Source organism: Callionymus lyra, chromosome 2, assembly GCF_982586985.1.
Source record: "Callionymus lyra chromosome 2, fCalLyr1.hap1.1, whole genome shotgun sequence".
In the NCBI taxonomy this organism is placed as follows: Eukaryota; Metazoa; Chordata; class Actinopteri; order Syngnathiformes; family Callionymidae; genus Callionymus; species Callionymus lyra.
The window spans coordinates 36,079,453-36,223,631 of NC_141819.1; the positions used below are offsets into that span (position 1 = coordinate 36,079,453).

At 36.9% G+C, this 144,179-nt stretch overlaps 6 protein-coding genes across 8 annotated transcripts; 4 read left to right on the forward strand and 2 right to left on the reverse strand.

Annotated features, from left to right (window-relative positions):
• Positions 1-574: 574 nt before the first annotated feature.
• Positions 575-8,991, reverse strand: mob3a (MOB kinase activator 3A). The gene is made up of 4 exons (XM_087784902.1): positions 8,780-8,991; positions 6,648-7,146; positions 2,356-2,558; positions 575-946 (listed from the first exon to the last, which is right to left on the reverse strand). Exons 2-4 carry the CDS (start codon positions 7,063-7,065, stop codon positions 917-919), a joined length of 651 nt encoding a protein of 216 aa, XP_087641028.1. The 5' UTR covers positions 7,066-7,146; positions 8,780-8,991; the 3' UTR covers positions 575-916.
• A 1,300-nt stretch (positions 8,992-10,291) lies between these two features.
• On the reverse strand, positions 10,292-24,056 carry zap70 (zeta chain of T cell receptor associated protein kinase 70). Its single transcript, XM_087784901.1, has 14 exons — positions 23,934-24,056; positions 23,055-23,169; positions 17,936-18,375; positions 16,578-16,738; positions 16,363-16,501; positions 16,220-16,298; positions 15,149-15,171; positions 15,044-15,083; positions 14,110-14,284; positions 13,841-14,047; positions 12,218-12,410; positions 11,459-11,599; positions 10,656-10,768; positions 10,292-10,586 (listed from the first exon to the last, which is right to left on the reverse strand). The coding sequence occupies exons 3-14, from the start codon at positions 18,338-18,340 to the stop codon at positions 10,505-10,507; spliced, it is 1,758 nt and encodes a 585-aa protein (XP_087641027.1). The 5' UTR covers positions 18,341-18,375; positions 23,055-23,169; positions 23,934-24,056; the 3' UTR covers positions 10,292-10,504.
• adamts10 (ADAM metallopeptidase with thrombospondin type 1 motif, 10) lies at positions 23,995-77,791 on the forward strand. The gene is made up of 26 exons (XM_087784897.1): positions 23,995-24,093; positions 30,961-31,340; positions 36,911-37,050; positions 37,124-37,333; positions 40,711-40,879; positions 40,953-41,155; positions 43,538-43,621; positions 46,387-46,532; positions 47,758-47,801; positions 48,127-48,232; positions 48,344-48,490; positions 50,098-50,239; positions 51,656-51,763; positions 52,488-52,633; positions 56,117-56,180; positions 56,297-56,399; positions 59,569-59,702; positions 63,582-63,705; positions 66,702-66,782; positions 67,528-67,691; positions 67,763-67,889; positions 68,214-68,343; positions 69,529-69,733; positions 71,853-72,029; positions 74,518-74,683; positions 75,727-77,791. Exons 2-26 carry the CDS (start codon positions 31,238-31,240, stop codon positions 75,834-75,836), a joined length of 3,333 nt encoding a protein of 1,110 aa, XP_087641023.1. The 5' UTR covers positions 23,995-24,093; positions 30,961-31,237; the 3' UTR covers positions 75,837-77,791.
• A 4,729-nt stretch (positions 77,792-82,520) lies between these two features.
• On the forward strand, positions 82,521-100,921 carry myo1f (myosin IF). Of its 2 annotated transcripts, XM_087784896.1 has the most exons (29): positions 82,521-82,596; positions 82,688-82,786; positions 86,142-86,270; positions 86,378-86,467; positions 87,021-87,115; positions 87,184-87,271; positions 87,346-87,435; positions 88,245-88,376; positions 88,447-88,581; positions 89,433-89,565; positions 91,474-91,670; positions 91,742-91,822; positions 91,883-91,969; positions 92,434-92,520; positions 92,772-92,939; positions 93,532-93,617; positions 93,687-93,768; positions 94,590-94,696; positions 94,767-94,865; positions 94,934-95,078; positions 95,791-95,905; positions 95,977-96,146; positions 97,334-97,479; positions 98,542-98,688; positions 98,756-98,904; positions 98,972-99,028; positions 99,091-99,289; positions 100,217-100,380; positions 100,437-100,921. In XM_087784896.1, the coding sequence occupies exons 2-29, from the start codon at positions 82,784-82,786 to the stop codon at positions 100,511-100,513; spliced, it is 3,258 nt and encodes a 1,085-aa protein (XP_087641022.1). In that variant the 5' UTR covers positions 82,521-82,596; positions 82,688-82,783; the 3' UTR covers positions 100,514-100,921. The 2 variants fall into 2 exon arrangements, with proteins under 2 accessions (XP_087641022.1, XP_087641021.1); XM_087784895.1 differs by lacking the exon at positions 82,521-82,596 and having other exon boundaries at positions 82,619-82,786.
• Positions 100,922-104,668: 3,747 nt separating this feature from the next.
• On the forward strand, positions 104,669-109,608 carry acer1 (alkaline ceramidase 1). Its single transcript, XM_087783044.1, has 6 exons — positions 104,669-104,778; positions 104,866-104,980; positions 106,251-106,389; positions 106,716-106,853; positions 108,621-108,758; positions 108,824-109,608. The coding sequence occupies exons 1-6, from the start codon at positions 104,686-104,688 to the stop codon at positions 108,999-109,001; spliced, it is 801 nt and encodes a 266-aa protein (XP_087639170.1). The 5' UTR covers positions 104,669-104,685; the 3' UTR covers positions 109,002-109,608.
• A 6,185-nt stretch (positions 109,609-115,793) lies between these two features.
• Positions 115,794-143,028, forward strand: mllt1a (MLLT1 super elongation complex subunit a). 2 transcript variants are annotated; one of them, XM_087784900.1, is made up of 12 exons: positions 115,794-115,957; positions 125,069-125,249; positions 127,649-127,731; positions 129,043-129,186; positions 129,255-129,380; positions 131,470-132,126; positions 133,438-133,528; positions 133,685-133,796; positions 135,232-135,331; positions 136,149-136,214; positions 136,428-136,499; positions 138,872-143,028. In XM_087784900.1, the coding sequence occupies exons 1-12, from the start codon at positions 115,946-115,948 to the stop codon at positions 138,998-139,000; spliced, it is 1,773 nt and encodes a 590-aa protein (XP_087641026.1). In that variant the 5' UTR covers positions 115,794-115,945; the 3' UTR covers positions 139,001-143,028. The 2 variants fall into 2 exon arrangements, with proteins under 2 accessions (XP_087641026.1, XP_087641025.1); XM_087784899.1 differs by having other exon boundaries at positions 115,795-115,957; positions 136,149-136,223.
• Positions 143,029-144,179: the final 1,151 nt, after the last annotated feature.

Genomic DNA, 144,179 nt, shown 5'->3' on the forward strand with positions numbered 1-144,179 from the left:
AAATGTATTTTGTATTATTTTGGCGGTGTTTATTTGGGTTTCTTTGTTTTAATGATAATAATCATACTGTGACAGCGTATGGAGGACTCTGTTAAAAAAAACAACTAAAAGTAATAAAGATATTTGAAATGAAAAAAAAAGTCACATAAAAAAGTCCAACGAATTAAAATATATCAATTTTAATTATTTTTAGTGACATATACTGACTTCTAATGTAAGGCCATTTAGACAATAAACACACACTACATATCCATCCAATTTATATATGTATATATATGAAACGACAATTTTTTAATCATGCACTCAGAGTTACTTACTTTTATTCAAATACTTAAAAGTTTAAAAAATAATCTAGGATACGAGTTATTTTTAATAATTTCAGACAGTTTAGAGTGAAATAACCGGAACCAAGTTTAAATTAAACATATTGACTGTACAATAAATTCACAATAAGATTATATTAATGTTTGAATTCCAGGAAATTTGTGGACATGAAAGAGGAGCATCAGGGGTCAAAGTTCACCCCGCACACAGCTAGATTTCAGTGAGCAAACAAGATAAAAGAAAACACGTGTTGGAGTAACTTGAGAATTTAATGGGACGACATATGGACGTCAAAGATAAACACCAACAATTCGTACAGACTTAGATGATTTTATACAGAGCCGACGAAACTCTGGAATGATTTGATATTTGAATAAAATAGAAAACAAGAAACATCACAAGCAAAAATCATCTCTTAATACTGAGCTGAGGACGTATTCATTTGTTTGTGTTTAAAATCTACAGCAAGCGGCTAAAATAGATTACAGTACTTAAATATAAAAATAGACTCTTTTGTGAATTTATTTGTTCTTTAACGACTGCAGTCTTCTACGTGGACGGATGCGTTGGTGTGCCGTGCTTCTGGGGGTCTTCAGTGGCACATCCGGGATGTCATCTCCTTCTGCAGACACACAGAGCTCGGTTACAACAGTGGGGGCGCTGGTGAGCGCTGATCCGCTCACACGGCACAACAGATGCGTCTTAGCGGATTAATCCAGAGAGCAGATGAGAGCGACGGGCCATGATATATACGTTTAATACACTGAATTAAAAATAGAAGAGGAAAACATCAGATCATCCGCCGGGATCCCAAAAACAAATCTTAAATCAACAGCTGCTGCCGAGAGAGAAACAATGGAATGTTGGAACGATGGGTGTTCATTTGTCTTTCGTTCTCCTTTGATATTTAGTGTGTAAAAATACACATGTGTTTGTGTGAAGCTAAATATATATTTAATCTATTACACATGTGTTTATTTAAATGTAATGTATATTTTCTGTAACACATGACACTGGCATTTAAATCTTCTACTGTAAAGGTTTCATCACAGCACAACCTGCTGTCCTGGAGGAATAACTGTTCAACCTTGTTGAAGAAAAACAATCTTTAAGAACTGAAATGTATGGAGCCCATGACATAACATGGTGAATTAAAATTATTTAAATTCTTTAATGCATGTCTTCACATATCGGTTCTTTCATTGCTAACTTGAGTTACGATATAATAAAACAATTTTATGATGCATAATGCAGGATAAAGGTCATTACATTGTAGTCTCAGGCAGAACTTGTATAACTAGAATAACTTTCTTTAATAAAAAAATAAATAAACTAAATTAAAGAAACACGAAGATTGTGCAATTCTGCTACTTTGGCTGCAATGTAAACAGATCTCCAAAATAACTACTAAAATCACAGTGGTGTGCTCTACCGATTGAACTATCCGGGCTAGTGACTAAACAGAAGTAAATCGTAAGAGAAACCCAGCTGTAATTTATTCCAGTCCTGGTTGTAAACTTCTTCACATCTATCAGATAATCAATCAACTTAAGATGGAGTATCTAGAAGAAAAATCATACAGTAACAATCTTAATTTGAACAAACCGACTACGAGTATGTTCTGTATTTGACCTCTCCTTGTACAAGTAAAATTGCAGAGGCTTTAGAACAATAATGATATCTGACATTACCATCAGACTGTACAAATCTGCTGTCGTATTGTTAGAAAAATTCTGATTCCCAAATAATATGCATATTATTCTGTGGTTTATGGGGTTGTCATGGTAACAAGGCTTCAGTTTCACTGATTAAGAGGAAGCTTTGTTTTTTTCACTCCAAGGGAAAAAAAGATTTCAGACTCTTGCTAAACATTTTGGCCATGAACCACTTGTTAAATGTAAAATAGTAAATTTAGTCAAATATAAAAGGATAACGTTGTGGATTCATACGTGAACTGTGGCTGGGAAAACCCCCATCTTGACAGAAACAGCAGCTCAGAAGGAGATCTACTTTGTTCCTCCAGTGACTCACCAGTGGCTCCAGCTCTTTGTGGTCGGTCAGGCTGAACTCTCTGACAAAATAGTAGAAATGCTTGTAGCAGGTGTTGACGTGAGCCTCGGCCCCCATCTGGCTCACTCGGTCAAAGTGGTGGATGTAGACGTGGACGAACACGCGGAAGAGACGAGACAGAATCTTCTTGGCCACCTGCATGAAGCTCTTCGGGAAGGGAGTACCTGTGGTCACAGGGACACAGAGTCAGAGGAAAGCCTAGCACAGGCCTCACACTTGCAGGACCCCCACCAGTATCACGCACACATGACTGGAAAACAACAAGGATCAGGAGATAAGCTGAAGCTCAGAGCGAGTGATTAACGTTGTGTGTTGTTCTGCTTCGACTAATTCACCAACATTTCAGGAATCTGCTCCAAAGGACACAGACGTTGGAGGCCCAGCTCTATTCATAGCAGGAAGTACATTATGTGACCCAATTATGAGTCCAGTGCCTGAAATGTCTCTGAGCTTATTCAGCTGCTGAGCCGCAGATATGCACACATGCACGGTCAACACAGAACGTCATGGCAACACAGCGAGAGTCAACACACACAGTATTGTGACAAATTCTTGTCGTTTCATCTTTATCATTTGGTTGTTTTTTTCCCTCTCAAGGTCCCAAAGGTCACGAGGACTATCTTAGACTTGGACCCATGTTTGTCAACTAAGGGTCACAAGATATTTTTTCAACCTTACAAACGCACACCATGTGTGAGGAGCCTCTTCATTCTACATGCTTTTATGTATTATTATTATTATTGCTGTGAATGTTATTATAAGTTTCATGGTAACCAACATGTCAAACTTTTAATCGTTCATATCCATGAGACATTTGTTTCTCAGCGTCACAGAAAGAGAAAAAACAAATACATTTCTGATCTATTGTTTATCACTGTCTGAAAGGCGGTTTGTTTTGAAAAAAAGGTGACAGTTTCTCTGAGTAACATTTCGTCATACACAGGCTGCTCGAGCACATTCTGTACCTTCATCGGGAATGTTCTCATATATCTTTTAAATCTCTTATCTCTAACATCAAGAAATAATGCTTTTGTATGTGTTTTGGATTTCAACTGACACACTATACAAAAAGTCCATAATCTGAATAATTGCTCAAGGCTAAAGCTTATATTAGCAATTCAGAATCAGAGTTGCTACTAATATCAATGATATTACTCATCCGTCAGTATGGTCCAAATCTGTATAGAAGATGAAATTGAATGATTTATTCCATATACATTGCAGCCATCCATTGCTAATGTTGGACACTTTTACCTCGAGGTTACTCCCTTAACTACCAGGGCAACAGTATCCTTTAATGTTGTCGCAACCATCTCAAACACTTTCTTCATTCCAAACTGCCAGCTCTGCCGTGTAAGTCCAGATATAGATGCACTCCAACATACATCGCATCACTCACACACTAGACGGTTTGGTTTCATGTACCTCGAGTTCAAGACTAGGAAACTCTAGAGAGGGGGTCACCAACTTGTCTGCAACTGCAAGCAACTCCAATAATATTTTAAATGATTATGGATGAAAAAAAATTACATTCCTCATAACATTATTGATCTTCAATAATTTGTGACTAGAATGGAAACACAAAATCAAACAAAATAAATATTGTTATTGTATGAAAAATATTTCTTTGAACACTCGGTCTTAATACGAATGCCCAGGTCTGATCTACACAAAACAATGTTCTTTTCAAATAGTTATAGTAATTTTTCTCACTATAAGTTTTGGTGCATATTTATCCAAAAAGGAAAAACTATTGATTACACTTCCAATAAACGTTTATGATGGAACAACAACATTTTTGTAGTGATGACCGCCTGGAGCCACAAATCAATTGAAAATTTTAATCTTTCCGTGGTGCGGAACAAGTCGTTCTTGCTGTCACATGCAGAGCGTGTTGTGCGAGCGAGTCCCAGGAAGCCATTACTGCCAGCCCATATTCATCAGTTCAAATACTTCAAATGTATTTTATTATACGTGTAAAATTAAGATATGGCCACAATATTGGGTTAAATTAACACAATATGTGTGATGAAACTGAAAATTATTGTTGTGGATAAACAATGAGAAGAGGAACTGTTGGTCATGAATGATGAAAGGCTGCATACGGATGTCAACATATCTTAATGCTAAACCATCGATTTGAACCTTGACTGACTTTATTTCTGCAAACAAATAACTTTATCTGGAAAACATGTTTCTTTTTAAGTGTGACTTGAACTTGTTATTCAAAACTGGGACACTTTGTTGCATGAGGTACACGAAAACAAGCTGTTTTTTGGCGACTCATATTTTAGAACAAGTGTTGAACCGGGTCAGTTACATTGATACTTTAAAACTCTAAAAGGACAATGTAAATGTGATTAGAAAAAATTCCCATCAAGTGTTGTTAATAATTATACATCATAAAACTTTTAAACCGAGTAGTGTTAAACAAACAGTACATGAGGAACACAGCCCAATTTAAACAAAGAGGTATTAAAAGAGATAACGTTGTGTTTGCACTCAAGCACATCTGGGACACTGTGGTTTATGGGGTTGTTATGGTAACAAGTTTGACTGATAATAGAGGAAGCTTTGCAAGTGAACAATTGTGTCTCATCTTCACCTTAACTTTCACACTTCATACATTTAGAAAAAGCAATATACGGCCAGAAACTATACACTTTAATATTTATTTTATAAATATACTTCTCGAAGATCTATTTGACATTGATTAAATATTGATCTTTAAAAATGTTAATACATTTATTGAATTTGGGATTATAAATGATGTATTCAAAAGTGAGGCACGATCGTCCATCTATACGGAGCTACCATGCTAACTAGGGAACCACCGCCTAAATGGAAGTATATTAATGCGGTTGGGGAAAAAAAGGTTTTAATGTTAAAACTTTTTTTTGAACGTAAACGTTTTTTAAGCATTGAATATATTTTTTTGAAATAATCGATTTCAATAATTTGTATTTAAAAAGTTTAACATTAAAATTGCCTATTCATAGCCTTTTAATTTCAATATAGAACTGTTACTAGTAAATATTTCATATTTAACTTAAAAGGTATGGATAAAAAAAATATTGAATTTTGAAAATGTATTTTTGAATTAGAATAATAAAGCAGGTCTATGCAAATTTTAGTCGAGCAACGTCAGTGGACTTAAGTGGTAGTAGTTTAGCCCAACGAGAGACCACATTTCCCATGAGCACTCGCTAAACGTCACAAAATTTGCCATGTCCCGGTTTGTAAGGTAAGGTAAGGTAAAACTTTATTGATCCCTCAGGAGGTCTCCTTTGGGAAATTGTTTTTTCCAATAGCCAGCAATTTTTCATAAACAATAAAAAATAATAAATAAAAAATAAAATAAGAAGAAGAACATAAAGAGAAAGAACAAGAAGACACAATCTAAGTCTAAAGATAAAGACAAAGAACATAGGTAAAAAAAAAAAAAAAAAGACAAAGGATACAAAGACTAACATAGAACAGAACATCAAGATACTTTCACTCCACTCCTGCCCCCGAACTCAGAATTCTACAATTTGATAGCCCGAGGAATGAATGAGTCCCTGAGTCTATTTGTTTTGCACCAGTTTTTGTAGCAGTTGGGACGAATTTTCTTGACTTCCAATGACATAATAAAGGATGGATACTGATGAGGTAATGAATCAGATTGTGGATAATAAAATATGATATGACGGCTTTGTAAATAACATAACTTTAACTTTGTTTTTGTACCGTAATCCGCCCCTCCCCCCACCACAACCAGCGATATGTAGCAGGTTCACACCATCCCCAAGAACTTTTACAGAGAAAATAAAAATCACACAAAACACCTAAAGTCACAGTATACGAGTCATTCAACTAGTTTGAAGTTCATGTGTCATCACAAGTTATTTTAGTACAAATTAAAAGGTACCCAAAACTACCCAGAGCTGCTTTAAAGTCTATGTATAAAAAAAGAAAAATTCAATCTTTCAATTTAGAAATGATTGAATTAAATAATTCAAAGGAATAACACAATATTGTGATCACACCTCATATATATATATATATATATTTATATATTTATATATATATATACATTAAATACTTTAAAGAAAAGTATTTTCACTTTAAAGAAAAGTAATAAAAACAAAGTGCCATATTATCTGACTTAACTGCCTCTGTGATCGAGCGTCCCAATTAAGGAACCATCACTCAGTGGGTGTGGACTACCTTTGTTCATGTAACTTTGGCGGACGTGGTTTGTTGACACTCACCTACGTTGGTGGGGAAGATGTTCTCGTTGTTGATCTGTACCTCGATCCAGTCCATGAGGAGACTCATGTATTTGGGGGCGGGCAGTGCGGTCGGTCTCTTGTACTTGTGCTCGTCTTGCCAGCGGTATTCATACTTGGGCCCGCCCGACATGACGGGGCAGGTCTGGTCGGTGCAGGAGTCGCTGATGGTGCCGTAGATGAGGTTGATGCGGTTGAAGAAGTCCACCACGTGGACCGCCACCCAGTCGTTGAGGTCCTCGCCGTGAGGGAGCTGCACCGCCAGCTTCAGGTCCAGCCCGGCGTTCAGGGACGCCTGCGCCTTCTTGTGCAGGTCGAAGCGCTGAGTCCCGGGCTCAAACTTGCGCTTGGGTCGGAATGTCCTGTCTTTGTTGAAGACCTGTTTCAGCGCCATGGACATGGTTGCATGTGGCGACGACAGGAAACTGAAGCTTGTTTAGGATTCTCAACTGGGAATCAGGATTTTGAATGCTTGTTGTTCCTACGAGGAGAAGGAAAGACTCATTACAGGGTGAATAATAATGTAAAGGATGTAAAGAGTTGATTTTAATGAGGTTTTAGGTTAGTTTTTAAAGGACAGTAACACAGCATCAAAGCGGTGTTACAGACTCAGAATACAGACTCAGCCTGGGCTCTCATAGAGTTTTTTAGATTCTGATGGTATATTTAAAGTTAAATAATCCTACATTTTAGTGTATAATACTTTTTGTATTAGTTGTATTTGAATGTGTTTACTTACTTTTAATTAGACATTTTGATTCAATTAATATTACATTTAACAGCTAATATTACATCATATTTGGCCTCTATGTGCACTAAACTGTGCTTGTATATCATTTTTCTTTATTTATTCTCTGCTTAAGTTAAATAGCACTGACATGATTGTTTTAATAAGACATTTAAGCGTTTTGTTTCCACAAACATCAATTGATTTCCATGTTTTCTTTTTCATGATAATAATTTAGTAGAAAATAATATAAATAATAATTTGTCAACTACATTAATTTAATTTGTATGTATTTCAATATTGCAAGATTATTTAAAGAAGTATAATTTTTTGATTGATTGAATCAGCCATTGCAGGAGAGCCATGACATCCATGTACATGACATCAGACCATTGCAGGAGAGCCATGACATCCATGTACATGACATCAGACCATTGCAGGAGAGCCATGACATCCATGTACATGACATCAGACCTTAATGTTATTCTCCTATAAACCTCAGTGTCATCCTGACCTTTAAAGTAAATACTTCATTGAATATTGTTTTGATTGTTTAAGCGCTTTGTGACCCTGGTCTGGAAAAGCCCTATATAAATACAAATTACTTACTTAATGGGTATAAAATATAATGCTCATACTATGATATTATACATATTTATTCTTCCCTCATTTGGGAAAAGTTTTCACTGCAGTTACCAAAAAATATTAAACGTAAAAAAGAATAACAAAAAATAAATTTAAATGAAAACAAGTTTGATTCAAATTGATGGTGTTTACTTCTACCAACAACAAACAAGAGCTCAGTCAGATGAAGCTTATCACGACGATCATCTCCGAGACCCTGGTGACCTTAAGCCGTTTAAAAGAAAACACGTTCCTGATGTTATCACCACGTATTATAACTATTTCATAACATGTGAGTCGCTTCTGTCCTGTGGCTCGCAGTGATGCTAACAGACTCTGATCGTCCCACATAGTAAATGACTCATTTCCTATTTCAAGCTCTAATGCCACCGTCAGGCTGAAGAATCTCAGGAATGACAATAAAACCTGCTCTGACTGTCTGCTAACAAACATTGGGTTGGTCATAAAACAAACAGAACATCCCGACATTGTTCAATTTTCACAATTTAAAAAAAAGAAAAGAAAAAAGGAGTTTTGAGATCAGGCTCAGAACACATGACGCTGGAACAAGTTTACATGTCGTGCTAGCTAACACTCGACTTGTTGCGTTTACAGGAGCAACAAACACACGCTGTGTCACACAAATACACACTCCTAACACGACATTTCATACACAACACGCATTTATATGGTTTTAGATATGAAGAAGGAGATCAAAGGATGACGAAACGGCTCCGTTGAAAAGCCACTTTCACGAACTTACTTGTTCCGCCTTCCTGTTCCGTCTGTTTCCCTCGATATTCTACTGCAAACTATCCGGATAATGATCAGCAGACTGACGTCGACGACAAGCAGACATTACGTTATGAATCCATGGTAACGTTTATGTTGTAAATCGACGCTTAGATGAATAAATAAGTCACTTCAGTAATAAAAACTAACGACGTGACTCCTCCCGGCCAGACGGAAAGTACACCGACATCAAGGGAAGGTTATATTTCCTGATAGTTCCTGTTCGTGTTTTCAAAATAAAACGTTTATCTTGTTTTACAATCTCAACATTTGAGCTATAAAATTTGTTTTTTTGTTTCTAAAAAATAACAATTCAAACAAATTGATGTTTTAAGAATAAAAAATAAAAAATAAAAAACAGAGAATGGCGAATAACAACCTATATTGAGTTTAGGAAAACTTAATTTGAAATAAAGGGCCTCTGCTTCCGTGACCTGAGGTAGAAGTTATTTAGTCACACTAACTTTAATGAAGGCTCAACTATTCCAAAGGATATAATATTTTTTTTCATCAAACTCCCCTGATCAGTTTATTTTTTTTATTTTTTTATTATTGAATTCAATAGTTCATTTATTTAAAGGTTGAGTCTCTTTTTTTTTTAATAATTTAATAAAACATTCGGAAAGTGTAGAAAATATTTTAAAATTTGACATTCAATAATCCCGAACACATATTGAAATGATGAAATATCAATATTTAGTCAATGTCAAATCGATATTTGCTTAACATATTTACTAAAAATATTAAATGTATATTTACTTGCTGTATATTATCATTAATTATTAATAAATATATGAAGTGTGAATTAAAATACCTAATTGTTTAAGAGCACTTCCAACTATTAATAAAATACACAAAGCTCCCTCTTTTGTCAGTTAAACTCGCCTTGTTACCATGACAACCACTTTTAGGATTGTTTTTACACATAGAGTTTGATATTTCTGAATTAAATATTTTTTAAAATATTTAAATTTAAGACACTGTTATGCCAACATTTTTACATTACATTAAAAAAGGCAATGAATTAAAAAAAAAACAAATTAGATATAGAAATGTTAAATTATTATAATTTGAATTTATCGATGCATTTGTGTGAATTGATGAATACTGGAGATGTTCGCTGGATGAATGAATGAAAAAATTATGTCAAAATGGATGGATGGGTAGAGATAATGATGAAGGATAAATGGGGAACGATTGACGGATAAGGTGATGTACAGTAAGTTTGATTAGAAAGATTATATAACAGCAAGTATCATACCTTGCGTGTGAGTTGTGTTTCTGCTGCTTGCCTGCAACTAAGCACATGATTCAGAGGAGTTTTTAGAGCAGGAACAGAGTGAATGCTCAGTCAAGTAGAAACCTAAAACGAGGCTGAGTTGCCTCCAGATTTTCCCAAGCCATTTTTAGATCACATTCTGCAACGTGTCGGCAACTAAATTAGAGAAATACTTATCAGAAAAAAGAAAAATCAACAAAAAAATCTTTACAAAAAGCATTTGCCCTTTAATTCAGTGATTACATGCAGGGTTATTGTAGGCTGTTTAACAGTACAAAACCAGAGCCTAAGCTGTCTCCGGCTCATAGAAAGCTCTTTGTGTTTGGTGTTTAATGGCCAGTTGAACAGATTCTTTGTGTGGCAGCAGCACAGAATAGTCCTTGTTTCTGTCTACTTGATAAGCGCAGCAGCAGCCTCTCATTTGGCCTTGTTGGATATGGAGGAATAGTAGGTTCTCATGGACTCCTCCACCGTCTTGAAGTCAGGCCGCCTCTCGTGTCTGGTGGACAAGCAAAGCATCATGGGTCTCATTGCTCTGACGCTAAGATGATGAATCAAACTCTCTTACTCGTAAGTCCAACAGTCCAGCATCAGCGTATACATTTGTTCTGGACACGCTTCCGGACGTTCCATGCGCTTTCCACTCTTAATAAAGGGGATTATATCCATCCCCTTGATTTTCTACGCACATCAGAATAAAAAAAGAATACATGGAATAGAAAGAGGGAGAATATTGATGGAATTATATCAGCGCTGTCACAATGTTGAATTGTTGAGTCTAACATTTAAAATGTTGAAAATTAAAAAAAATTAAAATTGAAATGCTGAGTTTTTTAGGCATATATTTTTTAAAGAAGTCATTTAATTCAATACTTTCAATACTGAAACGTTAATTATTTAATAAAATAATTTAAATGTTGGTACTATTATACCAAATTTGTAAATTTGAAGGCTACAAATAAAAAATAATTTGTTGTTAAAAAAGAATCACTGCTTAAAAACACAAAACTAAACTTACGAAATACAAGAATAAATAAACACAAACGCACACAAAAATACATGCACATAAAGACATGCACACACACACACAAACCCACACAGAAACAGACGCCCATGCAAATTCACATACAGAAACAGACACACAGAAAGAGTCACACACAAACAACAACACACCTAAACAAACAAGCGAACACACACGCAAAACACACACCCACACACACAAGGAGATAAGCTCATAAAAACACAGGTACATACAAACAGAAATATAAACACACACACAGAAACAAAGACAAATTGAAATTCGATACTTTAAAGGCACTGATATACTTCCATAGATATTGTTCAAAGCTTAAATAGATCTTGAGGCGTCACCTTGTATGGTTTCCCTCCGTAGGAAAAGGCTTCCCACATGGTAACTCCAAAACTCCACACGTCACTTTTACTGGAAAACTTGCGGTAGCACAAACACTCTGGAGCGTACCACTTTAGAGGCCATTTCCCTGCACTCTTGGACTGTTCAAACACAAAACACATGCCATTATGGAATATATTCTTATTTACTGCATTTAACAAAATCTACCAAGTAGTGACCATTTAGCTTTTTACTTGTTCAAATTAACAATATTTATACATTTGTGATTGCAACCTTGCATATGAGGTGCCATCCCCCTTAAACACCCTTTCAGTAACGGTGACCTGAACAGCTTCTAAAATGCTTTGCCGCCCAGCCAACCAATCACAGCTGTAGGCCACTATCATCAGGGCAACATAGACGTAGAATTGAATTGTACAGTATTGTTGTGACCAACCAGCCGTTACTAATTAAAGCAGCTTGCAGAAAATGATCATGGGAAATTCACAGTTTTGTTAGCACCGTAGGCAATGTGGGTGCCATAATTTTCTGCCTCACAGGAAGTTCTTTGGTTGTGTTAAAAATCGATCTGCTGATCAAATAAATCACCTGTTTATTACAGTGTTAACATAGACAATGAGCTCGGTCGTCCATGACTGCAGCTGCAGAGGCCACTGTAATTCTAAGATATTATATATAGTATCGTTTTATATAGTATGATAGTATATATTGTTTATTAAAACATCACGTGATGAGCAACAAAAGTAGAGTGACATCACCTTGTAGTAGCTGTCGTCTGCTCCGAGGGCCTTGGAGAGTCCGAAGTCGCTGATTTTGGCAAAATCTTGTTTGACCAGTAGGACGTTGCGAGCTGCCAAGTCTCTGTGCACAAAGTGTTTCTCCTCCAGATATTTCATTCCCATGGAGACTTGATGCATGAGAGTCACAACGTTCTCCACACTCACTGTGTCTCTGCAGCGACAAGACATTTGAATTCAATGAATCTTTGATAGAAAGTGGAGCGAGGACAGGTGGATGTAGCTGTATATATTCAAAGGATATTTAGTAAATGTTACATTAACTGATATTGTTTGATTGTTTATTAAAAAAAAAGATGGACACTATAAATAGAGAGATTTGTGAAAAAAATTCTAACCTAAAGAAAAAAAACCCATATGAGTTATTTTGTGAAATATATTTTCAATCTTTTTTAAATAAAGTGAAACAAGTAGTTTTTATTTAAAAAAACAAAAGGTTTTGCAGTCATTTTTAAAGTGGCACATTTTATGCAACCTTTTATTTGTATTTTGCATTTTATTCGATTTAAAAAAAAATGATGTTGTTCCTATTGAAACCAGTTTTTTAATCAAACTTTTATTTGTGAATTAAACTACTTTTGTATTGAAAAAATATATTTTTTATCCAATTAAGCAATTTTTTTAATTAAAATGTTTTTGAATAAAACAGCTTTTTGGTTGAACTTCTTTTTTTTATTATTTTATTGAAGAAACTAATGAGGAACAACACTAATTATTTCAATTCAAGCATGAATGTTCAAACCAGAAGAAGGAAAAATCTACTGAATACTTTCGTACATGCATCACCACAAATATGCTGCAGGAAGTAAGAGCAAGTTTCGTGTAAGTCAATGCGCTTTCTGCCGTCACTTCACTGTATGGCTTGATGCAGCCACAATAGAAACTAGTTCTTACCCCAAACTGAACAACACTTTAAATATTTGTATTTTGTCTGATTAAAAAGCTTTTTGTTATGAACAGATGGAGCCATACCTCCGTCACCACTGCTACAAAACACACAGAAGCGAATGACTAAAGTTGAGGGCTCTAAATTGTGTAGTTGTCTGTCCTAAAGTGTGCCTGCTGAATGTTGGACCTGTTGAAGGGTGTAAGAAAATATCAATACATTGCAATTTATTTTTCACAATGATGTATCATTATTCATCATCACTATACCAATTAATTTTTTACATCTATATTTTTTTTAATTCTTTCTAATCTTGTATTTATAGCATAAAATAGTTATTCTTCTGTTTATATTTTAATAAACTGTCTTCAAAAAATTAGATCGTTTGATTTATAATAAACATGCAAATTCAGAAATGAATAAAGAATTCAATAAATGTGAGAATTACAATATAAATAATTTATCTTATTTGTTACCACAATTTTGTTTCTGAATTTTAACACCCATATCATGTAGCTTCCACGTGAACAATATTTATTTCCAACAGGGGAATGCTTTAGTTGTAAGGAAAGTTTTGTTATTTGTTATTTTTGTAATTGTCATGTTACAATAGAATAACAGCTTTGATTGTATTCAGTAAAGATGATTTCAGCCTCTAAGTGGAGTCAGAAGTGACACATAATTGGAGTCATACATACTTGTGGGCGGACAGGAACTTGTGCAGAGGTCCAGCAGCAACCATCTCCATCACAAGCATCATGCACTCATCCTGACACAGACCGATCATTCGCACAACGTTTTTGTGACTGAGCTGGTACATGATCTCAGCCTCTCTCATCATCTCATCCTTCACGAGGCTCTCATTTTCATTCTTCAGGACTTTGATGGCCACGTCAATCTGGCCCCTGAAGAAAACAGAATGTGGACATCGTACTGGAAGATATTTTACAAATGTTTTTCTCCTCACATATCCGACAGGTAGACTCCCTTCTTGACACTGCCGAAGTTGCCCGAGCCCAGCTCCAGCTCGTCCAGAATCAGCCGGTCTCTCTGGATGTAGAACTTCTTCAGATCGTTTGGGTTATGATACAGATTCATATCATCAGAGTCCATTGGGGCAAGACCACGATCAGCCGGAGCAACTACAAACCACATACATCCAAAATACAGAATTATATACTGTTTTGACCTTTTTATTAACTTACTTTATATTAACTAACTTAAATAGCAAATTCAAGTATTATGTAACTAAGGACCGATGTAAGTATAATGTTTTAGAATCAGAATATTGAATTGTTGAATTTAACATTTTTACACTTTTTAACATTTATTTTAATTAAAACATTTTAATACAATAATTGTTATATTGAATGGTTCAATTGTTTTTTTATTGAATAATTGAATTTCTATATTAAAGGGGTTTTAATTGGAAAAGTTTTTAAAAACTATGTGTAAAATGAAATAATTAGACTTATTTACTATTCTTAGAAATAGTTTTTTTTTGTTGCAAATAGACTTCCGACCGCTAGATGGCAGTCATTACTAGCGCTGCAACTGAATGAACGCGAAGATCCTAGTGATGACTGAGGATAAGAAGATACAGTTGACTCCAGTAGCTTTTAAAGCTGATGTTGATCTTTATTTCGAGTTCGAAAAGAATAACATTTTATTTGAAACTTCAAAAATAATTGAATTAAAAATATATATGTTCAAAAGGAAATATTTTTTACAGAAAGTTATAATTAAAATAATTCCAGAAAAAAGGAGGTTGATATAATATTACCAACATCAATCATTTATTTATTTTACACAAATTGATAGTAACATTCCAATAATTAATAAATAAATGTTTTTAAATTACGTATAACGTTTAATTTCTACTAGCAATGTCAATGACTGACCATGCGGTGGCGGTGTGTATCGATTTGTGCGAGAGGTCCTCTGAAAGATTGAGGAAAAACGTTAAAAAGAAGAAAAACACTGAGGATATTATATTCGTAACTTACTGTTGCCGGGACGCTGGGGGTGTCTGTGAAGATCATAAATCAAACTCAGTTATGTCAAGAAAGTAGAGAAACTTTAAAATTGTACTTAAGTGGCATTTTTCCTCTGCTTACTTTACAAGTAACATAAACACTACTTACTGTTGCTACTATAATAACTCCTTAAAAGGACGTACATATAAATACTGACTTCTCACCTTTACACCGTCTACAGCCATGATTTCTTTTATAAATAGAACTTTCTGACCACCTATGTAATAATGTGTCAATCACCCTAAGGCTCTTTTTTTTTGCGATTATGACGTTATAAGTATATTAGTACCATCAGAATTTTGAAAGGTTGAATTTAACAATTTAGATGTTGAAATGTTTTTCATTTAAACGTTTTCGTAAGCATTGAATTATTGTTTTGAATAATTGTAAGAAATGATTTCTATATTGAAATAGTTGGTAAATAATTAGTTTTATTGATTATTTTCAAAATAAAGAATTGTTGTTTTACACAAAGAGTTATTCAAATTCCAGTATTTATAAATGCAAAGCCTTTGAAATACAATTTTGTCTTGTGGCACTTTTCTATACATGTTTCTACAGTATATTGGTTCAAAATGGACAAAAAAATACAATGAAAAAATATTAAATTTAGAAAAAAAATTATTAGAATAGGACTCTATGTATGAAAACAATCATTATTTTCGAAAATATTAAAATAATTTAAATTCAACTATCAAAAGTACCAAGAAACTGTTAAAAATAAAATTGAGGTATAATTTAATTTAATTATTAGAAAATAATTTGATGCTTAAAAAAAGTTTTTTTTTTATCTACATTTCATTTGAAATTAAAATACATTCAATTCAACCATTTAATATTCTGATAGTACTGGATTAGTATCAGTAAACTATAAATTAAAAATACATATGAGACTACAAATATTCCTGTAGTAAACTAATTCCTGTAATTTTTCCTAAACATGGAACAGAGACCAAATCTTATGGGAAACTCATTTGATTATTGACTAAATTGTTCCACTCTCATGTCAGCATGTGATTTATGAAGTGTAAAGTTCCTTACATGGGGTTGCTCTGTTGACACAAGGCTCCCTGAGAACAGTCATCAGGCCGTCAGGTTTCATCTTCAGGAACTCCACCAGCTGGTTGAGAGCAATGAATATGTTTGATTTAGAGAATTAAAAGTAGGAATTACGTGCAGCTCACCTGCCAGATTGTGTCAAAAGTTGATCCCTCTGGCATGGAGTACTTCCCTGATTTGCCCTGGAAGATCTGATAATGGTAAACTGTCTTTCCATACATCATGGAGAGAGCAAAACTGCCGGACTCATCTCTCTCTCTCACCCTGAGAAGAACCCAAAGCAGGAGTTGATCCTTTTGTTGACAGATCCAGGGTAAACCTCACACTGTGCGTCACTCACAGAAACTTGCCGTCGGGTTGAGCTCCGGAGTACAGCTGCCTCTCCGCCTCCTGTCGAGGTATTTTACCGTGGTACCAATTCATCTTCTCGTGGGCTGTGGTGGCGATCAGCTTCTCCATCTGAGGGGCTTGGCTGATGATGGCCTGCTCCATGGCTTCCCCCTGATGGACAGACAAGAACAGATATTTCAAGAGAAAAAAAATCTGACCTCTGACAAGTCGATCACATCCTCCCACATTGTTTAAGAAATATATTTCGATCCCAAAACTATTGCGTTCAACAGCGGGTGTCAGTAGCAATTGGCGCTCAACACACAGTAGGCGAAGAAGAGTTGCTGCAGCTCCACCACGTAGAGTAAATAACTAAAGAAAGGATTAAGTCCATTGTAAGGATTATGTTGCTTATAAACATTGAGTTTTTTAAAATATTAAACTTTAATATGTGTTCCCTAATGTGATAATATAGATAATAATACATCAACGTTCGATTAAGTATTTGTTTGGAAAAATAAAGTCCTAACCAAAATGTTGTTTTCTCTCCTTTTGTTTCTTCTGTAATAACCAAAATGACTTAAGTTCTTATATCAATATATACACAATGCACACAAGAGTTACTTATTTAATGAATAATCTGAGTGATTTCAAGTAATAATATAATATAATATAACCAGAGCAGAAAAAGATAGTGATGTTATTTGTCACAAAGATAGCAAATTGATCCATTTGTTGTAGTAGCAGGTCAGTAGTTGTGTTGAAGTCTTTATGATCACCATGAGATAGAGCAGGGGCTTCAACATTTTGCACTTGGGACAATTATTTCAATGGACTACCCTTCAGATAAAAGACAAACCAAATGTTATCTGTAAAAATACATCTCACCATAAGGTTGAATCCGCCCTGGGCTGGTTTCTCTGCATCAAATAGATATAGATCCCATATAGAGTTTGTGCTATGATCTTTTTCATCACTTATAGAGTCAAGAGTCACATCCTAATATGATTAAGGAGAAAATCCAGTCTATTTTCTTAAAAAATAAAATAAAATCTTTCAGACAATTATAATAAATACAGCATTTCTTTCTGTATGTCCCAGTATCATAATAATTTATACATTTTGTTTTTTCCTTTAAATAGAGCGGAGGATATCCCAGCTACCCAGGGTGAAAGGAACAATTCAGCAATCAATTTCAAGCAACATAGAGACATTTAAAGTTTATTCTTATTGTGTGTAGCTGTTGTGTGAGAGAAAACCGATGCAAGAAATAGAGAATACACACAAACATTAAGGACAGATATTTGCTTTAAGTTGTATTCAATGTGATATACAGTATGTACAGTATACAGTGCATACATAACTCACCTCCAGCTTCCATGTCTGCCTCAAGTTCTCTCTCAGCATGTTATCTCTCAGGCTGTCAAACACATCTTGTCGTATGGGGGTCTCAGCAGGGCGCAGGCATGGTTTCTTCAGAAGACATTCCAGCCCGTCCTTCTCTTTGCTGTGGTACTCACAGAGCTCTCCAGGCCCACAGTGAGGTCTCCCTCCTGTTATGCTGTAGGTCCCATTCATCTGCTTCTCCACGCAGTAGTGATGGAACCCGTGGTTGAAGACCACCGAGAGAACGTAGCCACCAAGACTACGGAGACATTGACGCAGAAGGAACAGGCCGTCCGACATCCCGTCCATCTTGAGGTGCTTCTCTGCTTCAGAGCGACTGATGCTCCCGTAGAAGAACGGCAGCTCCGTGGCAGGGTCAGTAGACATGGTGGCCAACAGTTCTGTTCTGCCTTAGCTGAGGCCTGAGAGAAGCAACGTAGTCCAGTAAAAAAATTGAAGAAAACCCCAAACTTATATTTACTTTATCTTTACTTATAATTCAGAGTGAAAGTTAATCTTTTCACCGATCATCACCACACCATCTTTGCATGAACTCCCACAGTCTGTCACACATTTACAGTCATCGGTACCTTGCTCCAGAGATTTTATTAAAACTCTATTTCTATTTGTGTCTGTTGTTTTTAACAAGCAGAAGAATGAAAATGTTAAATCCTAGGATTCACTTCATTTAAAAAAAGGCTAAGGCTTTTTCATGAATATGTTTGTTTATTTAGTTATTAACCCTAATTAATCCATTGGTATAATCATTTCCCCTTTTCACGTAATGTTGAAAAAAAACAACTTACCATATGTTTTTATAATTGTTTGTTTATTAACTACTCTGTTTTAGAAATGCAGATAACCGATGGGATAAAGGGATGAGGTTATGGGAAAAATGTATTTACCTAAATTTAATATAAATCTTTCTGTTATTAATTAATTATAAATGATCATTTATATTTTTTGAAACAGTCTCTTTGTGTAGGTTAAATATTTTCCTATAATTACTTGTGTAGTACCAGGACTATTTAAATTTCTATCACTCCGGATGTGCGAGGCTTGCTAAGAGACAGGAGACGAAAACCCACAACAGGAAGTCACAGTCCGCCCTCGTATTCTTCATCTGTTTTGTCATTTTCTGTTGAACAGGTGCTGCTAGAGGATCCTGTGGAATTCTTTAGTCAGATTTGAGCAGTTTCAATTTACTACTTTGAAACACGCAATGGAAAAGCTGTCTATGGTAAGCTATGTGAAGAAGAGGCGACACATGTACCATGAAAATGGTTAAGACTAAAGTAACTGTAAATAGAATTGAAAACACTGTCATATCTAATAATGCATTGATGCATTATTTCTCCTGCTTTTGCCCTTTGATCGACTATCATACCTATCCTTCATTTTGTCTGAGCTTCTTGATCTGTTGAATCATATTTTTGAATGATGACAAAAGTTTCCCTTTGAAGAACATGCATCAACAAAACACATTTTCAATAAAGCATCACAAACCATGAGTTCCATTGTTGTCACCCATAAATACAAGACAGCAACATCACTAATCCAGAGGAAGAAAGTATTGTAAACCAAACCGCTGCCACATGAAAAGAGGTTTCACCACAACAAAACGTCCAAGTCAAATGGTCGCAGACTTGATGACAGGCAAGTACAAAGGAAACACTCTCATGCAAGCACTGTGTCAGTATTGTAACCTCATAAGGTTAGACTAAAGCAATACAATGTTCTTGTAGAAATTATTGTAAATGCTAGCTGAAAATTTGACTTTGCACTTGTGTGCGCTTTTCCTAGTCTTTAATATAAATAAAATTGATTTTATTTTAAAAAATAATAGTACACTAGTTCTCTTGAAATGAACATAAAAAAAATGATCTTAAAATATTCTTTTGGCTTGATTGCTTCCAAGAAGAGTACAAAAGAGTGTAGAGATACATGTAAAAGAGTAAATGATACATGATAATCTGCCTCTTGTTCTTGACATCTGCTTGTATATATTAACCAAAGATTTTAATCAGAAATGATAATGTCCGTCACCTTAATCACACAATATCAGGAACACATTCATACATGGACTTTTCCCTTTAGTAATAGGATTCTGGAAATGTACTCACATAGACCAGTGTTAAGCTTGAATTTATCTCTAGCCAATTTTTGGTGCAAACAAAGGGATTGAAACCTCTTTCCCCATATTTGATTCATCAGCAGTATTTGGTAAAACAGGGTGAAGGAGAAAAAACCCCCCAAAAGAATCTCCATGATGGCATGAAGAGACAACAGTGCTTTGCTTGACTTTATACTCTCACTCTTTTCTTTATGTTATGTAAACTGTTTTAATGCCAGCGTCTCAACAAAAGTTTGTTTGAATCATGCTGTATGATGACAATAACAACCTCTGTGATCAGAATGAGTGCGTGGCCTTAATCAAATCCATTGCAAATTGTCCATTAATACTACCTACATCCCATGTTGATGTAAAATGTCCATAAGAAAAGACAAGCCAAGCCAAATAATGATACAAATGACGTACATCGAGAAGTCTTACACCCCTTAAATATATGTCATCGATTAACTTTCTTTACAAAACTCGTTAATGACGGAATATACGAAGTATATTTCAGATATGATATTTAGAATATACAGTAGATGCTATATATACTATAAAATAGCAACCAGGCTTTATATCTTAACATTGACTAAAAACGGTTTACAACATCTTAACAAGCAGATGACAGCTGTGTGTTCCTCTACAATCACTTGGAAGTGAAGGAATTTGTTGTTCTGGGTATTATTCTGGAACGATATAAATAAAAAGTGAAAAAAGGTATTTAAGTAAAAAAAAAACAAGCGCACAAGGGTATTTACAAAACTATACAAAATGTTTTTGTCTTCCTTTCCTGGTCTAATTTTCAAAGCAAATTAGATATAAAAGTTGTCACATTAAAAGACAGCTATATTGTAATGATTATTATTTATCAAAAATATACATTTGATAGTTCAGTAAAAAGATAAGAAATGAAGGTGATCTTTATAATAATATTCTCAGTTGATATAAAAGAATACAGTACACATCAAAGAAAGTAATTCTGTTAAAACTAGTGGAAACAACACATGAGAAGCAGAAATCTTTTGAATGACCTCAAACATGATTTATATGCATTTCTATTTTAGCTCAACTAATAAGGCACAACAAGCACATGCAACGAATGGCATGGTACCACATGACACGCTATCTGAGGCAACTCTAAACCCGAAGGCAAGGCGCAGTATTCTTCCAAACGACCCCGGCTTTGAACCCTGCTATGTGTGTACAGATCTAAGTTTTGAAAATGAAGTGTTGAAGAGAAGATAGTGATTCAATGAGCAGTGGAAAAAGAGCCACAGTATGAGTCACGCTGTTTTCAACAAGCACTTCATACGTGACACACGCCAACATCTACATCCTGAGAGGGTTGTTTTCCAAAATGAAGAAAGGGTACATTTCTTCTCGATGATGATTTAAGTCATCTCTAGTCCCTCAGGTGCAAATTAAATCTTACAAATGCGTGTTATCCGACCAAAGATTTCCATTCAAAAGGGGAAAGTCTTTAAGGCGGAGATATTGTTGACCTGATAAAAAACAAGAGGAACCATAATTCCTCCCACGTTTCAGAACTATGAACCTTAATCTTTAGGTTTTATAGAATTTTTAACTGCATTTTTGATGATCTCAAATAGAATGTTAAGAAAGTTTAGTATCTGTTTGCAGCAACTCACACATATTACGATTTCAATAATAAACTTAATGATCTGCTGTCTAGAAGCTCCTAAACTTATTTTTTATTTTAAGGCGAAGAACCAAAAATCTACCACTTGACAGACAGCTATTGGTCATTAACAATCCTAAATGGTGTCTATATATCTCAATTGTTACCATGAAATTTGACATTCATTTTGGAATGGAAATTGATTTTCAGAATAGAAAGCCTTGACTTCTGGCTCAGCCATTGTGGATTAAAAAAACGGAGCGAGAAGTCAGACTTTCTGTTTTCAACTCTGCCTTTCCTCAAGAAGATTAAAGCTGATGTTATCAACTTGGTAACATTTAATTGTAGAACAAATTCTGAAGATGAGGTAAGGTTTTCGTTAGTCCTATTTTTTGAAAAATTGAACCAGTTAAAACTAGTTTGTAATCAACGTATATAGAGGAGAGAGAGGCCAATGTTTCCATTGCAATATACGGAAACATTGTGCCATTGAAATGGTTTGAGAATAAGTTGTTACTAGACGTTATTAAATATAATTACACTTATTTCTTGTAGTAATACAACAGTAGAGATATGGTGAAAGTGAAAGTAGGAAACAAATTGTATCTGTATAAAAGCACTTCTATGCTTGGAATCATTTTTATTTGATTCTATATTTTTAAAATTAATTTAAGCTATTTCAATGACAAAAGTTTTAGAATTGATTATAAGCAGGTCGGTATAACACTGTCTGAATTCTATTTGACTAGATTTTCTACATGATTAATAGATGAAAAGATGCTCTGGGTGTAAACGATGCCATTTAAAAAGTACTGTTTGTTTCTACTTAAAATATTCCTTTTCAAACTCAAACTATATTGCTATACACAGAAATCTAGTTTAACATTTTCTTCCGCTGTAAAATGCTAACTTGGCATCAGTGTTCAAATCTAGCAATTTTCGGGCTAAATTAAAGACTCACAAACATTACATTGAGTGAAAGGAAAACATTTGTTTAGTGTAATGTCTGAAAAAGAGAATGAGAAACTGATTTATACTCCCTTATGTTACGTCTAACTATGTTGAGCGATAGCTTTTTTTTATTGTCGGTCATGACTTTTTGGAAACCAAATACTAAAGACATTTAATACAATTTCTTTACTATTTTATCCATGAGGTCAACAAGAAAATGAAATACTATAAATAGATACATTCTTTAAAAAATCATTTGAAAGTTTCTACTATGACTGACTAAAAATGTTTTTTCCCTATAGCATATTGTGAGCAGGAGATCACATCTTTTACTTCAGCAGTATATATAAGATATACAGGAGTTTTCTACTTAAAATGTAATTATTAGATCTTACTTTAAACAAAGTCCTCACACGATGTTGATCCTTCAGAGACAAAGATACATCTGGCAGAGAAACGTCAGTTGGCTCACGTTGTGTCACCACACTACCACTTCATCACATCTGTGCTCTGTAAACACAATCATAGCGTTAATTCTAAAACCCGTTTTAAAGCTCCAGTCTGTCACATTCAGTAAAGAGGGAAATGTTATATTTAGGTAGATGGATTGCAGTTTTCTTTAAAAATTATTTAATTATTAATTATTAACGTCCATTATTATTTTAGTAGAATAATTAAGAAAAATGAATAAAAAATACTTTACTAACTTAGCACATAATAGCGTGACACCCTGACTTTGAAGAATTGTACATTTCTAGACACTGCATTCAGAAAACTCCCATCTTTCCCTCCCCATAGTTTATTACCCATAATGCAGTTATGCTAGCTCTGAGTCATTAGCTTTCGTAAGGGACTTAGCTTGTAACAAAAAGGTAGGTTTTACGTAAAAATTGAAATGTTATGTTAAATGTATTACATTGGTTTTTTAATTGCTAATTTTCTTTAAATGTCTATCATGGCAGTAAGAAAGACTGATTTTATACAGTCTGAATCTTTCACTACATGGTGAAACATGCTATTGTTGCTAATGCTAATTTGTGTATACAGTATACAAGATATATATATAAATCTGAAACAACTACAAAAATACTTGAATATGAATGCACATTTGCAACATGAGAAGAACATGGTTTATTTTGCAAAAAATATGTGTTTAATACATATACTGTGTGATTGTTGCGTTTTGGGTGTCATCAAGTTTGAGATTTTTTAAAATCTTTATATACTTGTTTTAGAAGTTTCTTTTATTTCTGTTTTATTTTGAAGGCTCTTACCGGAGGTCATGCAGTGTGGTCTCGTACAGCTTGACGTCAGTCTGCAACTCTTTTGGTTCTGGAAGTGGAAGGAGTCGAATCTCCTCAGTCACCCGCCGGCGCCTCCTTCACAGCCGAGGACAGACGACAGAGCCCAGACTCGACTTCTTCAACTGGGAAGGTAAGAGGAAAACACCCCGTTCTCTCGTGCAAGTCAAGAGTGAAACTCCTGCAGACATGATGCTGTCTGTGACTTCTCTGTTTCCTCACTGATCCCTGCAGTGTAGCTCAGAGACTATACAGAAGTCACATTTATTAGTTTGCCTGGCTAACTTTTTAACCTTCTCTAACTACATGCATTCATTTGTGGCATTGAATTCGAATTGAAATTCATTACATTTTGGGTTTTATGAGCAGATGACAGAGCACTGGTGTGTCTGTGTGTGTGTTCGAGTGTGTGTAGGCCGGTGATGTGGCCGACAGCTGACATCAGGTTCACATGTGAAGGGTGACACTGTGCTCCTGTCCACCAGTTGGGGGAGCAGCTAGCAGCTTCTTCCACCGGTGCAGAGGAATCTGCTTCTGTAGCTGCACGAGTGATCAATTACCTTATTTTAGCTTAACAATTACTTCATAAATTAATTCAGTCCACCCAGTAGTTTTATTGTCATTCCATTCACCAGGGATGTAGAAAAAGTCGTAAAAAGGGAGTTTTACCAAGTAGATTAACCCATTTATATGTATTATTTACTTGACTACCTTATACTTTAAGTTTTATTTGAATCTCTTTAAGCCTGTCTGGCAAGAAATGACCATGCAATCCCTTTTCTTTGTGTGCAGTTTCAACAACTCCTACATTTTTCTCTTTAATTTTATAAATTAAATTAATTTAATTTAACATAGTTTACGTTTACTGTCAGCTTTCTGCTTATACACATCTACACTGTTCAGTAGGACGAGTGTGTATTGGCAAGAAACTGGTGATACGATAAGTATCATGATATAAGGGCAATAACATATTGCGATACTGTAGGAACAATGATATATTTGTAGTATTGTTCGAGTACTTGACTCTGGTCTAAATTTACAGAATGCATAACTCTTGAAGAAGTAGTAACTGCAAACATGAGCTCTTAAAGCCGCTGGAGTTGACTGTATCCTCTCGTACTCAGTCGTCGTTGGACTCTCGCAGGATTTTATTGTTCCTGAAGCTGGAGTGGTCGTAACAAACCACTGCCATCTAGCGGCTGGAAGTTCAATTGCAAAACAAAAATAAACGAATGCCAAGATTGCCGTGTTTGCATGTTAATGCTAATATATATATATATATATATATATTCTACACACTTAAATATGTCCAAAAATAAATAAATACTTTAAAAAAAGAAAAGGTGCTGGTATTTGTTGTGATGTAAGCAGTATTTGCGTATTGTATTCTGTTGTCCATGTCCCATAATGTATATATCAACAGTGAGTAAATGTTGGTTGACTTCGGATTTTATTTTGAAAACCTTCTACAGGTTTGCATGCCTGAGAAAATAGTAAACTTGTCATTGCTTCTTTAATTTAACAATATATTTCCTTGAGCATATAATGAGATCATTGGTGTTACACACAATTAAATTTGATTACGACATTATGCACAACTGTGCATTCAAAGGTACTGACAGGCTGAATTCAAGCTGAGTCAGCACTTCTTCTCTCTCACTGGCTATTGTTTCAGACTCAAGGGGCACATTTTCAGTGATGGGGGAACACACTGGAGGTTATACCGCCTGTTTATGTTCCCACTTTTCATCTGCTCACTGTTTATTTGGGGAAATTGAGAAAGGAATGCCCGCCTCTCTTTTCTCTGTCTGCACCAAACTGAGGATGAGGGTTAAATCTGACACATATGCCAGTGAATGCTTTGTAATGTTTTTCTCACCTGTATGGGGCTTCACTGTGAACCCACATTTCCAAAAAGGCACTTATGAAGGAATAATGGTTGAAGTAGCCTGCATCAGTCTTATGACATTCTTAGAGGCTATTTGATACTTGGAGTCTTGTTATTAGAAAGAGAAGGCCACAGCGCTATTTTAAGGGAATAATAAACTCAACTTAAATGTTATTCTTTGATCCAGCTGAATGCATGTGTGTGCCTGTGTGTTATATAGGAATTGGGGGGGGGGGACTTCTAAGTTATACTGGGGGACGCTTAGCATCTGCTTACTTCACACAGACTTTATTTGAGCCAGTCATATGGCATTGATTAGTGTGCTAGTTTTTAGATCACTCCAATCGTCCTGTCAAGAGTTACAGACAAGGACAGCATAGTTAGCTCCTTTTCCCTTCCAAGAAAACCTATACATCTTTTCAACCATTAGAACAGCTCTGAAAAAAAATGTGTCAAAGAATCCTCTGCGAGGTTGATTACATTGCAAAATTGGCTTCATCTTAAATCTTCATCCAATTATCATGAGCTGCCCAACTTTTGTAACAATAACCTCTTTCATTCTCTCCCTCTACTTCTTAGTCAGACCGGTAGTTGTGTAGCATGTCAACAGATTGGTCTGAAATAGAGACAATGTTGCATGTGTAGTCGAGCCTGCTAACCGTTGTGTAATCGGTTACACGCAGGTGCGCGATACAACCACAAGAGGGTTCTGTCTCCATTTAAACGCCTCCTAATCCCACTCAAGCAAGTCCCTCCCAGTAGTTATCAAAAAAATATGTATTTTTGTAGTCTCACAGTCTCCCGGAGTCCTCACATCACATGACCAAAACACACACGCGTCATTGGAGGACAGCAGCTCCACGTCACTTGCAGACATGTATATATTGGTAAGAAACGAACATGGCGAAGGAGAGAAAAATAGGTGCAAGCGGTTATTGATTTTTCTACAGTAAACAGTTATGATTTGATATCTGTGTAACTGTTTACTTGTGTAAACATTGACACGCCTAGTCTGAATGTAGTCTTGAATCCTCAAGACTGCTCACCTGTCTATACTTTTAAGTTGTTTTTTTTAACCCCCAACCAAAACAGTATTTGCTTGGCCTAGAGACAAACGTGTATTTTAATTTTGACAGAAATTACAGTTAAGATGAGAAGATCTAAAAGGTAAAATATGTACAACTCCATCACCTCTGCAAGACTTCTTATCTTTAATCTAGCTGTGATTCTGTGTGGTTTGTACTGGAGCAGTAATTTCACAGTAGAGCCATGTTGCAGGGATCTTTTGAAGGCTGCCTCACAAATCTTCTTAAGTAGCCTCACTTTGGAATCACTGAGAGTCTGCATGAGGGGAGTGGGGGTGGATTTTCCCTTTCTTTGTCTTGTTTAAAATAAACAAGATGTAATGAAAAGCACTTGATATCGAGCTGCAAGTTTAATAACCCCACAATAAATTGAGAGCGGGAGCGGGAGTAATGAAAATGGAGGGAAGTTTGGCTTTCGCAGGAAATGACTGGGAGAAAGCCTAAGGGAGGGGTAGAGAGAAAGACATTCAGTTGTTCCACGTATGAGTGAAGCAGCAACAGTACAAAGACCCCTCAGTGTTTTTGAAGCTTGTTAATGTACCTACCCAATGCTTTTGAAGCCAAATTCACATCCAGCCATACTGCCACATACAGTGCAAGGCATTAGCTCTCAAGAATAGCTCTCACAGCTGGATTGTACGGCTTGCACTCGGCTGCCTCTATCTTTCATTCCTCATGGGCATGGGCTGTTTTGCCCACCTCCTTTCACAAGGCAACTTGTTCGCCCCTTGCTCTCGTCACCAAAAGGTTTCCCATCTGCTTCCGATTACCTTTGGCTGCAGTTGGTTTGCCGCCAGCCATCTGGGCCAGTATGGCGTCTCAGTTGCTCGTCTTACCCCAGACTGCTCCGACGGGAGGGATGGAGCAGAGGGGAAGCAGCGACCAGGGAAATTGGGTGGGCAGACTTTCCTGGGAGTGAAGCAAGGTTCAGGTTTTAGCTGACACTGCAATCTAGAGCCAGGAAACAGAGAGTCAAAGCAAGTAGGGCAACCATGAAAATGTGATCTTGGCTCTGCTCTGTTTTGGTAATGGGAAGTCTGGATCAGAGTTTTCCATTGTTGTAATAAGGCAGGCTGTGTTCTTGTTTCTTAAGTGGATCAAACTGGTGGCAGTCATATTTATTTATTCACTATCCAATGCTTATCCAAAACCTTACCAGATTGCATGACAAGCTGAAGTTTGTTAACTGGTTAACAGTTTGTTTGTTATAGAGTGGTTGGAAGATCTCTTCCAAATTTAGCTAGCTAATCATAATATATGAATCATCAATGCAAGAGAAACTGTTTGCCCACTGACAAAAAAAAAATCTTCTCTAAGTTTAATGGAAAGTTAATTTTAACAGTAAGGGACAGAATATTAAAAATCCAGAAAATCACATTAAATAAAGATAAAAAATAATTAAGATTTTATTTAATGAAATTCCCTTCCAACCTTAAATAGTTGTGGCTCCCACAGAATTCTCCACACAGAATTCTCCACACTCCACACAGTGACTCACACACATTTGTCCTTTTACTTTAAGAAAGTATTTCTAATCTCAATGTGTTCCCTGTATAAAAGTAAAACAGTACACAGTATCAATCAATCAACCAGACACCAATTTACACATCATGGGCCGAGACCAAAGAGCTGTCTAAGGATATTAGGGATGAAGTTGTTGACGTGCACAAGATCTGCTACAAGACCATTGACAAGAAGCTGGGTGAAAAGGAGACTGGAAACAGGAAAATGTTGGCGAGTTTATTCCAAAATGGAAGAACCTTCAATCTCCCTAGGTCTGGAGCTCCACACAAGATCTCACATCGTTGGTTATCAATGATCATTATAAAGGTCAGGGATCAGCCTAGTACAACACGGGGGAAGATTGTTCATGATCTCAAACAGCTGGGACCACAGTCACCAAAAAAAACCATTGGTAACACACTACGCCCTAATGGATTAAAATCCTTCAGTCCCCCTGTTTAAGAAGGCACCTGGATTATTCAGAGAAGGTGATGAGCTCAGATGAGACCAAAGTCGAGCTCTTTGGTATCAATTTGACTCGCTGTGTTTGGAGGAAGTCCGACTGTGACCCCAAAAACACCATCCTCACCGTCAAGCCTGGAGCTGGAAGCATCATGATTTGGGATCTTTCTCTGCTAAGGATACAGGTCAAGTTCACAGTATCGAGGCGAAGATTGATGGGGCCTTGTATCGTTAAATTCTGGGTGACAGTCTCCTTCTCTAAGCCAGGACACTAGGTATGGGTCATGGTTGGGTCCTCCAGCATGACAATGATCCAAAACATACGGCCAATGCAACAAAGTAGTGACTCATAAAGAAGCACCTTAAGGTCATGGATCGGCCTAGCCAGTCTCCGGACCTAATCCTATAGAAAATCTGTGGAGGGAGCTGAAGCTCCGAGTGGCAAAGTGACTAATGCTAAGAGGAGTGATCAAAAATTCCTCCTGAGATGCATGCAAACCTGGTAACCAATTACAAGAAACATCTGACCTCTGAACTTGCCAGCAAGGGTTTGCCCACCAAGTACTAACTAATGTGTTGGTAGGGGATCAAATACTTATTTCCTCCACTCTAGGATCAAAATATGTGTTACACAATGTACCTACTCACATTTAATCGGAAAAAAAAAATGCTACTAATTAACATTTGGTATGAATAATTTGTTGCACTGACCACCTTGCTCTTCCTTTGCAAGTGTTAAAATGTTCTAATAAATCTGTGCGTCATCTTAATTATTAATTATTTACGTGTTTCAAGGCTGCTGTTTTCTATTGGCAAAGTATGTTGCCATTTCTAAGTTGTTTACAACTGTTGGACATGTCCCAATGAGACTAAAATGATTTTCTTATTTTTTCATTAAAATATTATTTTTGTTTTTGTTACTCAACTTTGTGGTCAGGTCTTTTATCCTGAAAGAAAAACAATCGGCAAAACTATAAACTGACTTCAAAGGTAACTAAGGAGGTGTATTCTTGGGCCGAATTTGACTATATTGCTTAACATGCATATGGGGCATGGAAATCCTTACACTACCAAGATTGGAACTTATTAATTAAAACATATGATAATGAGGAATATACATTAAAACATCAATCAAGTTCATTGTTGCTCAGTGTGGCTTGTTGGGTATTTTCTCAACTCTGAATGAATGAGAGAATTTGATGAATCAATGGTGTGCAGCTCTGGAGCCTTCGAGGAGTCTTTTGGGACCAGACATCTGAATTTAAGCCCTTTCTAAACATATTTAATCGACTCATCAGGCAAGTTTTTTATTTGAAAAGTTTATATATACGTATTATAAAAACACCATTATTCTGCTTTCTCTTTACACTCAGATTTAATGATTTAGTTGGTGAATAAATCTTGGACTTATAATGCCAATATCTATTTTCATCTTTTGCTCAGATGTATACTTGCTTCATATAGTTGTCTGTAAGGATGTGAGCCAATTAGTAACCTGTACTGTCAGGCAGCCTGCCAGCTAGTCATTCAGCCATACAACCAACCACAACAGTCGGCCAGCATAGCGGTGATGGCAACCTGCTGTTCCTCTCAAATTGGCTCATTTTACCCCTGGAGCCTCTGACATAATACCCACTTCAAGCCCTGTTTGGGCATTAAGCACTACTTTTTACAAGATCAATGCCTTCCTTTGTGTTTGAACTCTTTCCGGTGGGCAGGCAGCTTAAAGAGAGGCCTCAGGGGCCCCCAGGTTGGGACCTGCAGTTGTCTTTGGTCATCAGAGTGAAAGACGGGGTATTTGCCCTTCGCTAAAGCCAAGATTGATTAGCTGAAACAACAATGCAGAGCAGGTCAGTCCTTCACTGGATGCTGAAAATGGATTGAGTGGACTGCTAACTTCAAGGGTCAATGGGATCTCATGCTCTTTCTCTCCCTCTGTCTCACTACACCTCCCTTGTCACTCCCTCCTTTTTGAGATTATGCCTAAATTTGTCTTTTCCCTCCCTTCCCCTCCCTTCAGTGCCTTACCTCATGTAGTTACTGAGCCATTTCTCTTCTGCAGACCGATCCAACCACAACTGCTGAGCCCCTCTGCACATCCTCGCAGCTGTATTCTTCATGTATGAGGACTTCAACTTGTCCGCTCGCCGTCGGAGACACAGTGGAGGCTGCAATGTCTATCTGAATCTTTCACAGTCTCTGGTACCATGGCCATCCACAGAGCTAGGCTGTCCCACTGCTAGGCGAGGGGGCATCTCAGAGGGCAGGAGACATGTTGGGACAGACGCCTAGGGACCACTGCACTGAATTCTGTTACTATAGCTGCTACTGTAGTAACCATGGAATCACTTTGGAGGACCAGTTTGGTCTGCACAGTCACAGCCCTCATGGTAGTCACAGTGAACGCAGGAGGTCACAGGGATGAGCTTGCTGAGTCACAAGGTAAGAGCAACAACACAAATAAGATGCATGATTAACATCAATAGGAATTTGGGCTTTTAAAAAAAACAACACTTTATTTTGTTCACAATCAATTAACGTTCTCTAATTTTTGTGCTAACTTGACAAATAACAATAATGAATAGAAATGTGTCCCGTCTCTTCTGGATTGTCAACATTAGTTAAAAAAGTTACATCGTTTAAAACTGAACTAGACATGTATATGTACATTTCCTGTTCCACATTCCAGTCATTAGCGACCCTTAACACTGTTAGTGTGAACAGGTCAGGACTGCTTCACTTCCCCTTCCATTGATAATTAGGGCTGTAACATACACTTGTCTCACAATACAATTTGATCCCATACATTCAGGTCATGATGCAATTCGATATAAAATATTTTGATACTCTTTCATAATCATAATGACATCTTGTGATTGTTCCATTCTCTTTTGGTTTAATAAATAGAGTTGAAAGCCTAAATCTACCCAAGCTCACTTTAAAAGCGGCTGATGCCAACTAAACCCCTTCATCCTCGGTCATCACCGGTATTTGTACGATCTCACTGTATTTTTTTTTGGTGCTGAGGACTAAATAACTGCTGCTAACTAGCGGCTGGAGTTTAATCGCAACAAAAAAATCAACAAAGGCTGTGGATATCTGCATGTTAATTGTAAATTAAAACTTGTACCGTGCTGTTGAATATCGCTACGATATCGATACATTTTCCTAAACCTCTAACTATAATGTATCTTTGGCATATCCAGTTGTTGTTCTCTTACATACTCAAACAAGAACACACTGATGTTTACATTTCTAAAGTTCCCTTAAGTCAGAGGCATAAATTCCCCAATAGTCCATTACCCACATAAAGGCCATGATTACACATTTCCTCAACTTAACCTTTAGCCTGGAATAAATATCTGTCTCAACACATTGGCATACTCTCTCATTGAGGAATTGTACTCCTCTTAATGCCGCCTTTACAGTCCTATTTCTACAACCATCAGCAAATTTATATTCTGCGAATCCATATTAAGATGATCATTTAACTTTTGTGGACTGCTCTGGGACTTTTTATTGATTATTAAACACTAGTTAAGTTTTTACAGACAGCTGCTTTCAGTAAGACATTATCTTGTAAAAATAATGGGTATAAAAAATAATTAAGCATCTTTATACTTTATACCACTCTGCAGTTCAAATGATTAACAAAGCATGAAATGGAAAGATGTGTTTCATGTGTTTGACAGATGATTGCAATTTAATTTGAATGTGATCAAATGGTTAACGTGCAGTCCAATGCATTACAACATTTAACAACATTTGAATCATTTTTCATTGTGGCTGTATTGCAGGCACAAAGGTGTTGAAATCGTCTGTAGAACAGAGAACATATCACAGATGACCCTAAATTATTCACATCAAACTGGAGGCAAATAAACGCAAAAAGAGTCAAAATCAAATATCACCTGCTGACGAGAAACTTGCTTGCATTATGGAGGAAACCTCTTTGTCAGGAAATGTACCGACCATTGTTTAAATTTCCTTTATTTAAACCTGTTATTAGTAATTATTGTTCTTGTTTTAAAATTAATTTTACATAAACATTAATCATATGGAAAGAATGTGTAATCTATTGAGTTGATTTAAGTAAATAAATAGTAATCATGAACATAATCTGGATTTAAACCTGCTAATTGTAAACTAATTTAACTACATGTGAAATATCTTGTTTTTTTGTATTCAAATCACTTTTTATAAAATAAATTTTAAAATTAAAATGTTAATTTCCATCTGATATTGACAAACATTATTTTAGTGCATTCTTAAATTCACACAAACTCTACACCTGCTCAGGACCTTATTTATCTGTTTTCTTGACAGATTAACCAAATGGAAGTGTGTAAAATGTTATATTTCGTGCATTCATAATGTTTGTGAATGTAAATTTTACTGCTGCCATTGTTAAAATAAACTGCCAGGAGACCCCATACCAAAACAATAGAAATAAGTTTCTAATGTGAAATAATGTTATATTTCCTGAACATTTATTTGCTTGGGTGCTGAGAACTATAACGAAACAAGATTCTTCCCAATAGATGGCATCATTCGGCCAGAGCAGGTTTTAATCAAGCACAGATGTTAAAATATAATGTATGTATTTGTTGGTTTAAGTCAGAGATTCTTCCAAGTCATGTCCTTCAGAGAATTGACAGGAAAAAGCTAATGGAACAGTCTCGCAAGCATGGAGTTGAGTTGGCTTCCAATTCACTACTTTTCTTCAAAAAGGCAATGTAGAAGTGGTATTCCTATTCTCTATCACATCTTTGACAAATACATTTATTTTATGAGGCCAATAAGAGAGTATATATCAAATCAACAAAGATGGTATTGACTGACAAAGAGTGCTGTATGTTGAGTGAGTGGACAGCTGGTTGCCAAGACCTTGCTTGAAATTTCCAGAGATCATATTCTTTCCCTTAAGTCTAAAATTGTAAAAGTTGATTATAATTCATCCTGACAGGCAATTCTTTCTTCATGTTTTATGTCATTTTTATATAATTATTTTGTAGTTTTGCATTGGATTTGAATTGTCAAACATTGAAATGTCTATTTGCAACATTTTCTTGTGGAGTACAGTGCCAACGGTTTCCCAGAGGATACTCTCGTAGCTCTCGGTGTCTGCGTCAGCCACTTTGGCATCGGGAGATCTTCCCATGCCAGTGGGAAATGTCTGTACTTGCTATATAGTCACTAGGTTTATGTGCCTGGGAAAACTCCCAAGGGGCAGCATCTTTATGAGACATATCAGCCACACTGAAGGATGGTCAAAAGCTAAAAACTATAGTAACTCCAGAACCAAATCAAATCAAATCCCCTCTGCATTTTAAAAGTTGCCTCACATGTCTTCCTGAATCCGTCCCTGAACATCACCCCCAAAATGTGAGCCTAACTTCCACTTCTCACTTAGATGCAAATTAATTAAGTGGAAGCTGATATTTGCAGAGCCAACAGAACTGAATTACTCGCAGAAAGCACCAGTGATTCTCTTGCAAACAATTGGCAAAAAATAGTGGCCTGGAAATGACTCAAGTTTTTTTTTGACAAACTTTGATAAAATCAAATAAACAGTTTATTTCACCACGGTGCCTGTTCAAAAACCTTATTACAACCTTGCAATTTTTTGTCTCAAGACAATCTTTTTAGTGAGTAAATCAAAGGTTTTGGAACGATGCTGTAAGCACTTAAATTTCAACAATTGAAAGTGATTTTTTTCTTCTCATTTATGAAATGTTATAAACTTTTAGACATTGCCTCTTTTCTTCCTTAAGATCACCTTTTTGACAAACCAGATTTCTTGGTCGGAGTGAACTGTACAACCAAGACTTGGCGAAATAATGTTATATCTCATATACACTTGAAGTTGGTGGGGAAATAGAAAGAAGCTCCCCAAGAGAACTAGTAAACAAATTGGAGAATAGGAAATATATTTTGGCACAATCATGCATTGGATACATGCATACTCTTCCTTTCACATCATGTTGGACAAGTATATTGTAACGGTGTGTAAAATATTAGAGGTTTTTGGACCACATTGGTGACTGTTATTTTTTTAGACAAGGTCAATTAAATGGGTTGTCTTTTACAGTGTATTCATCTTAAATGTTCCTTAAAAGCACAACACCATTTGCTCCGAGTTGGTTTTGACATTAGGCTGGCATGAAGGGAGGAACTCTTTTCCAGACAGTTTTTCCTTCCACTCCTGATAAGTGAAGCCAGGGTGATGCCCTCACTACAGGGATGTTAGTGTTGGGAGGTTACATGTTATTTATAGGGAGGTATTTCAGTGAGCCTTATTGAAGATTTAGAAATCTATTGTAAATCTATTAGTTAGAATGGGTGGTGAATGCAATTCTTGAATTTTGATGATGACCCATTTTTTGTAATATTGCATGAAAGGTTTCAGGGATGATTATGTTTATTATGAAGCGCAAACATTTTCAGACCTGCGTTTCTCCTGTGTGAGGTCTCATTTACATCCTACAGGGAGGTCAGTTATATCTGCTTTATAAAAACACTCCCTTCATGCTCAGCAGGGGGCTTTCCTGTGTTTTGATGGAGATACCACCATCCTAGTTTGTGTTGTGGTCTGTGGAAACAGGATTCATGTGTTGTGGGAAACGTTGCTGGGGATTTATAGATGCTAAAAGTGCAGATTTTGTGGAAGCATGTAGTTGTAGTTTGGTTTTAGTGTACTCACGAGTTGGGAAATGCCAGATAAAACATGCACGCATCATTTCATTTTTTGGGGATGATTTACCAGAAACAAAAATTTGTTTCGAGTGATTTACAGCAAATGTATGTTCTAATTCTAAACCAACATTACAGAAGATTCAAGTTTCCAACTTTTCCTAACGCAAGTTATCAACTTAAAATAATAACAGTTCAAAAGTGGATCATAATTTCCTTTTGTATTTAATTGCTGTCTCTATTATAAACACCTCCACCAGTCCAGAGAAAGAAGAAGCTAAATTGGACAGTTATCTATGGCAAGATTCCCCGAGATAGATTTGCCATTTAGAAAGACATCATTAACTATAAATTATAATTTGCCCAAGATTGAGAGCTAGATAAAAAAGTGAAAAATGAATTGAATTATTTTCTTGCCAACTTTCTACTGTGTGAGCGAAAAACTACTGCCTTCACTTCCCTGAGATTAGTTGTGGAATTTATGTATTTTCTGTTATCTAAATGCATTATACAATGTCAAGTATATGAAACTAAATACACATTTAGACCAGAATTTAAGTTGGAAATTATCATGACATGACAGCTTTCATATTTTATCTTCTGACTCATGCCAGGTCAAGAAAGATCACAGATTCCCTGATCAAATAGTTATCTGTTGGGTTAAGTTCTCTCATCTGTAAACCCTCCATCATGTGGAAACGTGCTTTCTTAACTCACAACCTCATTCGACGGCAGCATTAGTAATTATCCTCCTTCAAGCCAGACAGTCATGTCCCCAGCCCTCCCACTATGTTTTCTATCTCTACTAAGTCTGTACCAGGGAACTCTGATCTCTGTGTGTTTTCCTTTTGTGTAAAGAAGGTGCTTGTTACCCACTGAGGCCAAAGGTTTGATGAAAACTCCCCGACCTTTCCCCTGAGCAGTGGCTGGTGATTTCTATTTAGAGCTGTCCGTGTATTTGGATAATAAATCCCTACCAGGCCCTGGTACAGACTGGGACAGACAGGAAGTATACAGTTTCAACGTGACCATAGCAACATCCCTTTGGCCTCGTGGGTTTGGGGGAGCCAAATGATCTCTTTTTCAAGGACTAGTTACTTAAAATACATATTTTCACAATAAATTCTAAGATGTTCCAGGATGGAACTTAAAGCTGGTGGTTAAAACAGTTTTGGTTATTATAAATAATCTGCTTACATTTACCTGAAACAACTTTGAGGATTAACCTAAAACCTATGAAATCATGCATGAAAAAAAATGGTAATGACATGTATTTTTGATTACCTTTTTGACTATGTCCCTCCTTCTCCTTCTCCTAGCCGCCTTCTTGTCCAATCTTGGCCAGTATGAAATTGCAATTCCGGTGCGTCTTGGACCTGATGGGGAAAAGGTAGAGGCAGAAACACCACACCGGCATAGAAGAAGAAGACGAAGTACAGAAGAAAAGCAACCAGATTCTGTATACATCTAGTTTAAATATTTATTATCAATTTTATTCTCTCCAAACCTAAACAGTTTTTATGATCTTTTAGGTCTTTTACCAACTATCTACACCCGCTAACAACTTTCTACTGAACCTAACCCGGCAAGGAAGTCTGCTGTCTCGCCAGTTCCGGGTGGAGTACTGGAAGAAGGGAAGATTGTCCTGGAGTCGTCCTTACTCACCCCACTGCCACTATGTGGGACATCTCCAAGATCAGCCACACTCCAGCAAAGTGGCACTCAGCAACTGCAAGGGATTGGTAAGATTATTACATTTAATCCAGCATTAATGCACAGGGTGAGGTCAGCAGCAGAAACGGCAGCACCGGCTGGCTCAGCAGCCGAGGGATCAGGACCGCTTGATTCGAACATCAAAGCATGAAAGTTTAACAAAGCTTGAGCAGCGAAGCCAGCCTTCATCTTTGGCCAAATCCACCAGTGTGGTCCTTAGACACTGAAAATGAAGTGAAATGTTAATAATCGCTGGCAACTTCTGCCTCAGATGACCAGAACTCCCAGCAGCGGCTGTTCATAGGAACAACTGAATAAAAAAGGATGCCGTTTAATTAATTTACGTTTCAAAGGCTTCAATGTTGATCATATACCTAAACCCATAAAACACCATCCGTACCTGTGGTTTAGACAGTTAAGAAGTAGGAAAGATCTAACATATGTCAGCAACTACAAAGCAAATATAAACCAAACCATTTCCATTTACACACTGGAACGGCTCTGTTGAAAATACATTTAAAATTGAAGGAATGCACATTTGCTATGTATGTTATGTGCACTTACAAATTCAGAATTCTTAGATTTCACTACTTTGTATAAATCTCTATTTAATTCCATTTACAGAGCGCTTAAGGCGTTCTTGAATATCTTGAACGTCTGCAATTTTGTTATGACATCAGAAACCTCCATGTTTATTGATTACTGTATTTCTGTTCTTCTCTATTGCTCATGATTGTATGGTCGCCCATTTGTGTTTTTGTTTTTTTTATTCTTTATTCATTTAGCTTGGATACAAATGTATACAAACATACATGTCTTATCTCTTTTGTCCACCAATCTATAGCTGAACCGGTTTTGTCTTTGGAACAGTTTTGTAAGCAGGATGTTAACATTAGCTTGTCTTCTGTGATAGCATAAAAGCTCTTAAATGTCAGCATTTAACCTGTTAACAACAAAAATATTTGATAAAAGCTAAGATTAAAAGTGGATACATGTTTGTACCTTAACGCTCGTGTCGTCTCTGGGTCAGGTTGACCCAGTGACCCAATAACAACTGGGTTTGTGGTATCACTTGTGTTGTCTCTGCGTCAAGGTGAACGACCACTGATCTCATTCAATGGTCAACAGTGAGGGAATGACATACCTAGTGCAATCTAATGTCTGTAAGAATACCGGTTGAATAATAAAGCAAAGAGTTTGGAAGTGGATTAAAGTAATTTTTAAACATATGTCTAATTTGTAATTGACCACTTAATAGTAATTGGCAAATGTTATTATGCACCATATTTTTTTAATGGTGCCATTATCTCTAGACAAAACAACTATGACTTCATCATGCAGCTTTCCGAAGTGATTGACAAGAACGGACATTTTGGCAAAGAGAGCGATCGCTTTGCAAAACACCACTTCTATTCTTATTCTCATGAGTCATCTCTGAACACCAAAGGACTGACATCCTCTTGTTGGTGCTCCAAGCTGTCAGATCAGAGTTGGTCCCCATAGAACCACTTGACTGGATATTCTGAATCGTGGTGCATTATTGTTGTATTGCTTACAGCATTGTGCACAGTGTATCAGTGTATCCTCTCACAGCAAACAGCAGGCCTCACAATAACAGTTGTATACACAGCTGAGGATTAGATGTGTTCACAAAGCGTTATTAAGCTGCGCACGTAATTACTGTTGGTCAGACCAGCAAGAACACATTCAACAGCGAGCGGGTGGTTGAATCCAGGGAAGCATCACTAACTTTATTATGGGATTAGGTGCTCTTTGAACGCTGCCGAACTGAGTCAAGGGGAGACACTCTCTCTGACTGGCCAACACATCCAAGCACAATCAAAACTTTTTCTCTCGCTTTCTCTCATGACCTATTGTGTGTATCAACTCTTTCATGTTCCGGACCCCCAGGTTGGTTCCTAATAAGCCTCCACTGTTTGATTTTCTTTGATAGTGACCTTTTAATTCAGAGGAAATGATCTTTATTTTACTGAGAATGTTAGAAACAGAGGTACCTGGTAGAAGAGAAACCAATGACATTACACTCAAGGTGTTTTAGTTTTGTTGGAAAATGGTTTAGTTTCGTTTTCTTTTATTCAAGACACGATGAGGCATGAAGAGGTCAGATATTACTAGAATGGGATACACAAGAAGGGTTAACTGGGAGGCTTAGCTAATGGGAAATATTTAGAGACAATTTTTTGTTTCCTTTTAAAATGTATTTATCCCATGCTTGCATCTACACAAAATGGTACAATGGGCAAAGTTGGTACATTTAACTAACTAATGCCATTAGTACTTTATGTTAAGTTACACACTTATATTACCTATGTTTTCTTTATTCTGAATAGAAAAAATCCACTTATTTCCAATTAGTTTGACAAGATCTTTAAAGACATTTTCAGTCAATGCTGATAATCGGACAAGGTATGGATGAGTCCTCGTTGGTAGTGTTCTGTAGTTGCATCTGTAGCCTCTATATGGTCGTTTTTTTTAATGACTTTCTGCACAGAAATAGAAAAAAATGGAAAAAGCTTCATAAAACATACAATACATACAATTTAATCTCTAAAGTAAATTGGCTTTCATGTGGTGATGAAATCTTTTCTTTGAAATGGTTTCAGGATTTGTAGTAGGTTAACATTGCAGTTAAACGTCATTGGTGGGTTACTCGTAAGAGTTCACTTTACCCCTGCGGCCTCAAGGTTTTCTCATTTGTCTTTTATTGACAATTACTGTACAATTCTTCAATCAATAGTTGTTTAGTTGTCTTGATCATTTGATTGAGTATTCTAATTCTAAATAAAGAATTCTAACCAGCTCAAGTAGAAGAACTCACATTTCTCCGATCCTTAAAACTCTTCACTGGCTTCCAGTTTCTTTCAGGATCAACTTTAAAATTCTGGTTCTTACTTTCAGTTAAATTCATGGTCAGGCTCCTCCTTACATCACTGATCTGATCCAGCCTTACACCCCAGCTCGGGCTCTGAGGTCTGTGGATCAAAATCTGCTTATGGTTCCACGCACACAGTTCAGGACCAGAGGATAGAAATCCTTCCAGGCTGTTGCTCCTAAGCTTTGGAACGATCTTCCTCTCTCTTTGCGCTTGATGGAGTCTACTGACTCCTTTAAGAAACATCTTAAGACGTTTCTATTTGTTCAGGCTTTTCCTTGATTTTCTGGAACTCCTGTTGTGTTATCAGTTTTATCTTGATCTTTAATATATATACTTTATTGAATATTGTTTTGATTGTTTAAGCGCTTTGTGACCCAGGTCTGGAAAAGCGCTGTACAAATAAAAATTACTTACTTACTTACTTACATATTAATGATACCTAGAAGTGTTACAATCTTTTAAACACACGTTTACTCAGTTGCTTGTCTTGGTGTCTTTGTGTCTCTGCAGCAGGGGGTGATTGTTGCAGGAGGCGAAGAATACCTGGTCGAGCCCCTTGTGGTACCTGACAACCAGACCAAGACGGAAAGGTGGGAAAGAGCAGAGGGACGCCCCCATGTGGTTTACAAGAGATCCTCTCTTCGCCATCAGTACAAGGGACAGTCTTGCGGCGTCATTGGTAAGACATTGCACGAGCAAAGACGGTTAAAATCCAGGATTGATTGTTGAACTTTGCTATCGTTCCTACCCAGATGAGAAACCCATGAAGGGCTGGTCATGGTGGCAACGAACTTTAAAGACACCTCCTCATCATGTTGGCCGTGGCCAGCTTCCCCTGAAGCGATCTGTAAGTTGGGAGCGCTATGTGGAGACCCTGGTGGTGGCTGACAAAATGATGGTGGGCTACCATGGTCGGAGGGACATAGAAGAGTACATCCTCTCCGTCATGAATATTGTAAGTTTCAGAACACAAAATCATATATATTGGCTTATAATTGACTGTCTTTAATCATCTTGGAAACATTATTTCTTGTTCTTTCTCCATACCAGTCATTTAAAGTTGGTTCTTGTTCACATGCACATTTTCCATTTACCTCATATACCCGTTATTATTGACTGACAAAATTGCCTTGGTGATACAAACTTTTCATAGCATGTAGCAACTATCTGTTGTATGTCATCACCTGAATGATTCCTGTCAACAGGAAGACTGCTGACAGTCATTCACAAACACACATGTTTGGTATGTTGCTAATGAGGGGGTTGGTCTGTGACTATTGTTGGGGAAGAAGGTTGTTTCCAGGTTGCTTAAGAAACCAGCAGTGTGAAGAAGAAGGAATAATGACAAGCACCTGAATTAGAAGTGTGCAGGACTTGTGGTATTTTTATGACTGTTGGTTTAACGCCTCAGTAATTACCTGCATAAGGAGAAGGTGGACTTCTTGGCTCTGACGATGCATGTAAAATCTACCAGCAAATTTTTGTAAATATTGTATAAGAAAAAGAAAATAATGGTCTTAAAACAAAAAAAAATCCCGTTTTAATTCTCGCGATACTGTTTTTGGTATTCGATTGCACTCTATTGATTTTGTTTTCTTTATATATTATATATTATATTTATGTTTTGTTTATGTATTTATTTTGGTTTTCAAATTGTATGTAATTTTATCATAGTTTCTATTGTTTATATTTAGATACAGCATGTGTAAAACTTTAACAATTAACATGCGGTCTGTAAATCCTGCCAGAGTCCTGCTAATACACAACAACAATACAAAACAAAGAGTTGACAAACAAGTAGTTACTGTATCAAGCCAACAACCAGTTAAGTTGTCACCCTCGGCAAATCACTATATCAGACTCTCTTGACATCTGTCTGGCCATATGTGTTTCATACTTGCCTCTGTGTCGGTCTGTATTATCCACATGCTATCAATATGTACAGTATTTTAAAAAGCCGCCACACAGATGGTTAAAAAGATTTCTACTGCTTTCTACTGCACAGACTCACCCCCCCCAACATAACAACAAACAGTCAAAATGAAATTATATATTTCATATACAAGAAAAAAGAAACAAATGACATTTATGAATAAAAAAAAGCTAATAATAAATGCATCCTTCAAGTCGTCCTCTGACTTGAACTTGAACTGAGTGAACCTCGTGAAGACTGAACAAAGCACATTAATCACTCGAATCTGTATTTAAAAGAGACAGGTGGCAACTTTCTGGTCCTCTTCCAATGTTTTTCTTGTTAAATGTGGTGCCTTTTCTTCTTCCTCCTCATTCTGTATTCTTTTTTTCTTTTCCTCCACGCTTTTTAAAGATTTTTCATGTTTGTCTTCAACCTTGTTGTGGCCCCTGTGAAATTGCACCGCACCCCCCCAAAGGGCACCATTTAGCCACTTTGGCAACCACTGAATGAACCTAACCAAAATGTCTCATTTTGAGGGCTGATGTTCCTCTGTTATTCCAATAAAGTTGGAAGAGGTTTAAAGCAAGTGTTGAGTGGTAGCTCGCTTTATCGCAGTTCTCATTGTTTTGCAAATTGCAAACATTACTGCATGTTGAAGTATATTTTAAGCAGGCTGTAGTGAGGACATGCAAAGCTCCCTTTCATTGTTCACACGGTTAATAACAGGATTTTCATCTGAAATAAAACACAACCACGGAACTAACTGGGAAGCACTAATAAACTGCGACTATCTTTATTATGGTGCCAACAAAACAGTAAAACTCCATGATGCCTTCCCACACACTGCTCCGTTTAGTGACAGCTGATTGGTCGCGGCAATACTGCATTTAAATTCTACATCTGTTGCTATGACAAACGTGATGGACAGCTGGGATTGGTTGGCTGGGCGGCAAAGTATAATGGGAGCTGTTCAGGTTAATGTTACTGAGAAGGTTGATGAGGAAGATGGAACCTAATATTCAATGTTTGGTTGCAAATAAATGTTAAATAAATTATAATTTAAACAAGTTAAAAATTAAATAGTCACTTCTTTTCAGATTTTATTTTATGCAGGGGGGTTTCAGAACTTAACCCCAGCAATCAACAAGTGACCACTACTTTTGGTTTACTCACTCAGACAAGGTAACATTGGCAGCACTGCTTACATTGCAGCCATGTGGGGACATTTGTCTAAAGTTGTTTTTAAAGCATGCAATTGTTATTAAGACTCCATATGAGAGCCTGACAAAAACATCCCAAGGCTGAGGGTCTGCTACACACATTGAAATGATCAGATTTCCTCTCCATATGTTAAAAGAAGCTCAAATGTAACCGAATCAGCTGTTTTTAAGACTGGTCTTTTCTTGTTTCCCTGGAGGTCAGGTTGCCAAACTGTTCCAGGATTCTAGCCTCGGGAATGCAGTCAACATCGTGGTGACCCGGCTCATACTCCTCATGGAGGACCAGGTAGGAGTTTTTTTTTCTCATGTAACAGACATCTGGGCCTTCAGTATACATCAAGGTTAAATGAAGAAACATCTGTTCGCACCATTACAGTAGTAAACCTCCCCACCTCGGAATTGAATGTTGAGCAAAATACTACACAACATATTTTCCCTGATTCAGACTTGTTCTCTGTTGTCCATAGTATGGTTTGGGTATGGTCTTGTGAACTCGGTCTTTACTGAAGAATCTCCATTAGGTAATGAGTCAGCTGCTTCCTGAGCTGTGTGAATGTCTAGAGCAGCGTTTCCAAACACAGAGGACAACAAGTGAATGAAGAGTCTCTTTTCCGAGCCAAAGAGGATGAACATTTATTGGATTTTCTTTTAATCTAACTTATCTGGGGGATTTAAGAAATGTTTTCTCCTAGATGTACAAGATTTTATATCTTTACCTGCTACATTTAAAAATAATATGTGTCAAACTCAAGGATGGTTGACTTAAATGAAGGTACGTTAAGTTCATGTTGATAAGGTGACCTATAAATATGTGCCTGTGTTAAAGATAAGATTAGGAACAGAGGTCATTAATTATACTTTCATTATATTAAAACTGCTGTTGAAGAAAAGGGATACAAAGATAATTAAGATTAATCCTCCAAAACTTACAATTTCGCAATCAGACTCTTCTGTTACAGATAGTTTGGTAAATTTACAGATTATACGGCCTGCGTCTTAAGTGATTTTGACACCTCTGATTTTGTATTGTCGTTCATCTTGGACAAGCCCAAATTTCCAAGACTCGACTTTCAGTAGTTGTAAAAGTGATTTCTCTCAGGTCAATCACTCCTTATAGTGTATTTTTTTTGTCATTGATCTAAAAGGCTGGAGTCAGAAAAAGCCCCTGGCTTTAGCAGCACAACTCAAGGAAAGGTTGAACCGTCTGCATGGCCAGTAACTGACCTTATTAGTCAGCTTTTAGCAGCACGAGGCAGGACTCTTGGTATTTCTGACCTTCGATCTAACAGATGAATCATGCTGAATTAAACCCTCATTACGCTGCGGCTTTGAGGTTTCCTCTTAAGGGAGCTGCTATGATTCATGTTGGTTGTACGAGTTTAAAAAAAAAAACGATAATTTCTTTGGAAGATGTGTTTGTCATCTGACAGAGTGAAGAAATAAATGTTAGCGTCATTAAAGACAGCCAATATTAGTGGTCTTATTCTAGTTGGGGGTTGAGGTCAGGAAAGGATTGGAAGTATTTTGCTGCGAGTTGTTCTGTTTCTGGTTTCCACGTCTGAAACAGGCACGCTGCCTCTAGAAACTAAAAGCAGGCCAGCAGTGGGCCCAGAAATGAGCGGCTGTGGGATGAGACAATTACCAGTTATGTCACCGCACACATTCCTGGGTTACGAGTCGCATCCAGCGGTGGCCAGAGGAGCTGCCCTTCCCCTCCTTCTCCTCCTCCTCCTCCTCCTTCTCCTCCTCCCACTGCTCCTCCTCGCTGCTCTCAGCTCGCACTGGTTCACACTGAACCTGCTTCCACGTCAGTGTCAATGGATCTCATTATTTTTAATCCTGAAAGATTTAGTTTCAGAATGTCTTTTATTAAGACAAATTAAAAACTTGCATCCAGGAAATCTGTGATTGGACCTCAGAGCTGAGTTGCAGTTTGCTTTATTTATTCACCGAACAGTTTAGTTTGGTAAATTTAAGAATTTTTGCCATTTTATTTTCTTAAATTTCATCACATTGGACCAGTCTACAACAATATTCTTTCTTCATTGCCTTTTTGTTGTTTCACTTCTTGAAATATCTCAATATTAGAGCGACTTTCACACTGATATGACCACAAATTAAATGTTGTTTTGGCCTAAATTCTTTCATTCATATATTTATTGGTGAGAGACTTTGCATGTGGGAACAGTTTGTTGTGACACGGCTGTGTAATCAACTAGACTTTCACTAGTTACAAATAAAACGAAAAATACATGCTTGTGTCCGTGAGCTTTCAGAAATGTAACCCAATGTTTTTTAACTTGATACAAGTTTCAATGTCATCATAAATTTAAAATCCTACACTTTTGATCAAATGAATGTTTAAGTATATTTTCTTCTTAAAAATTCATGCTGCTCCTCAGTGTTACATTTCACCCCTGTAAAACGTTTATTTTCTGGCTATTGTTTATTGAAGTGGCATCACATGGAACCTTGCAGGAGCCAAGGTTTCAAACAAGCAAGCTGTAACTTATAATAGAAACTAAATTTACAGAAACACTGTAATTTAACCTGAAGGACACGTTAAACCAGGGGTCTCAAACCTGGGTCTGCAAGCCATTATTGGTCTCTGATATGTTATTCTTCAGCCCTCCATCTGTTGTCTAATCTGTAATAAGTCTGGGACCCCGTACCCAAAAGAATTGACCTCTGGTGCCCCCCTGGCTAGTTTAGTTTAAGACCCCTGCTTTAAACTAAATGATATACTTGCTAGCTTTGCCGTTTTGGAGTTGTGCAAGCTCTTCTCATTTTGTAAATCTCAAATTAAATAACAAAACTATAATGTCTAATATTAACAGGAAATCGCATAATGTTTTTAAAATGGAGTGCATTTTCTCTCTTGGGTAGTGATGAATTGAACTAGGTCCGAATGTCTTAAAAAATAACCTGTCTTAGATTTTTTTTTTTTAAGTTCTCAGTATAGATAGTGTACGTTATGATGAACTTCATTAACATTTAAATTCTGAGCAGGTTGTGGATTCAATTGTTTACACTAATCTTGTCTTGTTTCAGCCAACGTTAGAGATCAACCACCACGCAGGGAAGTCTTTAGACAGTTTCTGCAAGTGGCAGAAGACCATCCAGCACCGCAGCAGCTACGGGAACGCTATTCCTGACAACGGCATTGCCCACCATGATACCGCTGTGCTCATCACAAGGTCAGAGCCAAACATTCCTAACTGGAAAGATATGATTGGAAATCAACACATTGTTAAGTTCTGTAACTCCCTCAGGGATGAGACCTACAAATGATAAAGAGAGCTGCTGGTTCTTCTTTATGTGGGAATGATGATTTCTTTCCCACGAGCTGTGAAAGAAGGGAGGAAGTTTGAAAGAGTAATAAAAAACTGCTTCTAAGACTCATCAACAACGTATTGTTTCGGATAAAATTAAATCCAAAATAATAGTGTACAGTTGCTATTCTGTTGTGGAAACAATTTTGTTTCTCAACTGGCTCTATCAGTCAGAGGATGGAAGCTGACCAGACACCACTGTGTTTTTCCTGTGATTGTCTGTCTGCTGTCATCCAAGTGCACTGACCGTCTGTTGTGCTTTTTCCACTGTAAGAATGTGTAATATTACCTCTGCCAAGGAGGTTATGTGATTGTTGGCGTTTATCTTTAACTGTTGAAACCGTTGAAACCCATTGTGTGATATCTGTTATGTTTTTATATCTTTTAAATCACAGTTGTTGGTTTCATTTGAATACTTTTTACTGGCAAATTTAATTGTACTTAAATACATTTGCATTGGAGTAATTGTAGTTTTTAATTGGTTAAAATACTGAAAATTCATTTTCACAGATGTTTTTATTGTGACAAGAAGGAAATGATGATATTGTAGAGAATTCATCTTTCACTTGCAATAATTGTAAAATGTTGGAAATGTTGCTGCTCTGTCAACTTTGTAAGTAAGTAAGTAAGTCAGCAAGTAAAGGTTATTTGTAAAGATCTTTCTAGACCAGGGTCACAAAGCACTTTAAGAATTAAAAAAAATACACCGTTAAAATATATACTATAAAAGGCCAAGACACATAAGACGCACAAAGGAGTCCCAGAAAATCAGGGAAAAGCCATTACTGAATTAAATGATCTTCAATAGGATTGCTTGGTGTAACGGTCTGTTTGACATTATTTTAGGGTTGCTAAGTAAGCTTTTGTAGTGTCAAAATTGAAAATTCATAAATGTATAATATTTAAATCATGAAAGTTGTGTATTATTTTTGATTGTATACCATTTATAAAGATGTAGAGCTCCTTGGCAGTGGTAAGTGGTCTTTGATCTCTATGAAGGCTTTTCTACTTTCTACTGTGCTAGTGTGGTATTTCATTTTACTTGGTCAAATTATTCATGAAGTCATTACATCATCTCTTTGCTTTACAGGTACGACATCTGCATCCAAAAGAACAAGCCCTGTGAAACCCTAGGTAACACACATGCATGCACTTCACTTTAAAGTGCTAGTTGTTGTTAGTTATTAAAAGTAGTTAGTGAAGTGAAATATTGGAAAAATAATACGCCAAATCACAAAAACACAACACAACATTCTAATTAAGGTAGTCTGGATCCTGCAATAGAACCTTTGCTTTTTATATTCAAGGTGATTTAATTTCCTTATTTATTATTAGCTGATGTGTGTTAAATTACATGTTGACAAAGAAATTCTTTACAACAGGGTTTGATGTTGTGAAGATTAATAAATTGGACTTGGTGCTTAATAAACATACGTACTCACCTGTGCATGTGTCAAAGGTCTGGCTCCTGTTGGTGGGATGTGTGAACCAGAAAGGAGCTGCAGCATCAACGAAGACATCGGCCTCGGGACAGCTTTCACCATCGCTCACGAGATCGGACACACGTGAGTTGCCGGGACAAGCACAGCACCACACAAGATTCACATGAATCATAAGTTTGATGAACTTGAGATATGCGTTTAAAAATATGCTAAAAGTTTCCGAATCTGGTCCAGGTTTGGGATGAACCACGACGGCATGGGTAATGCATGCGGGCCGCGCACACAGGAGACCGCCAAGCTGATGGCTGACCACATCACCATGAAGACAAATCCATTCATCTGGTCTGCTTGCAGCCGGGATTACATCACCAGCTTTTTAGAGTAAGTTGGCCTTGGCAGATTACTGCTGAACCACAAATAATCTGATAATTAGAGGTTGGCTAAGAAAGAAAAACACTCAAATGTTTGGATAATAGTTTTTTTGGTCAAGAAACCATGACATTTGTAGGTTGAGACGGAATCCACTTACGCAGTCCATTAAGTGCTGAAATGTTAGTACTGAAACATTGTTGAAAAATATAATTTTAGGTTTCTAATTCATTTCAGAATGTTAAATAGTTGAGGAGTGTCAGGGTTAACTACCCTAAACTTTAATGCAGCAAAGCAATAAAATGTATTATGTAGAAAATTATCCTGCAGTTTTATTTTATATTTTATTCATAATTTTTGTACGTTAAAGGACAATTAATGTTAAAACCAACTCTCCTGACTTACTCTCACCTTTCAAATGTTGAAGCCTTCCTCTCCAAAATGCAGTAAGTCTCTCATCATGACAACCTTTTAAAGTTATTACTTTATAAAGTTCTCCTCTGTCAGAAATCAGGACGAACAAGAGGTTACAAAAGCTGAGTCCATTATGACGTAGTAATGGGCTTCACTCCTCCTCCAGCCAGCTGTAATCACGCCCGCTTTGTTTATACAACAAGTCCCTTGGAGGTGGAGACTTCCGGGATTGATGATGGCAGTGACGCACATTGATGCTTGACCAATCAAAATACAGTGGGCGAGGTTACGTTAAACAGGACTTCATCTCCAGAATAACAAATTGTTTTCATTGGACAGCGCTTAAACTAATCTTCTAATATTTTAATGAATGATTTTTTTTCAAACCGACAGATGAGTACAATAGAGGTCCAAGATCTACTTAAGACACACTCAGGAGCTGTCTCGTCTGCAGTTGATTCAGAACTCTGCAGTGAGAATTCTGACCTGCTCAAGTAGGAGAACTCACATTTCTCCGATCCTTAAAACTCTTCACTGGCTTCCAGTTTCTTTCAGGATCAACTTTAAAATTCCGGTTCTTACTTTCAGAGCTATTCATGGTCAGGCTCCTCCTTACATCACTGATCTGATCCAGCCTTACACCCCAGCTCGGGCTCTGAGGTCTGTGGATCAGAATCTACTTATGGTTCCACGCACACGGCTCAGGACCAGAGGAGAGAAATCTTTTCAGGCTGTTGCTCCTAAGCTTTGGAACGATCTTCCTCTCCCTCTGTGTTTGATGGAGTCTACTGACTCCTTTAAGAAACATCTTAAGACGTTTCTATTTGTTCAGGCTTTTCCTTGAATTTCTCGAACTCCTGTGTTGTTCTCAGTATTATCTTGATCTTTAAAGTATGTACTTTTTTGAGTATTGTTTTGATTGTTTAAGCGCTTTGTGACCCTGGTCTCGAAAAGCGCTATATAAATAAATATTACTTACTTACTTACTTACTTACACTTAAGACATTATTTGCCATTTAACCTAAAGGAGAAATTAACTTAGTTTAAGATGTTTTTTATTATTTTAGAGCTGTTATTTTATTTGTATAAGGGAAATATTAAGTATATTGTCACTCTACAAAGTCTACCTGTATTCAACTTTTAAAAGCAAAAATGGTATGTTAATGATTAAAAACTAAAATCGTTTATTTTATGTTGTGATAAAGTTCAGGTATGGGTTCCTGTTTGAACAACATTCCCCCCAAACAAGAGTTTGTATATCCCACCACGGCCCCAGGTCAAGCCTACGACGCCGATGAACAGTGTCGCCTGCAGTACGGGGTGAGATCACGACAGTGCAAGTACTCTGTAAGTATGAACTCGCTGCTCTGTGAGTGTTTTAAGGTCTTGGAAGAACCCCATTATCTAAAGATGTCAACAAACAACACGTTTAAATAAAATGTAAATAACGCTCTATCATAGGGAAGAGGTTTTGGCATGTGAGATAACCACAAAAACAAGCCATGCATGGAGGAATGTAGCCGTTACAGTCTATATCCCAAACCCCTAAATGAACACATACATGTGTCAAGAATGTAGTCTCGGCTCGGATAACGCAAAGATCTGGTCTGCTTTAAAGAAAACAACATTGTTGGCATGATGGTCCTAATAGAGTGTTTTTTTTTTTTATCTTCGCTTCTACACATTAAAAAAGACAAGTACATATATTTAGCTTTCCATCCGCTTTCAATATAAATTCTATATCCTATCATATGAATACTTATGGATACAATGTCAGACAAAACCTGAAGATTAGTAAAATCAGAGACTTTAATTTCCTTTCACTGGGAGGTTGTCCACAGTTCATCTCAGGCAAAAATTAATGTTGATGCAAATGCCATGTAAACTTGTTGGTAAACAACTTCATTATTTCAATCTATTCACACCGTTTATTATTGTTTTTCTATACTTATCATTAAGTTTATATAAACAACCCTTGTTTAATAAGTGATAGATTCACTTGAAATTTCTTTACATCATATTACATCTCAAAACCTGTACCCTTTTTACCTTTATGCACTATTTCATTTTTATCAGTAATTCACTACCCTTTTTTGAGATTTATTTTATTTGTTTATTTCATGTATTCTTTTAGCCTTTAAAAAAAAAGTTTAATCACAGCATCCAACCTTACACTGGCTACACAATTGTCCTAGTTAACTTAACTGAGTTACTTTTAAAAAGGGTAACTAGTAACTGTAACTAAATTACTAATTTAAAGTAACATGCCCTGATGACACTGATTATAAGCATATACAAGTGTTTCGAGTCCTTCATTTCTAGTTTGCACACCATGCTAAAGAAAGATTTGTGAGAGGAATTCAACTTGTCCTCTGTGAACCAAATAAACGCATTTACCTTTTTTTTCTGTCAGCCTGTCATTTCTCTCGCCCAAACTGACTGTGAGAATGTGAAACATCTTGCAATAGCTTCAGCAAACACCACTTTATTACACGGTCACTTTTAGGGCCAGGTTCAGACTAAATAGACATCTGGAGCAGCAAACTGTTTTATAACCTCATTATTGCAGATACGATGTGGTCCGAGCATATGTTACGCTATAAAATGTATCCCCATGTGCAAAGTCGAAGGAGTGTGTGTGTCTGCTGCTAACTCTTTTATAATGATGAAAAAAACACTCACAAGTTGTCGTGCGTCTCCCCTTTTTCTCTCTGTCTCACTCCCCTTGTTATTTTTACTCTCCTGTCACTCAAACACTCACAGGAAGTCTGCAGTGAACTCTGGTGTATGAGCAAAAGCAACCGCTGCATTACCAGCAGCATTCCTGCTGCAGAGGGAACCATCTGTCAGACCAACACCATCGAGAAAGGGGTAAATAATTTACCACAAAGTGTCTCCTATGATCTCCTGTTGTGACAGAAATGTGTTAATAAGCACCCTGAGATGTAAGGCTCTGATAGTTACTTTTTATGTTAATAGCTCAGCAGTTTTTTTCTAAAGCCCTGTGTTCAACACTTGTTTTGTTTTTAAAGGTCTACATTTACTTAATACACTGGTCCCTCGTATTGCAGGGTTAAGTTTAAAAAAAAAACAACACATTTACGAATTAGTAGACATTTTTTAACTTGTTTAATTTAACTAAATCATTTAACTGGATTTATTTAAACTTGCTAACTCAACATTGAATGTGAGTTGCCACCCCTCTCAACAACCCTTCCAGTAACGGTGACCTGAAAAGCTCCATAGAATGCTTTGCCGCCCAGCCAACCAATCAAAGCTGGTGATTACTTTTGACATATGAACATAGATTTATAATTTAAATAAACTATTGTAGCGACCAATCTGTCACTAAATTGAGCAGTAGAAAGGTATCATGCAATGCTACTGTTTTCTTAGTGTTCAGTAAGGTGGGTATGGTGTTTAATTTTTTGAAGCAGTGAGGCCACGGAAGGTGAACTGCCATACTGCGAGGGACCACTGTATAGACCACATACATGACCACATATAGTAAAAGGGATATAAAATGTTTGCTTTTGCAATGGTGTTATATGATGATTTCACAGACTCTGATAGTTTTTTATAATCTGCCATTTAGTGGTGCTATAAGAGGGTTTGCGTTGCATACGGGACTCGTCCAGAAGGAGTGGACGGTGGCTGGGGTCTTTGGACGCCATGGGAGGAGTGCAGTAGGACCTGTGGAGGCGGAGTTTCATCATCTGTCAGACACTGTGACAGCCCCAGGTACAAACCTCTCAAGAAAGAATCGGCCTTTTTGAAATGCACGTTTCTGAAATTCAACTCAAGACTATGTTTTGACAGAGAAGGACTTATATGTTTTCTAATAATTCTTAATATAGTCTCTTAAATATTCCAACTGTTAGAATTTTTGTTTAAGAACGCTTCATCTACTATATTAAGTAATAATGTATCAGAAGAATATTCTTAACCATATATGTCAAACGCGAGGTTAACAAAGTACATGAATGTTCATGTTGTGGTGACCTATAAACATGCCAGTGTTTAGGATAAATTAAGAACAAAGTTTAGCAATACCAACAATTATACGCAGATAAATAAGCTATATTGAACCTCCAATAATTGCAGTCAGTCTCATACTCACTGTTATGGATAGTTTGGTAAATATTCATTTAGTTTTGGCCCCATATGTGATTAGGTTTGACCCTTTAGGTCTAAACCATCTGGGTTAAGGAAGGTTTTGAAGGATCGGTCTTGTATTGTGTCTAGTCGCTGCTGCTTACTAAACCTATTAAACTAGCTAAAATGAAACTTTCCATTTTAAAACTTAGCATGTTATAAAATGACTATAACAAACAACCTTTAATGTGAAAAAAGTGTTGTTTTTTTAATTTATTATTTCACATTGTTTAAGAGTTGCAAAATGAAATTGCTCTTGTTTTTTCAACTTCACTCGTAGGACTCAGCACTTTCATTCTTGTTGCTCAGGTATGGTCCAAAGTTACTTTTTGCCATCCACCAAAAGTTTTCTTTAATTCTTTGTTAAAATCTTTGTGTTTTTGCTAAAAGATTTTCAATATTTAATGAGCTTTGGTGGTGCTTTTATAGTTTACATTGCTGTCATCCTTTTAAACAAAAAACAAACAAACATAGTAATTAATTACAATGAGATGGTAGAAACTGCTAGATCTGATTACATCAGAAAACTGGTAGCAGCAAATAGGAAAAACCCCAAAGTTTTGTTTGACACGATTAGTTCTCTCGTGTCTCCTGCTCCTCAAATCACGCCTGTCTTCTGTGAAGCTGACAGCAATGCATTGTTGAGATTTTTCATTGACAAAATTAAATTGATCAAAGAGAAAATCTCTCCCCCTTTGTTTGGAACCCCTACTGTCTCTGAGCCCCTCTCCTCCTCTTGGTCCTCCTTCACTGCTGTATCTTTGGGTGATATTTCGGCACTAGTGAACAAGATGACACCCTCCTCTTGCTCAGATGACGTCCTTCCCTGTAGGCTTTTTATCAAAGTATTTGATGTAATTGGCCCCTGGGTTACCAATATGGTGAACCTCTCCCTTTCCACAGGGGTTTTTCCCAATGCATTTAAACATGCCATTGTGGAGCCTCTGCTCAAAAAATCAGGCTTGGACCCGACTGACCTCAGTAATTTCAGGCCTATTTCTAAGTTCCCTTTCTTGTCCAAGATCTTGGAGAAGGTGGTGTCTGAGCAGCTGTCTTTGTTCCTGGATCAGAGCAACATCCATGAGAAGTTTCAGTCTGGCTTCCGTAAACATCACTCTACGGAGACAGCTTTATTGAAAGTGTCCAGTGACATCATGATGTCGGCTGACTCTGGTAAATTCACTGTTCTGGTTCTATTGGATCTGTCCTCAGCCTTTGACACAGTTGATCACCAGATCCTGCTGAGAAGACTGAGGGATGAAGTGGGACTGTCTGGGTCTGTGTTAGAATGGTTCTCATCTTACCTTTCTGGGCGCAGTTTTAGTGTATCTGCCAATCAAATGAGGTCTGAATCGGCAGATCTGTTGTGTGGAGTCCCTCAAGGTTCTGTTCTGGGTCCTTTTATTGTTTTTGCTGTTCTTGATTCCCCTCGGTAAAATCATTCAGAGATTTCCAGATGTTTCTTATCACATTTTTGCTGATGACATCCAGCTCTACTGCTCTTTTGATCCAACTGAGCCCCAAAGGCTGAACAGCTTAGTCAATTGTTTGCTAGAAATCAAACAATGGCTGAGTGAAAACACTCTACAGCTAAATGTGGACAAAACTGAAACACTGGTGATTGCTCCTGATGATAAGATTCCAGGGTTGAGTCAGTACTTGGGTGACTTAGCAGAAACCTGGGTGTTGTATTTGATAAAGACATGTCTCTTGTTCAACACTGCAGAAAACTGACCAGAAACTGTTTCCTTCAACTGAGAAAAATCTCTAAACTTAGGAAAATGTTGTCGGAACATGATCTGGAGCTTGTAATCCATGCGTTTGTTTCTTCTCGTCTGGACTATTGTAACAGTTTGTTTTCATGTCTTAACAAGAAGGAGCTGTCTCGCCTGCAGTTGATTCAGAACTCTGCAGCGAGAATTCTAACCCGCTCAAGTAGAAGAACTCACATCTCTCCGGTCCTTAAAACTCTTCACTGGCTTCCAGTTTCTTTCAGGATCAACTTTAAAATTCTGGTTCTTACTTTCAGATCTATTCATGGTCAGGCTCCTCCTTACATCACTGATCTGATCCAGCCTTACACCCCAGCTCGGGCTCTGAGGTCTGTGGATCAGAATCTACTTATGGTTCCACGCACACGACCAGAAGAGAGAAATCTTTTCAGGCTGTTGCTCCTAAGCTTTGGAACAATCTTCCTCTCTCTTTGCGCTTGATGGAGTCTACTGACTCCTTTAAGAAACATCTTAAGACGTTTCTATTTGTTCAGGCTTTTCCTTGATTTTCTGGAACTCCTGTGTTGTTCTCAGTATTATCTTGATCTTTAAAGTGTATATACTTTTTTGAGTATTGTTTTGTTTTTTAAGCGCTTTGTGACCCTGGTCTGGAAAAGCGCTATATAAATAAATATTACTTACTTACTTACTTACTTACTTACTTAAAAATAAGAGCATTAGACCTAATAAAGGAGTGGAATGTACTAAATGATTAAAGTAAAAACTGAAAATAAGGCAAACAAATGGTTCTTCTTATAGAGGAACATCTAATATGTTGTTTTTGGAGAAAAAAAAAACGCAATGGCTATGCTAACTTCCTAATACAAAAGCGGCACCAGCAACCTATTTTTTAGTTTGGACTGTAACACAGTGTCCTAAGAAGTGGGATTTCACAAAAATACATAAAATAAAAAACAACATAATGAAGAAAAGTTGGAATCAAAACCAAACTTAAAACAGATGACTCATCAGATCAAGCAGATCTCTCATCTTTTATTTATTAAAATCAGACGTAAACTGACCTGGATATAATGCCAGCTTTGTTCCCAGCATCATTTCTCAGGTTAAAGTGTAGATCAGAAACAGCCGTTTTGGTTTGACCCAGAGGTGCCTGTCTTTGATTATACATGCGTTTTTTTCTTTATGTCCGTATACCACCAGGAGCCTTGTCACGTTGATCAATAGTAGTGTTGAAGAAGGTAAGAGCAGGGATTAATAACCAGATTGTAGTGATGAAGTAATGTCAGCAAAGAGTTTGTTAAATTGTGCTCAGATGTTTCTCTGGGTTTGATTAAAGGCCGACCATCGGTGGAAAGTTTTGCCTTGGGGAGAGAAAACGCTTCAGGTCCTGCAACATTGATGTAAGAATCATCAATTTCATTCAAACATTCAACCACTTTTTTCAAGTGTTGTCATGCTTTAGCAAAATATTTAGATTTGTTGAGACACTTTGATGTTTGGCTTGGATGTGTTGCAGGAGTGTCCTTCTGGGTCACGGGATTTCCGGGAAATTCAGTGCTCTGACTTCGACAGCGTTCCTTTCAGGGGAAAATTTTACACTTGGAAACCATACAGAGGGGGTAAGTTACTTTATTTAACCTATGTGATTATTACAATGAATGGCTGTCTTGTCAGGTACTAGCTGAAGTTAACCAGTTTTGAGCCAAAGAAGATCTCTGTAGGACCCATTAGAGGGTAACCAAGCTGGATGGATGGATAGATAGATGGATGGATGGATGGATGGATTTATAGATAGATAGATGGACAGATTTATTAATTTATAGATAGATGGATGGACATATTTATAGATGGATGAATGGATTTATACATTTATAGACACATGAATGTATGGATGTATTGATTTATAAATAGATGGATATCATATATTTATAAATGGATGGATGGATGGAAATAAATTCCTGTAAAATTGGGTTTACAAGTTAGCATTTTATGAATTTGTTATGTCAGTGGGTCTAAACTTTCACAGAGGGAAAAATTAATCAGGAAAAAGTGTCCAAAGGCCTATCGCTCTATCTGACATTAGTTTCATCATATGAAAAATAATTAAAGTTATCAGTTTGAAGTACATAACCATCATACCATCTTATTTTAACAAAAGGTTTTACGCCAAAAGTGTATGAATAATAAAATATGGCACTTCAGAACATTTATTTTTGAATTATTGGAATAAGAATATCAGACTCTTGTGTCAATTATTTAAAAAATAAAAACAAATTTAGCCTTTCAATATAGAAATTACTGAATCCATTTAAAGAATAAATCAATTAAATGCTTAATTACATTTGAAAACCAATCAATATTATGATTCATCATTCATTTACTTCAGTACTCCAAAGCCAGATTTTGAATATTGCTTGATGACGTTGACCAGAGGAAGATTAAGAAGATTCAAACCTACGACCAATGTTGCAGCGTGTGTTTCCACCCTCGTCTGTGTATGGAAATGTGCAGACTGTCTGGACTGCAGATGCTGGCTAGAGAGAACCATGCGTCCCACAATGCCTTGCAGGAATTTCTAGCTCCTGATTAGCACACTGAGCTGTGATGTGAAAGTTAAATAGCTGCAACAACATCGCAGCCTTTAATCTAGACATCCAGTAACAAAATGGTTCACAGAGTTGAGCCAACTGCAACTTCAGGCAACAAGTGCACTTTTCATCAAGTCAGCTGATTTTAACAATGAAAATCCCTCGCAGCTGTTAAAATAGGAACACAGACTTGACCCCGTGTTGAGGTGAAGCACCTTGTCTCTGCCTTGTTCGGACCTCCTCCGCTCCCCAGTCTTCATACGGTGAAGCTTCTCCGTCAAACAATTTAAGATGTCAATATTTTAGTCATATACGTAAACTCACTTGCCAGGTCATCTCACATGTCATGAAGCAACTGCATACACACAGGCATCAGGAGGATCTGATCGCCTGCCAAAGTGAGGCAACATGGGAATTGTAGTTTTCCATGGGCTAACCATTTCATGGACTACGAGCACTGCCAATACTCCTTCTCTTTTGACACGAATTGTACCTTCCTCAGAGCTTCCAGCAAAAATAAAAAGAGGCCAGACTGATGTCAGCAGCCACTCAAGCTGTGAAGCAGCTGGCGAGACGGTTACATTACTGGAATATGTATACGATTTGGCCGAAATGGGAAGGCAGTGCTGCTCCGCATTCAAGTCAAGAAATGAAATTGTGTCTTCAGGTTGCAGCACGGTGAAGTTTGCTGGTTAAATTCCAGCTTGAGGCTTTTCTTGGAAAGGACCAGTCTTTCCTGTGTGGAGTTTGTTCCCCTTGATGCTTGTGTGGGTTTCCCTGTGTGCTCTGGTTTCCTCCCATAGTTAGAAAAAAGGTGAATTGTCTGTAAGTGTAGTAACTCAACAAAAATAGACTTAACTAAACTTAACAAAAACTAGACTAAACTAGACTTAACAAAAATGATTTCTTTATTTTTGTATGACTGTATACTCAAAAATAAGTTGTATATTACATTTCACAAATCAAGGTCAAGGTTGTTTATTGACAATCTTTGCAATATGTGTGACACATACAGTATGAAGGTAGATTTCTTTATTTATAATTAAATAAAAATCAAAATGAAAAAAAAGAACACACAATTGATGGCAGTATGGAGCAAAGAAAAAGTACCCCAATGCTACCAAAAGTTGTAAAAGCTATAAAATATTTTTTCTATAATTTGAAAGGTTGAAAATATATAATATATATATAATAATATATAATTATTTTTCACAAGATTAAAGTTTTTTCAACCCCATTTCTCTGAACCTGCGTCTTGACACCATGTGGTGTGCTCTCACAGCGGAGGTGACTTGTGTTGTGGTGGAAACTACCCCTCACCTCTTTGTGTAATTGTTCCTGCCATGTCCTCGTTTGCTCAGCGACACTTATTCCCTCGGGTTATTTTTTTTTTTAGTAGTTTTGTGTCAGCTTGTTCTGTGTCTCTGACGGAGGCAGAGATCTAATCACATTCAGCTGTTTGTGTGTCAACACCTAGAAACATTTAATTCTCTCAGCAGACATGTGTCATTCTGCACAGGAGTGCAGTCGACTGTAAATGTGCGAATTACTTGTCATGTTAACACTCGGAATGTAAGAGCTCTAATGTAATAAATTTCAAATAAAAGTAAGTAACCAGTAAGTAATTTATATTTGTAAGGAGTAAAAGCACACGTGACTCCAGAGGCTAGTTGATGATGTAGGAATGCAGCTCAGAACTTTTTTCCGTCAGCCTAAATGAACTCAGACTGCAGGATACTGACCACAAGCTAGCATGTTAATCAAATTTGCTCTCCTGGAGAGATGTTGCAAAAACCTAATAAGCCGTTTCCGTGGCACAAATTCAACTCAGATTATGTAAACTATGACGAAAAGGGAGACATAATAGCTCTGACACTTTTTACGAGATGAAACGGATACTTTTTGAAATACGATAATACTAATTTATATATAGTATATAACAGTGGTTTACTTGCAAACTCAGCATTGCATATTAGGGTTCCATCTCGCTCTACAACCTTCTCAGTAAGAAGATCCTTAACGGCTCCCATAATGCTTTGCCGCCCAGTCAATCGATCCCGACTGTATAAGAATATAAATGTAAATAAGTCATCACAATTTCTAAAAGTCTTATCCCGGCTTTAAATTATGTGGTATGGTTAACAAATGAATAATGTACTTTGAAGTCGTGAACTCAGTTTGTTTAGTTTATTTTTCATAGGTGGCGTAAAGACCTGCTCCCTGAACTGCCTCGCAGAAGGATACAACTTCTACACAGAGCGAGCTCCAGCTGTGGTTGACGGCACACCTTGCAGAGACGACTCGCTAGACGTGTGTGTGAACGGAGAGTGTAAGGTAAGATAAAACCTCTTTTTTAAGTTAAGATATTGCGATTTTTGTCTAAAGCATGTAGCTGTTTCATTGCCCGGATTCTTAGCTGCTTTTAACATTTCATGATGGATATCATTTATTTGTACTTATTCAGTTTTCTCCATCTGTGCATCCTTGTTGGTACAGAAGGTTATTACCCCATAAAATATACTTTCTTTCTCTTTGTTACCCTTTCCTCGTTCTTGGTGTTACGTGAAAAGCAAACGTCTACGGGGTATAGGTTGGTGCAAGTTGCCTGGTGTGACGCAATGTATCAGTCTGTTTCCAGTGAAATTTAACATCCGCCAATAGTTATTTTGAAAAATGAGTGGAAATACTTTACTTTTATAACTCGTCTCCTGCCTGAACGATCTTACCAACAGCGATGTCGGCTTCTTGAACGACAGTAGTATGCCAATAAAGGTGCCCTATGGCCCTTATGATTGGATAATAAATGCAATAAAAAGGCCATTCAATGGACTAATAACAGCTGTATTCACTTTTATACTGTCGATGTGCGCAGAGGTCGTTGTTCCCCCTAATAAGAGGGTTATTAGCACAGATGATTTATTTTGTAAATTGACTTATTATGGTATTTAAAGTTATATTCTCAAGTGCAGAAACAATAGTGAAAATGAGAGACAAAAGGAAAGATATGGAGGAAGGCTTTTACTTCTTCCCACATCATTACGCTGGAGATGTGACTGGAAAAGCTACAATATGTAGACTATTCAAGAGGCCTTTCAAATTAGAAGTTGGAGAGCTCAGTTGGAGTTGTTACTCAGCAACAAGGTGTTTTCATTGAGCGACGAGACTCTTTGTACGGACAGACAGTTTAAATAGCTCTAAGGATGATCCACTTCAAGGTTCCTCTCATTACAATGTTTATAATAACTCTTAGAGCTGCAAGAAGTAGCCCTTGTTTAATTTTCTGTGGGTCTGCTGATGATCATCACCATCAAATCCTCCACTCAACACTTAGAGTGATGTCATCGGCCCGTTCATCACACTTGTAAGTAAAAACAAATTATTGAACTGCTGTCGGTCTGAGATCCTCACAGCAAGAGCTGCCATTTAACACCCACTTCAGAGCGACTGGGCTTGTCTTATTACTTGAGGATCAATTGTTCTACTGTTCCAGCTCTTGTTTTGGATTTAATGTTACTAGGCAGGAGCATAATGTAAGACCAGGGAAACTCTAAGACGTTCCAGGCCTCCTCTCATCACCACTTCTTTTTGATTTACTGGAGGTGGCTGATGATACAATCCCATCTTACGTTGCATCCAACCTAGTTTTAGTTACTTATTTCTTTAACTCTTTTTGACATTTAATCAGGATACTAAGTTGTCATGTCAACTTTGATAGAAGAAATATAGAATTCACCATGATTAGTAAGAGCCTTGTAACAGCATTGTAAGATCTTTGTTTCAGTGGTTGACTTCATCTTAAAAAAATAATAATATACGGAAGAATGCCTTACTTTATTTAAGTGTCTGCCAGGAGTTTAAGAAAATATCGATTCACCTAAATATTGGGAACATATCTATATTTTGCTATGAATTGTACTTTAATTTATTTATTTTTTATATTTTATTTATTTATTTTATTTTATTTTATGGTTTGTATTTATTATTTAAGTGTGTTTAAAAAAATTTTTTTTTTTTTTTTTCCCCATTTTCAATTAATATGCAAATATTCACAGTGTTTTTTCCTTTTTGTGTCGCAACTAAACTTCAGGCCGCTAGATGTCATTACGTCCTCAGCAGCTAAGTTAAAAGAAAATCTGATGACTAAGGACAAGAGGATACAGTCGACTCAGCAACTTTAAAAAGCTGACCTTTGCACACATTTTGCTTTCAAAACAAATCGAAACAAGACAAGAGTCATGTGTATCTCTGTAAATAGTCAGGCAAAACTACAAATATTATTGTATCACCAAATTCTTGCCAATACACACCCTAAGTATCCGCTATTTATCATACTCTCAAATAGTTATACATACATATATTATATGTATGGAATGCCTTCTTCCCTTTCAATATAAACCAGGAATATCACCAACTGCAAAGTCTTTCATTGTAAAAACAGATTAGGTAACGAGATTTAAGGCAGCTTTCATATGAGCAGAGCAGACGATTCACATTTGTTCTACTTTTTGTGTGCAGCTCAACTTCGACCAAAAAGCAGGGGTGGGGGCAAAGTCCAACAAAAGGATTTGTTTATCAACATCCCTTCTGTTCTCTTCTTTTCTCTCCCATTTTCTTCCTACTCGGCTCCCCTCGGCAGGAACTCGGTGACCTGCTTACTTGGCCGTCTACTCTGCAGGCTGGCTTTCCATCACTTTAAAACTTTGGCCATCTTTTCTCTTCTCAACAGCACTGTTCTTTCCGTGGATAGTTCAAACGACAGAGATGCCACAGGGTTAAATCTACATCATTTGTTTGCTGCTTAATCTTATTCCAGACATTTGGTGCAAGCCTTCCAGAGTAGACAGACACAGTACGAGGGGTAAGAGTGGAAAAGGGAAACAGAAACAGACATAACTGTGGACTTTTCATTTTGGAGAGAAGAACTCCTTCACTTGTAAAGTACCTTCTGGAGACTCCAGCAACCTCTTATTAACTATTGTGGATGAAGTGTTCAGGAACATGCTGTACCACAGCCACAATTATTTTAAAGACCTCGACAGCCCATAATATAGTTTAAACTGAAAGTGGTTGAAACTAAGGTGACATGGGTCACCTTTCTTCAGCTCTAAACACTTTTCTGCTTAATTTTTAGTGGCAGAGCCTCAAAGGGAGACTAGCCAATAGCGTTAAGCCTTGGATGTCCTTGAAAACAATTGTACTATGTTTTTGTTCTGAAGTTTTGTAGTCAATTCAGGAAAATGCTGTCATCTCGGCAAGTCATCTTCACACCTGACCTGACACCTAAAGACTCAAACCATACTAATAATGTATTATTTTGCTTTTTCGTTTGGAACTTTACTGAATATAGAGTCGTCTCTTAAAGACATCAGGCCTGTTTAGTTGATTTATGTGGCCCGCAGGATGGTTGGTTCAATCTCCACATAGATCAATATTCTTTTTAAAATGGTGACTTATAAACATGTCAATTTCAAGATGAGATAAGGGACAGAGATTATGGATGTCACCAATACGAGTAAAACTGGAATTTGTTTGGTGAAGGGAAAATCCCAGAGATCATTAAGATAAATGGATCCTCAAAATAATATATAAAAATCGGACGTCTATCTCCTGTCCGGTCAATATTTATTTTGTTTGCGTCAAGGCTTAGACTGTTTAAAGATTTGTGTCCCTTGTGTGATTAAGTTTGATATCCTTGAGATGGATGGATAGATGGATAGATAGATACTTCACACATTTGTTATAAATTATGAGTATTCTTTTTATTAACACTATAGTATTTTTTTTTCTTCTGTTTTATCACTCTAGCCTAGAGGAACCTCTCAAAGCTATTTTGTAACTGTGCACCCAGACGTGACTCAGAGTTCTGGATCTGCTCGACTGTGGGACCTCCTTATCTCCCTCTACAATTAACACTTGACACTTACATATGAGGCTGTGGGCAGTTTCCGTACACTTTTGTTTAGGTTCGGTTTAAAATCTGAGCAAAACCACCTGCGATGGTCATCATCAGACTTATTTATGTGAGTTACGACTTTAGCATCATGTCTGAAAACACATCTGGATGGACCATCTGGGGTTTTGCGCAAAGACGTCTGGAAGACATTAGCGGTAATCCAACAGCCCACTCTTTGACACCTCTTGACTTACCGACTGTAACCCTTCACCCTTGTACCACAGTGACCCTGTGGCTCACCAGCTCCTATCTTCTTGCAGCACGTCGGCTGCGATCGAGTTCTGGGCTCAGACGTTCGTGACGATCGTTGTCGGATCTGTGGGGGAGACGGGAGCAGCTGCTCGTCTGTGGAGGGAATTTTCAATGACTCCCTGCCTGAAGGAGGTGACTTTTTTTTCTTTTTTTTTAAACTTACCCTTAATTTTAGCCACGGCCAATTATAGAAGTGAAAATGTGGTCTCTCCTATTTAAGTGGAGAGGGTGACAGGTGAACATTGGCCATGTAACTGTTTGATGTCTTTTTCCAGCTCTTAAAATATTAATTAGATTTCTAAAGATTTCTTATTACGTTTTTTGGGGGAAACTATCAGCTTTAAAATGAGTTTGAAGATCCCCAAACATAGAAAATACATCATATCATTTTTCTCACTTGGAAATTTTTGTTTAGCAGAAACGCATCTGTTAAACAACAAAAGTACCAAAGGTGTTAAAGTATAACAATATTGAAGGGTTGAATTTAAGATTTCAAATGTCTAAACTATTTAGTGGAATGTTTATGGATTTCTTTTTTTATTCAATAATTTATATATGGAAAGATTTAATTGGTTTGTATTGAATATTGAATTTAATAATTTATATATTGTATAATGTCCAAATCAACGGTATTTATTAAAAAAAAATGCAATTGAAAAAAAGTCATAATAGTAAACATTAATATTCAAAAGTTCTAAATGCATGTAGCTGCTGCGACGTCTTCACTGAGAGGTAATGAGAATAGAGTGGTCTTGGAAAACAAGTTTGTAGCTTGTTTATTGAGTTGAAAAGTGAGTGTAATTATATTCATGAGTCTCACAAACTACCAAGCATTAAGCAATATACGTTTTAATATAGAAACAGTTTTAAGTGCCACAGCAGCTCAAAATACCTGGACAGTGACTGAAGGATAGGAGTGAAAATCGTGTCCTTGTACCTGTGAAGATTAGTTAACAATTCAAATGTCTTTTTTTTTTTTATTATGATTATGATTTTTTTTCTTTCCCCCTCAAGAAATAATGATTTTATGAACTTTTTTATGAAATTTAGAACATGTTTTTTTTCTCATCTTTTTAGACGAATAAATTAAATTCTATCTTCAACTCTGTATATTCAACTGAGCGTGGACACGTGGAAGACAAATGGAGTTGAGATCTAACCAGTGTGGCTTGAGGTCCTGCTGCTGCTATTTTGAGTTCCATTCTTCCCACAAGAGAAACTCTGAAAAATGAGTTCCCTCTCCTGTCGACACCATTCACTCTCATTCAGGATCTTTAAGAGCAGGCACACCCGCGCACGTCCAGTGCTGCCCTGCACCACAGTAACCAGTCCAAACTGTCAACCACAGCGCAGGCCCTAACTGACCTCAGAACATCAACGTGTGCTTAGAAAAGAACACATTCGCAGCAGGACTGGAGGAATTTTTATTTTATGTGGAAGAGAGAAACCACATGGACAATAATAGAGGGAGAATTATAGAAATTAATCTCAGGAAGTACAGCGGGTTGCTAGCCACCAAAGGGCAGATGTCTTTTGACACATTTTAACATTTATACAAATTTAAAACATTTAGTACCAGAATAGCAATCAAAAGAGATCAAACCACTACCAAGCTGCTTGTTAACACTAGGGGCGTATAAGACTTACCCGAACTCCAACCCAAGGATACATTTTTAGTATTAACTTGACTCTGTAGATCACCTTGACAAAGTCAGAACTGCTTTTGTTTTGAAACCAAAATATTTCCAAACATCAGCTTTAAAAGGTACTGGAGTCGACTGTATCCTCTTGTCCTCAGTCATTGCTTAGATATCACAGGATTTAATGAAGGAAGTAATGACTGTTGCCAGAAATGTTAATTGTAAATAAAAATTGAATTTAAAACTTGATACAGTTCTGTGCAATTTTAGTGAATAATACAGTATAAGTATATACAAGTTGACTTTATACAACTTCACTATACAAATAAAGTTAAGACATTGTATATATATATATATATATATATACAATGTGTATGTATGTATGTATGTATTTTCTCACACCCTTAATGTATACCCAATTTTTTTTTCGTTTCCCCAAAGTTATTGCCCTACCTTTTATTAATCTTTATAATTTATAACCTGCCAGAGACTGAGCATATAGATTATACAATGTTGAGTTTGCAACTTCAAATCAATCTTGTTCAAAACAGGTTGAGGTACCGCTGTATTTTTCTAGCAGAGCCACAGACAAACAAAGACCATCTTATTCATTGACAATAAAACGTGTTGAAAAGTCTTATGGTTTCCACTTGAAAGATTTTCCCAATATTTCAAACCCAGACCCGAGGATCTTTCTGGGATGCCATTGATTACTGTTACATTTTTCTACTTTTAGAACACTCACCCTATAAAGTGTACGAAGGTTTTCATCTGTAACCGCTTCATCCGTAAGCCAGGAGTCCTTGGGGGTGTTGTAGACTGATTTATGAGGAGAAGAATCGTTCAGTCATGTCTACAGCTAGTGTACGCATCTTCTGAACTCTCGAGGCCTTCAACCAGAGCCCCCCCCCTGACCTTGATTTAAAGTGATTCTGTCAGCTGGCACATGGAACTGTAGCGCAAACATAAATACGATTTATAACACAGAGCAAAGCAAATCTCCAATGCTATCATGTTTCTTATGACTATGAGATTTAGGAATTCTTCAATGATAAAAGATAGATGGATGAAGCAAAACGACTTTTTGAAATTTCTCAAACCTTGTCCCGTTTCTTTCTGAGTGCGTTTGGAAGATGATAAGGGGTCGCTGAAAGGTCAAGGGCTGCAGTTAGCAGCTTCTTCTCTATGAGTCATTCACACATCCACGAGGGTCAGAGCAGCAGGTCGAACCCCTCCTCGTCTCTTGTGGTCACTTTGCTGGGTGGAATCAAATGATTCCCCCAATGACACGGAGACAAAAACAGATGGAGAGAACCGGAGGAGCTCGCTCTTGGCGTAGCTTTTGCTCTCTAGCAAAGAGCCGAGCAGCTGAGAGAAGCTGCCCAGGAATGCAGCTGGAATCTGCTGCCTCTGCTCAGTCCCACAGAGTGGATCATTCCTCATATTGTCCAGAGAATACACACCTCTTTATTTGTGTTTTTCTTTCAGGTTATGAAGAAGTGGTCAGAATACCAAAAGGTTCAGTGTTTATACATATTCAAGAACTCAACATTTCCCTCAACTACCTTGGTAAGATGCTTGGATTTTTGTCACATATCCCCAACACTCCCTGGCTCAAGTAAAGTGTTATAATAATTGCAGTTGCTTGAATAAAACTAGTCAAACATATTATAGAGTAGTAGTTTTAATGTAAAGAAGTATACCAGTGCCAGTGTTGAAACTTGTTCTTACTGTAACAATTCAATGATTTCTATATTGAAAATTTCAATTTCAATTTTTTTTTTCATCCTGTGTACAGTATGTTTAAGGGACCATATCCAACCAAAAAGTGCAAATATATCATACGAAATGTTGCCTGTTAAATGATTTCAGTGATGTCATCTCTTTTGATGTTCCGACGTAAATGAACAGTGTCTTTGTAACAGATTGCACGTAGACAATTACAATTTGATTTTTAAATTTAAAAAAGACTTAGATTAAATACTAACTTTACTTATGTCCTTTTTAAAAATAATAAAAAAAGAAAAAGATGTGTATTTACATTGAAACATGTATTGTGTAATTTACATTAATAGCTCTGATCCTCTGAATATTGTGTATTGTTGCTAAGAGCTCATGGATTGGGCGAAAAAGTCAGGCTTTTTAAAAAATAGACTCATTTATTATTCACACAGAACATCTTCCGCACAGCTTATAACTAATAGAACTTATTAATTGATTAACTGTTGTTGTAAATATTCATGTTTGCTTTGTCTTAGTTAAAGCAGTTGAGTTTGTTATAAGTGTTGAACACTTTTCTATATGACATCCCCAGTGTTGAAAAATAAAGGCGATCAGTACTTCATCAACGGGAAGCTGACCATTGACACGCCGCGAAGGTTTGAGATCGGCGGCACTACTTTTCACTATCGGCGACCCACCGACGCACCCGAAACTCTCGAGGCCCTGGGGCCGACGAACATGACCCTCACTGTCATGGTAACCACCAAATACAATTGTTTGTTGAAACTTAAAAAAAGGGGTGAACATGGATGTGTGTTTGTGTGTAGGTGCTTGTGAGGGAGGAGAACCCTGGGGTTCACTTTCGTTTCAACCCCCCAGTGAACCGAGAGTCACAGGTGGGATTCGGGTGGCATTACACTTCATGGACACGCTGCTCAGCTCTCTGTGCTGGAGGTAAACTCACACACTCAATAGTGTCAAACTGAATGCCCGGGCGCCAAGTCATTTGATGTGGCCCACCGGATGGTTGGCAGAAAGATGCCAATGTTTAAGAAAAGAAACGGAAAGGATGGATGTGAATAATTACACTTCCAATCACACTGAAACAGAGAGATGTGTTTGTCAAAGGAGGACAAATAATATAAATGAAGCGTCCAAGTAAGAAAAGATATTTAAAAGACTGTCAAATTTTTTCGCCCCTTGAGCAACTGGAACTCCTACTCTAGGCCTTTTGCAATTGTTTTTTCTCTTTTGTGATCCTGGTGAACTTGTGATCAGGTGGGCAGATGCAACAGGTGGTGTGTAAGAAACTTGGTGATAGTTCTGTGGTCTACAATCACTTCTGTGAAAAGAGAAACAAACCCAAAGAAAAGCGACGATCCTGTAATACTGAACCCTGCTCTCCAAAGTAAGTGTGTCTAAGAAACCATGCATTTGTTTTCAGTATTTCTTTCTCAATAAATGAATTTATGACTAAATCAAAAAAAAAAACGGATTAGAGATTTCTACACTTGTTCACTTGTACTTGCCAAAGGTTTGGAAATTGCTGAATAATGTCCAGTAAACAAAATAACTCTTTCTTTTTGAAGAATTTTCTGAATTTTTCATCTGTATTAATATTTCATCCTTCATTTTGATCATGATGTCATCATATTCTATCATCACCCTTATTCATTTTACTATTATGCACTCAAATTTTCCATTGAGAGATTAAGAGAGAGAAATTGAGATTTTAATGTTTTCCTTGTTGAGTTGGGTTGTTCTTACTCTTCTTGAATAAACTTTTATATTTGATTGTGCTGTACTTCAGTGCCTTAATTTCCTTTTAATAAGGGAGAATTTAATATTTATGGAAGTATATTAGTGCCAACAGAGTATTGAATGGTTGAAACTTTGACTTTTTTACTATCAATAATACTACTTTTTTTTAATAATGTCCATACTGAAATGTTTAATTTGTATATATTTGATAATTTAATTAAATGTTTTTATATGAAAAGATTACATTTCTTTTTAAAATAATGTAATACATTTTTTTTTAATATTTAAGGAAATAAATGAGTAGCCTTTTAAATTCAATATAAAAATGTTAGTATAATAGTGCCAAATGGTTTGGGTTCACCTTGATTAATTAACGTGCCAGTGATTCTATGGCGTCACATGATCATCTGCGCACCACATGATTGGCTGAAAGTTTGATCAAGTAGTCCGTTACTCTTTTAGTATTGTCTGGAAGCACTATTATACCAACATTTATTTATTGTTATATTTAAATGGCAAAAATATATTTAATTCAGAAGATTTATTTTAGAATATCAAACTATAAGTGTAAAAAAAATATTAAATTAAATGAATTAAAAAAACCTATTCAACCTTTAAATTTAGGAACTAATTAATGTTATTATTATTTAAAAAAAGAAGTTGATGCTTATAATGTATATATATTCTCATGGCACAAGTATATGTTCATACACTTAAATATAGACAGTATATAAAAACAACATGAACTTTTATTCAGATGTCTTCCTAAGCCACTAATGTGCAGGAGTTTCACATTTTCTTAACTAAAACTCTGTCCGCTCCTTTGAATCAGCTGGTTGACGGGAGAGTGGTCTGAGTGCAGCCGAAGCTGCAACGGTGGGCTGCAGACCCGGGAGGTCTTGTGTAAAAGAAGGATATCTGGGACTGAGGAGAAAGTTCTGGATGACTTGGCTTGCACCGCCGCACGGCCGCCATTCACTGAACCCTGCAACAACCACAGTTGCCCGCCAGAGTGGCTGGCTCTTGACTGGTCGGAGGTAAGAACTTTCCTCATCAATGTAGTGTAGACTGAATCTGTGTGGTCTTGTTGCCATCTTAGATGTTAAAAAACAGATTTTATATCGCATTTGAAATGGGGATTGGTCTAATTAAAAGCTCACAGCTGCTGGGATTTATTATAAGGGAGTTGGTTATAAAGTTGGAGTGGAATGTTCCTGTCAGATAAAATAGTTCAGCCTTTAATGAACTCACCTGGTTTCTGATCCAAGTAAAATGTTTTGCTGAAGAACAAACCTCGTGTTAATAAGGACACTATGAAGTATGATGTATTTAAGTATGTATATTTCAGATTTGCTCTCCTTACTTCTTTCCCATTTACATAACAGATGTCCATTCTGTTAAATAAGCTGCTTTTAATAGAGCAGACATGGGCAAAGTGCGGCCCTTTCACTGTATGTATGCTGTAAGTTTCTGACAGTGTTGGCTAACAAGTTTATTATTGAATTAACTCTAAATACAACTTCCTCAAGTTATTTATATTCATTCAATTGTGTTATTATAAAAAAGTTTATGAATATAGTGTGGCATAGTTAGGTTTATTTGGTGTTTGTTAAGGACTTTTTCTCTTGTTCTTAGCACTTTTTCTATCATATATTTATCTGCTCTTTTGGCTTGACGGCCCCTCAGAATGTGGCCCCTGAGGATATTTAATTGCCCACCTCCAGTCTATTGTCAATGTTGAAAGATTATATTTTTACTCGTTTAATCTACATTGTAGAACATACTGTGCAGAATTTCTATTTCTATTCTATTCTATTTAGATTTTTTTTTTATTTTATTATTTTATTTCTGGGTGTTTTATTTGTGGTATATTGCTCTTACTGTTGTTTAAACCGAATTTCCCCTCGCGGGACAAATAGAGGATTTCTGATTTCTGATTCTGATACTGGACCTGGAAAAAAAACAAGTTAGGGGAAACTACTTGAAAAAAGCATGACAAACAAGGAGGAAATGGAAAGAAATATGATGAAATATGGGTACAACAAGCCTCATTATGCCACGACGTTATATACATGCTATTTTTTGCAGGTCACTTTATATTGTCATCTTTCATTTTAAAAGAAATTGATAAAATACCTATTATGATATTAATACACTTGTTAAAAAACGTATTTTTCCAAAACTGTTTAACAAAATATCTATGTCAAGAGATAGAAATGGATTGATAAAAAAGTATTTAAATATTTTAGTCGGACCACATTAGATGCCGCATGAATCTAGTGAAATAGTTGCATCTGTCCGCCTGGGCCACACTTTTCTCAGCTCTGAGTGTTCTTTTATTTTATGGTTTATAAAAATGAAAAACCCTTCAGGTCACAGATTCATGCAAAGTTTTTTATTCCACAAAGCTGATGTTGCGTCAATCTCATAGTTCTCTCTCACAGAAACATCTGCTCTATAAACCACAGAACATGCACGGAGCAGAAAAATCCTTCACACAGAACATCTTCCTTCAACAGTGATTGATAATGTGGTACTCCTGTGGCCTATATTTCACTCTCATTTGTTTTGGTCGACATCATCACTCTATTTGTTTGCCAGTTCGCCTGGTATTGGATGAAACTGTCAGACGAGCAAGAATGGATTCACATTGGTCTTCAAGTACTGATTGAACTAAATGTGCTTATATTCAAATAACAGATTATTTGGGATTATTATAACCCTTAATTGTTATAATTCACATTGACTAAATGAGACTCCAGCAATCATCATCCTTTGGTCAGAATAATACAATTATATAACGTCAGAAACAAACTACAGAACCTTTAAGACCTAAAATACATTTCATATTTTCCTTTAATGTCTTCTGGGCTGCCAATACTTTCTATTTGGTTCCTGTAGTCTCACATCTCAGTCCAGATCCACTCCAACGTCCTTCAGCTTTCCTCTGACGTCCATCTGCAGGAGAAGAAATTACGTCCAGCTGATTTACAGACGTAGACTTGGCTATGTTTCATACAGCTGCTGCCCTCTGCTGATCAAATTAAGACTTCTACTTCTTCTTTTTTTCTCGCTATGGCCGCAGTGACCCCCGACTGCCCCCCCCCTCCCTTTTCTTCTGTCTGACTGTTGCCTTTCCTGTTTCTCTGTGCACAGTGCACGCCCAGCTGTGGCCCCGGTTACAGGCACCGCGTGGTCTTGTGCAAGAGCGGCGAGAGCGGAGACACGCTGCCCGAGTCCAAGTGCCCTAAAAACGGGCGTCCCACCTCTAGGGTGCGCTGTAACCTGCAGCGCTGCCCGCCATCTCAGTGGGTGACGGGACCCTGGGGAGAAGTGAGTACAGTCAATATAGATCACCTTTGTCAAACCAATGAACCAATATGGCCGCCAAGTCATTTTATGTCGCCTGCCGGATTTTTGGCTGAAATAGAATAGAATAGAATAGAAAATCTTTATTCATCCCCAGAGGGGAAACACACTTTTACAACAGCACAGTTGAAAAAAATAAAGTGCAAGGAAAAAAAGAAATAATAAAAGAGATGATACAAAATTAAATAAAAACGATCTTAAAAATATACAAATTATTTACAAAATTAGAAATTTAACACTATTAACAAAATACAATAGAATAAAATAAAATAAAAATAAAAACAAAAAAATAAAAAATAAAATAAAACACACGAGAGGAAAAACACTAAGGATTAGCATCAGGATATTTAAAGTAGAGAGTTAAATATCCTGACACCAGTTGGGATGAAGGACCTTCTATAACGCTCCGTCCTACACTGGGGGTGCCTGAGCCTGCCACTGAAGGAGCTGGCCAGCTCCTCCACGGTCAGGTGCAGTGGGTGGAGAGTGTTGTCCCTGATGGAGGATAGTCTGGAGAGTGTCCTCCTCTCTCCCACCTCCTCCACTGAGTCCAGCGAGCGGCCCAGGACAGAGCCGGCCCTCGTGACCAGCCTGTTCAGTCTCTTCCTGTCCCGGTCCGTGCTGCCTGCTCCCCAGCAGACCACAGCGTAGTGGATAGCAGAGGCTACCACGGAGTCATAAAAGGTCCTTAATAGTGGTCTGCACACTCCGAAGGACCTCAGTCTCCCGAGGAGGTGGAGGTGACTTCGGCCCTTCTTATACACGGCGTTGATGTGTGTGGACCAGTTCAGTTTATTGTTGAGGTGAACACCCAGGTATTTGAAGCTGTCCACCAGCTCAATGTCCGAGCCCTGGATGCTCACCGGTTGATGTGGTGGGGACTTTTTCTTGAAGTCAATCACCATCTCCCTTGTCTTACCGGTGTTTAAGCAAAGGTAGTTGCTCTCACACCAGTCAACAAAGTCCTTGATGACTGACCTGTACTCCAGCTCGCCCCCCCCAGACACGCAGCCAACAATGGCCGAGTCGTCAGAAAACTTCTGGAGGTGACAGCTGCTGGAGTCATAGTAGATAGGAGTTCATGTTGATATGGTGACATATAAAGATGCAGAGACTAACTAGAGAGAATAAGAGTAACATGTAGGGATGCACTTGGTGAGTGTTTGATTGAGGAGCACAAAAACAGAAATAATTAAGATATATTGAGACTTCCTGTTAAAAACCGTTGGGTAAACATTTTGTTTGGCCTTTGATTTGGATTGCTGAAGGATGTTGGCCCCTTGTGTGATTCATTTGACACCCCTGTTATAGATTATAAAAGCAGTGGTTGATGAAGAGCCATGTTTAAAACAAACCAGAACAAGAAAACCTTGCATACATTTCAATTGACTTTAGAAAAACGCTGCTGAACATGGGAGTTTTGAAAACTCTAGAGATCTTGTCTGGCATCCCAGAAACAAAACGATAAAATTATTTCATTTAATTTAGGATTATGTGATGGATCAGTCAATATTTTCTTCATTTAATTTTTTGCGAATCCTGAAGGGATTGAAAGTTGCTTCAAAACCATCCTAAATCCAGGTTGAACTCCAAAATATCAACAAATATTAATGGTTTTTTGTGTTGGCTACACAGACAGGCTTTTCCTACATAACCTCCTGTTTGATCTTATACACTTATCTGAATCCCCACCTTAATTCTAGATAAACACCAGAAAGAATGTCAAATCATCTGAGTTCTGTGATCCAGTGACCTTCAATTGTTTCTTTCACACAATTCATCTTAGCATCTATCATTATATTTTACTTTGATAGAAAGAAAGTGTTGGATTTATCAAGTCCATGAAGAGGACAAAATCTATTTTCTCTATTTTTTTTATTTAACTTTCAACATAATTAAACTCTTATTTGATCTGCTCAATAGTAAAGAAAATATCATTTGTTTTAATAATCAACATTGGAATGGTCTGCAGTGGTAGGTGGCTAGGATTAGTAACAGCATTATTATTATTTTATTTAGATACTTTTAAAACAAGTGTATTTCAGCGTTCAACTCTGAACAGCGTCGACAGAAGAAATATACTAGAAGAAGCTCTAGATTGATATCCTTTCTCAGTCGGAATCACATTGAATGAGATATAAATTATTATTCTTTTTTGATAAAATAATCAGTCATGTCCAAAGAGGACTTTACAGAGGCAGTTATTACAAAAATATATATTTTGTGAGGTTGTCACAGGACAGGAGAAGTGAGAGTAAGAACAAAACTCCAAACAACTCCAACTTGCAAACTGCTTAACATGTGAAACTTAATAACTGAAAGTCACATTTAAACAATATTTTCAGTGACTGATTTCATCTTCTTCATGAGTCACATGTTCTTTTACAGTCCAGCATCAAAGTTAATTTCCACTGAACGCTGTGTTATCGCTCTCGCTGCCTTTCTGCCTCAGTGTTCTGCCAAATGTGGTCTGGGTCAGGAGATGCGTTCGGTCCAATGTCTGACACACACCGGCCTGCCGTCCAACGACTGCCTGGAGCACCACCGACCAGCAGCCATGCAGCAGTGCAAGAGCAAATGTGACCTCAGTCTGCCCATCAGCACAGACAACCCTGAAGGTCAGAGGTCACACCTTTTAAGTAACAATAATATTGTTAAGTAATGGTATAACACAGAGCTTTTTAAATACTGATCAGTCTTGCAATACACAAATATAAAACTCTTTTCATTTTAACAAGAAATGTAGTTGTTAAATCAGATCTCGCTTTAAAAAGAAAAGGATTATAGTATATTTTGTAATAGCCAAAGGTTTTATGAACAACAAAATGAATTTAACAATAATTTAATAAACTGAATGTGGTGATGTAGAAAATGCCCTTTTTAAACACATAAATCAAACTATACATACTGCTTCTATCTGTGCTGGTCCATATTGTGATCACACCTAATATTATTGCATCGCATCTTCTTTTTGGAATTAGTTTAAATATCTTTTCAGCATTAAAAACATCATTCAGTTCAATCAGCTCAACAGAAAGCAGGTGGCTGTCATGGTCTAGAAAGAGCTCACGAGCTGTAGGAGGGGCGAAGAAAGCGTAACAACTCTTTGACAGATATTTTTATTTAAGTTTATCAGTGTCATAATATTAGTAGCATCTGCTTTGGAATCCGCCATGATGAGCTGATGTTATTCTACGTTGTCACATGATTTTCTGCGATTTTGGCTGAAATATAGTTGCTGGGTATTATATCTTTCATTTATATATTTAATTTAAAATGCTAAGAATAAAAATATATTGAATTTATTTTTCAATTATTGAAAATATCTTATCAAAATATGTGTAAAAAAAGATAATCAAATTGTTTTGACATTTAGTCATTGTTTCTGTCATTGTCATACAATTATTGAAAGTAAAAATTAACCTTTCCATATAGAAATAATTGAACTAAATCGTAAAAAGAAAAATCAATAATTACATTCTTTCTTTTTTTTTAAATCTAAGCCTCAACAATTGAAATGTTAAATTCAAACATTTAATATTCTGATGGATATTGATATTTCCTTCATAAAACAGACATGATTAAGAAAATGTTACTATTAATGTTTGTTCATTTTTTTCCTTCAACCAAAATGAAATTAAAACGTTTTTTTTTCCTGCAGAGTGCAAAGATGTGAACACGGTGGCCTACTGCCCCCTGGTGCTCAGATTCAAGTTCTGCAGCCGTCCATATTTCAGACAAATGTGCTGCAAGACTTGCCAGGGACACTGACTCTGGCCTCTGAGGATCTCCAGCGTCCAACTTTGGGTTTAAGACAGAAGAACACACTCACCAGCGTCCACACGTCTCATATGGATTTTCTCCAAGTCCAAACCCAGCCAGCTCTGCCGGGTCCCGAGTTCCGTCCTACATTCCACTGGAGGGAGAGCTGCTGAAACCTGGCCAGACAGAAGGAGGAGGAGAGACTATGTGAAGCTAGACTTCCTCTTTTCCTTCCTGCCATCTCTCAATCGATCCCTCTGCTGCTCTATTTTGGTGCTACGTCCTCTCGGCCACAATCACTGAAGGCAGTATCTAACATCCGCTTGCTTGACAAGAGGCTTTTCTTAATTGTTTAATTGTTGAAAAGTTGTTAAGAAATAATCTTCCATGTATTCTCCAACAGAGGGTTGGGTCAGTTAAGGAAACTAAATGAAGTGAGGGTGGCAGCTGTGTCGTTTTTGAGTTCAAAACTTGATCTTCTTACAGGATATATGGAAGTATATCAGTGGCATCGGAATATTGAATGGTTGATTTGAACATTTCAAACGTTGAATTTTTTTTTTTTAAATGTGGTTGTTTTTTTTAGCGGTGATAGGCTCCACCTCCTCTGACCCTCGTTAAGATATCCGTGGCAGAAAATAATAAAAATAATTTGTACAGTTAAAGTTTAACTTTCTATTTTTCAAATATTGAAAATATATTGAATATTTAAAAAAAAAGAAGAAAAATTCCACGTACAGTTTGATATTCCAAAAATTAAAAGAATAATTGTATAAATTAAATGTTTCTTTCATTTATAGCCTTTTTAATTCAATGTACAAATGTTGGTTCGAATTTCCTTTAATTTAAAACCTATAGATTAAAAAAAATCTTTAAAAAAATTGGGTTGAGTTTTTAAAGTTCAATTGCTAAAAAATGAAAAAAAAAACTATACCTTTCATTATAAAAAAAAGGAATTAAATGCTTAAAAAAAACATTGAAATTGATGTTTTAACTAAAACGTTAAATTCAACCATTCAATATCCTGATGACACTGATATACTTCCATATATTCCACCCAACAATTAACAACCTAAAAGCTAAGTCTACACTACTTATAATACATTTTTGGAAAGAGAAATAAGTCGCAAAGAATTGAGTGATGGATCTGCCCCTGGGCTGCCCCCCAATTGCCTGGTCTTTGTCCTATGTTTTAGTCAATTATATATTTCCTAATGGGTTTTTTTTTCTTTGAACTAATTGTTTTTTTTAACCACATTAGAAAAAAACTACACCTATTCTCAGAAATTACCCAGCAGCCCTCTCTCATTTATATGAATCTATAATGGCCATATTATACAGTTGTATTGTTGTCATTAATATTATCGTGTATTTACTTGACCACGTTTCCTTCACGCTTCGTTGTGTATATCCACTCTTGTCATTTATATGTACGCTGTTTGAGTTTGCACAAAGTGTCAAAAGGACCTGTTTTTTTTTTTTTTTTTTTTTTATTGTGATATCGGCTCTTGTGTATCGTTTTTGTGCATCACTACAGTTTCACGGTGCTACAGTGATGTGAGCAAAGTCACTTGACTCACACATTTTTGCTGCATAAGGACTTCTCATCAACTGCTGGTGTTCACCAGAGTCGGCTCAGCTAGCAGACGTATGAAGGAGTGAAAACCACTTACCTCACTGGTATTGACGACTTTGGGATTTGTCCGCAACATCAAACATTTTGGATGATTAATGGCACCGTCTGACTAATTAAGTGTGACCAAGCAACACACATGACCACTACAGTGTTTGATTTCAAGGAAAAACACTTCCACATCCATTTTTCTCTAATTTTTTTTACAATTTGCTGCTTCAGCCATCTTTGATTTGTGTATATTTTTGGAATTGTTGTGTCAGCATCATTGCTCACTATGACTTCAGAATATGGAAGAGTATCAGTGTTATAAGAATATTGATTGGTTGAATTTAATGTTAAAACATTTGAATTGTTTTATTGACATGGTTTTTATAAGCAAATCTTTTTTTTTTTTTTAAATAATTGAATTCAATATTTTCTATATTGAAAGGTTGAATTTATTTTAAAAAATAATTTTTAAAAATTGGAAATGTTTGAAAAAATGTTGATATTGAATGTAAAAGGTTACAAATTTAAAATATATTGACTTAAGAATTATTGGAATTGTAAAATCAAATTCTATGTGTAAAAGAAAATAAATTTAAACTCGATTTAAGAAAAAAAAATAATAATAAAAGATTCATATATAAATGATTCAATTAATTGAAAATTCAATTCAATTCAAAACAAATAGAACCTGTCAACATACTGTAGACAATATTGAATTCAATAATTAAAAAATAATTTGTTAAATTCAATCATTCAACATTCTGGCTCTGATATTCTTCCATATCAGACCCACCCAGCCTACTAGATATGTCACATGGTTGCTTTGTTATGAAAAAAAATCTGCATTAGTTTCAGATCAGTTGCAAGACTTTCATTTTTAACTTTATATTTGTTGGTGCTTTGGTTCCCAAATGGTGCTTTCATCTTGTTTGTGTTGTTGGAGGAAAGGATGGAAAGTTACATACTGCGTCAATGGCAAAATTGGTAATAAGCTAAATAATGTTTTTAATATTAACGTTTTCACTTGCATTCTTAATTTCATCCTCAGTATATGTGTATCTTTTATAATATTGTACTATGTAGAAACACTTTTTTTATGTCACAAACTTTTAGTAGCAAAACAGTTTCAGTTGCAAGCTTTACTCACTGAGCTACATACCCAAAGTCATATTTTAAAATCCTGATCTCTATACACGTTTGAATATGTTGATTGATTGAATACATGTTTTGAAAGGTTTCATCTCTGAACATAAATATTAGTCCATATTCCAAGCCCAGAAGTCTTGGTAAAAGTTCCCAGCAGTCCCTCTGATGAAAGTAGGCTTCGCTGAGATACATTTATAAATAGATTGAAGCGGAAGAATTGTGCCATGTACGTGTGGAGCAGTTTCATTTCCTAAATGTTCCTACATGTTCCTCTTAAAGTGCTTTCCCTCTGCGTGTGCTTGTCTGAGAATGATGTTGCACTTAAACGTCTGACTCTCAAATATTCTACTATTGACCACATGAAGACACACCGTCATTACACGCTTTTTTAAAACTTTTTTTAAACTCAAAGTAGATCCTCCATTTGTACATTATTTTACCTAAATCCTGTCCCGGTCCTGAAATCCTGGTGGGCACTGAGGAGTGAGCCAGTCGTATCTGAGCAGTAACAAGAGTGACGGAGCTGGTTGTCGTTATCTTGTCACATGCTAATTATTACATGTACTGTACGTTCTTTATTATAGAAGATGAATCCGTCTGTTATCTACTTTTTCAAAGGAAGTATTAAACTGTTCACATGTCGGGGTTGAACACTGTCTTTTCTTTTTTCTTTTGTGAAGTAACTTTAAACCATCGTTGTGTCTTTTGTATTCTGTCTGAAGACACTTTATGCTAGTTAATATTTTACTTTTTTATTCAAAAAAATGCTATTGAAAAATGTGAAATGATTCATTTTTGTTGGCATCGTGGTGGTTAAACGGGCTTTCTTCCAGCAGAATTTAACAGTAAGTGTCCGTAAAGTAAAATCACTCTGGTTTACATCACATGACTGATCTGTGTGTGTCAGCTTCCACTTAAGGACAGAAAAGCAGCGACTGAAGCAACATGTAAGAAACCCGGTCATCATTTAATACTGATCTCATCGAAGAAGCAGGGACCGCAAGAGTAGTTAGAGGTCAAAGGTCATCCTCAAGAGCAAAATACATAATTTAAGGTAAGAAGACATCACAGAAAAATAAATTCATGCATCATCGCATTTCTTTTTTTTCTTTTTTTTTTTTTACTAGGTATCACTTTTCATTTAACTTTGCAAAAGTACCAGTTGAGGGAAACAAACTTAAATTTAAGGAGGGCCATAATAAGGCAATAGGACATAAAAACATTGACGGGGGGGGGAAAAAAGTAAATGATGTTTAAATAGTAATTAATACATTAATGTTTACGGCTACAAGGGAATAAATATGCATAGAACTAAAGAAAGTATGCAGTGGTACCTTGTGGTTTTGCAGATTTAATTACTGCATCCCCTTAACTCATGGTGCCAACAAAACGGTTATAGTCCCATGATGCCTTTTAGATAGATAGATAGATACTTTATTCATCTCCTTAGAGAAATTCACGGTTCAGCAGCTCCAGAAAATGTTACAAAGAGATAGAACACAGAGGCATGCAAGTTATGTACAGTCTAAAATATACTGACACATATGTATAAAAAGGGAAAAAAAAAACAAAATAGAATAAAATAAAAAATAAAATTATATATATATATAGAACGTTAAAAAGAATGGGATGAGTCTGCGTCATGTATGATGCAGGTTGAAGAGTATGATGGCATGGGGGAGGAATGATCTCAGTCTTTCAGTGGAGCATGACATTGACAGCAGTCTGTCACTGAAGCTGCTCCTCTGTCGGTCTATGGTGCTGTGAAGAGGATGGTGTGGATTGTCTATGATGGACAGGAGCCTGTTGAGGGTGCGTCGCTCAGCTATGGATGTCAGACTGTCCAGTTCCGTGCCTACACAGAGCCTGCCTTCCTTATTAGTTTGTCCAGGCGTGAAGCATCCTTCTTCTTTAGACTGCCTCCCCAGCACACCACCGAGTACAGGAGGGCACTCACTACCACAAAATGGTAGAAGGTCTGTAGCAGCTTCCTGCAGACGTTGAAGGATGCCAGCCTTCGAAGGAAGTACAAACGACTCTGTCCTTTCTTGCACAGAGCATCTGTGTTGGTGGTCCAGTCCAGCCTGTCATCCAGCTGTACTCCCAGGTATTTGTAGGTGTGCACGACCTCCACACAGTCCCCCTTGATGAGAACTGGATCTGGGTGCACCCTGGATCTCCGGAAATCCACAACCATCTCCCTAGTCTTGGTGGTGTTTAGGAGCAGATGATTGTTGTCACACCATTTGACAAAGTCCTGGATGAGCTCCCTGTACTCGTCCTCCCTTCCGCTCTTGATACAGCCAACAATGGCAGTGTCGTCCGCAAATCTCTGCACATGGCAGAGCTCTGAGTTGTGCTGAAAGTCGGACGTGTACAGGGAAAATAAGACAGGAGAGAGCACAGTTCCCTGTGGCGCCCCCGTGTTGCTGACCACCGTGTCAGACCTGCATTCCCCCAGTCTCACATACTGGGGTCGGCTGGTCAGGTAGTCGCTTATCCAGGCAACTAGGTGTGAATCCACTCCCATCCCCGACAGCATGTGCCTCAGGAGCAGAGGCTGGATGGTGTTGAAGGCGCTGGAGAAGTCCAAAAATGTAATTCTCACAGCACCGTTGCCTCTGTCCAGGTGAGAGAGAGATCGGTGTTGCAGGAAGATGATGGCATCTTCCACTCCCACCTTTTCCCGGTATGCAAACTGTAGGGGGTCAAGGGCGTGGCAGGTCTGAGGCCTGAGGTGATGGAGCACCAGTCGTTCCATGGTCTTCATCACGTGCGACGTCAGGGCCACAGGTCCTATTGAGTGACTATTGGTCGCTACAATACTGTATTTTAATTCTACCCCTATGTTGTTATGTCAAAAGTGATTGACAGCTTTGATTGGTTGGTTGGGCCACTAAGCATTATGGGAGTAAGTTTAAATTTGAAAAATGTTTATAAATAAAAGTAAACATAAACGAGGGACCAATCCATGTAACTTATGTAATAATTTGACATAGTAATTATTTTTGTTTTTCTTCAATATACTGCATCGAAGTACATTAAGTATAATATTTGGATTTTCTTTCTTTCTCCAATATTCATGCTGTTTGTTCATTTTTGTGATGCAATTTAACTTCCAGCCGTTAGATGGCGTCAGTCATCACGTCATCCGTCGCTAAAGGAACAATGAAATCCCACTAGATCCTGGCGATGACTGAGGACGAGAGGATACAGTCGACTCCAGCAGCTTTTTAAGCTAATGTTTGGACATATTTTGGTTTCAAAACAAATGAAAGCAGTTACAACTTTATAAAGAGTCAGTGAGTGGACTCAAAATCGGTTTAAAAAGATAAAGGGAAAATATAGAAATTGTTGTGTAAATGCAATTCAAATACCTATACAGTATTTATTATATGGCTATAGGGAAATATTGTGTAAATAAGGAAATATGTTTATCCATTTTATTTACTTTTTTTTAACCTACTTTTTCCTCCACAGTGTCTCCAATCTCCTTTTAAAAATAAAGCACTCTCTAAAAATAACTCTATTTTTATCCACTTAAACATAGTTTATTTATTTTTTCTGTCCATGTTTCTATTTCCAATCTCTTTATAATGCATTCCTGGCATTCCATAAACTTATACTTAGATTTTAAAAAAAACAAGGAATGTATGATTTCAGAGATGTTTTGTGTTTGTTGATTTTCTTTTCGTTCGCTCAGGTGCAGTGTTCAGGGCAGTTTCCATGTGAAGGTTCCCCCGATTTATGACCTAAATATTTCTTGACAACAAACTCACTTCCTGTACATCAGCCTCCGCTCGGCTGCGAACCTGTAACGGTTATTATGGGCGTTGAAAATGAGCAGCGTCAGATTCTTTTGGATGACACAAACCCACGATGAAGCAACCACAGCTTTGGGTGGAGCTAGCAGCTCGCCACTGACACACCGTCATTTGGCAACAAGATAATTGTGGCTCCTGACACCCCCGCCAGGACAGTTGTGAGGTTTTATCTGATGTAAGTGTGTGTGTGTGTGTGTGTGTGTGTATCAGTTCTTGTTTCACTCACTACATCAGTAGCAATATGAGGAACTAATGTGCTGTTGCAGGTTTTACTGTCTTACTGGTTGAACTTTGGATTCCAAGACACATTTTGGACTGTAGATACCTGAGGCTGGACCTGTCAGGAGAAGTCCAGTGGAGCCATGGTACGGTAACGCAAGTCTGCTCTTACCTCTTGTACAATCATAGAAATCTATCACCAGTGACATCCTTCATAATAACGTAGAGTTGCTGGACAAGACTTTTCTGTTCATCACTTGTTGTGTCACTCTGGAGATATGATTTCTGAGATCAAATAAAAAAGAAAAAAAGACTATTGTTTTCTAAAGTTAGCACTAAGGTGTCAAAGGGGGAAGAGAGCTGCAGTGAAGTTCTGTCGCAACACTTCCTCCTTACCACTCTTTCTACAACAAGAACAAAGATCACGGTTTAATTTAAAGCAGCCATTTCAAACTCAATCACTTAATGGGCCAAAATCTTCTTGCTGTTTAGCTTGTCGGTCCAAAAAATGACCAAAAAAGGAAATATTAGTCCTGTTTTTAGACCGTGTTTTATTAAGAGGACATATCAGTCTGGTTGTTATACTGTCTTTTTGTCAATCTTATTTATTTCTATTATCTCTGTGCTTGTTTTCTTTTAATCAAACGCTCCTGTCCAAATTCCTTTTCTTCAACATCAGTTATACTTTTATTAAAAGTCTCTATAAAAATGGTTGATGGTTCCTGAATGATCTCTGTTCCTTATTTTGTTCTTAAACACTGGAATCTTTATAGGTGACCAACATGAACAGTCATTTACTTGAGTTTGACAATATGTTATTAAATGTACTCGTGAATAGGCTTGATTTTGGCGGATGAAAGTTTGAGCTTTAAGCTTTTATTCTTTTGCCACAACAATACCTCGCTGATAGTGTAACCGTTTTCGTTGTGAGAAACAGAAGAATCAGACAGGAAGGTGAATCAGCAAATGTTTTTTTTAATGCGGATGTTTTGTAGCTCTTTGTGGTTCTTGAGATCATGGTTTCTTGGCTGGTTTTAATGTTTGAAAGGTGGAATAGTTGATAGGGACGAAATACTGATTTCAGTTTTTCAAGATTTTTAAATGCTTTTATATGATAAAAAATGTTGTAAACATTTCATTTTTCAAATCCAAAAGTTCACAAAAGAAAACAGAATAATGAAGTATATTATGACAAATAAATGTCTTTTAATTGTTTTCTGGATTGATTAGATACGGAATGATTTAGAAGACATTTGGTGGTATTCTGTAGATTTATTTGGATCTAAGAAAGTTTACTCACTTGAGCAAAATCCTGAAAACTTGATTTTAGAAAACACAATCAAAACTCTTTAGTTGACCAGGTTTGTGTATTTGGGTATTTGTACTTCCAGAATTTCATGATTTCATGTTTCACTTTGCGATTGCAGTCGGCTGTGACGACAAAGTGTGTTTCTGATCTTATAGTTATGTAGCCTCAGTCAAACAGCTTGACACATTTAATTTTACACACTTCTTGAAACATGGAAGTCTTATTTTCAGTTTGGATTTCGGCGCAAGTATGAGCTGTTTCTGTGTTTTTCTAGTTACTAATGAATCCTTCCTCTTTACAATAAAACTGACGTTTCCCACAAGAAACTAGTGGTGAGGTTAAGGGACTTTTCAGTTTTACAGACTAGTTAAGCGTTTGAATTAATTCGGATTAAATTATACTTTTTTTAATGATGTCTATGAAGAGAGTAAGGGCGTTAAATACACTCATCAGATCATGTTTGTGCTCAAACTTTCTTTCAATTTGGTAACAAAACCAAGTTTAGTGAGAGGAAAAGCTGACAATTATATGAGGAAACTCATGCTATTGTGTTGACCAAGAACTAAACATTGCGAAGAAACTATCTCTCTCGAAACCTCTCTCTTTCCCTGTTGACATGTTTTTTTTATTACATTCAGAAACATACCATACATCCACAAAACCTCAACTCAAAGTTGTGCACAATCTATATCAGGAAGAGCTTCTGAAAAGATTTACCTCAGCTTGGTTTAGTTGCCTGGCAACCAGCCCCAGCTTCCTGTATTGACAACCACACAGTGATTCTATGTCCAAATTTGCCCCGTCCATTGCTCTGTTTGAACACATCATCGTTCTTCCCTGTAGTTACACTCTTGACACTTAAGGTGAAGTTAAAGGGTTAAAATCCTTTAAAGCAAAAGCTGCATTATAACGTGAAATGACTTCCTTGTTGACTCACCAACTTCCTTGTGGCTATTTATTACTCATTTAACACAATTAAATCAACTACGCAAGACCTTTAAAATGGAAAAACTGACGCACTGGTGGCTGATATTTAATATGAATGGATCAGATGCTACAAAATATGACGGTCAAACCAGCGGACCTTAAAAAGAAGTTGTATAATATCTCACAAATGTTATGAAATTCTTCACTAGGGGAAACATTTGTATGTTAAAAAATATATATTTAATAATCTCTGGCAATTCCTAACAGGAAGTTTCTAACTCTTGCAGCAATTATTTTTAACTTTCTTAGAGCCACACCTTCTTTGAATGTTTTTTGATAAATATTAAAAAGAACAGTTGAATTTTAGAGAAGGACGACATTACGTTCTAATTGTGTTCCACTTTAGTTGGAACATAACTGGTAACCAACCATAACTAACTTTTGTGTCACATCCTTATTATTTCAGCTCAACAATGGAATAAAATAAAGAAAAATAGGCAATTAATAAATAAATAATAAAGAAAAGAAATACATAATAGTGTAGTAACAAATAGTGGAAAATGTAAAGAAAGTGATGATAGTGGCTGGGATGAAGGGTAGATGTTTTTGTTTACAGTTAAACCAACATAGTTTTCTCCTGAGGCACACCACCATCCAAAATGTTAAAAATGGTAATATGTAGATCTCTTTTGACGACTGCACATCAACCAATCGGTCCAATAACCATTTGATTAACATATCGAGCAGCCAATCTCAGCTCTCTTCTCTTTTATTGGCAGATAAATAATGTTTTTTGACCATTAGATAAAATTTTGATATTTTCCCACGGCACACCTGACGATCTCTCAAGGCACACTAGTGTGCCACGGCCCAGTGGTTTAAAAACACTCATCTAGACAGTGTGAAAAATGTAACTTTAGATATTACTTAAAGGTGCTCTTCACTATGAACCTCTGTCTGGTGGACTTGACATGGCATGATTGCTAACTTGCTAACCATGTGACAGCAGTGGGTTGGAGACGGCAGTTAAATTCATTTACATCAAGCTTGTAGTATAGAGAGGTTTCCCAAAGCTTTTAAAAAACAGGAAACTGACAATGAGCCGTATTTTTTGTCTAATATTGACCTTTTAAACACCATATAGATGGTGTAATTGTGATTTTTTTTTTTTTTTAATCAAGCATTTTTCCCTGATAAGAACAGAACAATTGCACAGATTTAGATTTTGTAAGTTCTATAAAGTTTTTGAATTTCTTTTTTGTCAGGCGAAATATCACTGGCAGAGTCAAAATGTGAAGCAGAGTGGGGTGGACGACATGGTCCTGCTGTCCAAGATCACGGAGGATGCCATCGTGGAGAACCTGAAGAAACGATACATGGACGACTACATATTTGTATCCTCCGCCCTGAACCTTATTAATGATCGTCATCAATCATCGAACTCAACAAAACTTGATCAAAAATTTCAACTCTGGTGTTCCTTAACTGTATCTCCTCGCAGACTTACATCGGTCCTGTGTTGATATCTGTCAACCCCTTCAAACAGATGCCATATTTTACCGAAAGAGAGATAGAAATTTACCAAGGAGCTGTAAGTACATGGAAGTTTATCAGTGCCATCAGATCATTAAACGGTTTGATTTAACAATTTAAATGTTGAGTATTTAAATTTTTATATTAAAATGTTGTTGTTAAGTAGTATTTACTTTTTTGCAATAATTTAATAAAATAATTTCTATATTGAAATATTTACTTTTTTATTTTATATTTGAATATGTTTTTTAATAAATTCCTTTTTTTACAAATAGAGTTTGATATCAAATTTCCAATAATTCATAGCCTTTTGAATTCAATATAAAAATGTTTGCATAATAGTGCCATCATTTAAATTTAAATAAATATTTGCAAAATTCTCTTTCCACCTAGAGTTTGAGATTTTAATTCAAATAATCCAAAAATGTATTTTCAAAAATTTTTTTTTTTTCATGGCCTTTTTAATTCAATTAAAATACTTATTCAGCATTTAAGTGGTTAAAGATTTTAACATTTAAATATCAAATATAGTTCATATACATCTATATAAGTACCGGTTAAAGATGTGATGGAAACAAATGTGTGTAACTTTCAGCTGTTTTCCTCTCCAGGCCCAGTACGAGAACCCGCCTCACATCTACGCTTTGAGTGACAACATGTACAGGAACATGATGATCGATGGAGAGAATCAATGCGTCATCATCAGGTATCTTTCTCTGAACCCTGTCATCACGTTAGCAGCTTCATGGCTGAACGTTGTGTGTTCTCCTGAAGTGGAGAAAGTGGAGCTGGAAAGACGGTCGCTGCCAAGTATATCATGGGCTACATTTCCAAAGTGTCTGGCGGAGGATCCAAAGTGCAGGTGAAGCTTTGATTCAACCCAGAGAAACGTGAGTTTGTATGTTTGACATGAACTCATGTCCTTGTGTGTCGCAGCATGTTAAAGACATCATCTTACAATCCAATCCCCTTCTGGAGGCTTTCGGTAACGCCAAGACCGTCCGCAACAACAACTCCAGTCGCTTTGTGAGTTTTTAAATCCATTGTTTAATATATTTTCAACCTAAATGTAAAGATGTTCAAAAATATCCCACCCCTTGTAAGAAATGTTTCCCATAGTCATTCCCTCTTCATATGCAGGGCTTGAAAATTAAAAAAATATATAATTATAATCAGAAATGTGTAAACATGTATAACATATATATATATATATATATATATATATATATATATATATATATATTCAAATACTCATATATGTTTAATAAACATACATACATTTATAGTAAAACAAATTGAGAATGGATAATATGCACTTACATGTTGGCCAATAAGTCCAAAAAACGATGGTAATACTTGGTTGAATACCAACCCTTTAGTCCACTTGAGAGCGAGTAGTAGGGCGAGTTGTCAAGATCATGCGTCAAGCACAAAGTGAAGCTGCTACGTGTTGATGCTAATTCTTAGCTAGTTCTAAAGATCCTTGATATCAGAACCAGAATCTAAAAAACTTTTTTTGTTGCAAACACAACATAGGAATGTATATAGTTATACTTGTTGTTGTACTCTTGGTATGACATCACTGTTCATCAAATGTGGGGTTGAATGCTGACGTGTCCACATGTGTGGGTGTTTGCAAGTTGTGTGTTGGCTGGTAGGAAACTTACGGTTAGGTTTCTCACCTTCAACAACATCAGAGCTGCATCAGTTTCCTGTATTACATGTGTTTCGTCACAAACACCTGGTCTGTGGTTCCAGACCTGAAAAAATGCATGTTGTTTACAGAGTTTGGGTCCAGTTCAACTATGCCAGAACTTGTTTTTTATCTCCACCAGGGAAAGTACTTTGAGATCCAGTTCAGCCGAGGAGGCGAGCCAGACGGAGGGAGGATATCCAACTTCCTGCTGGAGAAGTCGAGGGTGGTGAGCCAGAATGAGAACGAGAGGAACTTCCACATTTACTACCAGGTCACAAACTTCATTGCAACTGTTGATTCAATAGACGTGTATTTCCTTATGCTGCGCTGTCTTCTTCCAGCTGATAGAGGGCGCCACTGATCAGCAGAAGGAGGGACTTGGCCTTATCACGCCAGACTATTACTACTATCTCAACCAGTCTGGCACATACATGGTGGACGGAACCAATGACAGCAAAGACTTCAAAGAAACTATGGTACGTGTGTTTTTAATTATTGAGCATTTTGGCACGATTTAAAACATTTACACTTTAATCATAACTTTAGATCAATAATCTATGCAAACAAATGATTTTATTCAACTTTTTAAAAAATTAAGTGGACTTGAAGATTATTATCATCCTACCTAGATAGGAATTTTAACCATATTTAGATTCCAAATGTTTATTTCTACACATGTTCTTAACACCAAAGACAGGATGGATGGCTGGATGACTGAAAGGATGGATTGAAGGATGGATGGAATAAAAAAAAAAAAAATAAACATTCTCATTATTTGTACCTTAATTTTAGCTTTTATCATTTTATGTGGCCCAGCAAATGGTTTTCTGAAAATCAAATTACATTAATGTTTGTGTTGATATAGTGATCTATGAAGATGTTTAACATAAGATATGAATAAGAGATTATTGATGTCAGCATTATACAGAGAATTTAAAGAAGAGTAAAACTCGGTTTGATGGAAAGGATTTTGACTGTTCTATAAACATCAATGTGGTTCGGACTGAAAAAAAAGGGTCCTCAAAGAGTTGACCACCCTCAATGTAGCTAAAGTAATTTTCCCAAGTTCCTATGTTGGCTTTACAAGCTTAAACAATAAGTAACAAAACTACACAAATAATGTAAAACACACAGTTGTTATTTTGAGACCTCATCGTCATAGATGGAGTAGTAAAAGAAAGCCTGATATTACTGAAGCATGTTCAATCAAACATGATGACGATGATGTTTAGTGTTTGAATCGTGTGATTATGTCAGTGATGAGTGGTAATGTTGTTGTCATCATCCACCGCACTGACACACACCAGTGTTGTTGTGTGACCTGCAGGAGGCCATGCATGTGATCGGGATCCCGGCGGACTTCCAGGCGCAGGTGCTGCAGATCGTGGCGGGAATCCTTCACCTGGGAAACATCAGTTTTGTGGAGGCGGGAAACTACGGGCAGGTGGAGAACGCTGACTGTGAGTGATGAACTCTCAGATTCATACACTCGGGACGCATAATTGTCCGTTCTTCCTGTTGAGAATTGATAAATCGGCTCGGGGTGATTGTTGTCCAGCTGGTAATTGTTGTTTACAAGCAGAGCAGCTGAGAGCATTAAATCCTGTGAGTCAGGATCTGTTTTCAGTCTTTGACCACATTTTCAAACCTAATAACAATATTAAAAATAATTTATTATTATTTATTATTAATTATTTATTCAAGGTTTTTTCCTCACTTCATGTTCATCCATCTGTTCTCAGAGTATTCGAGTAGAGCACCTGGACTTTTGTTTTCCTAACCCTTGTGTTATATCTGGGTCAATGTGACCCGAACCTCGAAAACACAAGAGATACCTCAAACACATTTGTTTTTGGTCATTCGGGTCACATTGACCCTGAGATAACACAAGGGTTAAAATATATTTTATTACACATACATTTGGCAGGTTTACTCTGACTTCACGAGGATACCTGGCAAAAAAAATAATGACCCAAATGCTTCAAGTCATAGAGGAAAGGCTGCAAACAAGCTTGACCTTAATTTAAGATATACACACGTATATGTAGCAAATATTGATTAATAGTGACGCTATTATCCTTCTATGAATGTAGTTATACATGACAAGTAACTCAAATCTAAAAATAATATACTTGTAACAACATTCATGTATTTAAAGAAACTATTTTGTTTGCAAGAATAAATTACAAGCTCTTGTCAGTGGTTGAATAAAGTTTCAAATAGCTCATAAAAATAGTATTTAACTTTTAGTAAAAAATCATTATTTGCAATTTAGACTCAAATGACATTTGAATTTTATCAACAAAGTTTTTTTCAAATGTGCTTAGATTTCAGTTAACTTATGTGAGATTTTCTCCTGTTCTGAGCAAACAGAAATAAATCAAATCTCCTTACATATAAAATATGACACGAGACAAGATTGAGATTGCATATGGTGTCAAAATAAGGGATTCTAAAAAAAAAAAGAAAAAAAAGAGAATTGCAATCATATTGCACTGTAAGTTCTATTGTGGTTGTGTTGATGGGTGTCGCACATTCAATTTTCCATTAGTTTTAATTCAACGGTGACACTTCTTTGGAAGTTTATCGGTACCATTGCTATATTGAATCATTGAATTAAAGAGTTAAAATGTTGAAACCTATTTTTTTTTTATTAAAATGTTCTTTATTAAGCATTAACATTTTTAAATTATTTATTTATTGAATTCCTATATTGCAAGGTTGAAATAATTTCTAATAAATAATTAAATTGAATCATTTGTATACAGTATTGAAAGGTTGATTATTTCTTATTATTATTATTATTGAATTTTCTAGATTAATGATTTTTTTCACATGGATTTTGATATTCCAATTTCAATTATTTAAAAATAAATGTGTAAATTCATAGCCTTTAAAATTCAATATAAATCTGTTGGTATGTTAGTGCCATCGGACAATCCCAAAGAGAGATACTTAATTGAACTCTCTATTTTCTTGAATCTTGGAATAATTCAAAGCTTTTAAAACAGGTCTTGCAAAGAGAAATGTAATAATGTTCATAGATGCTCCATTCCAGGTGTGTGAGGGAGAGGTACCGCAGGTCCTTCCTCCCTGCTGCCATCAGACTCCACAACAAGAACACTGCCAGATAATATTTAACAGCACCTCTTATTGTTATTTTTGTAAATCAGATTTCTATTTTATTCAGATTTCTATTTTATTCTACAGATTTCTATTTTATTCTATTGTATTTAGATTTTTTTCATTTTATTTTTATTTCTGGGTGTTTTTATTTTTTGTATATTGCTGTTTAAACCGAATTTCCCCTCGCGGGACAAATAAAGGATTCTGATTCTGATTCTGATAATTGTTTTTGTCCACACCAGTGTTGGCCTTCCCTGCTTATCTCCTCGGTATTGATCCAAACCGCCTGCAGGAAAAGCTCACGAGCCGGAAGATGGACTCCAAATGGGGCGGAAAGTCCGAGTCCATCGACGTGACCCTAAACCAGGAGCAGGCGACCTACACTCGAGACGCCCTGGCCAAGGCCCTGTACACTCGACTGTTTGACTACCTGGTGGAGGTGTGCGGACACAAACACGTGTCAGATATCAATTTAAAACTCACCTTGTTTTTCATTCGTTCACCACTCAGGCCATCAACAAAGCCATTCGAAAACCACATCAAGAGTTCAGTATCGGGGTGCTGGACATTTATGGCTTTGAGATATTCCAGGTGAGTCAAGCGTTGATTTCATCCCGTGCAGCGCTTTATCTGACTTTGTTTCCTCGGCAGAGAAACGGCTTTGAGCAGTTTTGTATCAACTTCGTCAACGAGAAGTTGCAGCAGATTTTTATCGAGTTAACCCTGAAGGCAGAGCAGGTAGATCTTCTTTCCCTTCAACTCATGACAGTAATATTGGGTCTCAAAGCTGATTCTATGGAAGTGTATCAACGAGCGTAATGTTGTGTGGTAAACAATATTGTAAATATGTATATTATTGAGTCTAAAAAATGTCGATTTTCGAAACGATTTTTATTTTCATTATATATTCTAATTTTAATTATTCAAAATCAAGTTTTCTAAACTTAGTTTTTTTAATTCAAAGACTTTTATATTCAAAATAAAAATGGTTCCACTATTATACCAACTTTCTGTGCTAAATTGAAAAGGTTACGAATTCATTGAATTGAATTCTATGTTTTAACTATTAAAATCGACATGTAAAAAATGTTTAAAAAATGTAAATATCAAAACTATTGAATTCAATTATTCAAAAGAAAAAAATCATGTTATTTTGTTATTTTATATTAAATTTAATAACGAAACCTCCTCCACGTCCGCAGGAAGAGTACGTGCAGGAGGGTATCAAGTGGACTCCCATTGAGTACTTCAACAACAAGATCGTGTGCGACCTTATAGAAAACAAACTGGTAAGTGATGAGCATGTGTTGGAAACCTTTGGCACGTCCCTGTTATGAACTGTGTCGATGCTAATTCCTATATACTGTAAAGTTTTTTCCTAATCTGCCGGTGAAGAAGTTCTCAAGGTTGTGTTCGACTGGTTAAAGATATCTGACCTTTTTTTTGAAGTTCTGAATGAGACTACTCTAATATGATGACACTGTTCACGTTTGGCCCCTGATAGATGGTGTAGATTGTCGCTTTGTATTTGTGAGTGCAGAACCCTCCTGGTGTCATGAGTGTGTTGGACGACGTGTGCGCCACCATGCACGCCAAAGGAGAAGGAGCGGACGTGACTCTGCTTCAAAAACTGCAGGCTGCCGTCGGAACTCACGAACACTTTAACAGCTGGAACTCCGGTTTTGTCATTCATCATTATGCTGGCAAGGTAGACTTTTTTTTATATGTTGAGTCAGTTGTGGTTAAATAAACTGCAGACGTGAAAGTGGATTGGTAATGATAATATTCTATGGAAGTATATAAGTGCCATCATAAATAATTTAATTTAACATTTTAAATGATGAAACTTTGATTATTTTTTTTATTGAAATTTTGTTTTTTAAAGCATATAATATATAAAAACATTTTGTCATTGATTGAATTCATACCAACATTTTATATACAATTTAAAAGATAGATGTGAGAGAAGATAAGAAATATATATATATATTGGTATAAAGGTATTAGGTATAAAATTGATTTAATTGATTAAACTCAAAAAATCATACATTTAGAAAAAGAGAAAATATTTTTAAATTTAATTTAAAAAGAAAAAACTCTGTCTTTTTTTTAAATACGAACTCAACCTATCAATTTAGAAACTATTTAATTAAATTATTAGAAAAAATGGTAAAATGCTAAAAAAAAACAGTTTTTAACGAGTTTTTAATTAAAAGTCTCAAAAGTTGAAATCTCAAATCATCCAATATTGAGATGTCACTGATATACCTTCATGTTTTCTAACCTCTTCTTCCCACCAGGTGTCCTATGATATCAACGGCTTCTGTGAGAGAAACAGGGACGTGCTTTTTACAGACCTCATCGAGCTCATGCAGAGCAGCGAGTTGTGAGTACTTCTTTATTCCACCTGACGTCCATCAGCTGGTAGATAACACACAATCTTTTCTCGTGACAGCAACTTCATCAAGAGTTTGTTCCCCGAAACCCTCAACTCAGACAAGAAGAGCAGACCGACCACGGCGAGCTCCAAGATCAAGGTCGGATTAATAACATTTTTACAAAAAGACTGGCTGCCAATCTTGACCTATAATTTAAGTTTTTTTAGTGAATGTAACATTTTTGGTAAACAATTTATTGTTTAAGTGTTTTTTCTGTGGGCAATCCAGGGTCATCACATTTTCACAATAATTATCTTTATTGGCAAATGTTTCTTATCTTATATTAAACTCTATCATCTTCATTCATCAAATCAACGTTTCAATCCACTGTAATGACTTATTACAGACATTTATGGTTTTCATTGCTAGGGAATTTTTTTTATATATATAACATTAAGACCTGAAAAAAATAACTTGAACTATAATAGAAACTGCATATTTTCACATGAACTAATCATAATTTTATTTGAATTACTTTTGAGTTGTATTTTGTTGTTAAATGTCTAGTGGTGTACTGTGAATTTGGGCCATTTTATTTCTAATTAAATGTTTTTTCTTCCATCTTAACTATATATTCAAAGTTGTTAAAAAAATATAATTTAAAGCGATTATCTTTATTATTTAACAATCGCAAGTTTGATAGCCTGATTGAAAACATATATTTCTAGCATTTCTTGTTTACCTTTTGGAAAATATTTCTTGATTTCTGTCTCTCTAAATTATTTGGTTTCAGTCAGATATTGTTTATAAATATCTTTATTTATAATGTCATAATTACATTTTCCTATCATATTCTTGCTCCTTCTCCAAGTTTCATTGCTTTCATTTATATAAAACGAATGAATTTAGCTTATTTATTTGATGTCAAGGCATATTTAACCTGGTTTGTATCTGTGCTGACAAACCTATGTACTGCACAGAAACAAGCCAACGATCTGGTCAACACTCTGATGAAGTGCACTCCTCACTACATCCGCTGTATCAAACCCAACGAGACCAAGAGACCCAAAGACTGGGAGGAGAGCAGGTGGACGCCTCCATCTTGACTTTCACCACCATGTCTAGCCACTGTTGTTGATCCAGAGTTCTTCTTTCAGAGTCAAACATCAGGTGGAGTATCTGGGTCTGCGGGAGAACATTCGAGTGCGACGGGCCGGGTTTGCCTACAGACGCCTGTTCAATAAGTTCCTGAACCGGTGAGTCATGTTCATTCAGAACGTCTTTCAGCAGATGTGCTGGAGAAAAAGACGTGTCGTCTGTCCAGTTATGCCATCCTGACCGCTGAGACCTGGCCGTCGTGGAGGGGTCAGGAGCAGCAGGGGGTCCTTCACCTTCTCCGCTCAGTCAACATGGACAACGACCAGTACCAGATGGGCCGCAGCAAAGTCTTCGTCAAAAATCCTGAATCGGTAATTTTGTTTGCTTGTTGTGTTTATAAAATTGTTATTTTATTATCTACTTTATATTTTTATTTAAATAGACATTTAAAAATTTAAATATATATACATATTTTTTCTTCCTTTTAGTTTTGAGGTACAATTATCACACACAAAAATATATATCAAAAAGTTACTAGAAATTCAATAAACAAATATAAACAACTTTAAGTAATATTAGACCTTTAAACAGTAGGGGTGTGGGAAATAACAGCACTAAATACATTTTTGCTTTTAAATCACTTTTTTTTGTCATAGTAAAAAATAAAGTGTGTATAAAATAAAATAATCCTTTTTTTTTACAACTAACATAAATATAATTAACAGAAATTGTTTATTTTCTTGTTACAATTAAGCCTCCTGCCGCTAGATGGCTGCAATCATCACATCCTCCGCAGCTGTAAAATGAAATCCTGTGAGATCCCGACAATGACTAAGGATAAGAGGATACAAAGTAAATTCTGCAACACCAGAGTCAAGTACTCGACAATATTACATATACATCCTTGTTCCTACAGTATTGCAATACACACATCTATTGATAGTAAAGAATAATAAAAATCTGTTAGCTGTGACCTCATGAGGGCCACATAAATACAATCAAAGAGTCGCATGTGGTCCACGTCTGGACGGAACTATATGCTTTTCTTTGTGTATTAAGTTCGTCTTTCATGTTGTTCTTCAGTTGTTTCTCCTGGAGGAGATGAGGGAAAGGAAGTTTGACACTTTTGCCAGGATCATCCAGAAGTCGTGGAGGAAGTTTATAGCCAAGAAGAAGTATGAGCAGATGAGAGAGGAGGGTGAGGAGCAGACAAGATCTCTGTCACACCAAGCTTCTGGTTCAAATGATTACTCTGTCATCGCTCTCCAGCTTCAGACATCCTTTATAACTCCAAAGAGCGCCGGAAAAACAGCATCAACAGGAACTTCGTCGGAGACTACCTCGGACTGGAGCAGAAGCCGGAGCTCAGACAGTTCCTGGCCAAGAGAGAGAGGGTGGACTTTGCAGACTCCGTCACCAAGTTTGATCGCAGATTCAAGGTAAACTCCAGGCCCAGAGCTGTCCTGCTGACACCAACTTAAATAAGTTCACCCACACATATCCAAGGATGGTCTCGAGGAAGACAGAAATATAGATTAATGTTTAGAATTCAAGGAGAAAAAAAGTCCCTTGAGTTATGAGCCAGAGTGGGTGGTGAAGGACAGTTTTCTATCGTCACGCTCCACATAACATAACAAACGTTACAATAAAATGAGCTTCTAAGAGCCTTGAGATCTTGTGGTGGGTATGAATTGTTACGCGATCACCATGTTTATTTTCCAATAGGTTTTTTCCAAGTGCGTTTTTTTTTGTCAATTTAAAATTAATTTTAAATTTTACATTTTTTTATTTACAATTAACCTGCAAATACTCAAGATGTTTATTCGTTTTTTTGTTTAATTAAAACATGAAAAAAAACTTGGCAGCAGTCATTACGTCCTACACACCTGAAGGGACAAATAAATCCATGACTAAGGACAAGAGGATACAGTCAAGTTCAGCAGCTTGTAAAGCTGATGTTTGGACATATTTTGGTTTCAAAGCAAATGAAAACAGTAACGACTTTTTCAAGAATCATACAGGTTTTTATGCAAAATATATTGCAATATATTGTAACGTTCGTCTGTATTTTGATACGTATCCTATCGCAAGATTCTTTCCAATACACGCCTCTACTTAAAAGATCTGTTCAGTCACAAGGTATACCTGAGAGAGGGAAAATGTATTACCAACATCAAGAAGAATGAAACTGCTGAAGGATGTAATAAACGCAATGACGTCCAAGTCTTACATTTTGACTTTCATCTAACATTAGACCCTCAGAATGACATACTTTTAGAGTTATTTAAGAAATGAAATCCTCATTTTTTTGTATAAAGACTTTGTTTATGTAACTTTGCACAACAACATGTCGATTCATTAATTTTAAAAAATAACTAGCACTATATATATATGGCATATTTGAAGAGTTTTGTGTACAGTTTAACCTTTCTTTTAAATTCAGCTCTTGTGTTCTCACTGCTGTTTGCTCAGGTAAATTCATCAGTTAGCTTCTGTCGTAAGACAAACATAGTTTGAATATGACAAGAGAGTTTCAATGTAAACAAAGGTGGATCATAAATTCAACAAAGGTGTTGAAAATCTGGTTTTGTAGGCTGTGCTTTTTATATCTCTCTCTCCTGCTCAGTCCATCAAGCGGGATCTGATCCTGACACCCAAGGGCATCTATCTGATTGGCCGAGAGAAGATCAAAAAAGGACCTGAGAAAGGACAGATCAAGGAGGTGCTGAAGCGGAGGTTGGAGTTTGGGAGCATCAGTGGTGTCTCTCTCAGGTAGAGAAGACTTCAGTCTGATGTACTAGAATGATAAGGTAGTCATGTGACTCCTGAGAATGTTCAGTGGTCACTTATGTTTTTAGATCCTTGTGAGTTTCCTGCAAGAAATACCTTATTTAACACTTGTGTTTTGTGTATTGTGTTTGTTTGTTCATGTGTGTGTAATCGTGTGCGTGCGTTTGTACGTTGTTTGTGTGGGTGTGTGTATATGTGTCTGCATGTGTGTGTGTGTTTGTGTGCATTTGTGTGTGTATAAGTGTACTTTTGTGTGTGCATGTGTGTTTTGGCACACATGTGTTTGTGTCTTTGTGTGTGTGTGTTTGTTTGTGCATTTTTGTGTGCATGTGTTTGGGAATGTCTGTAAGTTTGTGTCTCATGCATTGCGTGTGCATGAATTTGTGTGTTTTTCGATGTTCCATACTATGTATATCTGTGCATGTGTGTGTGTGTGTTGTGTGTGCATTTGTGTGTCAGTGCGCATAGGTCTGTGTGTGTGTTTGTGTTCGTGTCTGCATATGTGTGTGTGGGCTTACATGTCGTGTCTGCATGTGTGTGTGTGCACTTACGTGTGTATGTGTTTTTGTCTGTATGTGTGTGGGTGTGTGCTTATGTGTACGTGTGTTTGTGTATGCGTTTTTGTCTGCATGTGTGTTGCTGTGTGATTGTGTGTGTGTCAGATTATGAAACTCTCCATCAAGTGTTTAGATATTCCCGACTTAAAGCATCACTTTGTCTGGTCACCACATGATCACCAACTTTCTTCACAGCAGTGAGTCAGAGATGGCGGTTACTTTCATTTCCATTTTGGCTTAAGTAATGAAAGGACTTTTTAACTTAATAGGAAGAGAATAAACCCAAAAAGGATATATCACACGCTTTGCCGACTGTGGTGACAAGACTGAGACACTTCAGTTTTCACAACGGTTGTAATGACATTATTCTAACAGAAGGGGGAACTAGAAACAAATATGTTCAAACTTCTGTTGCCACCCTAAATGATATACTGTAGGTATTTGCAGTGTTTTTTATTAATTTATACGTGTGTGTTTCTGTCTTCAGCACAAAGCAGGATGATTTTTTCATTCTGCACGAGAGCCAGTACGACAGTCTGCTGGAGTCCAACTTCAAGACTGAGTTCCTCAGCCTGCTGGCTAAACGCTACGAGGAAGTGACGCAGAGGAAACTCACCATATCCTTCGCTGACCGGTAACTGTGCTCATATTTCAAAGAGCAAAAGAAATCACAGACTGACTCGATCATTCCTGACTTGCAGCCTGGAGTTCAGAGTCAAGAAGGAGGGATGGGGGGGAGGAGGGACCAGGCTGCTGCAGGTCCAGACCGGACAGGGTGACCAGGCTCAGATCAAGCCGTCAGGGAAGACCCTCACGGTCACGATAGGCGGTGGTCTGCCAAAATCCTCCAGTGGGTTGATGTCATTTCCATGATTTAACTTGACAGAAATATTTGATCAAACAATTTCTTTCTCCAGAACCGACGAGGAGAAGTGCTCAGCCATCTCAGGGAAGAGCTCAAATTAGTTCCAGAGGTAAGAAGTTTTGTGTTCCCGACTCTGGGTTCTCTATAGCTTCTCTTCTTTTTCTTCTCCAGGGCACCAGAACGGAGCTCCTAAGTTCCCTCAAGGCTCTCAACAATCACGTCCCCAGTACTCGACCAAGCACCAGCAAGGAAGACCCGGCATAGGTCTGCCCAAGCTGGGCTCCCAGAAAACAAACAGAGCTTCGGCCCACCAGCCTCAGCACCAGGGGAACCTGGACTTCCTCAACGTGCCCGACCAGGGAGTGTCAGGGTAAGAAAGACCCAACCGAATTTCACTTTATTTGACTCTTGATTATATTATTTCAGTGAGTGAAAGCTATCCAAAGAAGATTTTTGTTATAATACAAAATATATACTGTATATTAGTGGTCTCAAACGTGTTAAGAAAAAACTGCTGAAAGAGCCCCCAGGCTGAAACCAAGCCTCCAAGAATTGACCTCTCGGCCACTTTTAGAAAATATTTCTTGATTCTTATCACTCTAAATGTTTTATTTTTCAGTCATATATTCCTTCAAATATAATTATTGCTGACGTTATAAATGCAATTTCTCCTATCATATTCAGGCTTTTTTCATTGTTCCATTTCTCCAATTATTATAAAATCAATTAATTTAACCTGTGATATCATGGTATAATTAACTATACATATGTATTTATCTTTTTGTTACTATACTAGTAGATCAGTGCCGTCAGTCCTCGATTGGATTGGTCTGGTTAGATGACACTATTATACCAACATTTTTATATTGAATTTAAAAGGCTACAAATTTAAAAATATTGAATTTAGAAATGAAATTATGAAAAAATAAATAAATTCAACTTTTCAATATTCTTAATTATATTCATAATACAAAGCGTAAAAACAACAACTTTCCAATGAGGAAAAAAATAAAAGTTTTTTTTGTTTTATAATGTTAAATCCAACCATTCAAACACTATATGTTACATGTAGCTTTTTTGTGTTTGTTTGTGTTTCTTGTATACTCTCTATTATACTAAATCCGTTTTTTATTGTCTTCCGTTATAGAGGTGAGGGTTTATTACCTTATACTTACACCTTAAACTGCCTGTTAGGAAAAACAATACATTTTCTTTTGTTCGCCAACGACAGATTAATGAGCCGCTCATACTTCCCACCTTGTTTTTCTTTTAATGACATGTATGTTGCTGGTAACAGTCAACAGAGGAGGAGAAGCATCGTTGCTCGACCCCCGCCTGCTCCCAAGCCCAACAAACCTCCTCCAGCGGGACCTCGTTGTCGAGCGTTGTATCAGTACGTCGGCCAGGACACGGACGAGATCAGCTTTGAAGTCAACGACGTGTTGGATCTTCTCAAAGAGGGTAAAATCTAGATGATGAGATCTCTCTCTGAGCTTGTCTGATGAGTTTCTCCCCAGATCCTTCCGGCTGGTGGACAGGCAGGATCCGTGGATGCGAGGGTCTCTTTCCTGGTAACTATGTGGAGAAGATCTAAGTAGGATGTTGAAACATGGTAGGAGTTGCACAAACGGACGAACATAAGCCGTTGCTCGGTGAACCTGGATCTCTAATGGAAAGACGCTGCTGACATCTGAGCTCCAGGTAACTTTTCCACCAGCACAACACAGGGAGCCTAGACATTCTGGTCATGACAGTTAAACGCTTGAGATCGGGTTTCATCTCAGTTGTCGTCTAAAAGACTCTCTTGATGTCCCGGCAACACGATCAACAACCGGCCTCGATCGTGACACGTGTCGCTGTTTCTCTTTTTTTAGCTTCAAATCTGATCAGTATTCTTCACGTGAGAAATCCTCACGATTATGACCGGTGTGGTGATTCAGATCCATGGGTTTGATAAGAAGTTCAAACCAACCAAATAAAATCTGTTTCATGTTTCTTGTTATTCACTGTCTCCTCTTTGGCCTCCTTGCTCTGGTTGTACTTTAGACAGATAAATATCAGCCATTATGATACTTGAACACATCATTATTTTAGTTTTTGCAACTGTTTTTTACTGTCCCAAAGAAAAAAAAGATGACATGACGATGGAGAAAATGGTAAGAACATTCTTTTATCTTGTTGACCTAGAGAATAAACAAGATGCATTGATTATTTTTATACTATACAATGATGCTGTTCAGTTTTATCCAACAACCATAAAACAATGTGAGGTTTGACCTTCAGTTATTTACGTAAGTTTAAGATCGAGGTTGAAGAAACAATCAATTTTCTTCTGTTTTCACTCGTGTTTTGCCTCAAAACCTTTGATAATCTTCATCACGATGCACTGATCTGTGATAACATTGTGTCTATACTGTGCTAACTGGTGCGTGTAATTCTCAGTTGTTCCTGTCTTGACCTCCACTATTCACTTTTACTTGTTTTTCCCGTTACTTTGAGGAAAAATCTGCACTTTTTTTTTTACTTTTCGTGTTGTTTATTGTGTTCCTTACTATATATTTAACCAAGTGAGTAACTAAGTAATTGATATTTATAAAGCGCTTTTCTAGACCAGGGTCACAAAGCGCTTAAACAACCAAAACAATACTCAATAAAATATATACTTACAATGTCAAGATAACACTGAGACAAACACAGGAGTCTCAGAGAATCAAGGAAAAGTCTGAACAAATAAAAATGTCTTCAGATGTTTCTTGAAGGAGTCAGTAGATCATCAAACACAGAGCGAAAGGAAGATTGTTCCAAAGCAACAGCCTGAAAAGATTTCTCTCATCTGGTCCTGAACCGTGTGCGAGGAACCATCAGTAGATTCTGATCCACAGACCTCAGAGCCCGAGCTGGGGTGTAAGGCTGGATCAGATCACTGATGTAAGGAGGAGTCTGACCATGAATAGATCTGAAAGTAAGAACCAGAATTTGTAAATTGATCCTGAAAGAAACTGGCAGCCAGTGAAGAGTTTTAAGGATCGGGGAAATGTGAGTTCTTCTACTAGAGCAGGTCAGAATTCTTGCTGCAGAGTTTTGTATCAACTGCAGGCGAGACAGATCCTTCTTGTTAAGACATGAATAATGAATAATCCAGACGTTTAAGCAGGGGTGTCAAACTAAATAATCCAAGGGGACAAAAATATTGTAACAGTTTAAGTCTTGGGCCGAACAAATTGTATATTTATCAAACTGTCCGTACCAGGAAGTGTTATTTGTCTTATTGCAATATTGTTTTTTCATTAGTTTCATGGGTTTCAATCTATTTATTTAGTTTTTTATTTCTTCCTTTTATAGATGTTTTCTTTCTTTCCCCTCATATGTTCATACACATCATATAGCTTGTGGTATGTTTAACAACGTAGGAAGGAAACATCATTAAATATAGTTTAGCTAACATCTTGTTACATTCAGTTCTTACATGTGTTTGTGTTGACTGTCTATTGTTCTTTGTTCCCCCTCACAGTTGTTCACATCAGTGTTTCACCCGTTATTAGGGTTATTAGTTTTTCTTAGTGTAGTTCAGTTGTGCACGTTCCTCGTCTTCTATATCTCAGTTAGTTTTGTGTATATCAGGCTTTTATCAATACCTTTGGTATTTAGGACTTAATACTGCTACTAATGCTCCACTTTACATATAGTATTAGTCAAAGTGTGATAATGTATGTTGAGTCATCACTTTTATGGTTTTCGGTAGTCCTTGTGTAATTGTTGACTTCGATAATCGGTTACTTATCTTATCCCAAATTTCCAGTTAGAGTAGTTGAATTAGTTATGGACTGGACAGTAAAGAATATAGAAATGACATTTTTGGACCTTCTTCTGAAGGGAGTATGAAGGCGGAAATAAATAAAGTTAACAAATAAATTAATGAGTAATCGTCTTCATAATTTGTACTTTGTACTAATGTATTTAAATGGTTGAATTAGTATAGTTGACTCATGTATTTTATCATACATTTTCACTTACGAATATTTGCATTTAATGTTTTGTTTTTCTCTTCATTAAAACCCTTCTCATGACACTTTGTTTTATTATAACATGGTATTTAAACTTGTCCTGTTTATTACTCTTGATCCATCATTATATTTACATTTCTGTGCGCACATACTCACTCGCACACACATACACACCAGAGGATTAGACACACGTGTGACAGATACACGTCAGTGTAGTTGTATAGAAGTTTCTATGGGTCACACAAGGTTCTTGTTCCTAAATGCTCACTCCCTGTGTCGCTCTCGGTCCTGGTACCGGCAGGTTCGGGAGGCAGATGGACCGGTTCATCCTCCTCCTCCTCCTCATGAGAGAAGGCTGTGGAATAAAAGGCGACACATACCTGTCGCACCTGTCGCCTTATTGGATCGGAACCTGTTCGTTTTAACGGATAATGCTGCGTTCGTCGATGGAGCCTGGTTCGTTGTTTGATCCAAAATAAACTTTTAATCTTCTTTAAACCGTACTTGGATCAAAGGATTTCTCCATCAACGACTCGCTTACAAAACAAAACATAAACAATATTAGTTCGTTAATCCCTGACGTCACAGGCTCGCGCGGTAGGCTCGGCGACCCTCTCGTGGCCCCGCCCACGTGTGAGTTTACCTGCTGTTCACCTGAGGCTGAGAGACACACGAGAGACAGACGAGAGCCGCGACATGGGAGGTAAGACGGTTTTACTCAGACAGACATTTGTCCCTTTCTGTGTTCAGAGTGCGTTTGGACGTCTGAGAGACGTGAGGACGATCATTGCATCCGTTTCCCGGCTTTTCTCGAAATGTTTTCTTTAATTTGCATTATAATTTAAATGTACAACTATTTTTTGTATAAACAACATGAACATGGATAACCTTTTGTCACATTTTCAAAACCTCCCAACCTTTGACACTTTAAAACATTTTTCTGTAGAAAACAAAAGAATACAAACGATTTTTAATGATTGTTTTTCGACAGAAAAAATGGACTTTAGAATATTATCATCTTAAACTGGCATTGAATAAAATAATATTTCAATTGAAAATTAAAATACTTAAAAAACAAAAACAATATTGGAATAGAGAATGAAAGTTGATAGAAAATGAAGCAGCTAAAAGACAAAAAGAATTAAATTAATAAACCGCTTTTTATTTTTCATTAGAGTGAGGTTTTCTACTTTATTTCCATTTTCTGGCCAATTTCTTTTGTTTAATATCTTTTTTCATTCATTCATTTTTTCAGTGTCAAATCAGACATCTTAAAAGAATGACTTTCCATTTACAACATTTTATAAATTTCAACTATTTAAAGGTGATTTTTATTTTTAGCAGGAAGACAAACTAGAAATCTTATTAAGCAACTTAAATAACGCTCTTATAATATCTTCTGTGTATTTTAAGTCTTTTCTCTGATGGTTATTTCACGTTTCTCTTTATGAAAGTTAAACTCAGAAACCATATCTTCTACTTTTCACATTCACATTGTCACATTTTTTAAAATATATTTTTGTCAAGTTTTATGAAAAGAAAACAAGCCTTCTGGGGAGAAACATCAACACAAAGTTTCACTTTGTACTTACGAGTCTGTCTTTGGATCATTTTTAAAGTGAAACCTTTTGAGTTTCTATTGAGATAGATAAATACTCCACGTGCACGTTGTGAAACCACATTTAAATAAAACTCCAGGGACAGAAGCTGATTTCCATAAAAACATCCTCTGCTTGCCTCAGGGATTTGCACCAGCGAGAAGATGGCCGGAGCGTTCGCCTACCAGAGTTCAGAGATCGACTGGTGCGAGGACAACTACAAGTACTCGGAACACGTGGTCGAGTACTTCAACACGGTCAGTACGATCCTCTGATTTATCTCCACTGAGGACTGTCTACATTTGATCCTCGTGATTTTAACTTCATGTTTGTTTGTCAATCAGATGAGCAGCTTCACGTTCTTCATCATATCTCCCATCATGCTCTACCTGCTGCACCCGTACGCCAGAGAGAGGAACCTGGCGGTGCACCTGGTCTGGATCATGATGATGTTTGTAGGTCAGTGTTTTTCTCTTGTGTCACTAATATAAATGGAATCTCTTCAATCTTCCACATAAACTGATAAATATAAGTTGATTTACTTGGTTTTTGTATCTGAGATAAGATGTTCTTTTGTTTGACATGGTATTTACTGTACATGTGATACTTGGATAAATAATGTACAGTAAATATATATATAATAGAATTTAAATATTTATTTTACAGGTTGTATAATCATAGTAAACAATATGGTTAGCAGTGGTAGCACAGTTAGCTCGGTGTTAGCACAATTTGTTAGCATCTTTATCTGTGCAAAAATGTAGCACATTAAGCACAATATTAGATTAGTAAACAGATAACGTCTGCTTTTACTCCGTACATATTGATCTCATGTTAAAGTGGTAAAATATGTGATCACCTGGATTAACCCTCAGAATTAGGCAGATTTTAGGCTAAAGGTTATGTGCTTTTATGTACTGTGTGAGGTTCATGAGAGTGTTTTAGTTATTGTATAGTAATGTTTGATCCCTTCTTTACTTTGGATCAAAACACAAGGGTTCAACTTTTTTTTTGTCATATTTTTAGTTTGATATTCTTATTACAATAATTGCATTTTCTAAATTAAATATTAATTACGTGCAGCATTTTAATTTCAATATCAAAATGTTTGTATCATAGTATTTATATTGAACTTAAAAGGCTAGGAATATTTTCAAAATTATTTTTATATATATATATATATATATATATATATATATATTTCTAAATCCAATAATTGTAATGAGAATATCAAACTCTATATGTAAAGAAAATATACAAATGATTTAATCAATTTTTTTTTTTTAAAGCAATGCCTTTATTGAAATGTTTTTATAAGCATTTAATAACTTTTCTTCTAATTATTGAATTCAATCATTTCTATGTTGACAGGATGAATCGGTTTTTATTGACTATCTTTATTTAATAAATTGTAATTGAAAAGGTTGAATTATCTTTTATATTTATATATAAATTATAATTTTTTTAATTCTAAAAATTCGATCAAGTAGCGAATTAATTATACATATATTATACATATTTAATTTAGAAATGTTGTTATCATTTTCAATGAGAATGAGAAAGTCAAACTGTATGTCTAAAAAAGAACAATTTTGAAAAAAATATATTATTATTATTATTTATTAAAATTCAACCTTTCAATATAGAGTTGAGGTAACAGTTAAACCAACCTCTGTCTGTTTAACTTTCTGAATCTCTTGAGCCTAACCTGGTGGTCTTCGTGTTCCAGGACTTTTCTCCGCGTACTTCCACATGACCCTGAGCTTCGTCGGCCAGATGCTGGACGAGCTGTCCATCTTGTGGGTGCTGGCCTTAGGATACGCCACCTGGTTCCCCCGCAGACACTTCCCAGCGTTCATCAAAGACAGGTGAGCGGATGGATTTGTTGTTTTGCATCAGAATAAACAAATGCCAGCAGGTGCTCGCTCTGGCGTGAGTGTATGAAAGGTTATTATTCTTCCAATTAAACACTGCCTGAAACCCAACACTGGTACTGAAGCCAGTCCAACAGCTCCGACTGGACGCCATCCATTGTTGCCTCACCTGGAGGACGACAAAGACAGTTGCTCCTCCCTGACTTTTAATATTTAACCGCCATGGTCGGGAGGAGAACGATGCAAAACTTGGATGAGTTACCGGAAAGAATTCCCACCTCCCTTGATTTTGACCTATCGTCTGATTTTTTGTGTCACAGGTCCATGTTCTCCAAACTGGTTCTGGCCCTCACCGTCATCAGCACTCTGTCATCGTTTGTCAAACCCACCGCTAATGCCTACGCTCTAAACTGCTTCGGACTCCACATGACGTACACGCTGATCGTGGAGATGAGAAGGTGACGACAAATCCATCGTCTATCTGGACACAATTGTTTACATTTGAGGTCCATCACGGTTCAACTTCTGCACTCAAATGTTTTAGATATGCATTTAAATATTTAAAAAAGTTACTTCTATAGTTCTATATTTAAATCCTTGTGTATGAATCAACTCACTGTATTGCTATCAAGATTGGCTCATCAAAGCACTGTGTGATTGGTCAAGGGACACTGGTATATAAAAAAAGTAAAAAATATTTTGCAAAAAAAAGACGTTACAGACGAGGGTGGGGAGGCAACTCCATCAGAGGAGCTGTAATATTTTGTAACATTCAAGACTGACACGAGACGAGACGGTCTGTATTTTCTAGAACCTAATTCAGTAACTGATGCACAGAATGATGAAGACCACAGCAAACGCCAAAACACAGACAATCCGTTCTCGTCGTTCTCCGTTAAACCCTGAACTGAGAACTAAACAGAACCATTATATAAACAAACATTCAGTGTATACGCTTATTGTGTGTTAGTTTTTGATGGGGATGACGACACAACAGGTTTTCATTCTCAATGTCTGTGACCTAAACGATCTCCTCCCCTTCAGTAACTCTTAGTCACCAACAGAACCTCTCGAGTTTTAGAATCTGGGCGTGAATCTGAACTTTGCTCCGAGTCCCGTCCCTTCTATTTAAACTGTAAGATTCCTGAAAAAAGGGTTGTGCTTTGAAATGGGGCCAAAGGTTCCTTATTGACATTAAACATTTGGTTCTAGTTTTCATATTCAAATGTTTGAGGCACAGAGAGTGAATATATCACAGAACATACAACAATATTGTAAAACAGCTTCTTTAAGAGACTAGAAAGTAATAGAAACGCAATCTTGCCCATATTTTTTTCATTTTTTTGTTTCCTGATTTACCATTTCTGGAATATCCTGTCATTCCTATCAACAACGATCAAGCCTGGACTGATGGAATGATGTACTGGTTCTGTGAGGCTTGGAGAAACACATACCTGGTTCTGTACTGGGAGTGTTCTCTGACCTTGAACATTCCCATTTTGGGAAGTTCAAGTTTCTACTATAAAGTAGTCTGTAGTTGAATCCAGTTTGTGGGGTCGAGTTTCTATGGGACTCTCTGCTTCATTCAAATGCTAATCAATGATTCCTATGGATCAGTGACATCAGAATATTGGTTTGTTGAATTTAACATTTAAAATGTTGATTTGATTCTTTTATTTTTCTGTTTGAATTTTTCTAAGCACTGATTTTTGTTAAATAAATACTATTATTTCTATGTTTTTACACATAATGTTTGATATGATATTCTTATGTTTTTCAAATTATTGATATGAGAAAATAACCCATTAATTTCGAAAATATTTGCAGCTTATTAAGTTTAATATTAAAATGGTGGCACTATTATTCCAACATATTTAAACTGAATTTAAAGCCTATACTTGAAAAAATATTGAATTTAGAATCATTTTTTTGGAATTATCAGAATTAGAATATCCAACTCTATGTGTAAAATATATATCATGTTTTTATTTAATATTCTTTTTTTCATTTTCTACTATTAATATTTAAATTATTTCCTTAAATTATGATTTTTTTTTAACATTTGAAAAGTTAAATTCAACCATCCATTATTCTGGTGGCACTGATTTACTTCCATGGATTCAATCTTCCATCAACTCATATGTTGGTTTGGATCCTGAGCTCAAGCTCTTCTTTGTCCCCTGAACGCATCTGTGGTAAATAGAAACCTTGACCCTCTCTTCCAGCTGCACTGACCAGAGGGCCCTACGTCTGGCCCGGCTGTCCATCGGTCTGTGGGTGTTGGCCATCTCCTGCTGGATCAGTGACCGCTTTGGCTGCAGCTTCTGGAAGAGACTGGACTTCTGCTACCTGCACGGTCTCTGGTGAGTCTCGGTTCTGATCCCTTCAAACGGCTACTGTTCGTCCCACTGATCCCATGTCCGTCCAGGCACATCCTGATCGTGGTGGCGGTGGCGTACGGCAGCACGCTGATCGCCTTCCTGGACGCCAACTACGAGATCCCCTACTCTGTGCCTGGACTTCACTTCTGGCCGTGCGATAGATGGGCCGTGGGAATTCCTCACATCGTCCTGAGGAGCCGAGACAGAAGCAGGAAATGGTGCTGATGGAACCATCACGATCACAGACTCTTCATGATGTCACTGACTTTACATCCATCCGTCAACTTTTATTTACCAGTCATTTTGTCGCCTCTCATGCTGGACTTACACTCTCTGCTCACGAGTGTGTGATATTGATGCAGAAACTGATTCCATTCAAAGCAAATGATCGAGACCATGTTCCTATTTTATTGATGTGTAAATAATTTGTTTTTTCAACTGTGTTGTCAACTGGATAAAATTGTGTTTTTATATTTGTCTTCCTAACTATCTTCTGTAGGTTTAAAGGTAGAGCAGCTGTTTGAACCTGATTTCTTTCACCAGAAATTCATATTTTTAGTTTATTTTGGTTCTAATAACTCAGCAAACTTTTATTGCATCAGTTTTATCGTCAGCATTAGACTCACGGACCAACCTTTAGATAAAAACATGAGCAATTAAGAGATTGTGTTTAACTCATATTTACTAGTTTAAGGTCTATTTTTTTTTAAATAAAATTGACTGAAATGAGTCACAGGGACATGTCAAGACTTACAGACTTCTGTCTGTAATATTTTCAAAATAAAACACATTTCAGACATTAATAATCAATAGATTATATAATCAATCAATTGTAACCGAAATATATATTCTTGCGCTGCCTCACATTTTCATCACTTTTATATTTAACGATTTTAGTGAAAAGATAATCGATAATTGAAATAATCAATAATTCAATATTATCTTTAACTATATGTTAGTGGTTACTCTCTGAATAATTTTTAGCAGCATGAATATCAGTTTATAATGAATTATAAGGTGCTATTAAATAATCATTATTACGTTCTTATTAGAATCTTGATGACTATAAAGAAGGGATTAAGTTATAAACACTGATTTATTTTTCCGTCATCTAAAGTGTATTTGACTTAGCTTTTTGTATAAATTGCTAAAACGTCTTTTAATTATCAAACTTTTTTTTATTTAAAGCAATTTATTGTCTAAAGTATAATTGGCTGTAATTTAAATTCCTTTCACTATTATTTTCAAAGTTCCAGCAGTGACCTCTGGTGGTTGCAGCCATGTTTGCTGTGAGTGTGTTCACATTAAACTTATTTTAATACAATTTGTGTCATATTTTGTTGATCATTTTATATCATGTTTTAAATCACGTTGAATTTTTTTTTTGCCATATTGTTGCTTTTTAAGTGTCAACTCTTAATCTTGTAATAATCAGCGATTGTAACGTTTGCTCAATAAAAAGAGGTGAAGAAAAAGAAGGAACTAAAACAGGCTTCATGCTCCCTCGTGTTCAGAGAAAACATTCACAGCACATTTATCTGAAAAGCTTCCCTTTCTGGAAATGTTTGCTCTTCCGAGGAATGCTGACCAAAGCAGCGCTGATAGGGAATATCTGCCATGGAACCAAATCTGTTTTGTAACTTCCGTGGAGATTAATTTTGCTTTCATCCCCGCAGGAGGCGTGAAGGTATTCGGAGGTTACTGACGGGTTAGGAGTCAATATTTGTCCTGTGGTTTCACCACAAGTGGCTAAAGATGTTTGACGATATAAACTTATGTACAGAAGTGAGTCAGTATTATCATGTTTGCTCTGTTATTATTTTACTATTTGGGCCTTTCCTTTTCCTCATATTGTGTTGGTGTTGGGTCTGGATTTTTGTGCAAAATACTTTCTTAAGGAGCAACTAATGTGAAAACCCAACTCTCCTGACTCACTGACATGTTTCAAACGTTGAAGTCTTTCTCTCGAAGATGCAGTAAGTCTTTCATCATGATGATGTTTTGAAGTTATTACTTTATTAAGTTCTCCTCCAATAGAAATCTCAGCGAACGAGAGGTTACGCGAGCAGAGTCCATTATGACGTAATAATGGCTTCACTCCTTCTCCAGCCAGCTGTAATCATGCCCTGCTTTGTTTATACAACAAGTCCCTTGGAGGTGGACGTTACCTGGATTGATGACGCGCGGTGACAAACTCCGGTAGCAGAGTGGGCGTGGTCATGGAAAAATAAGATTTTCTAATGTAAGAATTTAAATGAAAAGAGAGTTTTTGTACAAACAGACACATACTGATGAGTTAAGAGACACATTAGTTGCCCTTTAGTTATTATTTGAGTTATTTTGGTTATTAATTTCTCAAACGAAGACGTCATTGGTGACACTTGTCACTCAAACATGTCTGACCAGATTGGAAGCACCTGCCCACTGAGTGTGTATTTGCATCAAAATAATAATAAAATAAAAAACTTTTTTCATTTCAAATAAAAATCAGCGAGAAGAAAATATTTACTGCCTTAAAGAAAATCTTCACATCACACACATCATTCTGAGCAACACATACGTGACCCATAGTGATTGGATAGTGATATGTCAATCAAACACATTTGACACTTGACCTGCCCTTTTTTGTGCTCCGTGAAAAGGTTATAGTGACTTTTTCATGAGCTCCTCATGAGATCAGTGTTAAACTATAAAACATCTTAATGACAGGTTCCTAATCTATATATTATTGTCTTTTACATTCTATTCATTAGTTCTTATTTCGACTTAAAGCTATTTTATATCATATTAACAGGATTTGTCCATGTTTTTTTTATGATTTATATTTGAAATAAATATATTGTTTTTATTATATAAGTCTATATATTTTTGACTTTAAAAAATGGCTTTAAAAATGTATTTAATAAAATAAAAAGAACATTGAAAAAACAGTTTTGATCATGATTTATCCATTGTCTTTGATTATGTATACTTTAAATACAATATGAAAATAAACTACTATGACATATATCGAGGTTTCCTATCGTATAGAGGCAATTTTCAGTTTCTTTCTTTCTTTTCTTTTGATTGGATATTTAAGTTTAGGTTTATAAGAAAAGTCAAGTGACCACAAATAAAATAAACTAATTATTTTATAAAAGGACAAATTCATGTCTAAAGATTTGCTGAAAATCTCTTTACTAGTCATAAAAATATTTTTCATGCCTGGTAAAGAAAAATAAATTAATAAATGAGCAGAAATGGAATGAAAGTATATTTTTGTATTAACAAATATAATGTGGTCCCTTGGGAAACTCAAATAGAATAAAAAGTCATTGAACTATCATAAAAACTTGAACATTTTATGTTTTGAGTCACAGCAGTGGACAGAGTAATAACTCTCTGAGAACATCTCCTGCCTGGACCAGCGAAGGTTTCATGATCCGTGTCATAAATTCCCTCGTAAACCTCAACTGGTCCAGGAAGCTTCTCCAGTGTCAGAAGGACCCACCTCGCCAGAACTCTTGTTCCCACTCTTGTTTCCACTCCTGTCCCCACTCTTGTTCCCACTCTTGTTCCCACCCTCTCCTTCACAGATCAGCCTGTGTAGTCGATCACAGATCATGTCATGTGATCCGTTCAGATGTTCATGTGTGAGATGTTTGTGTGTTCAAGTCACTGAAGTTAAACTGAACCATATTTCTGCTCCGTGATGTACATCTTTGTTCAGCTCCTGCAGTAAATTTCCCTCCAGCTCTTCCTGAGCTCCAGAGATCAAAACCATCTGTTGAGCCGGAGTGAGTTCGGAGCACAAGATGTCTGGTTGTCACACTGCGGCAGTGAAACAAGCGTCCGGTCGCCCCAGGAACTGTGGTTCCTTCTCCCACCAGGGTCTCCAGAGACATTGAATCTTCAGCGGACGAACCTGGTCACGGAGCCTCACGTCGAGACTGGATTCTTAGACACAAGTTCAGTTGAGACGTGCAAATGTTCCTCTATGTTCCTGTATTTATCAAGTCACGGTAAAATGATGATGTATAAATGTTTCTGGGGGCAATTTAAGTTGTTACACCATTTCACAAAAATATGGTAACCCTTGTGTTATCTCTGGGTCAAGGTGACCCAAAGGCCCATAAAACAAATGTGCTTGTGGTATCCCCTGTGTTGTCTCTGGGTCAAGGTGAACGTCCCTGACTTCTATAAATACATATGTACAGTGGTGGAGGTCGTTCACCTTGACCCAGAGACAACACAAGGTATACCTCAAACACATTTTTTTCGAGTCACCTTGACCCTGAGATAACAAAAAAAGGGTTAAAATATATTCACATTACATTAAGACATACAGTGTACTTATTCAAATAATAACAAAAACAGTAATAACACAAATAAAAATAATTATGAATAAACAACAATAGAAATTCATAATTAAATTATAAAAAAAATAAAGGATATAAAATTTGCTAATAAAAAACAAAGTGTTTTTATCTTATATTTCAAAATGCAATGTATTTTAAATGTATAATAAAATAACTGCTTTAGCTTATTTAGCTAAATACTATTATTTCATACAATAATTACATTTCTTTGTTAAATAAATAGTAAATGAAATTTTTCTTTAGGATCTTTAAATCAAATTAAAACCTCAACCTCATATTATAATGTCCATAATGACCTTTTTTACTCAAACATGGACCATTGGTTAATATTTGGAAATAAATGCTTCTGCTCTAAAGTCTCTGTTGTGCCGTTGTCACATACAGCTTGTGCTTTTGTTTACAAATTAAGAGTCTCTTTTTATGTCGGTTTCTGAAAATATGGAAATAATAGGAATATGAAAAAAACAACAATGTAAAAATCTAACACTTGTTGTTCCATAATAGTTATAGAAAATATCTATTTTTAAGTTTTAAGTATTTCAATACTTCAATCCTTCTCTTGAAACTAAACTATATATTTTCACAATAAAAGTATAATTGTATGATATGAAAGCTGTGTGTGCAGGAGGTTTGTTTTATTTCTCATGCGAGCGTGAAAAGAAGGATTAAAAGGTTGACGTCTTCATTCAAGTTCTGGACAGCCTTACGGAGGGGTTTGATTGGCAGGAGGGGTCAGAAGGGAGGAGGTACCCCGAACCGAGAGAGGAGCGACCTTCTCGGCCGTGGCGGGGGCCGGATAATCTCACATCAAAGTCTGGCATCGAGACTCTGGAGCTGAGATCTTTTTTAGGGCAGTAAAAGAAAATCCGAGGATATATTTCCTTGTTTTTTTAGATGTCCGAAATTGAAACCAGAGAGTATTGAGGATTATTGGAGAGCTTTGCTCTTTCTTCTCGGTCATATAAGCAGCAACACTTGGTCTAGATATGGACTCGTTTCTTCTCATGTGTTAGTGGTTTTGTATTTGTGCTCTGGTTTGTTTCTATGGAGCTCCAACTCTCTCAGGGTGAGTGTCGGCTGAGCACCATGGCCTCAGATATAGAGATTGTTATCTCGCGGGAAGAAGCGTCTTTTTTTGCCAAAAAAATACTGGCTGTATAATAAAAACGGAACATTGAACACGTTAGTTTTTGGCTCCCTCCACTGTTACATTAGTGTAATTGCAATGCTATCAAAAATGTTCACTGTGGAAAACCTCAAAAAGTCATCTTAGTACTATGATGGAAATTTATGCAACTGCCAATCAACCGCCACCTTAATAAAGTCACATGATCACTTAAATATGAAAAAGAATGTTACGTTCAGCTGCTTCAAGAACTTTTAACGTTTTAAGAAAGGTTCCAATTTAAAAAGTAAATCAGCTACATTTGTCAAAGATTTAAAATAAAAAGCTTCTAAAAAGTACATATTTTTTCGTAGCTGTATTAGTAACCATTTTAACAACAAGTAAACACATCTAAATAATAAACATTTTTCTTCGCTGTATTTGTTACAATTACAATACAAAAGTAAATACATCTTAATTATAAAAATAATTGATCAGCTATATTTGTCAAAACTTGAAAATTAAGAAAAAGCTTCTAAATTATTCATATTTTTTCTTAGCAGAAATTGTAACAATTTAAAAACAAGTCAATAGATCTCGATAAAGAACATTTTATCAGCTATATTTGTAATAATAAATAATAATAATAATAATAATAAAAACACGAGTAAAAAAAAAAAACAAGTTCAAGAAAAGAAAATACATCTAAATAATCAACTTTTATTATTAGTTATTTTTGTATCAATTAAACAAAAAAGTGAATACATCTAAATATTAAAAATTTCTATCAGCTATATTTGTGAAAATTAAAAAATATATATATAAATAATATACTTTTCTATCAGCTCTATTTGAAAAAAATTAAAAAACATGTATCAATAATAAACTTTTCTATCAGCTATATTTGTAAAAATTTAAAAAAACATGTATAAATAATACACTTTTCTATCAGTTATATTGGAAAAAAATTAAAAACATGTATAAATAATAAACTTTTCTATCAGCTATATTTGTAAAAAATAAAAAAACATGTATAAATAATACACTTTTCTATCAGCTATATTTGAAACAATTTAAAAAACATGTATAAATAAAGTACTTTTCTATCAGCTATATTGGAAAAAAAATTAAAAACATGTATAAATAATACACTTTTTCTATCAGCTATATTTGAAATATTTTAACAAACATGTATAAATAATACACTTTTCTATCAGCTTTATTTGTGACAATTTAAATAGAAACAAGTAAATACACGTTTATAATGAAAGTCCTGTATCAGCCACATTTCATTGATCCTTGAGGGAGAGCAAAAAAAATGGTATTTTAAGCAATAAAATGTGGATCAATTAATTACCATCGTGTGCATTTTACAATTGAAACCGAGCGGAGGCCATTGGGACTCCGCGGCTGTCACTCGAGAATAACCTCCAGAAATGCTTTCATTGTATTTGCAGTTAACGCCAGAGCCCGCCCCTGCCGCGCTCTGATTGGCCACTTTCAAGCGTGCTTGAACCTCCGGCCTCGCGATTGGTGGAGCCAGCCTTCTGTTTTGGGTCGCCTGCCAGCGGCGCTCTGCACGGGGAGGGGAGTCTCTGCTCTTCCGCTTCTCGGCTGGATTGACACACAATGAGGAGCCGAGGCTGGAGAGTCGCTCCACAAACGCCGCTGTAAATAAATACAACAACCACTGGAGCCGGAGAAACATGGAGAATCAGGTAGAGTCGCCTTTGTGTCTCCTCTTAGCGCTCGGGAGTGGAGCTCGGCGGCGGAGAGCCGCTCGCTGGCGGGGCAGCAGCGGGTCCAGAGTCGGGCTCCAGCGCAGCTAGCTGCGGCCACTCATACATCGGTATTTGCCGCTAACTCGCCCCTGCAGGAGACCCGCTCCCGGCACACGCACAATGGGACGCACACCCACCCGGTCCTCAGGGTCAGGGTGGTGCTGGGGGCGCACATGTTGGGGGAGTAAACCCCCTTCGAGCATTTTAAACGGGGTCCGTGCGGCTATGCTAAGCTAAGTCCTCCCACCAGGAGAGCGTCGGCCCAGGCAAGGCGCCGGGAAAAAAGATTTGTCCTCTCCAGGTCGGGGCTGGTCAGGCGGGCTGGTGTGTCCCCTTCTGCCGGCGGCCTGGAGCCACGGAAGGCCAGGGGGGTCCAACCACTGACATGCTTTCTGTCGTAAACACTGCTCCTGTCTGCATGTATTGTTAAGACAAATATCCCTCCCATGTCAATGAGATTGAACTTGACCCGAGTGTTAATGGCTACACACGTTACTGAGCAAAAACAATTGTGTGGCAGGGAAATATTATTGCTTATTTACACAGTTATTTTGCACTTGTACTCTAGTGAGGTATCTATTGAAATGAAAACATCTTGTTCTTAAGTGACTGGAAGAGATTTTATTACTTTAAGTAAGTTGAGCCAGAAGGCAAACCTCTTAGATTTCATTCCTACCCCTCACAGATGAGGCTTTTATTTGTTTTCAACAGAACAAGTCCAGAGATACAATCAGCTGTTTCCCTTTGTGTAGGGATCGCTGTCTGGCTTTAAATTGGGAAGATCGTAATCGTACGTCACATATTTGGAGTAGAGTTTCTCTGCATTAAAAAAAAAAGACAGACCCAAGAATGCAGTTGACTTTTCTCGTTGTACTGTTGAGACTTGATATCAAAGGAGAAAGATAGTACAGTATATGTCAATTCTTCCTTCATATTGTTGCTATACTATATGTAATCAGTCACGTTTGTTTGATTTCCACAAGAAATTCTTGAGATTATTTGTGATTTTCTTCTCTCAATAAGATGTTTATTGTTGATAGAAAAACTCACTATTTAACCTTAATAACGTCTATACAGTATGTGTACCATTCAATGTTGTCAGTATATTGAAATGATGACCGGATCAACAGTGATACTGTTTGCTTCACTGTTTTGCTTCACAAAAAGAATATCGTCGCTCAACGTTATTTATTCACATACTGTATGTGTCTTGTGATGCGAATGAAGGGTGTTGACGTTTTGTCATATTTTTTTGTGTGGCAGGAGAATTCTATCTTGTGGTGCAGTTAACCAGCCCTCTTTTTTGAATCTACTTGTGTCTTGTAAAAGCCTCAATAGATGCTTGTTTACGAGGCCTCTACTGTCAATTCAGTAGTGAGTGAGGCTATGAATAAACCGGGCTATCGTGTCGAGGAAGGGTTTTTATCTGGAGTTTAGATCTTGGATCTTAAAACAAATCTGTCCGGTGATGGCGCCTCAAGTGATGGGTCGGTTATGTGTATATTATCGATATCCATCGTTTTATTTGTGATATCCCTTCCTTGTCCTTGACTTAATGACTTAAACAATATCCCCTGAGAGGAATGGTCGACCTTGTGGCAACTGTGTGAACACAAATGGTAGCATGTAAATCATACTTGAATGTTAAAGTACTTGTGGCATAACCAGTGTCGTGCATTTCTACAGGTTTTCCTCATGGTTTGTTTTCTTCTTAAATGATGTCCTTGAATGCAGGAACCTGTAATTATACAAAGGGTTTTCTGTTATGAATTGTGAGCTGATATAATTGAGGGCTTAGTCCAAGTCGCGCCAAACCTTTGGCCTCAGTTGCCACACTTGTTACCAGTTCAAATTGCACACCAGCTTCACACAGATGAATGACTACGACGTCTCTTTTAATGTCTTGCAACCTTACAGTTCTTTATGTTGGATTGTCTGCAGAAACCGCACGGCAGCAAATCTTTGGGCTCTTTTGTTTTTGCTCCTTCTGGTTACAGTATAAGTACTTGATTGACAACCACAGCATTCTTTTCTGTTATTGAGTTAGTTTAAATGTCCTGCATGACCTTTACCTGGTAACTAAAAAAACAAACAAAAAAGCAACAAAAATAAGAAGGAAATAAGGAGATTTTTATTGTCCATTTCCTCATTGGTCCATTTCTTTTTCTTGTTTAGCAAGAGCTGTTCTTTTTATTCTCTCTGATACTATGTGTTCTGTGTGACGGTGATATCAAGGAAGTAGATTAGCACACACATTTGACAGCGTTATATTCACACAAACACTGTAGGAGACGGTGTGTGTAAGACTGAATTGACTCCTCCTACTTGTGGTAGTTTCACTGACATTTCTTATCTTGTGCAAATCGGCCATTGACGGACATCCTGCAGTAAATTGAGATTACTGTACACCCCTTGGTAAAACTAATCCCTTCTGGACAGTACTTGTAAATAAAGATTTGTACAAACATATACTCCAAGTTCGGATGTGAAAACAATTTATGGCAAAAAAAAACGGAATTTTTAGACATTAATGTTACGGAAAGGATATAAATGTAGTCACTTATTAGCTCACCGGCATGTTCCTCCGTCACTGCTTTGAAGCCGGGGTAATAATTTTGAAGGTAAAGGGTCCGTCTCTGTTCTGCTGAGTTGTTTATGAAAGTGAGGTGTAGATGTGCTGCTCTCAGCTCCATTTGTGATGATGTAATCACAGCCGATATACACCAATCGGACTCCAGTACAAAGCAGGATAATCTCATGCACAGAAATGTATCCAGAGGGAGTTTATTGTTGAGGGAAATATTTGAACATAAATCTTTTAATGAATTGTTTTAGATTGGACGTCAGAGTTACCCAAGTTGTGTACGATGGGGTGTGTAAATCGATGTAGTGCTTTTAAATTTCAGTACAAAATTGTAAAAAAAAAAGAAGGTATTTTTCTATAAGTGTATCAATATTCAATATTTTCTTACAACCAATTGTGTACAAACTAAATAAAAACATCTTTGTGTTTTCAGTTTTTACCTTCCTGTAGATTTCAAAAGATTATTCGGGATTGGTTAGAAATGTAGAATAAGAACTTTGATGTCGGGGATTGAGAAAATATCTCCACACACATGTTTCACAATTTTATTTTCATACTAATCAATATTTAACCACACTGTATAGATTTTCTCTTTTTTGATTAACAAAAAAATCATGTTTTTATTAAAGTTTATTGAGGTGTGTGTGTAAAATATTTTTTTACATTCACAGTTAAAATACCAATATTCACAGCGTTTGTTCATTTTTGTTTTGCAATTGAACTCCTGCCTGCTAGATGGCAGCAGTCATTACGTCTCTTGCAGCAGGAGTGATGGAATTTTAGTTTCAAAACAAATTAAAAAGTTAAGATTTTGTCAAGTGTAATGTAGTATAGGACTGAACAATGAACAACATTTTTTTTGGAAACCGTCAAAATTACTTAGTGAACTACTATAACATCGGTTCGTAATGTTGAATACAGACGTGTCTGTTGACATGTCTGTTTGTGTGTGCTCATCAAAGTTACCTTATGCAATCACACAATTCAAATTGTGTAAATGATAATATATTATTGTGTATGACAGGAAATGCACTTAAACACACGAGAAACTGCAAAAACATGCAGTAAGAAAAAGAAGAATGAATGACTAGTGTTTTCACTTTACTCTGCACTGAAGTTTGTGTGATTTATTATTAACTCATAAATATAAATAACACTTTTAGCACGTTTTTACAGTAGTTTTTAGTATTTGCAGTGAATATGTTATGTTTTTGGAGTAAGTTCTCCCTTTATTTTAAGGTATGCTTAATTGTCCTTTATCATAAAAAATACTTAATAACTTTATCTTGAGAATCAAAGAGAAATATATTGTAATGTAATAATTTTTTGTTTTAGATTTAAAAAATGACATTGAAAAAATAATCACATCAATAATCGTAAATGCAACATTTCAGAAAATAATCGCAATTATATATTTTTTCAATAAACTTTCAGCTCTATTGTGGCCAGTGAATTCTGAAACACCAGAGTCTAGTACTCGACAATACTACAAATATATCCTTGTTACCTGTTAGAGTATCGCAATCCATCATTGCCCCAGATTTTTGCCAGTACACACCTCTACTTGGAATTAGGGAGGGGCATCAAAAATAAATCCCTGTCATGAATTAAAAGGAAATTTTCATTTATTTGTATTTAATAAGACATTGTTTTTAATAACCTATTTCTTCTTTCCGTGGACACAGTTCTCAGATCATGGAAGTAGTTTTATTGATTTGTTTGTTCGCTGTAACATATTTTTAGAAAATGGTTGCTAAAGTTACTACATCTCACCCTGGAAGACCAACAGAGAGCAGGTATTATTCCTCTGCAGACGAGTGACTCTGACATTGTGTACCAACAAAACCACCATGAGCCTACAATGGCATTGCGCTGAAAACTGTTAAGTTTATCAAACGTTATCTGGCTGTACCAACCATCATCACACCCAGCAGGATGTTTCTGTGGCACGAGCCAACACCAATGTTGACATGTATTTGCACACAACTGGAAATGGGGAGCGAGCCTGCAGTTCGACCATAGTGTGTTGTTTTATCATTGTTGAAGTTGTCACTTCAGTGTGTGACGCTGCATTGTCATGTGATGAATCATCATTCATTAAATCTCTTTAAATGAACAGTAATGATACATTTCATCACCATGTTCACATGAAAACACAATTTGTGTGTTTTATAAAGTTTTTTTTTTCTTGTGGGGGGTTTAGTTGGTTTTAGCATGGTGACAAGCTGTGCAGATAAATGATAAAAACCTTTAACAAACTCCTAAAAACAGAGAATTACAGACCGAAACTTATTATTTCTAAATCATTCCTTTATCCCAACCCTTTGAGTTATACTGTTAAAAATCTACAAACATATATATCTCTATGTATATAAGTAAGAACTCTGTTTTCCCAGAAGATTTAACTTCAAATGAAAAAAACTTTTTATTGCTAGTTTGTGTTCATAGTCGCACTCGTTTGGATCCTATTCCAGCTAAAACCGGCAGAATAAGTGTCACACCCTGGACAGGTCAGTAGTCCATGCAGGGGACTTAAAAGCATGCATTCTTACAAACATTCAGACTTCTAAATAAATGAATTGACTTCTATGTTGCAGATTTAGAAGTTGTTGTTTTTTTTTTGTTTTTTTTTTTACAATTCTCCCTGTTGTATCTTTAATAGCCACACTGAATCACATCTGAGCCGTCTCTTGTGGTGATAAACATACAATTAGGACATTTAGATTTCTATTTCAGGGCGTAATTATAAAGGGTGGAGGGGGTACCGTCATGTAAACGCCAAAGCAAATGAATACGTTTTTTTGTGACAAAGAAAATGTGAGGCCTGTATTATTAGTTTTACTTTTTATCTTCATCTTTATTTCCATTTCCTTCTTTTCAGAACCATCAATTTAATAAGATTCAAAGCTTAAAGCTTCAATGGATATTTCTTGTTCTTTCTTTTGGCCCTCAGTCCATCAGAACAATTAATATAATGTGGCCCATTAGGAAATGTATTTGCCCACCCATGTTTTTATAATTCCTGTTTTGAATTTATGTCATTATTATCAACAATATTAAACATGTTTTGAATAGAGCAATTATACAGATGATGTTCATCAAACTGCTTGTTTTATTATCTAACTAGCTGATGACTACGAAAGCAATAACGGCCTCAGTCGTGAACAGCGAGGGAAAAGCAAACAATAGCACACTGTAAGCTCTCGCCAAGGTAAATAAGGTGTGTGCCTCAAATAACCCTTAAAAAGTTCAAAGCCTGCTGTACTTTCAGAACACATGAGATATTTGGATCTCTTTAGAAGTAATTTACATGTAAACAATGAACATCTAAAAGGTCCTGCGCAGGAGTGTTTTACTGTTGTGTCCAAAGACATGAGAGAATTGATGCTGCGCTGGGATCAAAGCTGTTTTCTATTATATCCATTGACTCGCACATTTGTTTTAAAATCCTCTGTTGATCTTGGATGCAGTAGAAAAGATGGTTAAGTGACACCATTTTGGCAGCAAAGAGACTCACAACTTTCCTTAAAAGGCACTATATTCTCCTCATTTTCTGTGATGCTATACTGTTATTTTTGGGGACGAAAAAGTGATGCGCCCACAACACAACTGGTTTAAAGCGCTTGTCTCTAGTTTCTCTCCAGAAGAAACTGTTGTGACTTTCATTCTTCTCGTCTATTAGCCGGAAGAGATTAACATGGTCATGAGGGTGTTATTTACACGGCAGCTGGGAGGTCATTGTTTTCGTGGGGCTGTAGTGCTTCTGCCAAATTGTGTCTCTCGATCGGAACGCTGTTTATAAAAAAAGCTTCTGAACTTTGTTTATCTCTAGTATTATTTTGCCATTTTAGAGGCGTTTTAATTTAGTGATGACACATTTCTGTTCCTCTCTGTTTGGAGTCTGTGCTCACAGTGTGCCTTTGAGGGTTTTCTTCTTGACCACTCTGGTTTCCTCCAACAGTTCAAACACAAACAGACCTTCACGGATGACTCTAAATTGTCCAAGGGTTTGAGTGTGTGTGTACGTGAGAGTGGTTGACTGTCAACTAGATGTATGTCTTGACAAGAGTCTAGCGATAGGATATGTATCACAATACAGAGAGACCACTTAAGTCGTAACTGCTTTCATTTGTTTTGAAACCAACATATCTCCAAATATCAGCTTTAAAAGCTGATTGAGTCGACTGTATCCTCTTGTCCTCAGTCATCGAGAAGATCCCCAGGATTTCATTTTTCCTCTGGTGGCAGAAAATGTAATGACAGCTGTCATATAAGGGCTGTAGGGGAAATTGCAACACAAAAATAAGAAAGACTAATATCTCAATGTTAATTTTAAACAAAAAAAAGAGTAATTTTATACAAACTTTATGGAAATAATAAACCATGAAAGAACTATGATTAAATACAAATATGATTTGGCAGCCAATAAAAAAATACAAATTTTTAAAACGGGGCTTTTGAATATCGATACTATATCGTGATAATCAGAAGTGTTTTATTTGTGATCCTCACAGAATATGAATAGTTAGAAGAAAGTAAATGAATTTACAGTCAACTTTAATTAAACAGGATTTGCTTGTGGTTTCCTTTTGTTCTCAAAACAAAATATTTATGATAATACGCTCACATTTGTTTACTTTACAAGCTATTTTCTTTACTGGAAGCCTAATTAATAAAATCTTTGAACCGTCTTCCAAGAACGTTGAGATTTTGACTGAAATTACACGGTCTGAGTTTTACGGTCATTAAAAATCCTTTAATGGTCTTAATATAGTGCCGTAGAATTTTATAGTAAAATACATAAAACAAGTATTCCTGATTAATCTGTTTGACTTTTATGAGGCCTTTTATGTCTGGAGGTAATCGCTTCCCTTTGCTCCATTGTCCCGTTTTTATTGTCCTTCTTATCACGTTGCCGCTTTTACAGCGTGTTTGAACCGGGCGGGGGTGCAGGCGGGGGTGTAGGCGGGGGTGTAGGCGGGGAGGTTGTCGGTTCAGGGGCTGCGACTCGCAGGGTGTGGTGTTGGAGTCTGAAGTTTTAAGGGCATTACTGCCACTGAGCCACAGGGCGTCTTGCCAGGCCCTAGGAAAACCTTGTGCGAGAGTGAGCGAGGAGAGTGCTCATCTCGATCCTGCCCCCCCGACTAATCCCCCCACTCAGTCCCGGCTCACGAGTCGCTCAGCGTCTGGGCCAAGTCCTCGCTCCCCTCCCTCCCCACCTCTGTACACATGAAGTGCCTTTCTGTCCTCTCTGATCCCCCCCCTCATCTGCCAGGGTCTGCATCTCTGTGGCTCGTTTTCTAGCGATCATTGTTCTTGGCAGAGGGAGGTGGACCAACAATGTGTGGCTCCCCTGGACAGACCTCGATGTGATCCGCTGGCTGGACCAGCTAATTACTCTCATTCCTGCCGGAGCTTCCTAGCACTGCTCCTGCTTTGTGTCTGCCCGGCTGTCTGTCGGCGGAGGTGGAATTATAAATGCCTTAAACTGCAGTTGAAATGTTAGCAGTCTCGCTGCAGAACTTAGATTTGCAGGAGATTTTTATTTAACGTAAAATAAAATGTTTGTTTCCACAGTTATTATTCTGGTGCTCCCTCCACTCCTCTGCTGGCACGCCAGTCAGAAAGTCAAATAAGCCACTGAATAAACAAGTACAACGCAAACAACATGTGTGCTGTGGAGAGCATTGAGATGACAATCCTCACAACTCATTATAAAGTCATTTAAATCCAATTTTCTTCTTCAACCAAGATGCAAATTACCTTCTCGTGTGACTTTGAAATCAATCTAATCTCTTTATTATGCTCAAAGTGCAGGAAGCTGCCATTAATGAAACGTGTTAAAAGTGATAGTTTCACTCGTTTTCTCTGGAGCTCAGTTGTTTTCGTCGTCATCTTTGTCCAAAAAAATATGTTTAAAAACATCGGTCTGTAACATCCATCTTGTATTGAAGCCTCGACATGAGGAATTGTTTAAAATAAAAACGTAAATAGTTCATATATTTTCAGTTTGTTTGTATCAGAAGTTCCCAGTCTTTAATCTCCTGTTTGAAGTCTTGTCTCATTAAAACACTTTGCAAGTCTCAGAGATTTACTCTGATGCCCAGAACCTTCCCCTAAAAAGCTTACGATAAAGACTTTTTGTTTTTAAATTGTTACAATTTCTAATGTCGAGGCTTCAATACAAGATGGAAGTCACAAACGAGCAGCATAGAGGTGTATGGATTTTTAAAATGTGACATTTTGGATGAACTAACGTTGATATTCTAAGCTCGGTGTGGGAGTTTGTCTGCCTTGCCTTCAACCCTCTCTGACCATTCCTGTATTTATTGAATAGTAATAAGGGTCAAAATCAAATGACAAGTGAGACATAATTCTGTTTACTTGTATTATGGACTGTTAAGAACCTTAAAATGCGTGTTTATGAATGTGTGATAATCCGGAGTGTTTTTCTGTCTTCTCAGTGCACGGTGCAGGTGAAGCTGGAGTTGGGTCACAGAGCTCAGCTGAGGAAGAAGGCGACGTCGGATGGTTTCACCCACGACTGGATGGTGTACGTCCGGGGCCCAGAGTCATGTGACATCCAGCACTTTGTAGAGAGGGTCGTCTTCCGCCTGCACGAGAGCTTCCCCAAACCCAAAAGAGGTAGGACTGGACCACGACTCAGATCTCGTCACCACCTCGTCCTTCTTTGTGCTCTTCACTGACCTAGCATCTGTTCATCGCTCTCCAAATGATGTGACATTACAGAGTACTCATGTGTGCTGATGGTTTTAAAGTATTGCAGCTAATACCTCAGACCTACACAAAGTGTTGCTTAGGGGCCATTTGCGTTCTTTTTAACTGAATTTATACTCGGATTTAAACTATAAAAAACAATGTAAAAAAAAGTTTCTAATTGATAACAAACTTTCTTTTTTTTTTACAATATTTATAAAGTCCTTTATTTAAGGGAATATCTTTTCGTTAAATAAAGCATTTTGAAATAAAGAACCCATATGCCACATTGACATCAGTATCTATTGTTTTTTTAATTTCAATTCTTTAGTTAAAATAATAATAAAATAACTATTTATTACCATTATAATAATAATGTTTATTCATATAGCACCGTACGCATAAAGACTCCAGTTTAAAACTTGCATCAAAAGCCAGTGTGTAAAAGTTTGTTTTAAAAGAACAAAAATGTATGGGCAGTAAAAACACTAGAGAAAAGGAGTCTGTAAACTAAAACATCTTATTTGATTTTAAAACTAACTTTTCCTTGCAGCCAGCCAAGTGAACTGGATTTTAACATGTCTTTCTGTGAAGCTGTTTTCTTGAGATGTCTCCAACATCATCTACTGAAGTCTCCTTTTAGAACCAAGCTTGGATTGATATCAGAAAAACAGGCTGTTTGCAGGTTTCTCTTTTATCTTTTTATAGCTGTTAATTGGCAATTTAATGTGCCAGTTTTACCATTTGGCAGCGTCGTGGGTATGACCTTCTTTCAGACTGAAGTCTGTGACTGTTCCGCCTGCATGGGGAAGTTTTTCAGATGTAGAAGTCAGAGATTCTCGTATATTTCTCAGCTGTCACGTAAACCACAATGAGTTTTATAGGTCAGGCAGCTGCAGGTATCTGCCTGTCTTGCACTAAAGTGGAGGCTGAGAGCGTGAAGTCCAGGATGTGAAGGCCAAGAAACCGAGGGAAGTCGCGTGAGGGGGAACTGATGACACAAGTGTGTCCCCGCTGACCCTCGGCGAGCTAACTTCTCGTCTTTCATCGAGCTTAATGAGGCCTGCCATCACCTCTTGAGACCTACAGACCATAACATTATGAACACCTGGCTGATATTATGAGCTCCCCTCTTTGCCAGCAGACCTCTCAAGTTTGGTGTTAAGAATTATTCCAATGAATCAAGAATCTGTGGACATAGTTCTGTGGATTGTGTGATTGTTTGTAGTGGGATCTGGTTTAACCGTTCTATGAGCAGATGCTTATTCAGACAAAATGGAATGTCCACTGCAGGCCTCAGAAAAAACCCCAAAGTCATTAATGCGGTTGTCCAAAAAAATGCATACTCTTAAAATATAACAATATTTAAAAAAGTCAATATATTGTTTTTCCTACAGCATCTCAATATAAAGTATCGTTGCCGCTGTATTGTGATATGTGTCGTATCGCAAGATTCTCACCAATACACACCACAGTCACTACGGAGCTGCACATCAATAATGGTTAAAAATAAGAAAAACACTAGAATGATAATTTTGATTATTATTATAATAAATCAGTTTTTTTAATTTCAATGTGGACTGATTTTGTAAAACTAAATTGTTTACACTACTGTGTAAACAATTTCGAGTCAGTCTTGTGTCGGATGAATAAAACTACTTTGTTGATTCAAGATTTCTATTGGCTAAATTTAGATTCCCATGGCATAACACAGACTCTGGGTCTAATGTGAAGGATTTTAACTGCGCCTCCTGTAGATGTTGGCGTTCCCGAATCCTTGCATTTCTGCCTTAAAGCAATGCTAAACAAAAAAAATTCGTCACAGTCCCACAATTGATCTTTATAGAGTTAAGAAGCCTCCATAGTTTTTCATCTTTCCCAGTGCATGGAGAATAAAAACTAGTGAACGAATATTGCTTTAAAATGATATTATTTTTTTATTTGAATTGATTATTTTTACAAAGTTTTATTTCTTTTTTGATTACACAAATATACATCATAATACAACTGCTATTGAAAAAGATACAAATATAGATACAAATTAAATATCTATATTTGAATATTCCTAAACCAACAAACCATGATGACGATAATAATAATAAAATAAATAATATTCCTATTTTTTTTATGGCGTTGTGTTTGAAATTTATCAAGATATTGTTGAGATATTTTTGACAGGCTTTCATCAGGTTTTTCTTAACACAAGCAGAACACCCAAATGAACCCCCGTCACACAACACCGTACAGATCGAGAAGAAGAACTAGAACTAGAACAGAAACTACATGTTTCACAAGTGAATTTGCTCAAAATATCTGTTTGTCTTCAGTCTGCAAGGAGCCGCCGTACAAAGTGGAGGAGTCGGGATACGCAGGCTTCCTCATGCCCATCGAGGTCTACTTCAAGAACAAGGTGAGAATACTATTCAAACTATGAAGGTTGAGTGTGATTGTTAGATCTTCTTTTCATGTTTGGAGCCTCAATATATCTTGTTATCTCTGTATTTGTTCTCCTTAAACAAGCACGTGCACCTTATCTGAAACACTGACATCTTTTTAGGTCACCATATCAACACCAACCGTAATCTACTTTGATTTTGAACCATCCTCAGGGATACATAAAAAGATTGAGTAGTTCAGAGTCTAAATTTAAGGCCTTACTGTAATAACAAATACTTACATTTGATGTCTGGAAACACGTATAAATGCTACTTTTCTAAAGAAATGCATACAATTCTGACCAGGTTTTAAATATGTTTATTTTCAAGATGTTTTAACATAAGTTGAAAACTGATTTCGGCTCTAGAATGAAGGAACACAGCAAGAAGTCTTTCTTGAAACATTGAGGATCAGGATGTGAGAGATTAGCCTTAAATTGGTCTCAAAATGTGCTACATTTGAATGCAGTGGTCACATGTTTATCACCGGGGTTACGTTCTGATACTACCAAAACTTGAATTAAAACCCTTGAAGAGGTGACCATTTTTTTCTTCTTTGAATTAAAAACATTGATTGCAAACCAAATATTGCATATGAGGTAACGTTCCTCTCAACAACCCTCTCAGTAATGGTGACCTGAACACCTCTCATAAGGCTTTGCCGCCCAGCAAACCAATCACAGCTGGCGATCACTTTTGATAGCAACATGGATGTAGAATTAAAGTACAGTATTGTGACGAACGAATCAGCCGTCACTAAATGGAGCAGTGAGCAGCATTATGGGAGTTCACTGTTATGTTGGCCCCATAATTAAGGTGGGTGCTTGTTTAGGTCTGAGTAAAGATGGTTTGGCAGCTGCTAAAGTGAGATTTTCCACAGAGAACTAAAGACCCTTAATATCCCAAATATGTGACTGTGGTTGGCCTGGCTCGTCCTGCATTCTTTCCAACATGAACAATTACTGTGTGATACATTTCATTCTTGCTCATGTCAGATCTCATGTTCTCTGATGTCTTCCAGCTGTTTGAGCGTTTATTGAGTTAACAATGACGTCGAATGAAAGTTTAGTCGCCGTGATCTTGTGTTGATTTTGCTGAGCAACAGGTCATAGACCTGCTCAAAGTGCAATCGCTCAACCTCGTGTAGCCCAATCTTTTTTTTTTCTGGAGCATTGTCCTGTTTGGTGGGATTTCAAACGTGATGCCACGCTGCTCACCATCATTACAGCAGCTATTTAGACGTACTCGGACGTTGACAGACTTTTTTCTTATCTTGCTGGGTCCAGGAGGAGCCCAAAAGAGTGTTCTTCAACTACGACTTGTTCCTCAATCTGGAGGGGAATCCGCCCGTCAACCATCTACGCTGCGAAAAGCTCACGTTCAACAACCCCACCAAAGATTTCAGGAAAAAGCTGATCAAAGCTGGAGGGGTGAGGACAAACCTCAGTGTGCAGTCCAGCCACTTTTTACATTCTGACCCCTTCTTTCTACAACCAAGGTCATGGTGGTTCCAGAAGTGGCGGAAGCGGTATCCAGGCCAAGTCCAGACTACCCCATGCTGCCCACCATCCCCCTCTCAGCCTTCTCGGACCCCAAGAAGACCAAGACCTCTCATGTGTCAAAGGTTGGTTAATCTTTCTAATCCTTCATTCGTCACACTTTCAGGCTCCGACGGATATTTCTTCCGTTTTATCTTCTCCGACTCGATCAAAGTGCTAAATTTTTGACTTTGAAAACTCACAGGCTTTGAAAACATGCTGACTCCGAACTTGTTATCAAAAGCCACCATGCTTGAACAAATGTATCCTGTCTAAGTCACCAGCTTATCTAGAAAGTAAAGGAACAAATCAGGACATGTTTGTCGCACTCTTTGTTCGTATAGGAATCTCTGTCTATGACACAACACTTCAGGTTTGCTTTCATTTCTGGATTCTCGCGGTTCCTTGAAAAGTCTTAGAAGCCATTAAATTAAGAATCTATTAAACAGTCCTTAATACGCATTAACATGTTAACATGAAAAATTAGAGTAAATTTTACATTTTACTTTATGACTAAAAGTAGTATGAGGCAACGTGTACGAGGCACGGTGTCCTCTGTGCAGAAAATGTTTCGAAACAAGTCCACGAACATTTTGAAGTGGAAGTAATAAATAAACGTTTTTAAAAATGTCGGTGTAACTTGTAAATTGATGTGTTGTTGTTTTTTTTTAAATATAAGATTCGTTTTTGGTTGATTGTCGAGTTGCTCTTAAATTTCATTTAAATGGTTAAAAAGTATTTAATTGAACTGGCCTTAAACTGTAGGAAACCTGTCATTGGCCAGTTGGGAGAAATTACATTAAAACAAAATATTAAATAAACTAAGGAGAACATTTTACATTTTACAAGCCTAATCAATCCCAAAATATAACAGTTATATAGCATGTTTTTATATAATAAAAGTTTAGGTCCTTGTATTTATTCTATAACTTCCAGTTTTAATAGTAGAACTCCAGAAATTGATACCTTTGTCATCGAATTATCATGTTGTGATTTATTGTAGTATATAATAATGAAAAGGATGTTCATGGAAATGTCAAAAACACTCCTGACGCTGTGCCTAGATTAGGTTCTTAATTGTCAGGAGAATTCCTATCACTCTTTTTTAATACTTTATTAATCTTTATTCTTGTCTATGTATATTCTCTGACACATTTCAAAGTGGTTATGATTCAATAAACTAAACTGACAATTGAGTCCATTTGGACCCTTTTGCCAGTCAGGTTTGAATCCTGTAGTGTTCCAGGAGAGTGCTGTCCTCTTTATGTCACCAAAGATGAACTTGTTACGTCTTCAGCTTCACACACGAGCAGGGAGTTCTGCTCTTTTTTTACAGTAAAAAGTAAAAATTCTAACTAAATTGTTGGCAAGATGAAAAATAATCTAAATCTTATGGTTCTTTCTTATTTAAATAAAGACTGGGCGTTGTGACGGTAAATCCATATCATGGAATAAACTGATTTAACAGTAATTGTATATATATGTAAAAATGATAACATTAATGTTTCTCAATAATTTTTTTGATAAGGAAAGTGGCAACAATCGGGAGAAGTTTAATCTGAAATAGTGCATAAATTACCAAAAAATTAAATGTTGCACATTTGTTAGAACACAAAAATAAAAAAAAGATCATTCTAAATGACTATACTAAATACTGCTTGCAAAAGTTTCCCTAAACGTTTATTTCTAAATTTCCAGATGCAGATTATCAAAAGCAAAACACTTGCATTAAACCTGGTTAATCCTGAACTGTTTGCCAACATTTTTTCCAAACTTTTTCTTTACAAACTGCAAAAGTAACTTAACTAATTTTTCAGTTCTTAAACAACGAAAATCATTCTAAATGACACTCCTTGCTGCTGATGGGCTGCTTCATACAGGAACTAATTCTCTAAAGCTGCATTAATGATTTTATCAAATCAATTTAGTGTGAATTTACAGACAAGCAGAAAGAGCAACGGCCAAGTTAAGTCTTCTTTTGCACCAAACATTTTAAAGTATATTTTTCACGAAATCTCTCTTTTTAACAAAAGTCCTGGACATCAACTTTTGTTTTTCTTCAGTTGGTGCCTTTCCCTTCCTAGAGCAGAAGCACATTCCTATTTCATTGATTCTGGTGGTTACCATCTGGATCCATGAATGCGTTTGTTTTTATGTGGTTATTTGTCTCTACAGGATCCCAGCAAAGAAGGAAGTGGCGGCGGCAGCAAAGGAACCAAACCTCACAAGCTGACCAAGGAGCACCGCGAGCGTCCCCGCAAAGACTCTGAGAGCAAAACAACATCCAAAGGGGACAATGAGCGAGAAGGAGGTAGCAAGAGCGGACGAGACCCTTCCTCGTCTTCATCCTCGTCTTCCAAAAAGCCGTCGGAGATCAAAGTGAAGGAGGAAGTCAAAGTCGTTCCCAAGGCTGCGTTCAAGGAACCTAAACTTACTCTGAAGGAGTCAAAGATGGAAGGCATGTCGCCTAAAGGAGGGGGGGCTGGGAGCGGAGGGGGAGGCGGGGGAGGAGTTGGTGGGGGAGGGCCCCCAGACTCCAAGGCCCCGGGAAAACGACCGTCCACTGTGGAGTCTCCCAAACTGAGCACTAAGAAGCAGAAAAAGGGCAGCTCTGAGGGGACCAAAGGTCCGACAGGCGGCACTTTCACAGGAACCTCTCCACGTGTGTCCTCGTCCTCCGCCGCCAGTCAGCCCTACCCTGAGAAGAAGTCCTCCAAGGACAAAGGACGGTGGCCCAAAGTCAAGAGTGACACCCAGGATGTAAAGGAGCCCAAAAAACTTCCAGAGTCGGAGGAATCCAACTCTGAGGATGAAGCTTCTTCAAAGTCTGAGGTACGACACCAAAGCTCTTCTGAAAGTCATTGTTACTTTTCGACATTTATCTTGTTCTTCCGACTTCTCTGAACGTTATTAAGATGAAATGAAAAATCAATGTTTGATCGTTCAGGTTGCAGGCCGTCCATGAAGCCCTTTTTGCTTTCAACAACTTTGTTACAAACAAAACAATCAAAATAATTCTAATTTAATTCACTTTATTAAGAAAACTTATGCAAGTTCACAGCTTTTATTCTCACCTTCTATGTTATCTATTGCAAATGTACACTGTGGTTATAAAGCACTGAAAAATGACACGCCTGATTAGGAAGACATTTCTATTAAAAGATGTCATGCTCTACTTAATCTTCTTTGGCTCTCATCTAATAAATCCATTCAACATAGCATTATTTCCTACTTGAAGTGCCAAAGTGGCCTTTCAAAATGAAGTCTCTGTATCGTGATACCTCCTCAGCTGTTTCATGAGGCCTCATCAACACATCACTACTGTATCCTATAATATTCTTTAATTAAAATTAAAAGTACAGTGTGTTAGTGTGTGTGTTTTGACATGTTTGCCAGGTGATTGTCGGCATGAATGTCTCTTGAATAACAGTAGTAGTGAATGTATTAAAACATCAAGACAGTGATGTTAAATATTAATATGGTATCACGTTGTACATGTGAATCAATATTTTCTTACAGCCTTAATTATCAGCAGCCATCTCTACTTATAGCTCAGATGACAGAGTGGTTGGCTCGTGTCCCTCATTGCTGCTGATAGTGAGCTGGCATGCGTAGCAGCCTACTCCCGTCTTTGCTCATTAGCTATTAAAAAATCTGACAAATCCAAGTCAAAAACATTAAAACTTGTATTTGAAACTTAAAATTGTTTGAGAGTATCACACTGGCTCTGTTAGGCAAACTCGCGTCTATGTGAAAGTTGAGCTTTAATTGATTTTAAACCTTTTTTGCTCAATTTCTTGTTGATGAAAAACACATTTTCATTCATTTTACCATTTGCTGAATAAGAGAAGTCCTGCTCTGGTGTTCCCGCTCATGTGTTTTATATTTAAATCATGATGAATAGGAGATTCAGATCCCTGGAAGCATTTTGTTTTTCATGCTATCTTCGGATATTAAAGACAGATATTCTGGCCGTGCCTGTTGAAGTTGTGACATCTGAAGACACGGAAAGTGTTGTACGCTATTTATTCAAGATCTTTGTACACCATTGTTGTCGTAAGATATTAGAAACAAGACACCATCAAATAGGTTTTTCTTCAATACATCAGGTTAACTTTTTGTTGTTCTTTGATTCTCCTGCAGCAATCCGCTCCCTCGAGTCCTTCAAACTCCAGTTCCAGCTCCGACTCCAGTTCAGACTCGGACTTTGAACCTGGACAGAAACCCGGGCAAGGTGGGTTTTCATTTACTACCAGCACAGAATCTACAAACTAAAGCAAAATAGATTCATCTTTTCTCGTCGTATATTAAGATCGTCAAAGGCTTGATGTGGCTACTCTTAAGTTTCTACTTTGTCTCACTGGTCACGGGTTCTCTTCCCCCGTCTCAGGCCCGCTACGGTCCATGGTGGAGGAGATCCAGTCTGAAGAGTCGGATGACGATGACAGCAGCTCAGAGGAGGAGACGCCCATTAAGACTAACCCGCCCAACAGGGACTCTCGGTCAGTCCTTTTTTTTTTTCACTTTCATACTTCTTCTGACAAAACGTTATATCTTGATGGCAGCATGGCGTATTTGTTAGGATATATATATATATATATATATATATATATATATGTATTATAAAAAATGTAATGAAAGTGATCAAACGGTTTAATAATGTTTTTGGTTACATTTGTTAGTTTTTGTGTATTCAACACTTTGGTATTGAGATTAAAAGAGTAGTTGAGGTGTTATTTAAACTTTGTGGGCCAGATTAGGACCCTAAATAAAAAAGGTTAATTTGTTACATTTTAACTTTTCTAGTTGTTTGATGTGACAGTAAGAGAAATTAAACATCCATCAGTTTACCTCAAGAAGAATCAGCTGTAAGAATAATTGAGAAATGGTCACAGTGTTATGAAAACCAAAGTATTTCTAAATTGATGAGGAGGTTGAATATTGAAATCTCCAACAATCAGCTTCATCAGTTCCAGAGTTGAAGATAAAAAATATGACGTGACTACAGAGTCGCGTCAGTGAGTCACTGGAAAGTTTGAGTTGGTTTAGAAGAGTAAACTGATTCCTCTTTAGATTCATCAGGATGTGAGTCATCAGGAGTTAAGCTATGTCATGTAGTAACTGTCTATTTTAGATCTTGGTGTCACAAGAGTATCTGTAGAGTCTGGCCGGAGTCGTGGAGACTCTCACTCAGCTAAGTGTGATTCAGGAAACGAATGCCTTCAAGATATAAAAAAAAACATTTAGAATGGTTGGATCCTTGACATGGAATAATATTAAAAAAAAGTACTATTGTGCATCAAAAAGGTTCTAAAAGTCTGATACATTTTCCTATTGAGTCATGATGACAAGTTTGTCTGGTGCGCACTTCCTGTGGCAGATGTTTAAATATAGACTTTTATCAGAGGCTTTATATTGAAGTTGATCAGAATTTATAATGGTTGAATTTATCATGTTTTTTTCTAAGCATATTTTCATATAACTTAATTAACTTCTATATTGAAGGTAAATTGTTTTTCTTTAAAAAATATATATAATTTAATTTTCAAAGTGAATTTATTTTACATAATGTAATTATAAAATCCTATTTCCAAACATGTGAAAAAGATTTTTTTACAATTACAATTATTTTGTTGTTAATGATTCATTATTTTTTTTATTATGAATAATTATTTTGAAAAACAATTCTCTCATGATTTAACCATTCAATATTCAGACAGAACTGATATACTTTGGTATTTTTCTATGATTTATTTCAGTTCCAAAAGTAACAGCATTTTCCGTCTGGCTTCCATGAACCGACGCCTCCCTTCTCTTCTGATTACCATTGTTTTGTTGAGAATTCAAATGAGGAATCGCTTTAGGTTGCATGTGCAGACAATGTGTGCCGTCTGTCTCTGTGCGCTTGACCTCTGACCCCTCCTGTCTCCTCGTCAGACTCAGCCTGGACAGCGAGAGTGACAGCAGTGACGGCTCGCACCGCCCCAGTCGAGACCCCGCCCCGCCCCCACAGAAACACAGCTCCTCCAATAACAAAGTGAGTTGCTCTTTTATTCGCTTGTGTGTTAATCCATGACGTCTATGAAGGTAGATCAGCTTCGTTATGATTCAAGTATTTTGCTATCAAAAGAAAAAAGTTGTTTCAATCAGTTTTTTTGGATGAAACGGTTTAATTTGCTTGAAGTAATCCCTGTGTTTGGCCACTTTGATCAGTAGAACATTTATGTCTTATTTATTCAATCCCAAAAAGTTGCTTCAACAAAAAAAGAGCTACAATCCAAAAAAAGATTTACATTGAAAGAAAATGAGCTTAAATTACAAGTATTTGCTCCAATAAAAAACCGAGGTTTTTTTTAAACTTTATTGTTCAATCCCGTAGAAGTTACTTCAATCAAAAAATATTTATATATAAAAATAGTTTCATTTTTGAACGAGTTATTTCAATGAAAAAATAATGTTTATTTGATTGATAAAACTGCCCAAACACAAAAGTCTTACCTACAGAAAAAAAAGGAATCAAAAGTTTGTTTTGAACATTTTTTAATAAACATGTTTAAGGACATTTTGTGTAGATCGTTTGAATTATATATATATATATATTTTTTTTTTATTGAAGCCACATAAACAATAATAAACAATTTCCCAAAGGAGACCTCCTGAGGGATCAATAAAGTTTTACCTAACCTAACTTTCTTTTAATTAAAAGTGGTTTTTTTTGTGTTGAATTAACTTTTTTTTTCTTAATAATAATGAAACGCGTCTACCTTCATAGACTTGAACAGAATTGAATGGTTGGTGATGTCTGTGGCTGCAGTGTTCACTCTCTCATCCTGTGGTGTTTGCTGCGAGCGCAGGTTTTAGGCAGAAAGAGTCCTGACTCCTCATTTCGCTCTGAGAAATTGAAGAAGGGATACGACAAGGTAGGAAGGGTAAATCAAAGCGTTTTCTTCTGCACCTCTTACACGTATGTGTCGCTTCAATCAAGTATCTGACTAACCTCTCACACGAAGGAGGTTTTAAAAGTGTCATTGTTAAACCTATATCACGTTATAGTCGTAAAACATCACGTTTATGATCTTAGATTTCATCTCAAGTGGTTGGTAACTGCTCAACTTTCCTGTTGTGGTCCTCAGGCCTACACCGAAGAACTGGTGGACCTTCATCGCCGACTGATGGCTTTAAGAGAGCGAAACGTCCTCCAGCAGGTACGTCACCTTCATCACCTTCATCACCTTCCCTCCATGTCGACTGATGGAAGTCCTCTTATGGAAGAAGCTGCACTTATAGCAACAAAAAGAGAGTTCAGATGGGAGAAATTAGTATTTCCTGGTTAGAAAAACAAGATGATCTAAATTTAATCCTTAAATCATTTTTGTTTCATGAGACCCTTATGTTCCGAAACCCATTCCTGCCGTTCAGAACATGTGATATTCATCTGTTGGTTGTAAATGTATTATTATTACATTTTAACACTTGACTTTGACTGATCGGTGGAGATCTAGCAACATAACAAAATAAAGAACTGTCAGTGTTTCCCATGTGAGCATTTTCCAAGTGAAAAAGTATTTCTGTAGTGAAAAGCTACAGACAAGTAATTTGACTGATAAACGTGTGTTGATCAGATGTTAAGGGCTCACTGTTCCTGTTACTTCCTGTAAAACCTGTCACTCCAAAGAGCTGATAATTTAGCAAAACTTTTTTTGTGTTAAAGAGGAAAAACCTTCAGTTTACATGGCGTATGGCCAAATAATCGAATGCAGCCAAAACATTCTTTGAATGTCTAAAACCAGCTGAAAGTGATGTTCGATACTAATTTGTTGCAGAAACGTAATATCTAGATGTGTGTTTGTATCATTCACTTGTGACGATCTTGGCGATAATCAGATCCATATTAATAACCATTTATTTTCATGCAGGAAACGTGTATTATTATGAGACATGTACGTACAACAATAATGATTTGAGTAATTTATGAGTTGATTGATGCAGTGTAGCTGTGTATTAAAATAAATATACAATTTGTTTAGTCTGTGACTCTTACAGTGATGAACTTTGCTGTCTCTGTGAATCACTTGTTTAGGAATATTGCTGAAATATGATTTATAATATCCAATTAAAATGCAATTTGTGTGTTCACATGACGGTGACCAGATTGTTACAGTAAATCTGACATCTATTATAATCAATTCCTCCTTTTCCCTTTTAAATTAGATTTCCATAAAAATATTACATTTTTATTGAATACATTTTAATAATGTGGTTAATATAAAATGATTAATTTCCTTTATTTACAATTCAATTGCAATCATTGGCTGTGTTTGTTCATTTTTGTGTTTCACCTTCCACAGAACTAAATCTCCCCTTTTCTTGGCCTACAGTACCTCATGTTTAAATATATTGTAGCACGTCTGGAACGTAAAAGCTCTTTGTCTTTGTTCTCACTGTTACAAACGGATGATTTATTTAAACGGCGGATAAACTTGGACACAACCACAGACGTTATGGAGGCTCTAATTACTGCACACACTTTACTTATGGTGCCAACAAAACAGTGAACTTCTGTGATGTCTTTCACACACAACTCTATGAAGTTAAAGGCTTATTGTTCACTAAAATACTGTATTTAAATTCTATGCTGCTATGTCAAGAGTGATTGACACCTCCGTTTGATGCAAAGCAATGCGACTTTTGAAGTCACTGTTTCAAAGAAGGTTGTTAAGATGGATCGTACCTCATATGCAATTTTGTCACAATTTAAAAGTGAAGAAATCCTCACTACTTTGCACGGGGTTCTCAGCTTTTTCAACGTAACTCCCAAAATAAAAGAGTGCCCAGTGTAGCACTATTTGTTTAAAGGTCACAGTGAACGAAAGGTCACGACCTCCCTGGCTTCCATAAATACATATGCAGTGGCAGAGCTCGTTCACCTTGATCCAGAGACAACACAAGGGATACCACAAACACCTTAATGTACAAATTTCAATTCAAAGTCTGTTCACCTAAACCTGCATATGCAAATGTATATTAAATCATTTTAGTCCAATTTCATACCAAGGGTGTGTATTTGCAAGAATCTGATACAGGGCCAACAATAAGATATATTGTGATACTGTAGTAACAATTAATATTTGTAATACTGTCAAGTACTTGACTCTGGTGTCTTAACTGCTTTCATTTGTTTTTAAATCAAAATAAGTCCAAACATCAGCTTTAAGATCTGGTGGAGTCTACTGTATCCTCTCGTCCTCAGTCATCTCTAGGATTGCACAGGATTTCTTTGTTTCTTTAGCTGCAGAGGATGTAATCACTGCTGCCATCTAGCGGCCAGAAGTTGGATCGCAACAATAAATGAACAAACTCCGTCAATATAAGCATGTTAATTGTAAAAAAAATAATTAATTAAATATTTAATTTAGCGAGAGAAAAACAATACACTGCTACAAAAAAAAATTGAATAATTTCCTTTGACAATCATTTTCAAGAGGAGTTGTCATCATCATAAACATAAACTGTGTCCACCTCAATCATCTTCACAACACAAGTTCTTTGTCTAACCGTGGCGTCATTTCCCCGGCAGATCGTCAACCTGATCGAGGAGACGGGCCACTTCAACGTGACCAACACCACCTTTGACTTTGACCTCTTTTCACTGGACGAGTCCACGGTTCGTAAACTACAGAGCTACCTGGAGGCCACGGCCACGTGACAGGAAGCCGCGCTGGCACGTGGGCGGCGGCGGCGCAGGTCGGCGGACAGCCGCGTCCGTCGCTCCCTCTTCTGACGACAAGCCTTACTGAATCATCACACACACGAGCGCACACACACACACCGGGAGCATCAGGAAACCGTGGAGGGGGAGTGAGATTGTGGGAGGAAGGCAGCAGAAGAAGAGCAACAAGATTTCACTACTTTTTTTTTTTTTGTGGTGAGCTGTGGAATGTACCCACTTCCCCTCCTTCGCCCTCGTGCTGCTCTCCTTTACAAACCTCCTCCCTCCTCTCGCTCGTTCTCACACTCGCTCCGCACTCGGCAGAACACTCCAGTTTCCTCCCTCTGCCGCTCCGCCGGAGCCCCCCCCCCCATGATATTCTCCTCAGTTGTGCGAGGTGTTCAATGCTGTAGTTACTGACTCGTCTGTTTGTGAAGCACAAGCAGAAGTTCTTCTCTCGTCCTCCACACGTTCTCTCCTCCTCGCTACACTGTAAAGATCCACACTGAGACGTGTTCGGATTAAGTTTCAAGAGTTCCCCCCTTCACTTCCTCGCACTGAAAGTTGACCTCCTAACAACTCCCCCCCAACTCTACCGTATCTCCCCCCCTCTCCATCCCTCCCCCCAACTCACCGCCGTGCATGAAAGGGCTCGCGGAGGTGGAGGATCACTCCTAAATTGCCTTCTCATGGTGGGCTGGATCAGAGAGGGGGGGGGGTTACACGAGAAGCCGTGAAAAAGTAGCCATACTTGTCTCCCAGAATCCAAAAAGAAGAAGAAAAAAAAGGGGCCATGCTTTTTTATTTTTCTACAAGTGCATTTGTGTATTTATTCCCAAATTACAGTCACGATGAGCTATGAATGTATATCGCTTTTACTTTTCTACGGCGAGCTACAGCCCCACTCTAGTGCCTTTCTGTGGGGGGGGTGAGCCCTCTGTAAGACCCCCCTCAAAAACACCCCCTTCTCTCCCCCACAAGCGCCACCTAGTGTTAATTGGAAGACCTAAAATCCAGTATTGTCTTAAAAGGCTTCCTCTTCCTTCCTTGTGTTGAGCTTCATCAGCGACTATTTGTATCTTCTGCTCGTGTTCAAGGCGGCGGTTCAGGCCCAATGTTGTTTTAAAAAGTGCAAACTCGGTGGTACTGGGCTTGAAGGAGGGCTGCACAATGAGCTTTGTTTTATGTAGCTGGAAACATTCACGCAAGTACAAGTATAGAGCACGTTTCAGTAGAAATGGAAACTTTTCTTTGACTTGTCTTTTCAATTTTGTTTGAGAATTAAAACTTTCATTTCATTTTTATTTATATAACAGTCGTGCGAGCTAATGAGCTAATCATTGTCCATTCTTAACAAAAATAAAGTTAAGGTTTTACCCAATGGTCTGCTAAGATTCTAAGATTCAAAATAATGATAATGATCTATTAATATTTACTGAAAAATACACCATTATTGTGTTTTTATTTACTATTAAAATAAATAATTAAAAAGCTTTTAAACCCGAAAAAACGTTCTCACCTTTGAATCATGTCGAAACAGTATTTTCAAAGAAGAACATGATGGTTTCAAAGAGTTCTGCAGACTCTCCTGCTGCACTTCTATCATGACATCAGTTCAGATCACATTGTGCAGCCCCCCGTTCAAAGTCCACGAGTCTTTGACTCCCCAAAAACCATGAGGCCCATTATATACCCAGTTCTACTCAATGCTGCTGTTTAACGTACGATCTTCATCTTTCATCCTCTCCAGAGGAAGAGCTGCTTTTATGATTTTCTGCCAAGAAAAAATGTGACTCATTCCTTCAGGATTGATTGACGGCGACAGCAATGTGTCAATCAAATATTGATTCTGAATAAGGAAGTTCCTAAATTCAAATTTTGATCAGTTAAAGAAATATAATTATAATGAAAATTTAATAATTAAGAAGATAATTTTATCATCAACATATAAGAATTCTTAAAATTTAAATTTTAAATATTTAAAGCATTTTCTGTCAAAATAACAAATAGACAATTAAGAGACGTCATTAACTTCACTTGTCGACAAACTAAACTTTATTTCTTATTTCAAATATTTAATTAGACCAAGAAACTCAAGAAGAAAAAATTTAAGATTAACAATGTAAAACATCAATTTTGATATGTTGCTTTACAAACATGGCCACTTAAATCAGCTGTCAATCACTTAAGCAGCTCTTCTTCTGCAGTCAAGCAAAATAATGTGTCACTGTCGTAGTTTATCCCCAAATATTTCTGACAGAATGTTTGCTCATCAGTCTCTTGGCTAGTTTAGATCGAATCTGGTCTCATCCTGTCATAGGATATGTTATCTCGTCTCGTCCAGCTTTAACCCACGATTGCCCGCTTCCCTGACAACAAACCTTCTGGTCCCTGACCGGACTCGGACCTGACACCTTACGTGCCCTACAGTAGCCCCGCCCACTTCCAGCCCCTCCTGGTTCTCTGTGCCTCTCGTCACCAAAACTTCAGGCTGCGACGACTGAGAATGAACTCTGCGACGCCCTCCTCATCCTCTCGTCTCTGGGAACATCGAGTTCATGAACTCTGAACTCATGACACTCATCCTGCCCCCCCCTGTGGTGGTGTAGAGGGGGGGTCACATGGGGGACCTGAGGAAAAGCTCCACTGTCCCCCCCCCAGTTTTTATTTATGGACCTCTGCACTTTTGGCTGTGACGACTTCAGTACTTAAGTAGTTACCTGAACTGTATTTTTAAGGATTTTATACAATATTTACATGCAATATCCATCTTTTTGTTCTAATTTAATTGACTTTTTATTTGTCATTTCCCAAAAAAAACACCTGGTGACGCTGAAAGATGAACGCGTGTTGTTTTCAATCCCGTAAGCTTGAAGAAACTCATCATAGGACGGCGTGAGCAGGACCGAGGGAGCGTCCAGTGGAGGCTTGAAAATACCAAACCGTTTGGTTCCACTTTACCAAAAACAAACAATTTACAATTGGGTTATTGATCGTGTTGAATAGAGGAGATGATCCCACATTTATGAGGTTTATTTTTAAACGGCGCATGTTGTTGATTTGATGACTGTTGAAAACTATGAAAGACACACATGTAGCATGCTAACGTAGCATGCTAATGAAACAGCAATGCTAGCACAAACAAGTGAGGCAGTGAAATATGTTGGTCTCTGCAACTGTCTTTCAGAAATAACTTTTTGATCAAACTAAGTTCTGAGCACGTCTCTTTATCTGTTTTAGTGTTGATTTTAAGACCTAAACATGTCAGATGTAGCATGCTACTGAAACGGTAGCATTTAATATGCTAGCAGAGACAAAAGTTGGTCTCCGTAACTGTAATTCATTCATAATTTTCACATGAATAAGAGAAGTGGTGAGAATAATAATCTGTTGAAATTAAATGAAATAATGCGACTCGCATGAAGACGACAGGTGCATTCAAAATGCCTTTCTTGTCTTTAATTTGTCTAAATTTGTTTAACTTTCACCATCGATTAGCAAAGCCACTGATGCCACTTTTGAAATCATTCAAATAATAATAATATATCGTACTTGAATAGTTTTGGAATCGTTCTTTTACATGTCTAAAATATACCTGGTTACATTTACGCCCATGTTTTTAATAAGTGTCCATAAATGTGGGATCTCAACTTTACTCATTAATAAGAATGAAAAGTCAGTTAAAGTGGTACCAAGATGTGTAACCGGGTAGATCATCTACTGTGTGGATCTTGTGTGACTGGGGAGGGTCCAGGGGACGAGGGTGCCTGTATTTATAAGGGTTTGACTTGTTTTTTACTGGGGGTCTACTATGTGTACGTCGTCGGATCTACGGATGAACAAATGAACTGGATGAACAAATGAACTCAATTGGACGTTTTTGTTTTTTCTCCTCAAAAGACTCGGCACTACAACGCCACCATGTGGCCATATGATGCAATTTGTTGACAAGGACACAACATGTTATTTTTAATGTTATTTTTAATTTTGAGATCATATTATTAATAAAGTCATTAAGTACTGTCGTCCTGGTGTCTGGTGACTGACCGCAGACTGACCCCGGGTCGTGGCCCGCGGGGTCGCACAGAGTTCATGCGAGGGGTGAAGAGGACAGCGGCGCGTTTATTTTTGGGGCGATGATGGCGATCCATCGACCATCTATGGAAAAGCTCAGAGTACAGAGAGTCCATTACCGAGGCTGATCAATATATTGTGAGACCATGACCTCTGACCCCTCTAACTGATCCAGACACAAACGCGAGAAAATGAAGACGACTGCAACAATGGGATCCATTGCCATGCAGGGTCGAGTTATTGCCCAAAAGGCAAGTCTGCAAGTCACATGGATTTGAACCAGCAACATACTTGGATTCTAGCCAAGATGAACCATCTGCTTCACCAGCTGAGATTAGTTAAATATTTTATGTTAAATAACATTTTAATTTGGTCACATCAATTTAGGGTTGACTATTCAATGTTGGTTTATCAGATTAACCGTATTGTATTGTGTACATCCCTTTATTTATTGTCATGATTTACACTAAATCATAAAGCTTTAAAATATATATACAGTGCCTTGCGAAAGTATTCGGCCCCCTTGAACCTTTCAACATTTCGCCACATTTCAGGCTTCAAACATAAAGATATAAAATTTAAATTTTTTGTCATGAATCAACAACAAGTGGGACACAATCGTGAAGTGGAACGAAATTTATTGGATAATTTAAACTTTTTTAACAAATAAACTGAAAAGTGGGGCGTGCAATATTATTCGGCCCCCTTGCGCTACTTTGTAGCGCCACCTTTTGCTGCAATTACAGCTGCAAGTCGCTTGGGGTATGTCTCTATCAGTTTTGCACATCGAGAGACTGGAATTCTTGCCCATTCTTCCTTGCAAAACAGCTCGAGCTCAGTGAGGTTGGATGGAGAGCGTTTGTGAACAGCAGTCTTCAGCTCTTTCCACAGATTCTCGATTGGATTCAGGTCTGGACTTTGACTTGGCCATTCTAACACCTGGATACGTCTATTTGTGAACCATTCCATTGTAGATTTGGCTTTATGTTTTGGATCATTGTCCTGTTGGAAGATAAATCTCCGTCCCAGTCTTAGGTCTTTTGCAGACTCCAACAGGTTTTCTTCCAGAATGGTCCTGTATTTGGCTCCATCTTCCCATCAA

Excerpts from the sequence above, each read along its gene's own strand:
- myo1f (XM_087784896.1), top strand. Across the intron at positions 93,769-94,589 it reads CGGCGAGCTCCAAGATCAAG|AAACAAGCCAACGATCTGGT; the intron begins GTCGGATTAATA and ends TGTACTGCACAG. Across the intron at positions 100,381-100,436 it reads GTTGGATCTTCTCAAAGAGG|ATCCTTCCGGCTGGTGGACA; the intron begins GTAAAATCTAGA and ends GTTTCTCCCCAG.
- mob3a (XM_087784902.1), bottom strand. The coding sequence starts at position 7,065 with ATGTCCATGGCGCTGAAACAGGTCTTCAACAAAGACAGGACATTCCGA. Across the intron at positions 2,559-6,647 it reads CATCTTCCCCACCAACGTAG|GTACTCCCTTCCCGAAGAGC; the intron begins GTGAGTGTCAAC and ends CTGTGACCACAG. Across the intron at positions 947-2,355 it reads ACAAAGAGCTGGAGCCACTG|AAGGAGATGACATCCCGGAT; the intron begins GTGAGTCACTGG and ends GTGTGTCTGCAG.
- acer1 (XM_087783044.1), top strand. The coding sequence starts at position 104,686 with ATGGCCGGAGCGTTCGCCTACCAGAGTTCAGAGATCGACTGGTGCGAG. Across the intron at positions 106,390-106,715 it reads CCAGCGTTCATCAAAGACAG|GTCCATGTTCTCCAAACTGG; the intron begins GTGAGCGGATGG and ends TTTGTGTCACAG. Across the intron at positions 106,854-108,620 it reads CTGATCGTGGAGATGAGAAG|CTGCACTGACCAGAGGGCCC; the intron begins GTGACGACAAAT and ends CCTCTCTTCCAG.
- mllt1a (XM_087784899.1), top strand. Across the intron at positions 136,224-136,427 it reads GATACGACAAGGTAGGAAGG|GCCTACACCGAAGAACTGGT; the intron begins GTAAATCAAAGC and ends TGTGGTCCTCAG. Across the intron at positions 136,500-138,871 it reads AGCGAAACGTCCTCCAGCAG|ATCGTCAACCTGATCGAGGA; the intron begins GTACGTCACCTT and ends TTTCCCCGGCAG.
- zap70 (XM_087784901.1), bottom strand. The coding sequence starts at position 18,340 with ATGTCTACTGACCCTGCCACGGAGCTGCCGTTCTTCTACGGGAGCATC. Across the intron at positions 12,411-13,840 it reads AAGTTCCTGTCCGCCCACAA|AGACACAGTGAGTGTGGAGA; the intron begins GTATGTATGACT and ends TTGTCGCTGCAG. Across the intron at positions 10,769-11,458 it reads ACGGAGGGAAACCATACAAG|AAAATCAAGGGGATGGATAT; the intron begins GTGACGCCTCAA and ends TGATGTGCGTAG.
- adamts10 (XM_087784897.1), top strand. The coding sequence starts at position 31,238 with ATGGAATCACTTTGGAGGACCAGTTTGGTCTGCACAGTCACAGCCCTC. Across the intron at positions 52,634-56,116 it reads AGACACTGTGACAGCCCCAG|GCCGACCATCGGTGGAAAGT; the intron begins GTACAAACCTCT and ends GTTTGATTAAAG. Across the intron at positions 68,344-69,528 it reads ACTGAACCCTGCTCTCCAAA|CTGGTTGACGGGAGAGTGGT; the intron begins GTAAGTGTGTCT and ends CCTTTGAATCAG.